General features: G+C 38.8%; 1 protein-coding gene across 6 annotated transcripts; it reads left to right on the forward strand.

Annotated features, from left to right (window-relative positions):
- The first annotated feature begins 29,370 nt into the window (after positions 1-29,370).
- On the forward strand, positions 29,371-67,656 carry RRAGB (Ras related GTP binding B). 6 transcript variants are annotated; one of them, XM_025468508.3, is made up of 11 exons: positions 29,371-29,450; positions 30,898-30,931; positions 34,079-34,178; positions 38,470-38,553; positions 40,437-40,503; positions 43,884-44,106; positions 54,903-54,998; positions 57,176-57,298; positions 64,877-64,968; positions 66,096-66,211; positions 67,132-67,656. In XM_025468508.3, the coding sequence occupies exons 2-11, from the start codon at positions 30,920-30,922 to the stop codon at positions 67,227-67,229; spliced, it is 1,011 nt and encodes a 336-aa protein (XP_025324293.1). In that variant the 5' UTR covers positions 29,371-29,450; positions 30,898-30,919; the 3' UTR covers positions 67,230-67,656. The 6 variants fall into 6 exon arrangements, with proteins under 6 accessions (XP_025324293.1, XP_025324290.1, XP_025324295.1 ...); XM_025468505.3 differs by having other exon boundaries at positions 29,379-30,045; positions 67,073-67,656; XM_025468507.3 differs by having other exon boundaries at positions 29,384-29,532.
- Positions 67,657-144,179: the final 76,523 nt, after the last annotated feature.

Genomic DNA, 144,179 nt, shown 5'->3' on the forward strand with positions numbered 1-144,179 from the left:
ACTCTGGAAAACTGTGTGGAGGTTTCTCAAAGGGTTAAAAATAGAGTTTTCCTATGGCCCAGCAATTGCCCTGCTGGGTATATACCCCAAAGATACAGATTCAGTGAAATGGCAGGACACCTGCATCCCAATGTTTATAGCAGCAATGTCCACAATAGCCAAACTGTGGAAGGAGCCTCAGTGTGCATCGAAAGATGAATGGATGCCTTTAATGTCTTTTTGTTGTCTGATTGCTGAGGCTAGGACTTCCAGTACTATGTTGAATAGCAGTGGTGAGAGTGGACATCCCTGTCTTGTTCCTGATCTTAGGGGAAAGGCTCCCAGTGCTTCCCCATTGAGAATGATATTTGCTGTGGGCTTTTCATAGATGGCTTTTAAGATGTCGAGGAATGTTCCCTCTATCCCTACGCTCTGAAGAGTTTTGATCAGGAATGGATGCTGTATTTTGTCAAATGCTTTCTCTGCATCTAATGAGAGGATCATATGGTTCTTGGTTTTTCTCTTGCTGATATGATGAATCACATTGATTGCTTTACGAGTGTTGAACCAGCCTTGTGTCCCGGGGATAAATCCTACTTGGTCATGGTGAATAATTATCTTAATGTATTATGGGATCCTATTGGCTAGTATCTTGTTGATAATTTTTGTATCCATGTTCATCAGGGATATTGTATGTAATTCTCCTTTTTGGTGGGGTCTTTGTCGGGTTTTGGAATTGAGGTGATGCTGGCCTCATAGAATGAATTTGGAAGTACTCCATCTCTTTCTATCTTTCCAAACAGCTTTAGTAGAATAGGTGTGGTTTCTTCTTTAAACGTTTGATAGAATTCCCCAAGGATGCCATCTGGCCCTGGACTTTTGTGTCTTGGGAGGTTTTTGAGGACTGCTTCAATTTCCTCCCTGGTTATTGGCCTGTTCAGGTTTTGTATTTCTTCCTGTTCCTGTTTTGGTAGTTTGTGGCTTTCCAGGAATGCGTCCATTTCTTCTAGATTGCCTAATTTATTGGCATATAGCTGTTCATAATATGTTTTTAAAATCGTTTGTATTTCCTTGGTGTTGGTAGTGATCTCTCCTTTCTCATTCATGATTTTATTAATTTGAGTCTTCTCTCTCTTCTTTTTATTAAGGCTGGCTAATGGTTTATCTGTCTTATTAATTCTTTCAAAGAACCAACTCCTGGTTTTGTTGATCTGTTCCACAGTTCTTCTGGTCTTGATTTCATTGAGTTCTGCTTGAATCTTCATTAACTCTCTTTTTCTGCTGGGTGTAGGATCTATCTGCTGTTTTTTCTCTAGCTCCTTTAGGAGTAAGGTTAGCTTTTGTATTTGAGTTCTTTCCAGTTTTTGAATGGATGCTTGTATTGTGATGTATTTCCCCCTTAGGACTGCTTTTGCTGCGTCCCAAAGATTTTGAATGGTTTTATCTTCATTCTCATTAGTTTCCATGCATCTTTTTAATTCTTCCTTAATTTCCTGGTTGACCCTTTCATGTTTTAGTAGGATGGTCCTTAACCTCCATGTGTTTGAGGTCCTTCCAAAATTCTTGTTGTGATTTAGTTCCAATTTCAAGGCATTATGGTCTGAGAATATGCAGGGGACGATCCCAATCTTTTGGTATCGGTTCATACCTGTTTTGTGACCCAGTATGTGGTCTATTCTGGAGAACGTTCCATGTGTACTTGAGAAGAATGTGTATTCAGTTGAGTTTGGATGTAAAGTTCTGTAGATATCTGTGAAATCCATCTGGTCCAGTGTATCATTTAAAGCTCCCGTTTCTTTGGAGATGTTGTGCTTAGAAGATCTATCGAGTATAGAAAGAGTTACATTGAATTCACCAAGTATAAGTGTATTATTATCTAAGTATGCCTTAACTTTGGTTATTAATTGATTGATATATTTGGGATCTCCCACATTCGGGGCATGTATATTGAGGATTGTTAAGTCGTCTTGTTGGATATATCCTTTAAGTATGATATAGTGTCCCTCTTCATCTCTCACTACAGTCTTTGGGGTAAATTTTGGTTTATCTGATATGCAGATGGCTACCCCTGCTTTCTTTTGAGGACCATTTGAATGGTAATGGTTCTCCAACCTTTTATTTTTAGGCTGTAGGTGTCCTTATGTCTAAAATGAATCTCTTGTAGACAGCAAATAGATGGGTTCTGCTTTTTTATCCAGTCTGAAACCCTGCGCCTTTTGATGGGGTCATTAAGCCCTTCACGTTCAGAGTTACTATTGAGAGATATGAGTTTAGTGGCATCATGATATCTATTCAGTCCTTTTTTTGTGGATTGTTCCACTGAACTTCTTCTAAAGGGGAATTTTAAGAGTCCCCCTTAAAATTTCTTGCAGAGCTGGTTGGAGGTCACATATTCTTTTAGTTCCTGCCTGTCTTGGAAGCTCTTTATCTCTCCTTCCATTTTGAATGAGAGCCTTGCTGCATAAAGTATTCTTCGTTGCATGTTCTTCTCATTTAGAACCCTGAATATATCCTGCCAGCCCTTTCTGGCCTGCCAGGTCTCTGTGGAGAGGTCTGCTGTTACCATCATACTCCTCCCCATTAAAGTCAGGGATTTCTTGTCTCTTGTTGCTTTAAGTATCTTCTCTTTATCTTTGGAATTTGCAAGCTTAACTATTGAATGTCGAGGTGTTGAACGGTTTTTATTGATTTTAGGGCGGGATCTCTCTAATTCCTGGATCTGAATGCCTGTTTCCCTTCCCAGATTAGGAAAGTTTTCAGCTATGATTTGTTCAAATACATATTCTGGCCCTCTGGCCCTTTCGGCGCCCTCGGGAACCCCAATTAAACATAGGTTTTTCTTTCTCAGGCTGTCATTTATTTCCCTTAATCTATCCTCATGATCTTTTTGTTTGTCTCTTTTTTCCTCAGCTTCCCTCTTTGCCATCAACTTGCCTTCTATGTCACTCACTCGTTCTTCCACCTTGTTAACCCTCGTCGTTAGGACTTCTAGTTTGGATTGCATCTCATTCAACTGATTTTTAATTTCTGCCTGATTGGATCTAAATTCTGCAGTCATGAAGTCTCTTGAGTCCTTTATGCTTTTTTCTAGAGCCACCAGTAGCTTTATAATAGTGCTACTGAATTGGCTTTCTGACATTGAATTGTAATCCAGATTTTGTAACTGTATGGGAGAGAGGACTGTTTCTGATTCTTTCTTTTGAGGTGAGGTTTTCCTTCTAGTCATTTTGCTCAGTGCAGAGTGGCCAAAAACAAGTTGTATTGGGAAAAGGAGAAAAAGAGAGGAGAGAAAGAAGGAAAGAAAAGAGAAAAAGAAAAAAGAAGAAAGGAAGAAAAAAGAAAAAAGAGAAGAAAAAGAGAAAGAAAGGAAAAAGAAGGGTGGGGGAAGCAAACAGAAATCAAAAAGAAAAAAAAACCACGGTGGAGTATCTTCTGATTCTGTATACTTTAAGTCCCTTGACCTCCCCTGGAACTTGTCTGTCTAACTGGTCTCCTGGGGGAGGGGCCTGTTGTGCTGATTTTCAGATGTTAGCACTTGGGGGAGCTGCTCTGCCCCCTTCCTGGTGCAGGGGTCAGTGGGGATTGTTTACCCCGTGAGGCCCCTGGAGGAACAACCCCAGTGGGGCAGCCAGCTCTGGAGCCCTGGATTCAGCTCCCACAGGAACTACAGAGCTCCCTGTCCGCAGGACCTGGATGCTCCGGGGCGGGGCCGCTGATCTGCTCAGCTTGGGGCAGGAGCATCCTTGCGGTCCTGGGCCCTCCCGGCCTCTGCCTGTCCCGGGTGGGGAGGCCGGATCCTGGGCTGTGTCCCAGCGCCCTGTGCTCTGGGGCCTGCGTTGTTGGATTAGCGCTCCTGGCCGCACAGACCCCTCTGTGGAGCCGCCGTCCAAGCCCCCCGAGTTGCTCCTGGAGCCGCGCAGCCCTCTCCACACTGAGCCTCTTCCTCTGCCGGATCCGCCTCCGAGCTGCTCCCGGCCGCGCAGCCCCGTCCGCACAAAGCCACCGCCCGAGCCCCTCTGAGCTGCTCCAGGTCCAGCCGTGGGCACTGCAGTCTTTTAGGGAGCTCGGCCGTGGGGTATGGCGCACTCTCCTGGGCACGCAGGTGTCTGTTAGTGTCCCAGGGAGCCTGAGGGCATCCCCGCCCTCCTGCGGTCCTGCTCTAACTGCCTGCGATGCCTTTACGCCCAGGAAGATTGGTGCAGCTCCTGCTTCTCTGGGACGGAGCTTTCCTGTCCTAGGGGCACTCGCCCGGTCTTAGCCCGGCTCCTCGCGGGGCCCCTCCCCCTTGGATGCCTTTTGTTTCTTTATTTCTCCCCCCCCCCCCCCGTCTTCCTACCTTGATAGAACTCTTCTCACTGTAGCATTCCAGCTGGTATCTCTTTAAATCTCAGGCCGAATTCGTAGATTTTTCAGGATGATTTGAAGGTTATCTAGGTAATTTAGTGGGGACAGTTGATTTGGGGACCCTACTCTTCAGCCTTCTTGCCCCTCCTCTCGAGTTCTTTTTTTTTAATTCCAGTATATCATACAGTGTTATATTAGTTTCCAGTGATACAATTCCATTTATCACCCAGTGTTCATCACAACAAGTGCACTCCTTAATCCCCATCACCCATTTTAATTATCCCCCCACTCACCGCCCTTCTGGTAACCATCAGTTTGCTCTCTGTAATTAAGAGTCTCTCGGGGATCCCTGGATGGCTCAGTAGTTAAACATCTGCCTTTCGCCCAGGGTGTAGCCCTAGAGTCCCAGGATCAAGTCCCACATCAGGCTGCCTGCATGGAGCCTGCTTCTCTCTCTGTCTATGTCTCTGCCTCTCTCTCTGTGTCTCTCATGAATCAATAAATAAAATCTTTTTTTTAAAAAGAGTCTCTCTCTCTCTCTTCCTTTGCTCATTTTTTTTTGTTTCTTAAATTCTACATGCGAGTGAAATCATATGGTATTTTTCTTTCTCTTACTAATTTCACTTACCATTATAGTCTCTAGCTCCATCCATGTTGCAAATGGTAAGATTTCATAATTTCTTATGGTTGAATAATATTCCATTGTGTATATATAACATATATTCTAGATCCATTTATCTAACAATGGACATTTGGGCTCCTTTTATAATTTGACTATTTTAAATAATGCTGCTATAAGCAGAAGGGTTTATGTATATCTTTCAATTAGCATTTTTCTATTTTTTGGGTAAATACCCAGTAGTGTGATTACTGGATTGTACTATTGTTTCTATTTTTAAATTTTGAGGAACTCCATACTGTTTTGCAGAGTAGCTGCACCAGTTTGCATTCCCTCCAACAGTGAATGAGGGTTCCTTTTACTCTATAATCTCTTCAGCCAGCATTTGTTGTTTCTTTTGTTTTTCACTTTATCCATTCTGATAGATGTGAGGTGATGTTGTAGATTTGATTTGCATTTTCCTGATGATGAGTAATACTGAGTGTGCATTCGTGTACCTGCTGGCCATGTGGATGTTTTCTTTGGAGAAATGTCTGTTCATGTCTTCTGCCCATTTTTTAAACAGGATTATTTGTTTTTGGGGGTGTTGAGTTTTATAAGTTCTTTATATATTTTGGATCCTAACCCTTTATTGGCTGTCATTTGCAAACGTATTCTTCCATTCAATAGGTTGCCTTTTAGTTTTGTTGCTTGTTTCCTTCACAGTGCAGAAGCTTTTTATTTTGATGTAGTCTCAATCATTTATTTTTTCTTTTATTTCCTTTGCTTCGGGAGATACACGTAGAAAAATGTTGCTACAGCTGGTGTCAAAGACCATTACTGCCTATGCTCTCTTCAAGAATTTTAATGGTGTCTTGTCTCACATTTAAGTCTTTAATCCATTTTTAATTTATTTTTGTGCATGGTGATAGAAAATGGTCCAGTGTCATTCTTTTGCATGTAAGCTGTCCAGTTTTCACAGCACCGTTTGTTGAAGAGACATTTTCCCATTGGATATTCTTCATGCTTTTTCAAAGATTAATTGACCATATAATTCTGGGTTTATTTCTGAGTTTTCCATTCTGTCCTATTGGTCTATGTGCCTATTTTTGTTCCAGTACCATTCTTTTGGCTTTTTGATTACTATAGCTTTGTAATATTGTTTGAAGTCTGAAATTATGATACCTTCAGCTTTGTTTTCTTTTTCAAAATTGTTTGACAATTGGGGTCTTTGGTAGTTTCATATAAATCTTAGGATTTTTTTTTGTTCTAGTTCTGTGAAAAAAGTGGTTGATATTTTTATAGGGATCCTTTGGGTAGTATAGACATTTTAACAATATGTGTTCTTCCATCACATGAATATAGAATGTCTTTCCATTTTTTATGTATCTTCTTCAATTTCTTTCCCCAATGTTTTATGGTGTTAAGAGTACAGGTTTTCACCTCCTTTGTTAAGTTATTCGTAAGTACATTATTATTTTTTAAAGATTTTATTTATTTGTAAGAGACACAGAGAGAGAGGCAGAGACATAAGCAGAGGGAGAAGCAGGCTCCCCATGAGGAGCCCAATGTGGGACTCAATCCCAGGACCCTGGGATCATGACCTGAGTGGAAGGCAGATGCTCAACCACTAAGCCACCCAGGGGTCTCTTCATTATTATTTTTGATGCAGTTGTAACTGGGTTTATTTCTTAATTTCTCTTTCTGCTGTTTCATTATTCATGTACAGAAATGGAATGGATTTCTGTATGTTCCTATATGTTCTGTATGTTTCTGTTGTTCCTGCAACCTTATAAAATTCGCGATCAATTCCAGTAGGTTTTGATGGAGTCTTTAGGGTTGTCTATATATAGTATCATGTAATCTGCAAATAGTGAAAATTTTACCTCTTCTTTTCCCATTCAAATGCCTTTTGTTTCTTTGTTTGTTCTGATTGCTGTGGCTAGGACTTCCAACATCATGTTGAATAAAACTGGTGAGAATGGACATCCTAGTCTTGTTCCTGATTTTAGAGGAAATGCTCTTAGTTTTTCAACATTGACTCTGATGTTAGAAGTGAGTTTTTCATATATGACCTTATTCTGTTGCCCTGCCTCATCTTACTGTCCTTCCTGTAGGGTGCCCACACATACACCTGGCAAAATCTCTGACCCATTATGACCTAGGCTGGCCTCTCCCCAGGCTCTAGGGAGGCAGTGTCAACAAGAACCCCACCAGGGTCAGAATGAAGACTGATGGGATTGAGCCTCTCCTGGCTCTGACCAGTTCTGGATTCTGCCCCAAGACTCAGTGACCCTCTCAAAGCAGGATGTGGCCTCCGGGGACATGGTGTGCCCCACAAATCTAGGTCGCTGACCTAGGACAGCACTGGGAAAATAGGACACACCAGGGCAGGGGCAACAGGGACAGGCTGCTGGGCCACACACTCACCCACACTAGGAGACAAGATCCTCCACATCCTGGGTCTCTATCAGTCAATCACCTAGACCAGTGGGCCAGAGGACAGGGTCCAGCTGACCTGCTGAGACCCAGCGCAGGAACCCCTAAGCTGCAGGTCCAGGTCAGGTCTGCTGTCCTCAGAACTGCCTCTCAGGCCCCAACCTCAGGACATCTGCCCCCATTTGGACCCCTCACAATCTCCAAACTGGGGACTCTAGCACCCGCACTCCCATGTGACTTCAGCTTTCCCCTAAAGGACAGGAAGGTCTCCTTCCCCAGGGGAAGGTGCCCACCCTCAGCTCTAAGCACCTGATAGCTGTTGAAAGTTCAATAAAGTGTTGCATTAAAAAAAAACATACACCTACTTTGTTGAGGGTTTTTATTATCAGTAGATGTTATGGTTTGTCAAACAATTTTTATGCATCGATTGAGATGGTCATATAGTATTTACCTTTTTTTGTTGATGTGATGTATCATGTTGATTAATTTGCAAGTACTGACCGATGTTTGCATTCTAAGACTAAAACCCCCTTGGTCATTATGAATGACTTTTTAAAATGGGCTGTTGCAAGGAATGCCTGGTTGACTCAGCAGTTGAGCATCTGCCTTCAGCTCAGGGCATGATCCCAGTCCCGGAATGGAGTCCCACATTGCGCCCCTTGCATGGAGCTGGCTTCTTCCTCAGCCTGTGTCTGTGCCTTTCTCATGAATAAATAAAATCTTTTTAAAAAATGGGTTGTTGGGAGGAGGGGCAAGATGGCAGAAAAGAAAGGTCCCCAAATCACCTGTCCCCACCAAATTACCTAGATAACCTTCAAATCATCCTGAAAATCTACGAATTCGGCCTGAGATTTAAAGAAAGAACAGATGGAATGCTACAGTGAGAAGAGTTAGCGCTTCTATCAAGGTAGGAAGACAAGAGTGGGGGGGAGAATGAAAGAAACAAAAGGCATCCAAGGGGGAGGGGCCCCGCGAGGAGCCGGGCTAAGGCCAGGGCGAGTGTCCCCAGGACAGGAAAACTCCGTCCCAGAGAAGCAGGACCTTCACCAATCTTCCCGGGCGGAAAGGGGCTCACAGGGAGTTAGAGCAGGACCCCAGGAAGGGCGGGGATGCCCTCAGGCTCCCTGGGACACTAACAGAGCAACAGCGCACCACGGAGAGTGCGCCCAGCTCCCTAAAGGACTATAGCACACCCGGCTGGACCCGGGAGCAGCTCTGAGGGGCTCGGGCGGCAGCTCCGCGGAGAGGGGGCTGCAGGCCCCGGGAGCAGCTTGGAGGCGGCTCTGGAGGAAGAGGCTCCATGCCAAGGCGGCTCCGGGAGCAGCTCGGAGGGGCTCGGGCAGAGGCTCCACAGAGAAGCAGCTGCACAAACGGGAGCGCGAATCCAACAGCGCAGGCCAGGGAGAATTGTGCGCCGGGGAAACAGCCCAGGATCCAGCCTCCCCCCAGGACAGGCAGAAGCCAGGAAGGCCCAGGACCGCAAGGACTCTCCTGCCCGGAGCTGAGCAGATGAGCGGCCCCGACCCTGGAGCATCCACGCCCCTACAGACTGAGACCTCCATAGTTACTGCGGGAGCTGAATCCAGGGCTCCAGAGCTGGCTGCCCCCACTGGGGTTGCTCCTCCAGGGCCACACGGGGTAAACAACCCCCACTGAGCCCTGCACCAGGCAGAGGGTAGAGCAGCTCCCCCAAGTGCTAACACCTGAAAATCAGCACAACAGACCCCTCCCCCAGAAGAACAGCTAGCCGGACAAGTTCCAGGGGAAGTCAAGGGACTTACAGTATACAGAATCAGAAAATACTCCCCCGAGGTTTTTTGGTTGTTTTTGTTTTGTTTTGTTTTATTTTGTTGTTTTTGTTTTTTGTTTTTTGTTTTTGCTTTTGGATTTCTGTTTGCTTCCTCCACCGTTTTTTTCCTTACTTTCTTTTCCATCTCTTTTTTTCTTCCTTTTTCCTTTTTCTCTTATATTTCCTTCTTTCTCTCCTCTCTTTTTCTCCTTTTCCCAATACAGCTTGTTTTTGGCCACTCTGCACTGAGCAAAATGACTAGAAGGAAAACCTCACCTCAAAAGAAAGAATCAGAAACAATCCTCTCTCCCACAGAGTTACAAAATCTGGATTACAATTCCATGCCAGAAAGCCAAATCAGAAGCACTATTATAAAGCTACTGTTGGCTCTAGAAAAAAGCATAAAGGACTCAAGAGACTTCATGACTGCAGAATTTAGATCTAATCAGGCAGAAATTAAAAATCAATTGAATGAGATGCAATCCAAACTAGAGGTCGTAACGATGAGGGTTAACGAGATGGAAGAACGAGTGAGTGACATAGAAGACAAGTTGATGGCAAAGAGGGAAACTGAGGGAAAAGAGACAATTAAAAGATCATGACGATAGATTATTGGAAATAAACGACAGCCTGAGAAGAAAAACCTATGTTTAATTGGGGTTCCCAAGGGTGTGGAAAGGGCCAGAGGGCCAGAATATGTATTTGAACAAATCATAGCTGAAAACTTTCCTAATCTGGGAAGGGAAACAGGCATTCAGATCCGGGAATTAGAGAGATCCCCCCTAAAATTAAAAAAAAAAAAGTTCAACACCTCGACATTTAATAGTTAAGCTTGCAAATTCCAAAGATAAAGAGAAGATCCTTAAAGCAGCAAGAGACAAGAAATCCCTGACTTTTATGGGGAGGAGAATTAGGATAACAGCAGACCTCTCCACAGAGACCTGGCAGGCCAGAAAGGGCTGGCAGGATATATTCAGGGTCCTCAATGAGAAGAACATGCAACCAAGAATACTTTATGCAGCAAGGCTCTCATTCAAAATGGAAGGAGAGATAAGAGTTTCCAAGACAGGTAGGAACTGAAAGAATATGTGACCTCCAAACCAGCTCTGCAAGAAATTTTAAGGGGGACTCTTAAAATTCCCCTTTAAGGTAAGTCCAGTGGAACAATCCACAAAAACAGGGACTGAATAGTTATCATGATGACACTAAACTCATATCTTTCTATAGTAACTCTGAACGTGAATGGGCTTAATGACCCCATCAAAAGGCACAGGGTTTCAGACTGGATAAAAAAGCAGGGCCCATCTATTTGCTGTCCACAAGAGACTCATCTTAGATAGAACGACACCTACAGCCTGAAAATAAAACGTTGGAACCATTTACCATTCAAATGGTCCTCAAAAGAAAGCAGAGGTAGCCATCCTTATATCAGATAAACTAAAATTTACCCCGAAGACTGTAGTGAGAGAAGAAGAGGGACACTATATCATACTTAAAGGATCTATCAAACAAGAGCACTTAACAATCCTCAATATACATGCCCCGAATGTGGGAGCTGCCAAATATATCAATCAACTAATAACCAAAGTGAAGAAATACTTAGATAATAATACACTTATACTTGGTGAATTCAATCTAGTGCTTTTTATACTCGATAGGTCTTCTATACACAACATCTCCAAAGAAACGAGAGCTTTAAATGATACACTGGACCAGATGGATTTCACAGATATCTACAGAACTTTACATCCAAACTCAACTGAATACACATTCTTCTCAAGTGCACATGGAACTATCTCCAGAATAGACCACATACTGGGTCACAAATCGGGTCTGAACTGATACCAAAAGATTGGGATCGTCCCCTGCATATTCTCAGACCATAATGCCTTGAAATTGGAAATAAATCACAACAAGAATTTTGGAAGGACTTCAAACACGTGGAGGTTAAGGACCATCTTGCTAAAAGATGAAAGGGTCAACCAGGAAATTAAGGAAGAATTAAAAAGATTCAGGGAAACTAATGAGAATGAAGACACAACCGTTCAAAATCTTTGGGATGCAGCAAAAGCAGTCTTGAGGGGGAAATACATTGCAATACAAGCATCCATCCAAAAACTGGAAAGGACTCAAATGCAAAAGTAACCTTACACCTAAAGGAGCTAGAGAAAAAACAGCAAAGAGATCCTACACCCAGCAGAAGAAGAGAGTTAATAAAGATTCAAGCAGAACTCAATGAAATAGAGCCCAGAAGAACTGTGGAACAGATCAACAAAACCAGGAGTTGGTTCTTTGAAAGAATTATAAGATAGATAAACCATTAGCCAGCCTTATTACAAAGAAGAGAGAGAAGACTCAAATTAATAAAATCATAAATGAGAAAGGAGAGATAACTACCAACACCAAGGAAATACAAACGATTTTAAAAACATATTATGAACAGCTATATGCCAATAAATTAGGCAATCTAGAAGAAATGGATGCATTCCTGGAAAGCCACAAACTACCAAAACTGGAACAGGAAGAAATACAAAACCTGAACAGGCCAATAACCAGGGAGGAAATTGAAGCAGTCCTCAAAAACCTCCCAAGACACAAAAGTCCAGGGCCAGATGGCTTCCCAGGGGAATTCTATCAAACGTTTAAAGAAGAAACCATACCTATTCTACTAAAGCTGTTTGGAAAGATAGAAAGAGATGGAGTACTTCCAAATTCATTCTATGAGGCTGCAATCACCTTAATTCCAAAACCAGACAAGATGCAACCAAAAAGGAGAATTATAGACCAATATCCCTGATGAACATGAATTCAAAAAATATCAACAAGATACTAGCCAATAAGATCCAACAGTACATTAAGAAATCTATTCACCATGACCAAGTAGGATTTATCCCCAGGACACAAGGCTGGTTGAACACTCGTAAAGCAATCAATGTGATTCATCATATCAGCAAGGGAAAAACCAAGAACCATATGATCCTCTCATAAGATGCAGAGAAAGCGTTTGACAAAATACAGCATCCATTCCTGATCAAAACTCTTCAGAGTGCAGGGATAGAAGGAACATTCCTCGAGATCTTAAAAACCATCTACGAAAAGCCCACAGCAAATATCATTCTCAATGGGGAAGCACTGGGAGCCTTTCCCCTAAGATCAGGAACAAGACAGGGATGTCCACTCTCACCACTGCTATTCAACATAGTACTGGAAGTCCTAGCCTCAGCAATCAGACAACAAAAAGACATTAAAGGCATTCAATTTGGCAAAGAAGAAGTCAAACTCTCCCTCTTCGCCGATGACATGATACTCTACATAGAAAACCCAAAAGCCTCCACCCCAAGATTGCTAGAACTCATTCAGCAATTTGGTAGCGTGGCAGGATACAAAATCAATGCCCAGAAATCAGTGGCATTTCTATACACTAACAATGAGACTGAAGAAAGAGAAATTCAGGAGTCAATCCCATTTACAATTGCACCCAAAAGCATAAGATACCTAGGAATAAACCTAACCAAAGAGGTGAAGGATCTATACCCTAAAAACTATAGAACACTTCTGAAAGAAATTGAGGAAGACACAAAGAGATGGAAAAACATTCCATGCTCATGGATAGGCGGAAATAATATTGTGAAAATGTCAATGATCCCCAGGGCAATTTACACGTTTAATGCAATCCCTATCAAAATACCATGGACTTTCTTCAGAGAGTTAGAACAAATTATTTTAAGATTTGTGTGGAATCAGAAAAGACCCCGAATAGCCAGGGTAATTTTAAAATAGGAAACCATAGCTGGGGGCATCACAATGCCAGATTTCAGGTTGTACTACAAACCTGTGGTCATCAAGACAGTGTGGTACTGGCACAAAAACAGACACATAGATCAATGGAACAGAATAGAGAACCCAGAAGTGGACCCTGAACTTTATGGTCAACTAATATTCAATAAAGGAGGAAAGACTATCCATTGGAAGCAAGACGGTCTCTTCAATAAAGGGTGCTGGGAAAATTGGACAGTCACATGCAGAAGAATGAAACTAGACCACTCTCTTTCACCATACACAAAGATAAACTCAAAATGGATGAAAGATCTAAATGTGAGACAAGATTCCATCAAAATCCTAGTGGAGAACACAGGCAACACCCTTTTTGAACTTGGCCACAGTAACTTCCTCAAGATACTTCCACCAACGCAAAAGAAACAAAAGCAAAAATGAACTATTGGGACTTCATCAAGATAAGAAGCTTTTGCACAGCAAAGGATACAGTCAACAAAACTAAAAGACAACCTACAGAATGGGAGATGATATTTGCAAATGACGTATCAGATAAAGGGCTAGTTTCCAAGATCTATAAAGAATTTCTTAAACTCAACACCAAAGAAACAAACAATCCAATCATGAAATGAGCAAAAGACATGAACAGAAATCTCACAGAGGAAGACATAGACATGGCCAACATGCGCATGAGAAAATGCTCTGCATCACTTGCCATCAGGGAAATACAAATCAAAACCACAATGAGATACCACCTCACACCAGTGAGAGTGGGGAAAATTAACAAGGCAGGAAACAACAAATGTTGGAGAGGATGCAGAGAAAAGGGAACCCTCTTACACTGTTGGTGGGAATGTGAACTGGTGCAGCCACTCTGGAAAACTGTGTGGAGGTTCCTCAAAGAGTTAAAAATAGACCTGCCGTACGACCCAGCAGTTGCACTGTTGGGGATTTACCCCAAAGATTCAGATGCAATGAAACGCCGGGACACCTGCACCCCGATGTTTCTAGCAGCAAAGTTCACAATAGCCAAACTGTGGAAGGAGCCTCGGTGTCCATCGAAAGATGAATGGATAAAGAAGATGTGGTTTATGTATACAATGGAATATTACTCAGCCATTAGAAATGACAAACACCCACCATTTGCTTCAACGTGGATGGAACTAGAGGGTATTATGCTGAGTGAAGTAAATCGGAGAAGGACAAGCAGTGTATGTTCTCATTCATTTGGGGAATATAAATAATACTGAATGGGAATATAATGGAAGCGGGAAGAAATGTTTGGGAAATATCAGAAAGGAAGACAGAATATAAAGACTCCTAACTCTGGGAAACGAACTAGGGTTGGTAGAAGGGGCGGAGGGCGGGGGGTGGGGGTGAGTGGGTGACCCGCACTGAGGGGGACACTTGACAGGATGAGCACTGGGTGTTATTCTGTATGTTGGTAAATTGAACACCAATAAAAAATTATTTTATTTTAAAAAATGGGCAAAAGACAAGAACAGAAATTTCACAGAGGAAGACAGACATGGCCAACAACCACATGAGAAAATGCTCCAGATCACTGGCCATCAGGGAAATACAAATCAAAACCACAATGAGATACCACCTCACACCAGTGAGAATTGTGAAATTAACAAGGTAGGAAACAGCAAGTGTTGGAGAGCATGTGGAGAAACAGGAACCCTCTTGCACTGTTGGTGGAAATGTGAACTAGTGCAGCCACTCTGGAAAACTGTGTGGAGGTTCCTCAAAGAGTGAAAAAATAGATGCCCTACCATCCAGTAATTGTACTGCTGTGGATTTATCCCAAAGATACAGATGTAGTGAAACGGCAGGACACCTGCACCCCAATGTTTAAAGCAGCAATGTCCACAATAGCCAAACTTGGAAGGAGCCTTGGTGTCCATCAAAAGATGAATCGGTAAAGATGTGGTGTATGTATACAATGGAATATTACTCATCCATCTGAAAGTACGAATACCCCCCGTTTCCTTCAACGTGGATGGTCCTGGAGGGTATTATGCTGAGTGAAGTAAGTCAATCGGAGAAGAACAAACAGTATATGGTCTCATTCGTTTGGGGAATATAGAAGTTAGTGAAAGGGAATAAAGGGGAAAGGAGAGAAAATGAATGGGAAATATCAGAGAGGGTGACAGAACATGAGAGACACCTAACTCTGGAAAATGAACAAGGGGTGATGGAAAGGGAGGTGTGTGGCGGTTTCGAGTGACTGGGTGACAGGCACTGAGAGTGGCACTTGACGAAATGAGCATTGGGTGTTATGCTATATGTTGTGAAACTGAACTGAATAATTTTCAGAAGTAGGTTGTTTCATTTGGTTTGCCGTTTTGTTAAGAATATTTGCATCTAGGTTTACCTGATATATTGGCCCATAGTTCTCTTTTTTTTTTTGTGGTGTCTTTGTCTGGCTTTAGGGTCAGAATAATTCTGGCCTCATAGAATGAATTTGGAAATTTTTCCTCCTCTTCTACTTTTTACAATAATTTGAGTAGAGTGTTAACCTTTTTTTTTTAATCTTGTATTTTTATTCATTTATTTATTTCTCATACATTTTGGGTATAAATCCATAATGGCAATGTTGTGGAGGAGGAATTTTACCTAACCTTTCATAGATTCTTCCAGCTGCTCTCAAAATTAACTTGACATGAGACAGATGAACAGGAGAAAAATCAGATTTTATTTCATCGGTACAGGAACTCCCCACCCATGAAAGATTCCATGTCAGAAAGGTTAAAATGAGGTATCTGTGCCATCGTGAGCTACGGAATGGGATGAGGGCCCAGAAGGTGAGGAGGGCAGTTCACAGGGCAATCATAATGTTTGGTAATTAGATGTTTGCCCTGCCAAACAGATGGGTCACTCAGATAATATTTATCTCTGATAATAACTCTCATTAGATTCTTCTAGGTAGTTAAGGGATGGGCCACAGTTTCTCTTGAGCCTGCAGGTTCTTGACTGTCTTCAGCTCAAAATGGTCTATGTGTCAATGTGTTTGATTTTGGAGAGGCTTCCTCTGAATTGCTTGAGCAGCATCTGCAGTGTCTGACTGTGACTGTATTAAAGTAGCAGCTCTTAACCCTAGTTAGATGCAGAAGGACAGGTGTTCCCCTTTGCTGAACTCCACCCTGCTCCTAGGCAAAGTGCAGCGAAGAACACAGCAGGTGGGAGCACAGAGCTGCCTGCTGGCGACCTCCTGTCCCCACCCAAGAAGACATGAGCCTCGAAGGAGCATGTGCCAGACCATCCTTCCTAAATCTGCCAGCCATGCGTTTGCTGGAAGCTCTGTTCCTGGGGCCTGATGTGCTTCTCATTTTTTTTGTATATATTTTTTATTGGAGTTCGATTTGTCAACACATAGCATAACACCCAGTGCTCATCCTATCTATTAACCCTTTTTTAAATGTTTGGTAGAATTTACCTGTGAAATAATCTGTTCCTTGATTTTTGTTAGTTTTTTTATTCAATTTTCTTGCTGATAATAAATCTGTTCAAATTTTCTATTTCTTCCTGATTCAGTTTTCATAGGTTACATATTTCTATGAATTTATTAATTTCTTCTAGGCTGTTCAAATTTTGAGCATGTAATTTTTCATAAATTTCTCTTACAAAACTTTGTGTTTCTGTGGTGTTCATTGCTATTTCTCCTCTTTGATTTCTGCCTTTATTTATTTGAGTCCTCTCTCTTTTTTCTATTGATGAGTTTGCCTAAAGTATCCATTTTGTTAATCTTTTCAGAGAACCAGCTCCTAGTTTTATTGTTCTGCTCTATTTATTTAGTTTCTATATTGTTTCTGCTCTAATCTTTATTATTTCCTTTGTTCAACTGGTATTGAGTTTGTTTGACTTCTTTTTTTAGCTCATGTAGATGTAGAGCTTGGTTGTTTATTTGAGCTTTTTCTTGCTTCTTGAGATATACCTGTATTGTTAGAAACTGCCTTCTTAGAACAGCTTTTACTGCATCCTGAAGATTTTTGACCATTGTGATTTCATTTTCACTTGTTCCAATGTATTTTTTATTTCCTCTTTAATTTTGTATTTGATCCATTCATTGTTTAATAACATGATATTTAACTTCCATGTATTTGTGTACTTTCCAAAACTTCTCCTGTGATCTATTTCTAGTTTCATAGTCTTATGGTCATAAAAGATGCATGGTATGAACTCAATCTTTTTGAATTTGTGGAGACTTTATTTGTGGCCTAATATGTGTCTGTCCTGCAGAATGCTCCATGTGCACTTGAAAGTAATGTATATTCTGCTCTTTTAGGATGGAGTGTTCTGTATATAGCTGTTAGATCTATCTGGTCCAATGTTCCATTTAAACCACCTATATATTACTATTGTTATGTTTGTTATTAGATGCTTTACATATTTGGGTGCTCCCACATTGGGTTTGTAAATCTTTGCAGTTGATATACATTCTTATTGCTTTGTTGAGTTTATGATTATATAGTGTCCTTCATAGTCTCTTGTTATTTTTTTTTATTTTGAGGTATGCTATATTTAAAATTTTTCAAATTGTTTTAAAATTCCACCTAGTAAACATATAGTATAATACTGTTGTCGTCAGTAGAATTTAGCAATTCATCACTTACATATAACACCCAGTGTTCATCACAAGTGCTCTCCTTAATACCTAACTGCTTAATACCCTTAATACCCATCACCCATTTAGCTCATTCCCCACCAAGCATGCCTCCATCAACCCTCAATTTTTTTCTCTATAGTTAAGAGTCTCTTCTGGCTTACTACTCTTTTTCTTCCCTTTCCATATGTTCACCTGTTTTGTTTCTTAAATTCCACACATTAGAGAAATCATGTAGTATTTTTCTTTCTCTGACAGACTTATTTTGCTTAGCATAACACACTCTAGCTCCATCAACATTATTGCGAAAGGCAAGATTTCATTCTTTTTGATGGCTGAATTAATATTCCCTCATATACATGTACCACTTCTTCTATATCCATTAATCAAGAGATGGACATTTGGGTTCCTTCCATAACTTGGCTATTGTTGAAAATGCTGCTATAAACATCAGGGTGCATGTGTCCCTTTAAATCAGTATTTTTGCATCCTTTGTGTAAATACCTAGTAGTACAATTGCTGGGTCATAGGGTAGTTCAATTGTTAACTTTCTGAGGAAACTTCAAAATGTTCTCCAAACTCCTTGCATCAGTTTGCATTCCCACAAATAGTGTAAAAGTGTTCCCCTTTCTCTATATCTTCTCCAAAATCTGTTTTTTCTTGTGTTGTTAATTTTAGCCATTCTGACAGGGTGATGTGGTATATCACTGTGGTTTTGATTTGTATTTCCCTGATGATGAGTGATATTGACCATCTTTTCATGTGTCTGTTAGCCATCTGGATGTCTTCTTTGGAAAAGTGTCTATTCATAATTGAAGTTCGATTTGCCAACATATAGTACGACACCCAGTGCTCATCCCATCAAGTGCCCTCCTCAGTGCCCATCACCCAGTCAACCCCATCTCCCTGCCCGCCTTGCCTTCCACTACCTCTTGTTCATTTCCATTTCTTAACTGGATTATTTGACTTTGGGTGTTGAGTTTGATAAGTTCTTTATAGATTTTGGATACTGACCCTTTATTAGTATGTCATTTGCAAATAAGTTCTCCCATTCTGAAGATTGCCTTTTAGGGTTTTTTTTTTTATTGTTTTCCTTGCTGTGCATAAGCATCTAATCTTGACGAAATCCAAAGACTTCATTTTTACTTTTGATTCCTGTGCTTCCTGTGATGTGTCTAGTAAGAAGTTGCTGATGTTGAGGTCAAAGAGATTGCTGCCTGTGTTCTTCTCTAGCATTTGGATAGTTTCTTGGCTCATATTTAGGTCTTTCATACATTTTGAATTTATTTTTGTGTGTGGTGTGAGAAAGTGGTCATTTCATTCTTTTGCATGTGCCTGTCCAGTTTTCCCAACACCATTTATTGAAGAGACCCTTTTTTCCCCATTGGATGTTCCTTCTTGCTTTGTTGAAGATAAGTTGACCATTTACATAAGGGTTTATTTATGGGTTTCCATCCTGTTCCATTGATCTATGTGTCTGTCTTTGTACCAGTACCATACCATCTTGATCACTACAGCTTTGTTATGTTGCTTGAAGTTGGGAATTGTGATGTCCCAGTTTTGCTTTGCTTTTGCAAGATTACTTTGGCTATTCTGGATCCTTTGTGCTTCCATATACAAAATTTAAGGTTGTATCTTCTATGTCTGTGAAAAATGCTGGTGGCATTTTGAGAGGGATTGCATTAAATGTGTAGGTTGCTTTGGGTGATATAAACATCTTAATAATATATGTTCTTCCAATACCTGAGCATGGGATGTTTTTCCATTGTGTGTGTGTGTGTGTGTGTGTGTGTGTGTGTTATCTTCAATTACTTTGTAAGTGTTCTGTAGTTTTCAGAGAATAGATCTTTTACTTCTTTGGTTAGGTTTATTCCTAGTTATCTTAAAGTTTTCAGTGCAATTGTAAATGAGACTGAATCTTTAAGTTCTCTTTCTACTGCTTCATTATGAGTGTATAGAAATGCAACAGTTTTCTGTATGTTGATTTTGTATCCTGAGACTCCTGAATTCATATATCAGTTCTAGCAAATTTTTGGTGGAGTCCTTAGGGTTTCCTATATATGGTATTATGTCCTCTGCAAATAATGAAAGTTAGACTTCTTCTCTGCCAATTTGGATGCCTTTTATCTCTTTTTGTTTTCTGATTGCTGAGGCTAGGTACAGTCTTTGTCACTTACACTTCTGCTGTTTGCTGGACCCATCCCACAAAAGTGGTCACGTGACTGAGTGGTTCAAATTTTGTGGTAATACAGAGCAGAAGGTGGCACCTAGACTCGTTGTTTTCTGCTGGCTTCCATGCTCCTATGCCTGGGAATAGTGCAGCCCTTAGATGCCACCCATTTTTCTTGTGACTCAGGGGATCCTCAAACCATGGTGTCACACCTGAGATTTTGCCTTTCTCTGTGTGTATGTGACACATCTGGCTGTGACTTTTTATTGTTCTTTCTTTTGGGATGAATTCCCCCATCTTGGCATTTTGTTTAGGCCTCTACCTTCTCTGTGTTAGGAAAATCTATAATATTTCTTGCTACTGAGAGTATTGGCTTTTTGAAGAGGTCTTACACTGTGAAGCACCTGGCATGTCAGGAATTGTCTCTTGCAAATGCCGTATACATTCTGCTGCAGTTTTGGCTACTCTTTCCCTCAGATCAGTCCTCCGCAGTTTCTCCTTGCGTGCTGTGGGGAGTATTTGGACCTTGACCAGAGTGTGGTGAGTTTTGATTAAGTGTGCTCTGGTCTGCTTGTTAAAAGAGACCTGATGCTATTTCCACTAGAACTGAAGCTTTGCAAAACTCTATGGTCAGTAGACATGATGTGTGCAGGGTATTTGTGCTGGTCTTCTGGGGGGAGGGGCTTACTGCTCTGGTTCTCAGGCACACTTGCCAGAGAAAAGCAACACCTGCAGAGCACTTGGGGGACATGGCTTGGTGTAAGTGGTTTAAGCCCTCACTGTTGGTGCTGTCTATGCTGCTTACTGAAGTTACTATATTCTGAGGGGCAGGGAAGGAAATTGTGACAGTCCTCTCCTCTTCCCTGGAGAGGGGATTTCATGTCCATTGCTGTCTGGGGACCCTCTCAGAAGAGTGAGCAATCTCCTCTCGTGTGTCCCAGACATCCCTCAGATCTCTGCCTTCACCCTGTCTGTGTCCAGGCTGTCTGCATGCCCAGCAACAGAGTGCACCTTTGTTCTATTCTAGGCAGGCCAGCTGAGTTGTACAACTTCAAATTTTAGGGATATGACATGGCATGGAAATGCACTGGTCCTCTGAGAGAATGTCTGTCTGCACTGGGACTGATGTAGGTTTGACCCAGAAGAATATCTGCACCAAAGTGCAGGAGCTTGGGTTTTTGAGAAAAGTGTAGCAAGAAGCCAGTGTCCAGGTTAGCTGCCCTTAGCAGGTATCTCTGCATCTATGCTAAGAGATAGGAAAAGAAGGTAATGGTGCCCACTGGCTCTTTTGTCCTAAGAGAAACAATGCCACCTCTCCCGTATATGCTGAAGAAAGGGGAACCATCTCTCCCAGTGCATCCCAGGGGATCCTCAGCTTAGCTGTCTGCTACTGGGCTTCTGCCCTTCTTCTCTACAGGACCACTGCAGTACCCTCAGGGGTCCACATCTGTCATGCCCATGGACCTCTAAAACTCCAGTCTTTGAGCCCCACTCATTGTAAATCCTCACAAAAATCAGCCCCTCTGATTTTCCCAGTATGCATTCATTCCCCCACTTTGGGGAAGTGTTTTCCTTATGTGATCTCCTGGGTGCCCCACCCCCTGCCCTCTCTCCTCTCTCCATGACCAGGGATCTCTCCCCTCTGCAGCATCTATGATCCATTTATTCCCCCAAATCAGGTCTCTACACCTCCTAAATTCCACAATGTGGCCTCTTCTCTCCTTCTAATTGTGCAGTTTATTTTTTTCAGTCCTTGGATTTATTTCCTGAGTATTCAGAATTATTTAATATTTATGTGGCTGTGGTCAAGTGACTAGGCAAGCCTAGGGTGTCCTATTACTCTACTATCTTTGCTACCATTATTATTTTGAATAAACTGTTATCTCCTAAAGCAAGTAAGTATAAGAAATATAAATCTTCCTTCAGTTTATCTCCTATAGTTAAGTCTCTCATGTTTTTTCTCCCTCTCTGATAACTTCCCCTTCAGTTTTCACTCCCTTATGATCCTGTGCTGTTTCTCATATTCCACATATGAGTGTGCTATTTCTTATGTTCCACATATGAATGACTATATGATAATTGTATGATAATTGTCCCTCTCTCACTCATTTTGCTCAGCATAATACCCTCCAGTTCCATCCATGTCAATGAAAGTGGCAGGTATTCATTCTTTTTTTATTTTTTTTAATTTATTTTTTATTGGTGTTCAATTTACTAACATACAGAATAACCCCCAGTGCCCGTCACCCATTCACTCCCACCCCCCGCCCTCCTCCCCTTCTACCACCCCTAGTTCGCTTCCCAGAGTTAGCAGTCTTTATGTTCTGTCTCCCTTTCTGATATTTCCCACACATTTCTTCTCCATTCCCTTATATTCCCTTTCACTATTATTTATATTCCCCAAATGAATGAGAACATATAATGTTTGTCCTTCTCCGACTGACTTACTTCACTCAGCATAATACCCTCCAGTTCCATCCACGTTGAAGCAAATGGTGGGTATTTGTCATTTCTAATAGCTGAGTAATATTCCATTGTATACATAAACCACATCTTCTTTATACATTCATCTTTCGTTGGACACCGAGGCTCCTTCCACAGTTTGGCTATCGTGGCCATTGCTGCTAGAAACATCGGGGTGCAGGTGTCCCGGCGTTTCATTGCATTTGTTTCTTTGGGGTAAATCCCCAACAGTGCAATTGCTGGGTCGTAGGGCAGGTATATTTTTAACTGTTTGAGGAACCTCCACAGATGAAAGATCTCAATGTGAGACAAGATTCCATCAAAATCCTAGAGAAGAACACAGGAAACACCCTTTTTGAACTCGGCCATAGTAACTTCTTGCAAGATACATCCACGAAGGCAAAAGAAACAAAAGCAAAAATGAATTATTGGGACTTCATCAAGATAAGAAGCTTTTGCACAGCAAAGGATACAGTCAACAAAACTCAAAGACAACCTACAGAATGGGAGAAGATATTTGCAAATGACATATCAGATAAAGGGCTAGTTTCCAAGATCTATAAAGAACTTCTTAAACTCAACACCAAAGAAACAAACAATCCAATCATGAAATGGGCAAAAGACATGAACAGAAATCTCACAGAGGAAGACATAGACATGGCCAACATGCATATGAGAAAATGCTCTGCATCACTTGCCATCAGGGAAATACAAATCAAAACCACAATGAGATACCACCTCACATCAGTGAGAATGGGGAAAATTAACACGGCAGGAAACAACAAATGTTGGAGAGGATGTGGAGAAAAGGGAACCCTCATACACTGTTGGTGGGAATGTGAACTGGTGCAGCCACTCTGGAAAACTGTGTGGAGGTTCCTCATTCTTTTTTTAAAAAAAGATTTTATTTATTTACTAATGAGACACAGAAAGAGAGACCGAGACATAAGCAGAGGGAGAAGCAGGCTCCTTGAAGGGAGACTGATGAGGGACTCAATCCCAGGACCCTGGGATCACGACCCGAGCCAAAGGCGTTCCGGTATTAATCCTTTCTGATGGCTGATATATACATAACTTCTCCTTTATCCATACATCTGGGTTTTTTTTAAAGATTTTATTTATTTATTCATAAGAGCCACACACACAGAGAGAAAGGGAGAGAGAGAGAGTGAGGGAGAGTGAGAGAGAGGCAGAGACACAGGCAGAGGAAGATGCAGGCTCCATGCAGGGAGCCTGACGTGGGACTCGATCCCGGGTCTCCAGGGTCAGGCCCTGGGCTGAAGGCAGCGCTAAACCACTGAGCCACTCGGGCTGCCCTATCCATTCATCTGTTGATGGACATTATGGCTTTTTCCACAGTTTGTATATTGTGGACATTACTGCTATGAATATTGTGGTGCAGGTGCCCCTTCTGATCACTACATTTGTATATTTGGGGTAAACGCCTAGTTTACAATCGTTGGGTCATAAAGTAGCTCTATTTTTAAGTTCATTAGGAACCTCCATACCATTTTCCAGAGTAGCTGTACCAGCTTGCATTCCCACCAACAGTGTAAGAGGGTTCCCCTTTCTCCACATCCTCTCTAACATTTGTTGTTTCCTCTCTTGTTAATTTTAGCCATTCTGACTGGCGTGAGGTGGTTTCTCATTGTAGTTTTGATTTATATTTCCCTGATATCTAGTGATGTGGAACATTTTTTCATGTGTCTGTTGGCCATTTGTATGTTTTCTTTGGAGAAATATCTGTTCATGTCTTCTGCCGATTTCTTGACTGGACTCTTTGGTTTTTGGGTGTTGAATTCAATAAGTTCTTTATAGATCTTGGAGACTAGCCCTTTATCTGGTATGTTATTTGCAAATATCTTCTCCCATTTCATAGGTTGTCTTTTGGTTTTGTTGACTGTTCCTTAGCTGTGCAGGAGCTTTTTTTCTTGATGAAATACCAATAGTTCATTTTTGCTTTTCTTTCCCTTGCCTTTGGAGACGTGTCTAGCAAGGAGTTGCTATAGCTGAGGTCAAAGAGGTTGCTGTCTGTGTTCTCCTCTAGCATTTTGATGGATTCCTGTCTCACATTTAGTATGGACCCTCAACCCAATGATCAAGTGATCTTCAGCAACGCAGGAAAGAATATCCAATGGAAAAAAGACAGTCACTTCAATAAACAGTGCTGGGAACACTGGACAGCCACGTGTAGAAGAATGAAACTGGATCGTTTTCTTAAACCATACATATAGTTTTTTTCCCTTTTATTGGCATTTATCCTGCTTCATTTTCTATGAGGTTCCTGAATCTGTGACATGATGACTGACATTAAGTTGGGGGAAATTCTCGATCATTATTCCTTCAAATATTGTTTTTGTTCCTTTCTCTTTTTCTTCTCCTTCTGGTATTCCCATTATGCATATTTTACCTTTTTTGTTATCCCACATCCTTCTATTTTTTTGTCTTTTTAATATTTACTTTTCAGTTTTGGAAGTTTCTTTTACATATCTTCAAGGTCAGAGATTCTTTCTTCAGCTGTGTCTTGTCTACTAATGAGTCCAACCAAGGCATTCTTATTTCTATTACAGTGGTTTTATTTCACACATTTCTTTTTTCTTCTTTCATAGAATTTCCATCTCTGTTTACATCACTTATCAGTTATTGTATGTTGTCTGCTTTTTTCCATTAGAGTCGTTTGCATATTAATCATAGTTATTTTAAATTCACAATTCAGTTTTCTAGAATTTTTGCCATTATCTGACTCTGGTTATGATCCTTTATCTGTCTCTTCAAACTTTGTTTTTGCCTTTTTGTATGACTTGTAATTTTTTTGAAAGGTGGACATAATGTAGAGGTGAAAGGGACTTTGGCAAATAGGTTTTCAGTAGTGTGGTGTTATGAATGCATGTGTGCATTTGAGGGGCTACAATATATAGTTCTATGATTATGTCTATCTTTGTTGAACCTGTGTCTCTAGACTGTGATCTTTACCAGTGCTTCTCAGGCTTTTTCTTCCTCTGGGTGGGAAAAGTATGTCTAAAGTGGGCTGGACTTTTGTATCAGGCTATGCACTGATAAAACCCAGCAAGTTAGCCTCTGGTAAAATAGTTTCCTCTGAGGGCCAGCCTTGTTGAGAACAGAAAATTCCAGTTTTTTTTTTTTTCAAAATGGGCACTTCAAACCTCACTTCCAGTAGCAGGAAGATAATTTTCTCTGATACTGTGAAGAACTAGTAGAGTTCCCGGAGGTAAAATTCACAAAGGTGTGGAGACTTCTCTCTGTGCTGCTTTGGAGTTTTTAACTCTCAGACTTGGCCACATTGATCCTCCAACAAATTGTCAACTACAGTTTAGGTTTTTCTATCCTGATCGTGGTTCCTACAGATGTTTCTGTGTATGGTTTTCTTCTCTAAGGAGTTATCATTCTCCATATCCATCTGCTTTTCTTTCCAGTTTTAGGGATAGTAGTTTGTCCTGTGACGTCACTTCTCTGATAAATCTAAGATTTGTTGATTTTTCAGCTTGTTCGGGCTTTTACTTGTTTGTATGGAGTGGAAACTCCTAGGGTCCTTACATGTTGGGTATGAAACCAGAAGTCCCTCCTTTAGAATTTCATTAATCAAATCCGTAAGTCTAGTTAACTGGAAGATTATTTCCTGACATTTCAAAAAAAGGGGTGGGAATGGAAAGAAAGAGCTGTCAAAAAGTGGGCTGGAGTTGTTTATTTCCCTTTCCTCAGGTAAGCTATACGCTGATAAAACCCAGCAAGTTAGCCTCTGGTAAAATAGTTTCCTCTGAGGGCCAGCCTTGTTGAGAGGAACGGAAAATTCTAGTCTGTTTCAAAATAATAGGAGGAAGAAGCTCATGGGTTTCTGGTAAACATCAGTGAGCTATGGAAACAGAAAGAAAGGGGAGTGGAGAAAACAAAGGAGAGGGAAATTATGAGGGACAGTTTCAAATTGGGCATCCATGGATGTGGTTGAGGATAAAAGTGACTAGAATGAATTTAAGGAGTATAAGGAAACATATCTTACTGGATCTTAGGGGTCTATTACTTTTTCTTGCTGAGATGGATGTTGAAAAAAATATGGTGTGGGATCTGGATAGACAAAATGATAATGTATTTGTATGTGTGTGTGTATGTGTATATGAGTATAGTGGTGCTGAAGTGTCAGATATAAACATCTGACATGCGGTAGGACTGGAAATAGAAGTTTGTATATGTAGTGTCTATAGTTTCTGGAACTGAATGGCTGCTCAATAAATATTTACTAAATGGATGCATGAATAACTCTGCAGAGTTTAACCAACACTTTTTGGAAAGTATGTATAATTAAAGCTAAAAATTATTTTAACACAAAGTTTATTTTTTATCTCTAAGATTCTTCGATGAAAATGTGAAAATAAGCAGTCCAGGATGGCTGGGTGGAAATCAGAATCTCAACCTTCAGACCATATAGAAATGCAATGTATCAACAGTCTTATTCAACTACTTTGGAATTAACTCTTAATCTGGCTAATTTCGTCTATCTTTTTTCAAATCCCTTTCTTCCACTCCCATCCTTCTACTCCTCTTTATCTTCTCCTTTCTTCTCTTTCTCTTCCCTCTTCTCATCTCCTCACTTCTCCCTCTTTTCTTCTTCATCCCTTCCCTCTCCCTTTCTTCATCTGTTCTTCATGGACCTTGAGGGAAATAGTCACACTGGGTAGATAAATGTGATTGTTTGGAAGGGTCAAAAGGGAGACTGGCAACAGAAAGACAGTGAATTTCTATAATAGAACAGTGTAAGGGAACAATTTGGCTGGTGATGCCTAGTGGTAGTGCAGGCTGGAGGATATGTTTGAAAGCTGCCTTTACATAACGTGCACGTATTACTTCCAATGAATACTTTTTGGGGGGTGAGATGACTGATGAAGATTATTCCTCCCACTCCTAACAACTTTGGAGCTGTCACTGTAGGAAAATCACTTAGCAGTCTATTGCAATTATCCAGACCAGATATAATAACAGCTGGAATAAAAATAGAAGAAGAGTAGGGAAGAACAGAGAGATTGTAGAAAATGGATTAATGAGAACAGCAGACCTCTCAGCACATAACTTTGTCCAAACCTCTGCACCAAGAGACTCACCATACCCCTAGGATTAACCTCCAGCTCTCTGTAGATCCCAACCTTCCACTAAAATGCCTGACTGAGAAAACTCAACACAGCAAAGATAATTTACTGTTTGTTCTAGACTCATGGTAGGCCCCTGACCTACTTTTCTCATATCATTTACTATAAAGGGCTTACAATTGTGAATATGTATTTCTTAAAACTCAGAAGTGTCTTTTTCAAGGACTTGAGAGCCATCCCAGGAAGGATAGGGCTTTTTTTTTCAAGTCTCTGTGGGAAGGAAGATTCCTAACTTTGATAACTGTCAGCTAACAAACAGCTTAATTATATTTACTCTGAACAACCTTTTATAATTTTTCATTTCTCTGACTCAAATGAGGCCTAGTTCTTCCCCTCTTCCTCATTGTCCCTTTAAAAGGCCCAATTGGGGCTCCTGGGTAGCTTAGTCGGTTAAACCTCCGACTCTTGATTTCAGCTCAGGTCCTAACCTCAGGGATCAAGCCCTGTATGGGGCTCTGCACTCAGCATAGAGACTGCTTGTGTCTCTCCCTCTGCTCCTCTCCCTGCACTCTCTCCTTCCTTCTCTCTCTCTTTAAAATAAGTAACTAAATAAAATCTTTTAAAAATAAATAAAAGGCCCAATTACCTCTGTGCATATTGGAATAGAGCTCAGCTTTCCCCACTATTGTCAGTAGTTCTTGAATAAAGTCTGCTTTCACTGCTTTACATCAGAATGTGTTTTCACTGTCTGGTATGGAGGGTAATTAATCTAAAGTGTTTTCATGGTTTGGGGCTCAAAATATTTCACCACATTAAAAAAAACTAGAACAAGAGCTTGTTTAGGGGCAGCTCATAGAAAGGAAAGAGGAGACTAGGGAGTGATAGGGCTAAGGAAGCTGTGATCAGAATAAAATAAATTTTTCTTAAGGCATGGCAGTTCTGATGAGAAGAGACCATATAGAACCACAACTGAGGAAATCTTTTTTTCAAAGGCTTTCTTTTTCTAAGAATTTATTTATTCATGATATATATCTATATCTATCTATCTATCTATATAGAGAGAGGGGCAGAGGGAGAAGTAGGCTCCAATCACGGAGCCTGACATGGGACTCGATCCTGGGTCTCCAAGGATCAGGCCCTGGACCAAAGGTGGTGCTAAACCACTGAGCCACCTGTGCTGCCCTGCAACTGGGGAAATCTTGAATCAGATAACATCCTGGTTCTATCCAGTTTCCCTTCCCTTCTTACTTGTCTTCCTCCCTCCCTCCCTTCCATCATTTTTTTTCCTTTCCTTTCTTACTAAATAACATATATACATGATACATCTACCTACAGGTAGGTAGATGATTGATGATAGAGTACAAAGGGACTTAAGATGAGAAGCATTAGTCCTCTCATTTCCTATCCCCTGCTCCTCTCCTGAAGCAACAACTTTGAATTTTTTTGGCCATTTTATTTGGAGGTCTCTATATCTATAGTATGTAAATACCTAACAATAGCCCTTCAGTTATCAATTCTAGACTTTACTGTCTTCATGCTGTGATCTATGAGAATTTATTTACCTTACTTCCAGTTTTAAACAAGTGGGGAGATGAATATGTGTCCTAAAATTCCCAACAAATCCCTGGCCCCAGCAATAACTTTCATTGTGTGCTTAGTATGTGGAAGAATACAGTTGTAATCACTTTGGATATATTAATTCATTTCATTACAAGTCTGGTTACAGGAACTAGTAATAAAAAACAGGAATACAAAGACTTAACAGGAAGACAAAAACAATGCTTGGCCTTCCTCACCAAAAAATGTTAAGGATAAAATAGCAGTTAAAAACCACCACCACCACGATGACCACCGCACACACACACACACATACACACACACACATTCAAAGGCTAGCCTTTAAGTTCTGAAATTGAAAACTTCCCCTTTAATTCTGTGTGCCTGACAGGCTGGGCCAAGAAGGCCCATTAAGAAAGCGACTAAATACTGGTAGCTAGCTCCCCACCGGCTCAAGGCCTAGGGAGAGCTGGAAGCACATGACGGCGACTGGCGGCACTCTATCTTTCCCCCGCACAGTCTCTATGGTATTCTTCCCAGTTCACCCGCCCCTTGGGTAGCAGCAGTCACGTGACGGAGTCCGGGTTTACGGCAGGTGCCCACGTGATCCTGTCCTGCAGTCCGTGCCTGCGGTGAGGTACCTGGGATCCTGCAGGGCTGGCGGTTAGGTTGTAACTGCCGCTAACGGCGGACGCTCTCCGGCGACCAGGCTCGGTAACAATAAGCCGGCGGAAGCGTTTGGCTCTTGGTGCCTACCGCACGGGTCTGCTCTTTCTGCCACCTCCGCCGTCCCCACCTCTTTGCGGGGGAAGTCACCTTTGCGTTTTGGGCCTGAGGCCCAAACTCGACACGACCCCTCCCCCTTTCCCACTCATCCCCCGTCTTTTCCTCTGAACCACCAAATCATTTAGCCTTTGAGCTGGCCAAATCGGCTCTGCCTTGAGGCCAAGTTCGAAGAGGTTAAGGTAACCGTGGGGAAAACAGTCCCCCAGTGGACAAAGGCGGAGGCAAGAATAGAGCAGGCCTAGCGGCCACAGGCAATAAAAATAGGCGACTGAGGGTGTGAACAAGGAAAAGAAAAAGAAAGGAAAAGAGTACTGCGGTTTAGAAAGAACTGGAAAGGACTTGTTGCACGATGGAAGAATCTGACTCTGAGAGAAAAACGGAGAAAGAGAATCTGGGGCCAAGAATGGATCCTCCCATAGGGGAACCAGAAGGATCGCTTGGGTGGGTGAAGTTTGTTATGTCAAACCTGAAAGGCGGTGGGTTCTAACTGAAGATAATATTGTGAATTAGAACACCCCACCTATGATAAATTGCTTTCATTTACCCTTAAGGTTGATTGATTTCATGCTTTTGGTGACAGGATAAACTGGCAAGAGGACTGGTTGGCGGTTAACTGGGTAGAAACAGCATTTGGGGTGGGCTTGATATCAGTCCTGAGGTTTTTTGGGGGGTATTCTATTTGAGAAGGTAGTTCTGAGTTCCTTTGAATTATCAGTATAGGAGATTTAACATCATGTCGAGGATAAGACTAGGGAAAAGGTTGGTATTTCTGGGGCAGAGAACAGTGGCTTGAAAAGTGCTTTCAGTGCCTCTTTGTACCTGAATTTGAGATTTGTATTGTGTATACCTTGTACCTGTAAGGAGTGCAATCTGACTTGGAAGGACAGCTGGCTAAACATACTTCCAGATTTTAAAAATAGGCTAACTTAAAAATAATAGAGGACAATCAAATAAGGTAATATTTTTTGGCTTATTAAAGCACTTGTATATGTTACTTTGATAAATTCTTTAGGATGGTAAAAAAAATTGAATCTTGAATTTTTTTCGCTCATTTATATTACTAGGCTAGTCGTCTTAGGAGTCATATCCTGAGTATTGTAATTAGGGGATAGGGAGCTTGAACCCAGTTTTATAATTTAGGAAAACAAGAGCCACTTTAACTGAGTTCATACACACAGCTGTACTCAGCTGTTGTGCTAAACATGTTCTTTTGTACCTCCACATTTATTTATTTTTTAAATTCCAATCTAAGGCAATGGACCCTGGAAACTGTCTTTTGGTTTATATCTGCAGGTGGGTACTACCAAATACAGCCATGAAGAAAAAGGTAAGACATATTACGTACTCCAGATACATGAAAGTAAAGGTAAGAAGTTACAATTCAGGAAATATATTTGTGGTTTATATATACCATCTTTCCTGGACCATTACAGGAATCCTCTATGTGTTCTCTTTGACTCTTGTCTTCATCTTTGCTATCAGATTTGATTTTTCTACTATTTAAATCTAATTGGGTCAGTCACATACTTAAGACCTTTTCATAACTTTACCAAAACCATAGAATAAAATTGAAATGATTCCATAGTATAGAATGCCCTTTAAAAATCTGTTCCTGACTAAACTGATCTGTGACCCCTGTACCACCCTATTATAGCCAAAGAGAATCTGTTTTTCTCCAAATTTACAAATTAATTTGCATTTTGTGCAAGCCATGCACAAATACTACACTGCAGGCCTCTTCCTGCACATTTATGTAGAACCCAACTTAAGTGTTACCTATATAAGATCTTTGAGTTTTCCAGGTGGAATTGAGCATTCCTTCCCTTGTGCTCTTTTTTTTAAGATTTTATTTATTTAATTGAGACAGAGAGAGAGAGAGAGAGAGAGAGAACAAGCATGAGGAGAGGGAGGGGCAGAGGGAGAAGGAGAAAGGAGATTCCCCACTGAGCAGGGAGCCCTACATGGGGTTTGATCACCAGGACCCTGAGATCATGCCTGTGCTGCCAGGCACCCCTCCCTTATGTTCTTATGGTACTGTGCCTTACCTTGGGGTTTAGGCAGAATCAATAAGGGCACAATTCTGGAGTAAATCTTTGTGGCTTTTAGTTTCTTTATTTGTAAAATGGAGATAATAATATTACCTATCTCATAGGGTTGTTATGAAGTTTAAATGAGTAAATGTGAAGCACTTAAGTACATTAGTGCTTAACGCAATTATCGTTGGTTACTCTTTCATAAGCAGTTGAAGATTTGTTAAAAAAAAAACAGAAGAAATATGCCATATTTACCCTTAAATTCAGTTATATAACTTAATTTCCTAAAGGAATGTTCTTGATAATCCTATCTAAAAATGCTGTCAACAAGCATAGCTAAAAATACCAGAAATTGCTATGTGATTAAGAATAAAACAATTTTAAAAACATATTTTATTTATTTATTCATGAGATACACAGAGAGAGAGACAGACAGGCAGGCAGAGGGAGAAGCAGGTTCCATGTAGGGAGCCTAACATGGGACTGAGTCCCGGGTCTCCAGGATCAGGCCTTGGGCTGAAGGTGGTGCTAAACCGCTGAGCCACCCAGGCTGCCCAAGAATAAAACAATTTTTAACTACTTTGACTGACTTGTCAGTAACATTTCCTTAGATAAAGTTATGTGTCTAAATGACTAGATTAAATTGAGCCTGAGTAAAGTATACTTTCATTAATATTCCCTGTATTCTAATTTGTAATTAGAACTTTAAAAAAAATCCTTGGGACTGAAGATACAACCTGTAACCCCTTCATTTGAAAAGCAAGGTAATTGGAACTATAGTCCATAAATGTTAAAGTTTGAAAAGGCTAAAAAGTCACCTCAACCAATTCCCTCCTAGTGTAAGGTATCTTTGATAGGTGTTTTCTGTTTTTATTAGGTGCTGATGTTGACATGAAGGCTGTTTGCCTTCATAAGGCCACCTTTTCCATTGGACAGTTCTCATCATTAAAAACTGGCTTGTTTTATATCTTTGTTTAGATAGCTTTCTTATTCTTTTGATGAACATATTTTTAACCATCTGTTATATGTTAGGCACTGGAGATAGAAAGGGGATTCTCCCTGCCCTTCCAAGAACTCAGAGTCTTGTGAGAAGCAGAACAAAAAAAAAAAATCCCAGATAACTGCAGTGCATTATGACCTTTGCAATGCTATAGGAGTGCCATGGGAGGAAAGAGGTGAGATACACCTAAGCCAACCTAGGGAATTGGGGTTAGAGAAGCTTCTTGGGGAGATGGTTACTGAACCAAGTCTTGAGGGATAAGTGGAACTTAACTGAAGGAAGAAAAAGGAATGGAAAGCTACTAGCAGAGAGTGCACCATGAAGCAAAGACAGAACTGGCTCCCTAGAGTTCTGGGAGCAGTAAGAAGGGTTATAAAGGGATTCAGTTCAGTATGGCTGGGCTCTGTAAGTTCTAGGCCAGGAGGGTCAGGAGGTGAGGGCAGAGGAGTAGAAAAGCCAGATCAAGAAAGGTTTTATATGTAGTTTAAGGACTTGATCTTGTAGGCCATGGGAAACTTAAAAAGAAAAAAAAGAGGGCAGCCCAGGTGGCTCAGCGGTTTAGCGCCGCCTTCGGCCCAGGGCCTGATCCTGAAGACCTGGGATCGAGTCCCACGTAGGGCTCCCTGCATGGAGCCTGCTTCTCCCTCTGCCTGTGTCTCTGCCTCTCTCCCTCTCCCCCACTCCCTGTGTGTGTGTGTGTGTGTGTGTGTGTGTGTGTGTGTATGTCTCATGAATAAATAAAATCTTTAAAAAAGAAAAAGAAAAAAGATTCAGAGTAGTTAATGAATAAAATCAGAGTAAGTAGAAGGGATGAGATTAAGGGCAGAAGTGGAAAGTTTGACCTTGAGTAGAGGGAAGAACTTTCAGTTATAATGAAATTCCCTGCCAGGTAGTTCAGTGCATGACACATTAGATTATGAGAGATCAGGGGATCCCTGGGTGGCACAGCGGTTTAGCGCCTGCCTTTGGCCCAGGGCGCGATCCTGGAGACCCGGGATCGAGTCCCACGTCGGGCTCCCGGTGCATGGAGCCTGCTTCTCCCTCTGCCTATGTCTCTGCCTCTCTCTCTCTGTGTGACTATCATAAAAAAATAAAAAAAATTAAAAAAAAGATTATGAGAGATCAGTATTCGATTTCCTCAAGTTGTTATTTCTCTAACATAGTTCTGAATATATGATAATGTGTAATGGTTAGCATAATAAATTCATGTGAATTTATTGCAAAGAATATGTGTGACCCATGACAGGTAAGTGCCTGGCTCCAGGAACTTTAGGTATCTCTGCATTTACCATTGGTCAGGGAACTAGTAGTTATAGGTATCTGCAACAGGTTGTTGGTACTGTCACTTCAGTAAAACATCAAGTACAAAAGAAATAGATCTCTTTAGATTTGATTTGCTCTAGATTTCTAACTTTGTTGTTTCTTCTTACTTTGTCCTTAGGTGCTGTTGATGGGTAAAAGTGGGTCTGGTAAGACCAGCATGAGATCTATTATCTTTGCAAATTATATTGCCAGAGACACACGTCGCCTTGGTGCAACAAGTAAGATGTTTTATCTTATTGTAAAATCAGGTGATCTTAACTATTAATAATGTACATAAAACACTTGATTGCAGTAACTTAGGGATGCAGAGGTTGAGAGAATTGTTTTGGAGCATGTTTTCCCTGTTTTTTTTCATTTCAGAGGCGTGTGGCCGAATTCTGGTTATTACTGCTTGCTCTCTTGGGGAGGTTCTTTCTAGGTTGTTTACCAAATGGGGTACTCTTGTCCAACTTGTTTTTTTTTATTCTGCTCTTTATTAAACAAACTTAGGGACCCTTTTGTTTGCTTATTTGTTTTTTTGAGGGGGGTTGTTTTTAATTTATTATAGAAAGGGAAATTAATTGATAGGTAGTAACAAGCATAACAATAAAATCTAAGATTTTTTTAAAGCTATAGTTAGTTCTAGTCTTCATTAAAAGGTAGATTCTGGGTCAGAGAGCTGTGGGTGGGAGGTTAACTTGATGTGTACTCTGCTGCTTCTCTTCCTAGATACACATAGATGTTCTCACTGGAGTTCCAGCTTTAACTTGAGAAATGTTTCATTGCACTTTATTGCTTGAATGTTAAATCTGGCTTCTTAATATGGGCTAACTGGGCTTACATAGCTGTGAGTCCAGTGGATCTGTTCTTCTAGGAGATCTCTTCTGTCTATATACTGTAATGCCATTTTGTTTTATAGCATCCAGGCATTTCTGGATTCTGCTATGGTCCTTGGCCTCTCAGTGATGAAAGCCCTACTGGCTTTTAAATATTTCTGATTTGGTTTTCTAGCATCTTGAACACTTTTAGGGACAAGTCACCCACTACTTCATAGGGTATCTCACTCTGGTTCCAAGAAAAACAAACATTTTAAAAACAACTTCTGCATTATACCCTGGATATAAAGAAGGAGACCTCATTTTGGTTCATAAAGTGCTTGGAGTATATACTCTTATAGTTGGGGCAGCTTTAATGGTTAGAAAGCTATTTCTTAGTTAGAACCCTGGATCTCTTTTCCTTTATCTCTGTTAGCTGGTCCACTTTCTGTTCCTTTGAGTCTCTACAAATATTTGAGTATGATTAATGTCTTGGTCTATCCTAGCCATCCTTGCTTCCCAAATCTTATCTTTCTTAATTTAAACATCTCCAGTTCCTCCCTTTATTCCTCATATGACATCATTTTGAAACATTTTAAAGACTTTGAATGTGTATTTTTCTAAAAGTGCTGAGACTTGAATAAAAGTGTGATATGATCAGGGCAGAGTAAGACTATTATATCTCTTATTCTAGGCCTCACGCTGCTGTTAGCACAGTGTAGTCCCCTATGCTTTATTTTTTGGAGTGGCTTTAATTATTCTGAGTCATACTAAAAAAAATCCTTTTCACATACATTGTTATTAAGACATAATTTTTCTGATTCTTGTGCAGCTAATATTTTGAATCTAAGAATAAATTCTTATCTCTATTGAATTATTCAGTTTTGTTTTAGCACCTGTGTTCTATACCCACTGTTTGTTAGCTGTGAAGTCCAGGGAAACTCATTATTTCTCAGGGCCTTAGTTTCCTTATCTGTAGAAAAAGAGATTAGATCTATTTTCATTTTATGTGCTTATTATCTCATCTGATATGTTAGCTATTCTTCCTAGCTTCGTGCATTTTGTACATTTGATAACCATCTCATCTAGTTTTCATCTAAGTCATTCTTCAAAAATTTTGGTCAGGACAGCATCCTATAGCCTGTCATGCCTTGAGAGACTTCCTTCTAGAAAGTACCTGTCTAAACTTCTTTATATCTTGGTTTGCTAGATTTTAATTGTTTTTCTATTCTCCCAAGTTAAAAATCTGGATCTAATAGTCATATGGTTTTAGTAGATTAGAGGAAGCTTCTGTTTATTATATGCTTTTTTATTTACTTTAGTTGTTATGTTAACTTCATTTTGATAGATGACCTGGAAGTTGAGCTTACTCAACTAACAGGCGTTAGAGCTGGATTGTCGCTCTATGCTCCTGCTCTATCCATTGTGCCATAGCCACCATTCCTGGAGGATTTCTTTCTCTGTGTTTTAAATTCTGTACATTTTACTGAAGCAACAGTCAATTTTCTAGTCAATTTATATTTTTGGCTGATCAGCAGAGTTGATTTACTACCTTGAGTCTAGTGAATAGTTATGCAACCCAAATTTCAGAACTGTTCAAGCTACTTGAAATAGTTTTGAAGTAATCTAGCAGCATCATTAAAAAATTATGAACAGAATCTTGCAAATTATATGAACCCTATACATTTAAACAGTCCCATTTATTCAACAAGTGCTTTTCTGGACCGTCCTGTATGCCAGGCACTGAGTAAGACGGGGCTTTTGTCTTAATTGATATATTGATATACGTTGATAACAATTACTGTATTTCCTTAAAAGTAGTAAAAGTGTGCTTTAAAATATGTTGGATTTATTGCTTTAATGTATCATTAGCTAATTTGTCATTGCTGAAGAAAGGTCTGGGTTCTACTGCTAAATTTATAGACTATTTGAAAATACATATAGTGCATTGATTTTTATTTACTGTTCCTTCTAATGCAGTTGCTAATTTTCTTTAAAATTAGCAAAAAGAGTACTTCTAAAATATATTACCTTTAATGTTTTAGTGTTTTCTAGTTGTCATTGCTGAAAAAAATCCAATTATATTTTGTTAAACTTAGAGCCTACTGTGTTTTAAAATTTGAGGTAAGGGTACAAAATGATGATACAATTAATTTATTAGTGGGCTGTTAAAATCTGTTTGTTGGAATAGTAAACTTGTCAATAAAAATGTGATTATGAAGTATTTTAGTCACAAACACTGTTGACAGCTCCCAGATTTCCTACCTTCTCAAAATTCTCTGTTTCCTTGGCTTTTATTTAATGCTTTATCACTCTGGTTTTCTTCCTTTATCTTTAACCATGTCTACCCCTTTAAAAAATATTTTCTTCTTTCTGCTCCATAAGTGTATGTGATTTCCTAAAGCTCTGTTCTAGTTCTTTTCAGTTGCTCTTTTGACAGCAGGACAGGAAGATTAGGAGAGCCAGAGGGCCATACAGGAGACATGAGACTAAAAAGGAAGACAGAGCATGGTGGTTAGATCATAGAATGCCTTATAAACTAAGTCAAGTAGTTTGAACTCTATGGGTAGCAGTCCATAAGGAATTTTAAATGGAAAATTGACATGTCAGATTTTATTATTTTTAATTTTCAATTTTAATTACAAAAGTAAAACTTGTGAAAAATTCGGACATTGCAGAAGTGTAGAAAGTCTGCTCCTTCCCTCATTCTCAGGCCTGCTTCCTGGGGACAACCACCATTAGTAGTTTGAGATTGTCCTTCTGGCCTTTTTTTCAGGGTGTATACATATGTGAATATGCACAGAGACTTTTTTTCTTTTTAAAGAATAATGGAGTAAAATCTTCATTTTGGAGAGATGATTATATCTAATATTGAGGATAGATTGGAGGGAGGCAAGGATAGAAACAAGTTGACAAGTTATAAAACTATTTTAGTAGACTAGGTAAGAGATGATGGGATCTTAACTTGAGTTAGGGTAGTGGTAGTATATTCAGAAGCAAATGCATTTGGGTATTTAAGAGATAGTGTCAGTAGGACTTGTTGATAGGTTTGCATGGAATAGTGGAGGAAAGAGACTCAAGGATCAAAATAAGGTTTTGGCTAAGGCAACTGGTTAAATTCACTGAGATGGAGAAGACTAAAGAAGAATAGATTTTGTAGGAAAAATGGGGAGATGAGTTATATGTGGATGCACTGAGTTTGGGATACTTATGCATTATTCAAGTGAAGATGTTCAATATATGTTTCAGAAAGGCAGAGAGACATCTGTGTTAGAGATAAACATTTATGAGTTATCAGTATCCAAAAGGTAAATAAAATAACATGAATAGATTATCTTACCTGGGGGAAAAGTATAGAGAAAAGTAGGTAGCCAAAGGTGAAATCCTGAAGAGCACCAACATTTAAGGGACAGAAAGAAGAATAGGAAGATATACCAGAGAGGTTATAGGTATGATATCAGAGGCCAAGAGAAGAGAATTTTTTGAGAAGAGAGTAGTCAACAGTGTCATGCTGCAGAAAGTAAGACAAGGACCAGAATGTCCACTGGATTTGGTAATGGGCCATTGGTCATTTGATGAGAACAATTTCTTTGATATGGGAGTAGAAACCAGATTTCTATCCCATGTGCTTCATATCTAAACAGTCACTGAATCCTGTCACTTTTGTTATTGTCTTTCCCTTTCTCAGTAGTACTTCTTTCCATTTTTTTTTTAGTACTAGACCGTTTACATAGTCTTCAAATTAATAGCAGTTTCAGCACCTACTCTCTCGTAGACTCTGTTGGAAATACAAAGACATGTAAGATATGATTCCTTTTCCAAGGAGGGGGAAGTAAGGGGAGAAGGGAAGTAGTTTGAGCACCTACTACGTGCCAGGCACTTTAAGTATAATAACGCCTTCAATCCTCACAGCAATCCTGTGAGGTCAATAGCATGTCTTCCACCTTTTGTAATAGAGAAGGAAGCTAATACTCGAGGTTAAGTGACTTGCCCAAGGTCACAGAGAGAGGTACAGCTGGTATTCAAACTAAGAACTGTTTGACTCCAATGCCCATGTTTTTTTTTAATGCCCATGTTTTAATGCTTTGCTGCTTATGATCTAGGCTATAAGAAGATAAAATTGCACAAAAGTTAGATAGCAGTCAATTTAAGCAATAGATTCAAGATAGTAATAGAAGAAACCCCACTGTATGATTGTTGCAATAAATTGTAAAAATGATAATTGCTAGACTTTAAGAAATTTTCAGGATAAGAACTTTCATTATTCCTCCTTGTGATTTTTGGTGCCTGGCAGAGAGTAGATGCTTAATAAATGTTTGATTGAATTCAGAGGGAGTGATGACGGTAAGTGGGGGTGGCCAGGTAGGGCTTTTAGAGGCAGTGAATTTACACTGGGTCTTAATAGATGAATATAACTTCAAAAGAAAGGTGGGGAGGATTTTCTAGGCAGATGAACAGAGTAGGCAAAGTATAGAGTGGGGAGGGAAGTGTAAGGCAGAGGTCGCAAACAGGCAGTCTATAAACTGGATAAGGCCTCCAGATATGTTTTGTTTGACCTGTACAATGTTTTAGAAAAATTGGAATTAATTATTAATATGTAAAAGTTTCTATAAAAAAATGGTTTCCCACTACTATTGAAAGATGTAAAGACATCATCTTGATCCCACATTCCTGCCTGACAAATAAGCTAGAATTACTCATTGCCACCCACTCTATCATCCTCTCGGATGGATGTTTACTTTCTGTACATGGTCATCTTTGCTTTTGCAAATTTACTGGCCTGGCCCATATTAGCAAGTTTGCGACCCCTGATGTAAGGTATATTGGGTGTTGGGGAGGTAGTGGGGTTGGGGAGGACTATGAATAAACCAAATTGGACTGGAACAAAAGTCTTTATTCATGTGACTCACTGGGGAATATAAGGGTAGATTGGAAGCCAAATTTGAAGGACCTTGAATGCCCCCCTCTAGGCATGGAGGAACCACTGAAAGATTTTTGAATGGGGAGTGACATGTTCAAAGTAGTGTTAAGAAGATGAATCTGAGAGTAGCCTGTAGGATGAAGTAAAGTGGGTAAGGCTTCCTGGTGGGAGGTAATTATGGAGCTATTGTAGTTGTGTAGGCTTAAGAAGTAAAGGCCTTCCTTATTGTTAGTGGCATGTTGTAAAACAAGTGGATCGAGAAATTACAAAGGAATAGCAATGAATGTGAACACAGAGTCAAAAATAACCACTTCTCCTGAAATGGGACAATGATAGGGTCATTAACTGAAATAGGGAAACCAGTAGAGGGAACAAGTTAGGTTATGTTTTATGCTTGTTTTGTATTTGGTGTTTGTTGTCATAGTTTAAATTTTTGTGGAGGGTGTTGGCGGTTTAGTAAAGAGCTATTACATGGTATATGTCTCTGTCTTACATGTTGAAATTTTAACATCAATATTATAATTGGAGATTGTTTCTGCTCTAAGCACTAAACCAAAATGTAAAATGACTTACATTGAGAGCCAGTTCTATAGCTCAGAGTAGTTTAGGTGCCCACCTTGTTACTAAACTGAAAGTCACCTTGTAGCTTTGAGCATTTCACTCCACTTTGGTCCTTCTAAATTCCATGGGTTAGTTCTTTGCTTATTTTGAAATTCACCTTACATGCTACAATTACTAGATTTGTCATATTTGTCTTCCAGTTGATGTAGAACATTCTCATGTTCGATTTCTGGGAAACCTGGTATTGAACCTGTGGGACTGTGGTGGGTAAGTACTATCTGCTTGTTTGTGGGGCCAGTGGCAGTAACCATGGCATCTAGTATAATCAGCATGGAAAATACATTACAGTAGCTATCATTTGTGATAGATACATTTGATAGAAATTGCTTCAGAATTGGCACTTGGTTAAATAAAGATCTCTGACTTTTATGTAATTGTGAAAATGCCTACTCTGACATATTTCATCAGTACTAACACAAGCTGTGTCTAGGTATCTGTAGTATGGGAAAGATTATCTCCCTCTTTTGCAGGTGAAGAAATTAGTTTTTTTTTTATCTCAAGTGGCATAATACCAATATTGAGCTCTTAGCCATCATACCATATCACCTCATTCTTTATTATTTCAATCTCCAGGCAATCTAAGCACTGTGGATCAGCCCTAACCATATATTCTCTAGCTGAGTTACCAACTGTTGGAGGGATAGGAAACAGTTTTTTCTTTCATGGCTGAGGTAGTTCTAGAGTATTCCATCACAAATGCACATTCACTGTGCTTATATGTAGGTATTGCTCCTTACCCTATGGCTATTTGTGTCTCCATGCTGCAGCAACAGTGTGTAGTGCATGGTGGTTAGGACCCTCGACTCTGGAGTTAGATTGGGATTTGTAGCACAGCTCTGTTAGCTGTGTTATCTTATATAGATCATTTAAACTCTCTGAGCCAGTTTCTTCATCTATACAATAGGGATAATGATGATACTAAATGATAGGGTTGTTTTAATGATTAAGTAAATGACATATAGGTGCATAGCAAAGTTCCTCACAAAATTTATTGTTAGCTCAGTGTTTACTAGCTCCTAGCATAGAACCAACCATGGAACAAGGGCTCAATGAGTTATTTGTTGAAAGAATAATGAAATAGCCAAATATTCTAGAAGAAAATGACCCATTATTGCTATCAGATGGGTCACTTGATGCTCTAGCAGCTCTCTCTATACAAATCCTTCCTCCTTATCATTTTTCTAATTCTGTAATCTCTTTCAAGAGATTAGTCCCAGTTTCTTGGTTTTAGGCCCTAAGATATTATCATTAAATTTGCAGGTAAGGCAGCTGAGTACAGTGATACTAAGAATTCCCAAAGGTCACACAGCTAATTAATAGCAAAGTACAAGACTAAAAGCTAGGTTCATGATTTCTCTTTTTCATGACAAAACTACTTTTTAAAAATTTATGTTTTTAATTCCAGTATAGTTAATATACAATATTATATTAATTTCAGGTGTACAATATAGTGATTCAACAATTCCATACAATACCTGGTGCTCATCATGATAAGTGCACTCCTTAATCCTCATCACCTATATCACCTATCCCCTCCCCTCCACTAACCATCAGTTTGTTTTCAAGAGTCTATTTGTTGGTTTCTCTCTCTGTATCTCTCTTTCTTTTTCCTTTGCTCATTTGTTTTATTTCTTAAATTTCAACAAAAGTAATTTTTTTTGCTGGGTGCTTGGTAATTGAGAACTTCTGGGAAGCAGCACACAGCCTAGGGATCAAAGAACAAAACTGCTAAAAAGCTATCTTGAAGTCATTTCCATATAGTTTAAAGTAGTATTGACTAGTTATTTATTCAATAAATATTCACTGAGCACCTACTACCCTATGGAAGACTCTTTGCTTAAAGCTAGGAAACAGTGGTGGACAGTAATAGACCTGGTCCTTGCCTTCATGGAACTTACACTTTAGGGAAATGAATTCCATTCATTAAAAACTCACAAACACATGTAACATCACACTTGTGGTTAAGTGTTAAAAATAACAAAAATGTAATGGTATAAAAGCCTGTGGTGACTGGATTTGCTCAAGATAGAGACATTAGAGGGATGCCTGGGTGGCTCAGTGGTTGAGCCTTTGGGTCAGAGCGTGATCCCAGCGTCCTGGGATCAGGTCCCATATTGGGCTTCTTGCACGGAGCCTGCTTCTCCTGTCTCTGCCTCTCTCTGTCTCTTGTGAATAAGTAAAATCTTTTTTTTTAAAAAAAGGTTGGAAATGGTTTCTGTGAGGAAATATGGATTAAACTGAACTCTAAAGGGACAAGTAGGAGTTAATTAGATGTAGGTATAGGGGAATAGCATGTGAAACAGAGTAAATTGCATATATAAATGCCCCCTTAGTGGATATACTACAGGCCAGTGGAACTGAGAGAGGTCAAAGTGTATTTGGAACACAAGGAGAGGGTCAAAGGGTGGTGCAAGGTGTGGCTCAAGAACTAAGAAGGTGAGTAGTGAAAGAGACCATAAGGGAAGTGGAAAAACTGAGCGGCGAAAAATTAGGACAAACCGTGAGAGATTCCTTTTTTTTTTAATAATAAATTTATTTTTTATTGGTGTTCAATTTGCCAACATACAGAATAACACCCAGTGTTCATCCCGTCAAGTGCCCCCCTCAGTGCCCGTCACCCATTCACCCCCACCCCCCGCCCTCCTCCCCTTCCACCACCCCTAGTTCGTTTCCCAGAGTTAGGAGTCTTAATGTTATGTCTCCCTTTCTGATATTTCCTACCCATTTCTTCTTCCTTCCCTTCTATTCCCTTTCACTATTATTTATATTCCCCAAATGAATGAGACCATATAATGTTTGTCCTTCTCCGATTGACTTATTTCATTCAGCATATAATAGCCTCCAGTTCCATCCATGTTGAAGCAAATGGTGGGTATTTGTCATTTCTAATGGCTGAGTAATATTCCATTGTATACATAAACCACATCTTCTTTATCCATTCATCTTTCGATGGACACCGAGGCTCCTTCCACAGTTTGGCTGTTGTGGATATTGCTGCTAGAAACATCAGGGTGCAGGTGTCCCAGTGTTTCATTACATCTGTATCTTTGGGGTAAATCCCCAGCAGTGCAATTGCTGGGTCATAGGGCAGGTCTATTTTTAACTCTTTGAGGAACCTCCACACAGCTTTCCAGAGTGGCTGCACCATTTCACATTCCCACCAACAGTGTAAGAGGGTTCCCTTTTCTCCTCATCCTCTCCATCATTTGTGGTTTCCTGCCTTGTTAATTTTCCCCATTCTCACTGGTGTGAGGTGGTATCTCATTGTGGTTTGGGAAATAAAGGGTTGTTGCAGAAGGGGAGGTGGACGGGGACATAGGGTAACTGGATGACGGGCATTAAAGAGGGCACATGATGAGATGAGTATTGGTTGTTACACTATCTTGGCAAATTGAATTTAAATAAAAGAAAGAGGGACAAAAACATAGAGCTAAGAAGGTGAAGCTGTACCAGTTTACTATTATTTGCCTATTAATTTGAAGCTTTAAGATTATCTTTCACATTGATTAAACCAACAAAAATAAATTGTAAGTAGGAGTGACTAAACTGAGGACTTGTTTATTACCTAGATGTTTTTTTCCTACTAGACAGGATACCTTCATGGAAAATTATTTCACTAGCCAACGAGACAACATCTTCCGAAATGTGGAAGTTCTGATATATGTGTTTGATGTGGAAAGCCGTGAACTGGAAAAGGATATGCACTATTACCAATCATGCCTAGAGGCCATTCTGCAGAATTCTCCAGATGCCAAAATCTTTTGCTTGGTACACAAAATGGATCTGGTACAGGAGGACCAACGGGACCTGGTAAGAAACATAAAGGATGCTGCATGAAATGGTTGACTTGCTTTCTGAATTTCTTTTGTAGAGATATAGGTAAATAGTATGATTATTTTCAGGAAGAATAAATCTCAGCATAAGTAAAGTTCTGTCATGTTCTTAAAAATACTCATCAATTTTCCATCATAAGAGTAATATACCCATTTGGCAAATATTTTTCAGATTTAGGTAAGGAACTTGTCAATGTGATATCATTAAGCATTTTTTTTGTTTTTTATTTGAGTAAAATTAACATATAATGTTATATTTCAGATGTACTGTATAATGATTCACCAGTTCTATATAGTTCTTACTGCTTACCAAGATAAGTGTTTTCTTAATCCCCTTTATCTATTTCATCCATTTCTCCACCCCTCCTCTGTGTCACCAGGAGTTTGTTCCTGTATTTAAGAGTCTGTTTTCTTGTTTGTCCCTCTTTTTTTTTCTGTGTATTGCTTTGTTTTGTTTCTTAAATTCCACAAGCTAGTGAAGTCATATGGTTTATATGTTTCTCTGACTTATTTCACTTAGCATTATACTCTCTAGGTTGATCCATGTTCTTGAAAATGGTAAAATCTTATTCATTTTTATGGCTGAATAATACTGCATGTGTGTATGTGTGTATATAACATATCTTCTTTATCCATTCATCTATGGATGCACACTTGGGTTGCATCTATATCTTGGCTGTTATAAATAATGCTGCAATATAGGGACCCATATATCTTTTTGCATTTGTATTTTTCTTTTCTTTGTGTAAATACCCAGTAGTGGAATTACTGGATCCTGTGGTAAATCTATTTTTAATATTTTCGGGAACCTCCATACTTTTTTCCACAGTGGCTGCACAAATATGCATTCCCACCAGGAGTATACCTTTTTCTTCACATCCTCATCAACACTTGTTATTTTTTGCTTTTTTAGTTTAGCCATTCTGAGAGTTTAGCTTAGCTGTTCTGAGAGGTGTAAAGAGGTACCATGTTCTCGTTTTATTTTATACTTCCTTGATGGTTAGTGATGCTGAACATCTTTTTGTTTTTTTTTTTTGTTTTTTTTTTTTTTTTGAACATCTTTTTGCATGTGTTTCCATCAGTATGTCTGTCTTCTTTGGAAAAATGTCTATTCAGATCCTCTACCCATTCCTTAAATTAGATTATTTGTTTTTTGGGGGCTTGAATTGTTTAAATTCTTTATATATTTTAGATACTAACTCTATTAGATATATCATTTGCAAATATTTTCTTCCATTTGGTAGGTTGCCTTTTTGTTTTGTTGATGGTTTCCTGTACTGTGCAAAAGCTTTTTATTTTTGTGTAGTCCCAATAATTTGATTTTGCCTTTGTGTCTCTTGCCAGAACAAACTTATCTAGAAAAATGTTTCTATGGCCAATATCAAAGAAATCACTGCCTCTGTTTTCTTTTAGGAATTTTATGATTTCAGGTCTCACATTTAGGTCTTTAATCCATTTTGAGTTCATTTTTGTGTATCATGGAAGAAGGTGGTTCAGTTTCATTCTTTCATATGTTGCTGCCCAATTTTCCCAACAAAATTTGTTGAAGAAACTATTTTCTATTGTATATTCTTGCCTCTGTTATGGTACATTAATTGATCATATAAACATGGGTGTATTTGTGCTGTATTCTGTTCCATGGATCTACGTGTCTGTTTTTGTGCCAGTACCGTACTGTTTGGATTACTATAACTTTGTAATGTATATTGAAATCTCGGATTCTGATACCTCTGGTTTTCTTCTTCTTCAATATTGCTTGGACTATTTGGGGTATTCTGTGGTTCCATATAAATTTTAGGATTATTTGTTCTAGTTTTGTTAAAAATCCTGTTGGTATTTTGATAGGATTGCATTAAATCTGTAGATTGCGTTAGGTAATTTGGACATTTCAACAATATTTGTTCTTCCAATTCATGAGCGCGGAATATCTTTTCCATTTGTTAGTGTCATCTTCAGTTTCCTTCTTCAATGTGTTACAGTTTTCAGAGTACAGGTTTTTCACCTCCTTGGTTAAGTTTACTCCTATGAATTTTATTTTTTGGTGCAAATATAAATGGGATTATTTTCTTAATTTCTCCTTCTTCTTCATTATTATTATTATTATATAAAAATGCAATAGATTTCTGTATATTAATTTTGTATCTTGAAACTTAACTGAATTTATCAGTTCTAGTAGTTTTTTGTGGATTCTTTTGGATTTCGCTATGTAGTTTCATGTCATCAATAGTGAAAGTCTTACTTCTGCCTTACCAATATGGATGTCTTTTATTTCTTTTTCTTGTTTGATTGCTCTGCCTAAGACTTCCAATACTGCGTTGAATAAAAGTAGGAGAGTAGACATCCTTGTCTTGTTCCTGATCATAGAGGAAAGTTCTCAGTTTTGCAACATTGAGAATGATGTTAGCTTTGAGTATTTCATGTATGGCCTTTATTATGTTGAAGTGTGTTTCCTCTCAACCTACTCCATTGAGAGTTTTTATCATGAATCGATACTATATTTTGTCAGATGCTTTGACTGCAACTATTGGAATGATCATATAGTTCTTCTTTCTCTTACTAATGTGAAATGTCACATTGATTTGCAAATATTAAACCACCCTTGCATCCCAGAAATGAATGCCACTTGATTATGGTGAATGATGTATTACATTACATTACATAAATACATTTTTAATGTATTGTTAGATTCAGTTTGTTAATATTTTATTTGAGGATTTTTGCATCTGTGTTCATCAGTAATTTTGCCTGTAGTTTTCTTTTCTGTAATGTTTTTTTTTTTTTTTTTTTTTTTTTTTTTTTTTTTTAAAGATTTATTTATTCAGAGAGAGTGCAAGAGAGGCAGAGACACAGGCAGAGGGAGAAGCAGGCATCATACAGAGAGCCTGATGTGGGACTTGATCCAGGGTCTCCAGGATCACACCCCGGGCTGCAAGTGGCCCTAAACCGCTGCGCCACCAGGGCTGCCCATCTGTAATGTTTTTTTAAGATTTTATTTATTCACAAGAGAGGCAGAGACATTGGCTGAGAGAGAAGCAGGCTCCCTGAGGGGAGCCCGATGCAGGACTCCATTGTAGGACCCCAGGATCATGCCCTGAGCCAAAGGCAGGTGCTTAAACCACTGAGCCACTCAGGTGTCCCTTTTCTGTAGTGTTTTTATGTGGTTTTGGTATCAAGGAAATGCTGGCCTCATAAAATGAATTTGGGAGTGTTCCTTCCCCATCTATTTTTTTTAATAGTTTGAGAAGAATAAATATTAACTCTTCTTTAAATGTTTGGTAGAATTCAACTGTGAAACATCTCATCCTGCACTTTTTTGTTATTGGGATTTTAATTGATTACAGATTCACTTGCATTGCTAGTCTGTTGCTAGTCTGTTCATATTTTCCATTTCTTCCTCACTGCGTTTTGTGAAATTACATGTTTTTTGGAATTTATCCATTTCTTCTAGGTTGTTCAGTTTGTTTGCCTGTAAGTTCTTATAGTAGTGTCTTATAATCACTTATATTTCTGTGATGTTGATTTTATTCTCTTTCATTGGTGGTTTTATTTATTTGATTCCTGTTTTTTTTTTCTGGATAAGTCTGGCTTAAGGTTTATCAATTCTGTTGTGCTTTTTGAAGAACTAGCTCCTAGTTTCATTGACCTATACTGTTGTTTTTTTTTCTAGTCACTATTTTATTTCTGCTCTAGTCTTTATTACTTCTTTTTAATTGCCTTTGAGCATTTTTTCTAGTTCCTTTATTAATTTTTTTTAGATTTTACTTATTTCTTTTAGAGAGAGCACAAGTTTGGGAGGAGGAGAGGGGGAAGAGGAGGGAGGAGGGTAAAGAATTGTAGGGTTTTATTCCTTATTGAGATCACAACCTGAGCTGAAACCAAGAGTTGGATGCCCAACCAACTAATCCATCCTGCACCCCTCTAGTTCTTGTAAGTGTAAGGTTTGGGTTGTGTATCTGAGATTTTTCCTGCTTCTTGAGATAGGTCTGTGTTGCGATTATCTTCCCTTTTATAACTATTTTGTTGTATTCCAGATATTTTGGATCATTGTGTTTTCATTTTCATTTATCTCCATGTTTTTTTTTTACTTCATCTTTTATTTCTTGGTTGACCCATTCACTCTCTATTACCATGTCATTTAGCCTTCATGTATTTGTCTTTTTTCCAGATTTTTTTCTTGTGATTGATTTCTAGTTTTGTACTATTGTGGTTAGAAAACATGCATGATATGCTTTCACTCTTTTTTAATTTACTGAGACTTGTTTTGTGGCATATCATGATGTATTCTGGAGAATGTTTCATGTATACTTTAGAAGAGTATATTCTGTTTTTGGATGGAATGTTCTGAATATATCTGTTACATCTGGTCCAATGTTCAAAGCCACTGTTTTTTGGTGTTTTTCTGTCTGGATAAAATATCCATTGATGCAAGTGGGGGTGTTGAAGTCCCCTACTGTTATTTTATTATTTTATTACTCTCAATACTTGTCTTTGTGTTTATGTGTTTATGTTTCTTTTATTTTTAAAGAGAGCAAGAGCATGAGTATGGGGGGGGGTGTTGCAGAGGGAGAGAGAGAATCCTAAGCAAGCTCCACGTGGAGGCTGATGCAGGGCTCAGTCTCACAACCCTGAGATTATGACCTGAGCCTAAACCAAGAGTCCGATATTCAACCCACTGAGCCATCCAGGCACCTCTGTGTTTATGTTTCTCCTTGTATTTAGGCACTCCTGTGTTGAGTACATATTTATAATTGTTCTATCCTCTTGTTGGATTGTTCCCTTTGTCATAATGTAGTGTGCTTCGTTGTTTCTTTGTTACAGTGTTTTAAAGTCTATTTTGTCTTATGTAAAGCATTGCTATTCCATCTTTGTTTTCATTTCCATTTGCATGGTAAATGTTTTTCCATCCCTTCATGTTCAACCTGCATATGTCTTTAGGTATGAAGTGAGTCTCTTGTAGGCAGCATAAAGATGGGTCTTGCTTTTTATACATTCATTCACCCTGTGTCTTTTGATTGTAGTACTTAGTCCATTTAAATTCAAAGTAATTATTGATTAATATGTACTTATTGTCATTTTGTTTTACAAAGTTTTTATAGTTTTATCTGTATTTTTTTCTTCTCTTGCTCTCTTTCTGTGTGGTTTGATGGCTTTCTTTAATGATATGTTTGGATTCCTTTCTTTTTTTTTTGGTTATCTATTACAGGTATTTGATTTATGGTTACCATTAAGCTCATATATAACATGCCTATAGCAGTCTATATCAAGTAGATGGTCATTTAAGTTTGCACCCATTCTCAAAGTACTAAATTTTTATGTCCCTTCAACAATGTTTTATGTGAGGGCAGCCCGGGTGGCTTAGCAGTTTAGCGCCGCCTTCGGCCCAGAGCGTGATCCTAGAGACCTGGGATCGAGTCCCACGTAGGGCTCCCTGCATGGAGCCTGCTTCTCTCTCTGCCTGTGCCTCTGCCTCTCTCTCTCTCTGTGTCTCTCATGATTAGATAAATAAAATCTTAAAGAAACAATGTAAAAAAAACAGTGTTTTATGTGTATGTCATAATTTACATCTTTTTCTTTTTTTAAGATTTTATTCTTTTTTTTAAGATTTATTTATTTATTCATGAGAGACACACACACAAGGTCTCCAGGATCACGCCCTGGGCTACAGGCGGCGCTAAACCGCTGAGCCACTGGAGCTGCCTCATCTTTTTAATTTCTAAATCCATAGACTGATTTTTATAGATGCAATTGACTTTATTCCTTTTGTGTTTAACCTCCATACTGGTTTTGTAAGTGATTATAGTTTACTACTTTCATTATGTTTGGTAAAGTATTCTTGGTTGTAGATTTTTTCCTTTTAGTACTTTGAATATGTCCTGCCACTGCCTTCTGGTCTGCCAAGTTTCTGCTGAAAAACTTACGGGATTTCCTTTGTATATAATTTTTCTCATGCTGCTTTAAAAATTCTCTCTTTATTACTACTTTTTTCCATTTTAATTTTTTAAAAATATTTTACTTATTCATGAGAGACACACAGAGAGGCAGAAACACAGACAGAGGGAGAAGCAGGCTCCTTGCAGGGAGCCCGATGTGGGACCTGATCCCCAGACCAGGATCATACCCTGAGCCTAAGGCAGACACCAAACCACCAAACAACCCAGGCATCCCACTCCATTTTAATTTTTATGTGTTTTGGTGTGGACTCCCTCAGGTTGTTTTTTGGGGGGTGCTCTCTGTGTCTCCTGGATCTGGATATCTGTTTCTTTCTCCAGATTAAGGAATTTTTCAGCTATTATTTCTTCAAAAAAATTTTCTGCCCCCTTCTCTCTTTCTCCTGGAATCCCCATAATGTAAGTGTTACTACACTTGATGATATTGCAGCTTCCCTAACCTATTATTATTTTTTATTACCCTTTTTTTTCCCTATTTAGTTTGGTTGCTTTCCATTAACTATTGTCTTCCAGCTCTCTGATCCATTCTTCTGCCTCCTTTAATCTGCTATTGATTCCCTCTCATGTATTTTTAATTTTAGTTATTGAGTCCTTCATTTCTTATTTGCTTTTCTGTCCCTCTGTTGAGGGTGTCACTAAGATCTTCCACTCTTTTTCTGAAATCCAGTATCTTTATGACCGTATCATGCATATTGCTTATCATTGTTTCATTTAGCTGTTTTGCTGTTGTTTTGTACTGTTTTCTCATTTGGCACATATTCCTCTGTCTCCTCATTTTATCTAACTTTCTGTGTTTGTTTCTATGTATTAGGAACATCGGTTATGTTTCCCAATATTGAAAGTAATGGTTCTATGAGGAAAAAGTCCCATGGTGGCCTGTAGCACAATATCCCCTGTTTAACAGAACCAGGTGCTTCAGGAGTTTCTTCTGTGTGTATTGTATGAACCCTACTCTTCTGTTTGAGCTGTGTTTGCCTTCAGATCAGTATGCTGCAATGGTCCACCTTACCTGTTGCACACACACTGGGTAGGATTTGGTCCCTGTGCTGTTAAGGGGCCAGTCTGAGGCTGTTGTGGGCTTATCATTGGATGGTTTCAGTGGTCAGGTTTGTTTACAGGGTCTACAGTAGCACCAAACTGCTGGGTGCTCTCCTTGCATTGTCTACTGAGAGGCTTTCGTTGGTGGACAGAGTCTGCAAACAAACCAGCTCTCTGCCATCGATATGTCCGTTAGGGCTGAGATAGCACCTACCTGCAGGGCGCCCTCTCTGCCTTGTCCCCTGAGAGGTTTTTGTTGGTGTTTGGGGCCAAGAATCAGGCCAGATTCCTGCAGGGGCTGCCGATGTACTGTTTGACAAGACACTATATTTGCACTACCAGTTACAATGTTTGGCTGCTAGGGCTGTATTTATTATCTTCTCCTCTCCCTAAGACAGGAGTCACTTTGGAGTGGTTCTGGCCCTTTCCATGGCTTCTTGCAGGATAAGACATGCAGGAGCTGACTTAGAGAGACTACTGCTGTGTAGGGGAGATTGGATAGGATTGATATGCAGGAGATTGTGGTGGCAAGGTGCATAGTGTTAGCAAGGAAAGCGGAGAGTGTTCATGGTGTTTTCTGCAAGTGTCCAGCTATCTAGGCTGGAGGTGTGGAGAGAAATGGTGCTCACCAGTTCTTTTGTTCTTGGAAAAGTTTCTTAAAGATCCCTTGCCCTCTTTCACATGTTCTGAGATTAGTAAATAAGTCTCTTTCTTGTGTACCCTAGGCACTTTTCACACTGCTGCTTTTATGCTGTATTTCAGTGGAGATGTTTGATATGCTGGCTCTTTGAGGATGAAGATTTAGTCTCCTATTGTGTTTCACCTCTCCCAGAGCTGAGCCAGCTGATTTTACATGAGGTTAAACTCTCTGGTTACAAAAATTCACAAAGTTAAGCCCTGCATGTTTTCAAAGCCAAATGTTATTGGGGCTCATCTTTCTACTGCATCCTAGTATATCTAAGTGGGGTACCTACTGAGGGGTCTGTTCCTTTCCCTTCTTTTTTTAAGATGTTATTTATTTATTCACGAGAGACATAGAGAGACAGTGGCAGAGACATAGGCAGAGGGAGAAGCAGGCTCCCCACAGAGATCTTGTTGTGGGACTCCATCCCAGGACTCCAGGATCACTCCCTGAGCTGAAGGCACATGCTCAACCACTGAGCCACCCAGGCATGCCCCTTTCCCTTCTTCATTCTTGTAGTATCCCTCCCATTTGTGGTTAGTCTAGCTGAGAGTTTGGTTCCCCACATCTCTGCCCCTCCTGCCCTTTTCAATGTGTTCTCTTTTCTTTAACTGTGGAAAGTCTGTTTTCCAGTCTTTGGGCCATTTTTTGGGTTGGTGGCACTCATGTGGCTGTTATCTATGCATGTCTGTGGGACAAAGCTTAGTATCCTCCTACTCCACTACCTTCTCCATTTATAGCCTTCTTTATATATCCTTCTGTTTGCTGCCCATTTTATTGTCCTTCAGAATAGGTAGTTATTGTCCAGGCTGGAAGACCCACCAGAGGTGAGATGAAGAAAGGTTAAAGCTATCACTGGGTTGCCTTAGGAAATACATATGCACCAATGGGAGTACCAATCATATTGTATTAAGCTCACTGCCATGTCCCCTTTAATTACACTGATATGGTATCTTTGCCTTCTTTTATAGCATGTGGATTAGTATATGTAAATTTAAACCAAAGAAGACACAGTAGAAAGAGAAGATTCCTAGCTAGCTAGCTATGAGACCCAGGACTGGCAAGTAACAAATATAGTCCATCTTTAGTTTATGCAGTATAAAAAGGATTTGATTTTAAAGTCTAAGCTGAAAGAGAAGATCCTCTAAGGTAAGAAAAGCAGTTTTAGAATATTTTGGTGATGTAGAAGAATTCAGTTCCTTTTTGAGTTGGAGCCTAGGAGTACAAGGATACCTCTTTATTTAAAGGATTTTTTTTGGTAACAGCTGTGGTCAGGAATACTTTTTTTCTGTAACTAGTTATAGTATTGCCTCCAGTATTTCAGTGTTTGGGTATGATTTGGTGTTTCTAAAGTAAGCTTACAGGCTTTCACAAATGATTTCACAGGGTTCTGTATTTGACTCTGAAAATTAGTAGTTTTGAGTAGTATTTTTTCGTTCAATCTCTCTTTTTCCCACTAAGTATTAATTCTGTTGTAATTCAGCAGAAAATTCTGTGTGTAGGTTGGGTTTTGAGATTTTGAGGGCTGTGTTACTGTTATTCTTGCTGTTTTTTTGTTTTCTGTTCTGTTTCTTTTATTTTTATTTTTTTTTAATTTTTATTTATTTATGATAGTCACAGAGAGAGAGAGAGGCAGAGACACAGGCAGAGGGAGAAGCAGGCTCCATGCACCGGGAGCCCGATGTGGGACTCGATCCTGGGTCTCCAGGATCGCACCCTGGGCCAAAGGCAGGCGCCAAACCGCTGCGCCACCCAGGGATCCCTCTGTTTCTTTTAAAAATCATTTCATTCCCTGGCCAAATTTGCAGTAGAAAAACAGAGCATTCCAATAAATGAGGTCCTTATGGATTTTTTAAATTACTTTTTATTAATCAACTTACCATTTTCTAAATGCTTATATATCCTCAAAGATACATTAATGTTTTTTGTGGAATTCTAAGCCTAATTAGTAAAAGTATACTCCATTTCAGTAAAGATTCAAACTTCCAAGTCTAGAAGTCAAAGTGACTAGGGCACTTCCCCAAATATCAATTTCAAGCTAGATAGATACTTCTCTGTGTGTGTATGGGATCCCCAGATAAACAGAGCCAGTAAGTGTGTGTGTGTGTGTGTGTGTGTGTGTGTGTGTGTGTGGTCAAGGTGAGGGGAGAGGGATTGGCTGATTGACTGGTTTGTTTTTAAAGAGTTGACTTATACAATTATTGAGACTGGCAAGTCTAAATTTTGCAGGGCAGGCTAGTAGGCTGGAGACACAAGAAAGAGTAATTGTTGTATCATGAGTTAGAAGTCAGGCTGGAGGTAAAATTCCCGGTTTCTGTGGGATGGCGTTTTTTTTTCTCTTAAGGCCTTCAGTTGATTGCATAAAGCCAACCCACATCATGGAGGGGAATGTGCTTTACTTAGTCTACTAATATAAATATTAATCTTATTTAAAAACCCCTCACAGCAAGATCTAACTGGTATTTGACCAGATGTCTGGATATTGTGGCCTAGCCACATTGATATATAAAATTAACCATCACAGTGTGTACACACACTCACTATAAATCTACCCAGTCATCGAAAATATCTGTGTATATATATTTGTACAAATAGATATTCTTCAAAGTGTATGTGGGCATATATACATAGATAACGTATCCAAGATAAATAGATTGTGTGTGTGGGGGTTATATCTATATAGCCAAATAAATACAGTCCATTCAGAATTAACATATATGAGTGTATGCACATATTTGTGTGAGAGAAATATATCTACAAAGGTTAAAGTATTTTAAGTTACAATATCACTATCTTAAAATGACGCAGATAGGTGATTTGGAATGTAACATTACTCTGTATGGTAAAATTTTTTTCCCATCACAGTGCTCTCAGTGAGTACTCACACAAACACCAGAAGCCTGGAGAATTCTAGTAGCTGTTGTACTTTTAGACCTGACCTGAAATAACTTCTGCCGTCCTAGTTCATGAAGTAATGTACACGCTAAAAAATTCCTCAGAGGAAATGCTCCTGTTTAAGATACACTGAAATAATTACATCTCAGATTTTGCAATGAAAGAGAAGAGCTGTTATATTCTGATCTATACGTGGACTTTTTAATTCAGATTTTTAAAGAGCGAGAAGAAGATCTGAGGCGCTTGTCTCGCCCATTGGAATGTGCTTGTTTCCGAACATCTATCTGGGATGAAACTCTCTATAAGGTGTGTATGTTTCCCTGAGATCCCTCATTTTAAGAACATGAAAAAGAGCTAAAAAGAGTATTGTCAAAAGTAAAAGATTTTAAACTCTGTAATACCTATTTAGATGAGTTGAATAAAAAAAAGAAATTATCTACAATAAACTTTTTGAAAAACATCAAATTTAACCTTAAGAGATTTTTATTTTGATCTTAGATTGTGTTGAGATACTTACCAAGTCACACTGAATTAGCCAGTTTTATGATGATTAATTTGATACTGATGTTTTGTGACAGCAGAGGTTTCACTGCCATCATCCATTGTGACCTGTTGTGGTCTCAATGCTGATTGGAGCTGTATCTAATATTCAGATACCTCTTTAGGATATAAACTAGTCTGCCTCAGTTTGGATGGCAATAGAATAACAATAGAGAAGAGACTGGAGAAGGGAGTCTCATAATGAGACACATTTTGCCTAGTATATGATAGCTTCAACTTTCATGCCAAATTGGGGACTAGCATTCTTTTCAACCAGGAATTTTTTCCATTGCTGGAATGGATACCACATTGCTTGCAGTTGTTATAGAGGTTACAACAATAGCTGTGTTACAGACTAAGCTGAAATTACCTTATTGGCACATAGGCTCCTTATCCTGCTGCCCTTTCTCCAACGAGATCTAGTGATTTGAAAAACTGCCCTCTTTGGGGTCCTCTTGTGGTCAGTCGACCTTTCCTTCAGACTGCTGCTAGTATCCGTTGACAAGTCTGACTCTGGGTGGGAAAGCATCCTTCTCTGTCGCTGGTAGCTACAGCCTCAGTATCAACTGCATCTGACAAGTACCTACAACCAGAGAAGCACAGAAACCTGATTTGCCAAGGAGAAAAACCAATGAACATTAAAAATAGCCATTGATTTATTTTTTAACCTAATTCATTTTTCCCCAATATTATGTTGACCCAGCCTCACTCTAATAACAGATCATTTTGAGATACCTGTCTAGGAAATACTGCTCTAGATTAATTTGGGCCGAATTTCTCTCAAAGCCTTATTCCCATAGAACAGGTAACCGTGAATAAGGATGGACATGACGCACTGATAAGAACCAACTGCGGTGTGAAGGATGGCAATACATAACACGACCAAAGACAATTGGCTAATCACAACACTGCTGTGAGTGACAATGTCTCTGCTGTGGTTAGCTTTGGTGCCTTCTCCAAGGTAAATTCAGCAGTGACATTAACACCGACCTGGGAACTTGGAACCTGAACCCCCATGCTTAAGTAATAAAACTTAATTGGAACAAAGACATAGCACTACTATCTCTTACATCAATGTTGCGTAGAGCTGACTTAAATTTTTATATTGTTTTATTCTACAAGCACTCATTGCATATCTGCTTGATGTTTTTGGACACACAAATTACTAAGACCAGGTTCCTGCCCTCTAGTAGGGGAGAGGAGAACATTGTAAAGCTTACTAGACAATTGGAAGGAATTATTACAATGGAAATGCAAATAAAAAAGCTTTAAGAGAATAGAGGGAGGGTATGGTTAATTCCAACTCCTTTCATTCGTCATACTTCTCTGGATGAAGTCAGTTTTAGGGAGACACACAATGGACCATTTTTAATTCAATTGGATCAATAATTATATAACTGACAATAAAACTTTTGGAATGATAATGCCACTAATTTCTCTTGTAATTTCTTTTGTATGTTATCCCATTGAGGGGAGGGGCCATTTTTCCATGTGACTCTGATTTTTTTTACAAAATCTATTCTCAGATTTATGGTAAATGTAGAATTGTTAAGTTCTGATCTTTTGAGCAGTCTACATTATTGGATTTAAATATTTGTTGAATGGCTGGATTGGAAACTTTTTATTTGGCCCAGTAAACCAGAGTTTTCAACTATTCCTAAGGCAGACATGATGGAATTAAATTATTATTTTTTTTAAATTATCAATGGAAAGAAGTTTCTCCAGCATTTTATAAATGTTTGAAACTTTAAAAAATTCCTACTGAAGGATAAAAAAATCAAGTATTAGCTTCATCTACTCATTTGTGTTATATCATAGTTGTTAAGTGTTTGGGACTCACTATCATATTTTGCTGTCCATATGTTACAGTGTACTTACTCATTTGCAGAGGTCCAAGACTGGCTACCTGTTAGTAATATTACACTGTGCTTCTGTTCTGTTAGGCTTGGTCCAGCATTGTCTATCAGCTGATTCCCAATGTTCAGCAGCTGGAAATGAACCTAAGGAATTTTGCTGAAATTATTGAGGCGGATGAAGTGCTTTTGTTTGAACGAGCTACTTTTCTGGTGAGAACTTTCTGCTTTCTGCTCTGCAGATGTACTTCACACTCACTACTTCTGTCCAGGAACAGAGAACAACATGTTGCTACTTATAGGAAGAACCTTTTTCCCTTTTGTCACTACATCAGCATGTATAACCTTATTTACAAAGTAGTATTGTCAACAAGTGACCTGAAAGAAGTCCTTTGCTATGTAGCTCTTTAGTAGTTAGTAAATCTTAGATTTTATAAGTATGTCTTATTATAAAGTTTAGATTATTTGTGCTAATATCATTTGTGTTAAAGGATTCCTAATTTTCTATTGACTTTTATTATGAAATGAGGGGTATTATCCTTGTGAGAAAAGTCTCATCCCACTCCTTTCTCCAAAAGACTGATTTGAAGACTTTTAACATGGAAGAGGTGTAATGGTCATCTCAGTGACATAGCTAAGAAGTCAGATGGAGAGGTAGAAGGGGAAGAGGCACCTTGGTATTTTTGTTTTTCTTATATAAATTTAGCTTAACTATAGTACCTACTGAGGGGAATGCAATATTATAAGTAAAATTTTAAAGAACAGTAGTAACAGGATCCCTGGGTGGCGCAGCGGTTTAGCGCCTGCCTTTGGCCCAGGGCGCGATCCTGGAGACCCGGGATCGAATCCCACGTCAGGCTCCCAGTGCATGGAGCCTGCTTCTCTCTCTGCCTGTGTCTCTGCCTCTCTCTCTCTCTCTCTCTCTCTCTCTCTCTCTGTGTGTGTGACTATCATAAATAAAAATAAATTAAAAAAAAAGAACAGTAGTAACAAACTAATTTGAGATGTCACAAAGCACTGCATAAGTAATTGATCAGTTTAATAAATACAACTCTAAGAGCAACCCACAGTAAATAATTTGTTTCTGAGCTCTACCAATGCCTGGTGATTTTAAAAAACACTTCTTGGGACACCTGGGTGGCTCAGCAGTTGAGCATATGCCTTCAGTTCAGGGCATGATCCTGGGGTCCAGGGATCGAGTCCCGTACCAGGCTCCCCAGAGGGAGCCTGCTTCTCCTTCTGCCTATGTATCTGCCTTCTCTCTGTGTCTCTTATGAATAAATATTAAACCTTTAAAAATAAAACATGTTTCTTTGTTTTTCAACTAACATTAATGAATATAGAAGCATTTTTTTCATTTAAATTCAGTTAGCCAACATATAGTACATCATTAGTTTCAGATGTAGTGTTCATCACTTGCATATAGCACCCAGTGTTCATCACATCACATGCCGTCCTTTTTTTTAAAATTTTATTTATTCATTCATGACAGAGAGACAGACAAACATAGGCAGAGGGAGGAGCAGGCTCCATGCAGGGAGCCTGACGTGGGACTCAGTCCCAGGTCTCTAGGATCAGGCCCTGGGCTGAAGGTGGCACTAAACCGCTGAGCCACCGGGGCTGACCTCACATGCCCTCCTTAATGCCCATTACCCATTTACCCCATCCCCCCACCCACTTCCCCTCCAGCAACCCTCAATTTGTTTCCTGTAGTTAAGAGTCTTTCATGATTTTTCTCCCTCCCTGATGACTTCCCATTCCATTTTCCCTCCCTTCCCATATGATCCTCTGTGCTGTTTCTTATATTCTACATATGAATAAAACCATATGAAAATTGTCTTTCTTTGATTGACTTATTAAAACACATTTCTAAATCTATCTGAGCTTCGTTCCTCTTCTATAAAATGGAGATGATATATCTATGTCTTAAGTTTATTGTGTGAGTTAAAAGGGGACAAGGTAAGAATGTTAAGCCCTAATGCAAAGCTTAGCATATAGTCGGCAAACTAATAAATGTTGGTCCCTTCTGCTATTATAACAACAGAGGGCAGAGAATGCAGACTATAATTTTCCCCCTTCCTTTGTGAAAACATTTATAACTGTAGCCATGTTTGTGAGTCATACTTGTTTCTAAGTGGTAGAGCTATGGCAAGGAGTCCTAACCAGGAGTGTCTTTCTGCCTCAGCTCACTGGCAGGGGTCACTTGCTTGCAATTATACTACCCTGCATCTTCTTTTGCTACTAATGTGAATCACAACAAACAAGTGAGCTATTCTGATCATCTTGGTGTACATGGCATAGCAGAATCCTGCTTTCAGCGGTATTCCACCACATATGATCATAGAGTAATCTCTGTGATCTAACCTAATATAAGCTCCCTATTCCTCACTAACAGTAACAGGTGGCTTTGGTTTCTCTTGAAGACCAAGATTAGTTATGATAGACCATTTTCACTGAGGGGGTTGAAGTCAAGCAAGGGGAACCTGTTCCACCATTGGTCTAGAAATTACCTTTTGAAAGTTTCCCATGGTTCCAGTAAATTGCCCTGTAAATTTTCTTCTGGTGAGTGACTCACTTTTGCTTCCTGCTGGAAACTTTATATCTGAATATTCAGCCTGTAGGAAATATGTGATTTTATTGAAATCTGAATGTGTTAGGGGAAATATTTTTAGCTGACATGGGTGTCCATAATTAATAAGTTCATTTGTAAATAGTAAATCCTCTGAGGTGGTAATCCCTTAGTTAAGATTTTTATTATTTTTTATGTTTATTATTTTATTCATAATTTTTAGAATGTTTATTTTAATTCCTGTTAACATACATGTTATATTAGTTTCAGGTATACAACATAGTGATTCAACAATTCATACATCACCTTATGCCCACCACCACAACTGTACTCCCTTAATCCCCATCATCTATTGAATCCATCTCCCCACCCATCTGCCCTCTAGTAACCATCAGTTTTTTTTCTATAATTAAAAGTATGTTTCTTGATTTATCATTCTCACTTTCTTACATTTTCCCTTTGTGTGTTTTGTTTCTTAAGTTCCACATGTGAGTAAAATCATGGTATTTGTCTTTTTCTGAGTGACATTATGCTTAGTATAGTACTCTGAAACTCCATCCATGTCATTGCAAATGGCAAGATTTCATTCTCTTTTATGGTTGAGTAATATTCCTCTGTGTGTGTGTGTGTGTGTGTGTGTGTGTGTGTGTGTGACATCTTATTCATTCTTCAATTGATGGACTCTTGGGCTGCTTCCATATCTTAGCTATTGTAAATAATGCTGCTATAAATTTAGCATTCTTGTATTATTTGGGTAAATACCCAGTAGTGCAATTACTGGATCATAAGGTAGTTCTATTCTTAAATTTTTGAGGAACCTCCATACTGTTTTCCAAAGTGGCTGCACCAGTTTGCACCAGTACAAGAAAGTTCTTTTTTCTCCACATCCTCACTAACATCTGTTGTTTCTTATGCTGTTCATTTTAGCCATTGTAACAGGTGTGAGGTGATATCTCATTGTAGTTTTGATTTGTATTTTCCTGATGATGATGTTAGGCATCTTCTCATATGTCTGTTGCCCATCTGTATGTCTTTGGAGAAATGTCTGTTCATGTCATCTGCCTGTTTCTTAACTGGATTATTCACTTTTTGGGTGTTGGGTTGTATAAGTTCTTTATATTTTGAGGGTATTAATCCTTTATCAGATATGTCATTTGCAAATATCATCTCCCATTCCATAGTTTGCTTTTTAGTTTTGCTGGTTTGTTTCCTTTGCTGTGCAGAAGCTTTTAATTTTAACATTTTTCCAGTAGTTTATTTTTGCTTTTGCTTCCCTTGTATTGCGAGTCATTTCTAGAAACAAGTTTGTATGACCAATGTCAAGGAAGTTAACTGCTTATGTTCTCTTCTAGGATTTTTATGGTTACAGGTCTCACATTAGGTTCGTTATCCATTTTGTGTGTGGTATATGAAAGTGGTTCAGTTTTATTCTTTTGCATGATACTACCCAGGTTTCCCAACACCATTTGTTGAAGAGACTGGTTTTTTTCCCAAATAGATGTTTTTTCCTTCTTTGTCAAAGATTAACTGACCATATAATTGTAGGTTTATTCATGGATTTCCTGTTCTGTTTATCTCTGTGTCTGCTTGGTGCCATTACTACACTGTTTTGATCACTACAGCTTTGTGTGAAGTCCAGAATTATGATGCCTCCAGCTTTGCTTTCCTTTTTCAAGATTGCTTTGTCTATTCAAGGTCTTTTGTGGTTCCATACAAATATTAAAGTAGCTTCTTCTAGTTCTGTGAAAAATGCTGTTGGTATGTTGATAGAGATTTCATTAAATATGTAGATTGCTTTGGGTAGTATGGAAATTCTAACAATATTTTCTCTTCCAATCCATGAGCATGCAGTGTTTTTCCATTTCTTTGTGTTATCTTCAACATTTTATTGTTTCCAGAGTACAGGTCATTCACCTCTTTGGTTAGGTTTATTCCCAGGCATTTTTTTTATTTTTGTTGCAATTGTAAATGCTATTGCTTTTGTAATTTCTCTTTCTGCTGCTTCATTACTGGTGAATAGATGTTCAAGGGATTTCTGCATGCTGATTTTGTATCCTGCAACTTTAATGAATTTATCAGTTTTAGCAGCTTTTTGGTGGATTCTTTTGTGATATATATGTATATCATCATGTCCTCTGCCAATCATGAATGTTTTACTTCTTCCTTACCAATTTGGATGCCTTTTATTTCTTTTTGTTGTCTGATTACTGTGGCTAGGACTTCCAGTGCTACGTTGAATAAAAGTGGTGTGAGTGGATATCCTTGTCTTGTTCCTGACCTTAGGGGGAAAGCTCTCAGTTTTTCTCCGTTAAGGATGATGTTAGCTGTGGATATTTCATGTATGGCCTTTATTATATTGAGATATGTTCTCTCTAAACCTACTTTGTTGAGGATTTTTTTTTAGGATTTTTTTAAATAAATTGATGTACTTTGTCAGATGCTTTTTCTGCATATAGTTTTTACCCTTTCTTTTATTTATGTGATGTATCATGTTGATTGATTTGCAATTATTGAATAATCTTGTAACCCAGGAATAAATCTTGCTTGATCATGGTGAATGATTTTTTAATGTATTGTTGAATTTGGTTTGATTGTATTCTGTTGGTAATTTTTGCATCTGTGTTCATCAGGAATATTGACCTGTAGTTCTCTTTTTTATTGGTGTCTTTATGTGATTTTGGTATCAGGGTAATACCTCATAGAATGAATTTGGAAATTTTTCCTCCTTTTCTATTTTTTGGAATACTTTGAGAATAGGCATTAACTCTTCTTTAAAGGTTTAGTGGAATTCACCTGTAAAGCTATCTGGCCTTGAACTTTTGTTTGTTGGGTGATTTTTGATTCCTGATTCAGTTTCTTTGCTGGTTATCAATCTATTCAAGGTTTTTATTTCTTCCTGTTTCAGTTTTGATAGTGTATATGTTTCTAGGAATTCATCCATTTCTTCTGGGTTGTACAGTTTGTTGGCATATAGTTTTGCATAATATCCTCATATGATTGTTTGCATGGTGGTTATTTCCTTTTCATTTATGACTTTATTTATTTGGCTCCTTTCTCTTTTTTTCCTTGGTAAGTCTGGCTTAGAGTTTTGTCAATTTTATTAACTTTTTTAAAGAACCAGCTTCTGGTTTCATTGATCTGTTCTATTATTTTTAAAATTTTCCGTATCATTTATTTCTGCTCTAATTTTTATTATTTCCTTCCTTCTGATGGATGGATAAAGAAGATATGATGGTTTAAGTTTTGTTCATTGTTTGTTCTTTACCTCTTTTATGTGTAGAGTTAGCTTGTTTGATATTTTTCTTCTTGAGGTAGGCTTGTAATGCTATAAACTTCCCTCTTACAGCTGGTTTTGCTGCATCCTGGAGGTTTTGGACCATTGTGTTTTCATTTTCATTTATTTTCTGATACTTTTTAATTTCTTCTTTGATTTCTTGGTTGACCCATTCATTGTTTAGTAGTATGTTATTTAATCTCCATGTATTTGTGGTCTTTCCCATTTTTTTCTTGTGGTTGACTTCTAGTTTCATAGCATTGTGGTCAGAAAACATGCGTGGTGTGATTTTGATATTCTTGAATTCTTTGTGGTTTGTTTGGTGGGATAATATGTGATCTCTTCTAGAAATTGTTCTGCATGCATTTGAGAAGAATGTGTATTCTGTTGTTTTAGGATGGAATGTTCTGAATATATCTGTTAAATCCATCTGTTCCATTATGTCTTTGAAAGCCAAGCCATTGTTTCCTTATTGATTTTCTGTTTATATGATCTGTCCATTGATGTGTTATGTAAAGTCCCCTACTGCTATTGTATTATTCATTAGTTCCTTTATGTTTGCTATTAACTGCTTTGTGTATTTGGGTGCTCCTAGCTTAGGGGTCATATAACTAGTTAGCATGCCAGAGTCTTGTTCATTATAGGAATTAACCAGGCAGATTGCTCCACAAAATAACAGCCGCGTACCACCATGCACAGAATTGGGAAAGAGCTGTCAATCCTGTCCATGTCCAGTGTGGGTGAGGTTTCCAGTGTTGAGTCAAATTAAGCCACAGGCTCCAGGGAGGGTGTTGCCCTCCCATCAGTTCTTTTATTTTATTTATTTTTAAAAATATTTTTATTTATTTATTCTTGAGAGACAGAGACACAGGCAGAGGGATAAGCAGGCTCCATGCAGGGAGCCCAATGTACGACTCGAACCTGGGACTCCAGGATCATGCCCTGGGCCAAAGGCAGGTGCTAAACCGCTGAGCCACCCAGGGATTCCCCCATCAGTTCTTTTAAATTGCATCTTTGTAACCTCTGGAATCCAAAGGTTCCCTCTAGAACCCAAAGACTTTGGTTTCCTGGAAGCTACCTCACAGGTCGTGGTTATAATGCTGCTGTATAGCCAGTCATTTGTGATTGGAACTACAGTGTATCTGATCGCCTTTAAACCTCAACATTTATTCTTGGCAAGTGTTTTCACTCTTTTCTGTCTTGAGCCAGTCCAAGAATTAGACCTGTAGCAGTGCAGTATGTCTCTGGCCATTCCTCATAACCATGCCCTCAGTTCTAAAAACCAACAAAATAGAACCATGGTCTTATTCCATTATTCCTAGCGGCCTATGCAGGTAGCTCTGGAAAAAATCCTGTTTTATACTTCATGGTCCTATGAACACTCTATTTCAAAGTAAATGCTTCAGCACCCATGGGATGCTCACCTGGAGGATGGAGGATGGAGAGGGTACTGATAAGAAAGAGGCAGGAACAAGTGAAGGCTTACATAATGCATACTGAAGATTTTTAAATGTAATACCAAAAGTCACTTAGTTACAGTTTTCACTAAAATCAATACATTAAGTACATCTAAAGAACAGCTAAAAGTTTTATATTTTTTCTTTTATAATTTGTACTTATTTAATCAAAAAACATGCTGTGAAATACCAAAATAAGATAAACATATGATTAAAGTAAATGAGGAAGAACAGCACTGAACCAAAACAGATAATACTTTAATGCTCTAATAAAATTGTAGCCAAACACTACTGTGTGGGTTATCCATAGGAATGTTGAAATTATACAGAATATTGGCATATAGGAGAAAAGGAGAGAGAGTAAGCCAGATGCCAAGTCTACCCTGAAAATCAAAGTGACCAAGAGACTGACAAGGGTCTGCCTTGAGATGCAAGTAGCAGAGAGTGATATGATTACATTGCATATTTAGGGGCATTGCTCTTTTTCATAGGTGATTTCTCACTATCAGTGTAAAGAGCAGCGTGATGCCCACAGATTTGAGAAAATCAGCAACATTATTAAGCAGTTTAAGCTGAGTTGCAGGTAAGAGATCTTGTGTGATTGATTGACTAATTGATTAATTTTTTAAATTTTAAATTCAGTTTGCCAACATCTAGTTGTGTGATTTATTCATATCTGGAAAGAAATTATTGTCATTTTTTGGAAGTTCAAATAACTATACTAGACTGAACTTACATATACAGAATAGATCATTTAATAAAAAAGAAAGCTAACCTCTAAGGGAGCCTAAAATTGAGGTGAAAGTCACTGTCCTTTAATGCAAACTCAACTGATAAGCAGCATGTGAAAAATATCTAAGCAGAATACCCTTTCAAGATACTTGATACCATTTAGGAAGAAATAAACAGAACGTGTCCAAGAGAGTTTTGAAAAAGAACAAAGGAGAATTTACCCCACCAAATAATAAGATTTACTATAGTAATTAAAATAGTGAGGTAATGATTCAGGAATAGTACAGAATAGATTCTGGAAATGCCTAATCCTGTTGTCTCACCTTTGATAAAATACAGTTTGAATCTTAACATTGTGAATACAGAAAGAAAAGAATGGTGGAACATTATAATTTAGTAAAGATTTAATAAGCAAAATTCTTATCCTGGTAAAATTTTGATGTCCAGACAATAGAATAGGTATAAGTTTATTCTTTATATGCCTTAGCACACTCTGAGACTTGCTGGCATATTTATGCCTACATTTTTAAGAAGCAATAGCAAATTACATGCAAATATAATTACCTTGTTTGGTTTTGAAGAAATGGGATCATTTCTTGAATTGATATAATCAATATAACTAACATTAAAAAATACAGTTATTAATCACAATTATAGGAAAATTTCAACTTAAGCTTCTTAAATATTAAAGAAGCCTTTTATAACATATTTCAACATGGACCTAGGTCTAAGCCCATTTCACAGTCAATATCAAGTTCTAATCTACTTTCCTAGTCTAAATTCTAAAGTCACTTTCCAAAACATACTAAATTCAGCATTAGCATTCCCTTGGAAAACAAAGTAAGGTTAGTGATTAACTGTCTTAATGAAGTGGGGAATCAAAGTGTAATGCTATAAAATGTTTAACATAAAAGGTAAGAATGTTTTATGTTGCTTTTATTTTATGTTCTTTACTTCTTTTTCTCATTTCTGCTATAGCAAGCTAGCTGCTTCTTTTCAGAGCATGGAAGTCAGGAACTCTAACTTTGCTGCTTTCATTGACATCTTTACATCCAACACTTACGTGATGGTCGTGATGTCTGATCCATCCATTCGTAAGTTCAAACTTAACTGACATAGGTTTAGGTTTATAGCCATATTCTTTAAACTAATTGCCATAGAGCTAGTACTTTATTATATAATAAAAAAGTGGGGATGGTTGCATAGCATTGTGAATATACTTAATTTCATTGACCTGTATATTTTGAAATGGTTAAAACAGGAATTTTTTTGTTATGTATTATTTACTACAATAAAGAAAGCTATTTTAGCACTAGTGTAATTTTTTTTTGTTTTGTAGACTTATATTCTGAAACTTAAGAATAATTTAGACTCTAGGGTATTTTGTTTTTTTCTTCATGGTAATTAAAAAATCAAGTTATTAAATCTAGGGATTTTAAAGAAAAAAGAACCCAAATGTATGACTTATGTGCTTCATACAGTAAATATTTTTAAAAGATTAATAAAAGTTCTGAACTATTAAATGTTGAATCATTTTATATGTAATTCTGTATTCCTAAGTACCATATTCCTGTATTTGTGTTCTGGGCACAAAGGAAGGTATTTGGTACTTCCATGCCATAGTAGTCATATCCATCATAACTACTGAGATAAAGGTTCTAGCAGTATTTCTAGGATGTTCCCCGAGGTTTAAATTATCTCTAACCCACATGCTTTTCCTACCCTTAGGTTAATATTAAAATACAACATAAGATGATGAGTTTTATTCTACAAGTAAACCAAACCAAAAGAATTTGAAATTTTATTTTGGAAATGTTATATTTAAAATATAAATAAATCTTCTTATTCAGAAAAATTAAGTCATGATTAACATGGGACTTCCTATTCCTATATGTTCCCTATGACATATATTGAGAGATTTGGCTCTCTTTTGTTTATTTATTTGTTTTTATTAGACATTCCTTTGGCTGCCTGTACTTATTCTCTTGGGTATCTCCTCCACCCCTACCCTCAGCTTCCGCAGCTACTCTGATCAACATCCGCAATGCCAGAAAACACTTTGAAAAGCTGGAAAGGGTGGATGGACCAAAGCAGTGTCTTCTCATGAGCTAAACATGGCTAAATGTTCCAATTTTTTTTGAAATACTGTTTCTTAATTAATCTTAATATTATATTCCTATATGTAGGCTCTGAAATGTAATGCTTACCACTTCTGTATTTCTTCCTCACTCTCTAGTTTTAATGTTCAACCTTGACTGCTATTAACTAAAATAGCCAGTAAAAAGTTAGAAGATGAGCTGTTCATGGGCTTGATGGGACATAAAATTATGTGATATATAAGTGTTCTGATAACAAGATTCTTAATAGTATGTGTTCTGATAACCTGGTTCTAATAGTTGTGTTTGCCAGAGCCTTTCCCAACATCATCTTGTATTCCTTATCAGATAGTAACCTGCAAGTTTGGAATATTACTGTTTTCTCAGCATGCATTAAAAATATTCCTTACCGTCAATTATAAATAAACTAAGGCTGTTAGGGATTTCAGCGTCTGTTTTTCTTTTCCTTATTTCTTCAGCTTTCCCTAAGAAAGAGCAAATGAATTTCACGTTTACCCTATGGGAGGGTATCTGCTTCTTGGGAAATATTACATAATAAAGTTAGATAGGAAGGGTATAGCCAGATTATAGCCTTTAAGATAGGTAGAGGTGTTTAGGTATAATGTGATAAGAAATAAGAAACCATTATAGGCTTTTGGGGAGGGGAATTATGTGAAAGGAATTTTGAAAGAAAATTAACCTAGACTGTATGGCCTGACTGGTGGCAGTTAGGGAAGCTGTGGCAACAATGTAGACCTGAGGTGTGTTGAAAAGTCTCTTTCAGGATGCAGCTGGAGAAGGCATGAATAAAAAAAGTTGAGAGAAAAGAGATAAGGTTTATGAGATACAAGTCTTTCTCTATGATCCAGGAATGGTTAATTTTATATATTACATTACACCTAATGGGAAATGACTTCATTATGCTAGTCAAGTAGTAGTAAATTTTTTTTCAATAAGTTTTGCTTTATTTCATCCCCTAAAGAAAAAATGAAGCATTGTAAACTCGGAGAAATGGAGCTTGGCAGTACTAACTAGAATTACTGAAAACCCTAATTTTTTCAGCTTCCATGGATGTCATAACAGAACACAAATGCATTTAGGGAATCTATGGCACAGTATATTCATCTCATGTCCCTTGTCTCTATGTCATGAAGAAATATTCAGACCAACAGAACCTCACCTTTCCCAATCTTACCATCCCCAGGTGAGAGAAACAGTTTTCACTAAGCAGTGAAGAACATGGTTTTTAGGTAGCCTACATTACGTAGATTAAAATTCTCATTTAAAAGCTCATGGAACAGGGGTGCCTGGGTGGCTCAGTGGTTGAGCATCTGCCTTTGGTTCAGGTCATTATCCCAGAATCCTGGGATCGAGTTCCACATCAGGCTCCCTACAGAGAGCCTGCTTCTCCCTCTGCCTGTGTCTCTACCTCTCTCTCTGTGTTTCTCATGAATAAATAAATAAAATCTTTAAAAAATAAAAGCTCATGGAACTAATTTTATCAACAGTTGTATTAACCCTCTGCAAAAAGGGAGTTTCTTAGTAGATTTTCTTATTCTTTATCTTAATATTTAGGAGAATGAAAAAAGCAAATGAACTGGAGGTCTGTTCTGTGACTAATATGAGTCATGATTTGACATGTTCTCATTATCTTCAATATCTGGGGTGAGATTTGAAGGAACTACACAAAAGTGGGTTTTTTGCTTTTTGCTTTTTTAGAAAGTGAACAGATAGAGATTATAGACATTAAATTAGATGAGAATGAAAAAAATATGCTTTTATCATTATTTGCTCTTGGTCTAACCTTTGCTCAGATTCTAGTTACAACTTGGACTTACAGAATGCATAAAAGAATGAAAGATTAGAAAAATAAGGTTCTGATTTGGCTTAATCTTTATCATTGTAATGACCAGCCAGTCTTTTTTGTCACTGAATACAAAAAAATGTTTTGAAATAGATATCTGTCCAAATATATAACTGCCTAGAAACTGAATTAAACACAAGTGCACAGTGAAAGCATATACACAGAAATGGAAAGATGAAATAAAAACCAGAGATGTGAAAATTATGGGATTAGTGATAGAATGAAATGATGCTTTTTATAGACTATGTTAGTGATGTTAGTAGGCTAGGGCAATAATTTTCAAACTTGAGCAGGCATCAGAATCACTTGAAAGGGAATCGTTAAGACACACTGCTACCCCACACGCATCACTGAGTTTCAATTCTGTAGGTGGGGTGGAGCCCAGAAATCTGCATTTCTCAGAAGTTTGGAGGTGAATCTGATATCGATCCTACTGATCCAGGGACTATACTTCAGGAACCACTGCTTTAGGGAAAGAGGAAATGTAGAGTATAAGAAGGAGTAGGACAACATATATTCACTTAAGTTAATTATGATAAGTTGAAGGCATTATACTAAGTAAAGTATATATAGTGTAGACCACTGATTCTCAAAGTGATATAAAAGTTTGTGAAGCACAGTTGTAGACAAACATAATGACTAGGAGGCTTCTATTTATAAGTAATATGTTAGAAATAGAAACCATAATCATAAAGTATGGGAAGTGATTTACATAGGGAGCCAGCTTTTCCCAGTTTCAATCAGGTTTATTTTCTACCTCAATAGGTTATCATAAAAATTTATATGAGTTGCCAAATGGAAACACTGCTTTCTTTAGTTGAGTATTTACTAAGTGTCAGCCTATAAATGCTTTATGAAGATTATTATTTAATCTTCACATGAACTTTTTGAGGTAAGTACTATCTCGTCCATTGTTTTAGATGGACCCAGAGAGAAACTGGACCCAGAGAGAATAAAAAATTTGCCCAATTATGCAGTAGCGGTGAGACTGTGATTTGAACTTAGGTAATCTAACACCATAGCTTGTGCACTTAACTTTAACCTTTAAATTATATGGCCTTCCTGAATTTAAAAGCCCACTCCGCTCTCTCTGTGTCTCTCATAAATAAATAAATAAATAAATAAATAAATAAATAAATAAATAAATAAAAATAAAATCTTAAAAAAAAAAATACCTGGGTGGCTCAGCGGTTTAGTGCCTGCCTTCAGCCCAGGGCGTGATCCTGGAGTCCTGGGATTGAGTCCCGTGTCGGGCTCCCTGCATGAAGCCTACTTCTCCCTCTGCCTGTGTCTCTGCCTGTCTCTGTCTCTGTCTCTCTCTCTCTTTCTCTGTGTGTGTGTCTCTCATGAGTAAATAAATAAAATCTTTAAAAATAAAAAAATAAAAGTCCACTCAGAATGGAGAGTTTGAGGTGCACCCAGGTGTTGTACTTGTGATATTCCCACTGTGTTGGTTACTGTGCAAATAGTAAACCACATGCTTGTTTACCGGTCTTACTCCTGTTTTCACTGGGGCTTTGGCACATGGAATAAAAAGCTTTATTACAGTATACAATGAACAGCAGATTGAGGATAAAATAAAATTCCAGCTTGAAGAATTTAAATCAAATTTAAACAGCTTTTCAGTATTTATGATGTTCCCCCCAGAATTGGGTTACTGTGAGCATAAATTAACCTCTCCTTCTTTGGGCCCTTTTAAAATAGGAGGAAAAGTGGATATCCTTGACTTGTTCCTAACCCTAGGAGAAAAGCATTTATTATTTCCCCATTGAGGATGTTATTAGGTGTGGGTTTTTCATAGATGGCCTTTATTTTTTTTAATAAATTTATTTTTTATTGTTCAATTTGCCAACATATAGAATAACATCCAGTGTTCATCCCATCAAGCGCCCACCTCAGTGCCTGTCACCCAGTCACCCCCACCCCCCTCCCACCTCCCCTTCCACCCTAGTTCATTTCACAGCGTTAGGAATCTCTCATGTTCTGTCTCCCTTTCTGATATTTCCCACCCATTTTTTCTCCTTTCCCCTTTATTCCCTTTCACTATTTTTTATATTCCCCAAATGAATGAGACCATATAATGTTTGTCCTTCTCCGATTGACTTATTTCACTCAGCATAATACCCTCCATGACCATCCACGTCGAAGCAAATGGTGGGTATTTGTCGTTTCTAATGGCTGAGTAATATTCCATTGTATACATAAACCACATCTTCTTTATCCACTCATCTTTCGATGGACACCAAGGCTCCTTCCACAGTTTGACTATTGTGGACATTGCTGCTATAAATATCGGGGTACAGGTGTCCCAGCGTTTTATTGCATCTGTATCTTTGGGGTAAATCCCCAGCAGTGCAATTGCTGGGTCGTAGGGCAGGTCTATTTTTAACCCTTTGAGGAACCTCCACACAGTTTTCCAGAGTGGCTGCACCAGTTCACATTCCCACCAACAGTGCAGGAGGGTTTCCCTTTCTCCACATCCTCTCTAACATTTGTGGTTTCCTGCCTTGTTAATTTTCCCCATTCTCACTGGTGTAAGGTGGTATCTCATTGTGGTTTTGATTTGTATTTCCCTGATGGCAAGTGATGCAGAACATTTTCTTATATGCTTGTTGGCCATGCCTATGTCTTCCTATGTGAAATTCATAGATGGCCTTTATTAGGTTGAAATTATACTCCCTCTAAACCTACTTTGTTGAGAGTTTTTATCATGAATGGATGGATTTCACAGATATCTACAGAACTTTACATCCAAACTCAACTGAATACACATTCTTCTCAAGTGCACATGGAACTTTCTCCAGAACAGACCACATACTGGGTCACAAATTGGGTCTGAACCGACACCAAAAGATTGGGATCATCCCCTGTATATTCTCAGACCATAATGCCTTGAAATTAGAACTAAATCACAACAGGAAGTTTGGAAGGACCACAAACACGTGGAGGTTAAGGACCATCCTGCTAAAAGATGAAAGGGTCAACCAGGAAATTAAGGAAGAATTAAAAAGATTCATGGAAACTAATGAGAATGAAGATACAACCGATCAAAATCCTTGGGAGGCAGCAAAAGCAGTCCTGAGGGGGGAATACATCGCAATACAGGAATCCATTCAAAAACTGGAAAGAACTCAAATACAAAAGCTAACACACATAAAGGAGCTAGAGAAAAAACAGCACATGGACCCTACGCCCAGCAGAAGAAGAGATATAATTAAAATTTGATGAGAACTCAACGAAATCAAGACCAGAAGAACTGTGGAACAGATCAACAGAACCAGGAGTTGGTTCTTTGAAAGAGAGATAAACCATTAGCTAACCTGATTAAAAAGAAGAGAGAGAAGACTCCAATTAATAAAATCATGAATGAAAAGGGAGAGATCACTACCAACACCAAGGAAATACAAACGATTTTAAAAACATATTATGAATAGCTATATGCCAATAAATTAGGCAAACTAGAAGAAATGGACGCATTCCTGGAAAGCCACAAACTACCAAAACTGGAACAGGAAGAAATAGAAAACAGGCCAATAACCAGGGAGGAAATTGAAGCAGTCCTCAAAAACCTCCCAAGACACAAGAGTCCAGGGCCAGATGGCTTCCCAGGGGAATTTTATCAAACGTTTAAAGAAGAAACCATACCTATTCTCCTAAAGCTGTTTGGAAAGATAGAAAGAGATGGAGTACTTCCAAATTCGTTCTATGAGGCCAGCATCACCTTAATTCCAAAACCAGACAAAGACCCCACCAAAAAGGAGAATTACAGACCAATATCCCTGATGAACATGGATGCAAAAATTCTCAACAAGATACTAGCCAATAGGATCCAACAACACATTAAGAAAATTATTCACCATGACCAAGTAGGATTTATCTCTGGGACACAAGGCCGGTTCAACACTCGTAAAACAATCAAGGTGATTCATCATATCAGCAAGAGAAAAACCAAGAACCATATGATTCTCTCATTAGATGCAAAGAAAGCATTTGACAAAATACAGCATCCATTCCTGATCAAAACTCTTCAGAGTGTAGGGATAGAGGGAACTTTCCTCAACATCTTAAAAACCATCCACAAAAAGCCCACAGCAAATATCATTCTCAATGGGGAATCACTGGGAGCCTTTCCCCTAAGATCAGGAACAAGACAGGGATGTCCACTCTCACCACTGCAATTCAATATAGTATTGGAAGTCCTAGCCTCAGCAATCAGACATTAAAAAGACATTTAGGCATTCAAATTGGCAAAGAAGTAGTCAAACACTCCCTCTTCACCGATGACATGATACTCTACATAAAAAACCCAAAAGCCTCCACCCCAAGATTGCTAGAACTCATACAGCAATTTGGTAGCATGGCAGGATACAAAATCAATGCCCAGAAATCAATGGCATTTCTATATACTAGAAAGAGACTGAAGAAAGAGAAATTAAAGAGTCAATCCCATTTACAATTGCACCCAAAAGGATAAGATACCTAAGAATAAAAACCAAAGAGGTAAAGGATCTATACCCTAAAAACTAGAACATTTCTGAAAGAAATTGAGGAAGACACAAAGAGATGGAAAAATATTCCATGCTCATGGATTGGCAGAATTAATATTGTGAAAATGTCAATGTTCCCCAGGGCAATTTACACGTTTAATGCAATCCCTATCAAAATACCATGGACTTTCTTCAGAGAGTTAGAACAAATTAGTTTAAGATTTGTGTGGAATCAGGAAAGACCCCGAATAGCCAAGGGAATTTTAAAAAAGAAAACCATAGCTAGTGGCATCACAATGCCAGATTTCAGGTTGTACTACAAAGCTGTGGTCATCAAGACAGTGTGGTACTGGCACAAAAAAGACACATAGATCAATGGAACAGAATAGAGAAACCAGAAGTGGACCCTGAACTTTATGATCAACTAATATTCGATAAAGGAGGAAAGACTATCCATTGAAAGAAAGACAGTCTCTTCAATAAATGGTGTTGGGAAAATTGGACATCCACATGCAGAAGAATAAAACTAGACCACTCTCTTTCACCATACACAAAGATAAACTCAAAATGGATGAAAGATCTAAGTGTGAGACAAGATTCCATCAAAATCCTAGAGGAGAACACAGGCAACACCCTTTTGAACTTGACCACAGTATCTTCTTGCAAGATACATCCACGAAGGCAAAAGAAACAAAAGCAAAAATGAACTATTGGGACTTCATCAAGATAAGAAGCTTTTGCACAGGAAAGGATACAGTCAACAAAACTCAAAGACAACCTACAGAATGGGAGAAGATATTTGCAAATGATGTATCAGATAAAGGGCTAGTTTCTAAGATCTATAAAGAACCTATTAAACTCAACACCAAAGAAACAAACAGTCCAATCATGAGATGGGCAAAAGACATGAAGAGAAATCTCACAGAGGAAGACATAGACATGGCCAATATGCACATGAGAAAATGCTCTGCATCACTTGCCATCAGGGAAATACAAATCAAAACCACAATGAGATACCACCTCACACCAGTGCGAATGGGGAAAATTAACAAGGCAGGAAACAACAAATGTTGGAGAGGATACGGAGAAAAGGGAACCTTCTTACACTGTTGGTGGGAATGTGAACTGGTACAGCCACTCTGGAAAACTGTATGGAGGTTCTTCAGAGAGTTAAAAATAGACCTGCCCTACGACCCAGCAATTGCACTGTTGGGGATTTACCCCAAAGATTCAGATGCAATGAAACGCCGGGACACCTGCACCCCAATGTTTCTAGCAGCAATGTCCACAATAGCCAAACTGTGGAAGGAGCCTCGGTGTCCATCAAAAGATGAGTGGATAAAGAAGATGTGGTTTATGTATACAATGGAATATTACTCAGCCATTAGAAACGACAAATACCCACCATTTGCTTCAACGTGTTTGGAACTGGAGGGTATTATGCTGAGTGAATTAAGTCAATCGGAGAAGAACAGTGTACGTTCTCATTCATTTGGGGAATATAAATAATCTTGAAAGGGAATATAAGGGAAGGGAGAAGAAATGTGTGGGAAATATCAGAAAGAGAGACGGAACATAAAGACTCCTAAGTCTGGGAAATGAACTAGGGGTGGTGGAAGGGGAGGAGGGCGGGGGGTGGGGGTGAATAGGTGACGGGCACTGAGGGGGACACTTGACGGGATGAGCACTGGATGTTATTTTGTATGTTGGTAAATTGAACACCAATAAAAAATTAATTTATTAAAAAAAAGACCTATCGAGGGTAGAAAGAGCTAGATTGAAGTCACCAAGTATAAGTGTATTATTATCTAAGTATTTCTTCACTTTGGTTATTAATTGGTTTAAATATTTGGCAGCTCCCACATTTGGGGCATATATATTGAGGATTGTTAAGTCCTCTTGTTGGATAGTCCTTTAAGTATGAGATAGTGTCCCTCTTCATCTCTCACTTCAGTCTTCGGGGTAAATTTTAGTTTATCTGATATAAGGATGGCTACCCCTGCTTTCTTTTGAGGACCATTTGAATGGTAAATTGTTCTCCAACCTTTTATTTTCAGGCTGTAGGTGTCCTTCTGTCTAAAATGAGTCTCTTGTAGACAGCAAATAGATGGGTCCTGTTTTTTTATCCAGTCTGAAACCCTGCGCCTTTTTATGGGGTCTTTAAGCCCGTTCACGTTCTGAGTTACTATTGACAGATATGAGTTTAGTGTCATCATGATATCTATTCAGTCCTTGTTTTTGTGGATTGTTCCACTGAACTTCTTCTTAAAGGGGAATTTTCAGAGTCCCCCTTAAAATTTATTGCAGAGCTGGTTTGGAGGTCACTTATTCTTTCAGTTCCTGCCTGTCTTGGAAGCTCTTTATCTCTCCTTCCATTTTGAATGAGAGCCTTGCTGCATAAAGTATTCTTGGTTGCATGTTCTTCTCATTTAGGACCCTGAATATATCCTGCCAGCCTTTCCTGGCTTGCCAGGTCTCTGTGGAGAGGTCTGCTGTTTCCCTAATATTCCTCCCCATAAAAGTCAGGGATTTCTTGTCTCTTGCTACTTTAAGGATCTTCTCTTTATCTTTGGAATTTGCAAGCTTCACTATTAGATGTCGAGGTGTTGAACGGTTTTTATTGATTTTAGGGGGGATCTCTCTATTTCCTGGATCTGAATGCCTGTTTCCCTTCCCAGATTAGGAAAGTTTTCAGCTAGGATTTGTTCAAATACATATTCTGGCCCTCTGTCCCTTTTGGCGCCCTTGGGAACCCCAATTAAACGTAGGTTTTTCTTCCTCAGGCTGTCCTTTATTTCCCTTAATCTGTCTTCATGGTCTTTTAATTGTCTGTCTCTTTTTTCCTCAGTTTCCCTCTTTGCCATCAACTTGTCTTCTATGTCACTCACTCGTTCTTCCACCTCGTTAACCCTCGTCGTTAGGACTTCTAGTTTGGATTGCATCTCATTCAATTGATTTTTAATTTCTGCCTGATTGGATCTAAATTCTGCAGTCATGAAGTCTCGTGAGTCCTTTATGCTTTTTTCTAGAGCCACCAGTAGCTGTATAATAGTGCTTCTGAACTGGCTTTCTGACATTGAATTGTAATCCAGATTTTGTAACTCTGTGGGAGAGAGGACTGTTTCTGATTCTTTCTTTTGAGGTGAGGTTTTCCTTCTAGTCATTTTGCTCAGTGCAGAGTGGCCAAAAACAAGTTGTATTGGGAAAAGGAGAAAAAGAGAGGAGAGAAAGAAGGAAAGAAAAGAGAAAAAGAGAAAAGGAAGAAAAAAGAAAAAAAAGAATAAAAAGAGAAAGAAAAAGAAAGGAAAAAAGTGGTGGGGGAAGCAAACAAATCAAAAAGCAAAAAAAAAAAAAAAAAAAACTCGGGGGAGTATCTTCTGATTCTGTATATTGTAAGTCCCTTGACTTCCCCTGGAACTTGTCCGTCTAGCTGGTCTTCTGGGGGAGGGGCCTGTTGTGCTGATTTTCAGGTGTTAGCCCTTGGGGAGCTGCTCTGCCCTCTGCCTGGTGCAGGGCTCAGTGGGGGTTGTTTACCCTGTGAGGTCCCAGGAGGAACAACCCCAGTGGCTGTGGCAGCTCTGGAAACCTGGATTCAGCCCCCGCAGTAACTACGAAGCTCTCCTTCTGCAGGGCCTGGAGGCTCGGGGCGGGGCCGATGATCTGCTCAGCTCGGGGCAGGAGCGTCCTTGCTGTCCTGGGCCCTCCTGACCTCTGCCTGTCTCCGGGGGAGGCCGGATCCTGGGCTGTGTCCCGGCGCCCTGTGCTCTGGGACCTGCGCTGTTGGATTCGCGCTCCCAGCCACGCAGCCGCCTCTCCGCGGAGCCGCTGCCCGAGCCTCTCCGAGCTGCTCCCGGAGCCGCCCACCCCCTCCGCGCGGAGCCTCTTCCTCTGCAGGAGCCGCGCAGCCCCCTCCGAGCTGCTCCCAGGTCAACGTGTGCGCTCTGCAGCCCTTTAGGGAGCTCGGCGCACTCTCCTGGGTGCGCAGGTGTCTGTTAGCGTCCCAGGGAGTCTGAGGGCATCCCCACCCTCCTGGGGTCCTGCTCTAACTCCCTGCGGGCGCCTTTCCGCCGGGAAGATTGGTGCAGCTCCTATTTCTCCGGGACGGGGCTCTCCTGTCCTGGGGGCACTCGCCCCGGCCTTAGCCAGGCTCCTCACGGGGCTCCTCCCCTTTGGATGCCTTTTGTTTCTTTATTTCTTTTTCCCCGTCTTCATACCTTGATAGAAGCACGAACTCTTCTCACTGTAGCGTTTCAGCTGTTCTCTCTTTAAATCTCAGGCCGAATTTGTAGATTTTCAGGATGATTTGAAGGTTATCTAGGTAATTTGGTGGGGACAGGTGATTTGGGGACCGTACTCTTCCGCCATCTTGCCCCTCCTCCCCTGTTGTCTTAAATTCTAGTTCAGACATCATACTTATATCCATATTGATTAAATTCCTGGCTGTGACTAGTACCTCCTGTTCTTTCTTTTGAGGTTAATTTCCCTTTCTTGTCAGTTTGTCCAGAAAAAAAAAAGAATAAAAATAAAACTACAGCAATAACAACAAATTAGATCCTGGATGTGTTTTGGTCTGTTTGTTAAAAAATACTAGATCCCAAAATATGAAAAAAGAAAAACATATATACATGTAAAAATAAATAAAATATAATACAATGAAATGAAGTGAAATGACAAATTTAAAAATATATGAAGTATATATAAAATCAAAATTAAAACTTAGAATTGTAAAAAAGGGAAAAAAGAAAAAATATTTCACTAAAGTGAAAATACAAAGAATGCTACATACTCTTTGCCCTGGAGCTGAAGCTTTGCAGCCTGCTATGGTCGGTAAACTTGATGGGAGCTTGTTGTTTATGCTGGTCTTCTGGGGGAGGGGCCTGTTGCACTGATTCACAGGTGGATTTGCCCTAGTGGAAATGTCTCCAGTGCACAGGGAGACAGGACTTAGTATAAGGAGTTCCTGACTCCATTAAATGGTCCCTGAAGACTTTTATCACTAATGGTTGGGAAGGATATTGCTCTGCCCAGCAAATTAGCCTGGGGCTGAAAGTTCACATCCTCTACTCTTCAGTAAGTCCTCCTAGAAGTGTAATCAATCACCTGTCTTGTCTCACTCTTTTCCAGCAGAAGTCTTTGTTCACCCTGCCTGTGTCTGAACATTTTTATCTCAGGCACATGACTGAGTTTGAAAACCAAATTTTACGAGCTCCTGTGGTGTGAACCTGTGCTCTTCCTGGTGGTTGGGGGTGGGGGTGGTCTCCCCTTGCTTCTACCTTTTGCTGAACCTGTTCCAGGAAGCAGTCACACAGTGTGCAGCAGCTTGCAATTGATGGCAACACAAAGTGGAAAATGGGCACCTAGTCTCACTATTCTTAGCCAGCTTCTAGGCTCCTGTGCCTGGGATCTGTGTGACACTTAGGCACCACCTATTTTCCTTGCAATCCAGGGGATCCTCAGATCATTCGGTCACACCTGTGATTCTGCCATGCTTTGCCACCTGAGCACCTTTATTAATTAATTATTTACAGAGAGAGAGAGAGAGATCAAGCGAGAGAGAGCAGGGTGAGGACAAGTGGCAGAGGGAGAGAATCCCAAGCAGACTCCATGCTGAACATGGAGCCTGATACAGGGCTCCATCTAAGGACCCTGAGATCATGACCTGAACCAAAACCAAGAGTCAGAGGCTTAATCATCTGAGCCAACCACGTGCCCCCCCTCCCCAAGTACCTTTAAGCCAGGCATGCCCCCACTGTAGCATACTTATAAATCTCTGATTTTGTACTCTACTGCCTTTAATACTTTGTACTAGCCTCCCCTGCCACAGTAATCTCAGCTACATCACACTGGATTCACAGTCGCTGCACCTCCAACCTTCTAAACAGTGGTCACTTTACTACTTGTATACTTGCAGCATTTGTTTTCTCAGAATTCCAGTAGATTTCTCATGTGCTCAGAATGATTTGACAGCTATCTAGCTGTATTGCAGGGATAAGACAAACAGATAAGATATTCAGCTTATCCTCTACCATCTTAACTTCTCACCCCTTATATTGATTTTTAACTCTTTTTTTTCCCCTCTGTGGTAAGGGTCTCATTTATGTCTTTCATTCTTTTCTCAAATCTAGTGAGTATCCTTATGATGGTTGCTCCAAATTCTCCATCAGGCATATTACTTATATCTCAACCTGGATCTCTGGCTGTGGCCTTATCTTCTTCCATTTGGGACAAATTACTCCATATTATGTCTAAATGTCTGCCTTCTGAGTGTTAGAGAATCCAGTTGTCTCCAGCTCCTGAAAGACATGGCCTTATGAAGAAAAGATCATGTAGTGCCCAGGGCCAGGCCCTCCAGGAAGTATCTCCGTGTATGCTGTGTGTGCTCTGCTATTGTGTTCTGGCTGCTCTGTCCTTTAGTCATCTACAAAGGTTCTCCTTGCCCGCTGTGGACAATGTTTGGTCCCTGGCCTGAATGTGGCACATTTTAACTAGGTGTGTTCTGATCTGCTTGTGAAATAAGACCTGATACTATTTTTACTAGAACTGAGACCATGCAGAACTCTCTGGTCAGGAGATATGATTTAGGCGGGGGTTTGTTCTGATCTCCTGGAGGAGAACCCCACCACACTGGGACATAGGCAGGAGTGACAGGGAAGGGTAGGTCCACCAGAGTGCAGGGGATGGGTCTTACTGTAGCAAGTTAGGCAACCAGTGTTGGTGCTGCACTGCTTCTTGCAGGTGACTCTGTCTTTATGCTGAGGGGCAGTAGAGGGAAATGGCATTGACCAGCATCTTTGTTCTCAGAGAGGCATCTCTGTCAATGCTGTCTCTCAGTTATATGCTCTGAGAAGAACCAGTATTTTCCCCACTGTGTGCTCCAGGCACTCTTCAGATCACCGTTTGAATGCTATCTGCCTCAGGATTGTTTGCCTGCTCTCAAGGCGTAGGGCAGTACCCTCCAGGGTCTAGCCCAGTCAAGTGCACTGGCCATTAAAACTCCATGCTTTAAGCCCCACTAACTGTAAGAACTCACAAACTTCATCCTTCTCGGTTTCCAAGCCAGTGGCTTTGGTGAAGCATTTTCCTTGTATGCTTTTCTCTTTCTCTCGCCCTTCTCCATGACATAGCTCCCTCACCTCCGGAGCACCTCCAGTGTGTTTCTCTCCTAAACCACATCTCCACATTATCTACTTTCTTTGATGTGGCCTCTTCTCTCCCTTTAGTTGTAGAGTTTATTCTTTTAGTCTTCAGGTCTATTCCTAGGGTATTTAGGATGATTTGATAGTTATCTAGTTGTGTTTATGGGAGAAGGTGAGCCTAGGGTCATCCTACTGTGCTCCCATGTTCCTCTCATACTCTAAAATGAGTTCAGAATTATTACATCTTTCTTTATAATTTTGGAAGAGTTGAAAAAAGTATTGATATTATCATTTAAGTGTTTAATAGAATCCACCTGGAAAACATACAGTTCTGGGCTTTGTTGGAAGATTTTTTTGGTTATTGATACTATCGCAATGATTATTATTAGGGTGTTGAAGCTTTCAGTTTCTTTTCCATTTAATTTTTGTATGCTATGTTTATAGGAATTGTTTTTTATCTATGTTGTTTAAATTATTAGTATATTATTGTTAATGATTAATCACTTAGGAATTTTTAGATTTCTGTTAAATCAGAAATAATCTCCTTTGAAATTTCTGATTGTTTTTGAGTTCTCTTTTAGTTAGCCTTGAAGACGAGATGGGAATTGTTTATATTTTCAAGAGAAACACAACTCTTATTTTGCTTGATTTTTTTTTACTTTTAAAATTTTGAATCTGTATTTGATTATTTGTACTTTCATCCTTATTTTTTTCCTTCTGCTTATTTTGTGCTGAATTTTTCTTTTTTGAAGTCTCAAGATATAGTTAGGTTGTTTATTTGAGATTTTTTTTAAGTGTAGGTGTATATAAATTTTCCTTTAATTACTGCTTTTGTTGCATCCCATAGGTTTTGGTATGTTGTGTTTTATTTTTGGTTTGTCTAGAAATATATGTTTATTACCTTTTGTTATTTTATTTGACCTAATAGTTGTTGTTTATTCTTGCTCTTTGACCTAGTATGTGATCCATCTTAGAGAATGACTTGTGTATGCTGGATAGGAATGTGTATTCTGTTATTGGGTGGAATATTCTGGATATGTATGATAAGTCTACTTGGTCTATAGTATTGTGCAAGTCTATTTATTATAGATTTTCTGTTCAGATAATCTATCAGTTATTGAAAGTGGGATCTTTAAGTCTTTTAATGCAAATATTTTGCTATTTTTCTCTTCATATGTCAACATTTTCTTTATATACTTAGGAACTCTGATGTTGGGCGCATATATTTATAATTGGTATATCATTTTATTGAGTTCACTTTTTATCATTGTATAATGAACTTTGATTTCTCTTGTGATACACTGACTTAATGTGTATTTTGTCTAAATATAGCCATCCCTCCTGTTTTTGTTAACACTTGTCCTTAACATTTGCATGGAATAACTTTGCTCTCCTTTCATTTTCAGATTTATGTGTTTATAAATCTAAGATCAGCCTTCAGTATATAACAGAGAGTTGGATCTTTTATTTTTGTTGTTTTCTATTCAGCTACTCTATATTCATTGATTATTGAATTTATCCATTTATATTTAACATATCTTTCCTATTCATGCTTCATAAAACATAAAACATATCTTTTCATAGGGATGCCTGGATGGCTCAGTGGTTGAACATCTGCCTTTGGCTCAGGGCATAATCCCAGAATCTGGGATCAAGTCCCATGTCAAGCTTTCCTCAGGGAGCCTGCTTCTCCCTCTGCCTATGTCTCTGCCTCTCTCTTGGTCTCTCTCATAAATAAATAAATCTTTAAAAAATATCTTTTCATAGATACAAACATGATTTCCATTTTTAACAATTTTCTGTGTTTTTTGTAGTTCTCTTGTTCTTTCTTTATATGCCGTCTTTCTCAGCGGTTTGATAATGTATTTGTAGTGAAATGGTTTGGTTTATTTGTCTTTGTCTTTTCTCTATGTTCTATAGCTTTTTTTCTTTTTTTTGTTTTTATGACATATGCTTCAAAGCTAGTATAGTTATGTTAGTCTCCTCAAAACTAATAACAACTTAACTTTGATAGCATTCAAAATTTCTGCCCCTTACCCCTCCCACTCTTTTTGCTTTTTATATAAAAATTTACTTTTTTAAATTAAGTTTTTTTCATTCCAGTATAGTTAATGTACAGTGTTATATTAGCTTTAGGTGTACAGTATTCAACAATTCTATACATTATTATAAGTGTACTCATTAATCCCTATCACCTACTTCTCCCATACCTAACAACTTCCCTCAGTAATCATCATTTTATTCTCTAGGTAAAAGTATGTTTTTTGGTTTGTCTCTCTTTTTTCCCCTTTTCTCATTCCTTTTGTTTCTTAAATTATACATATGAGTGAAATCATATGGAATTTGCCTTTCTCTAGCTAACTTATTCACTTAGCATAATACTCTATAGCTCCATCCGTGTCATTGCAAATGGTAAGATTTGTGTGTCTATTTTTATATGCACACAATGTCTTTATCAGTTCATCAATTGATGGACATGTGTGCTGTTCTGGAACCTTTACTATTATAAATAATGTTGCAATAAATGTAGAGGTGCATGTATCCCTTAGAATTAGTGTTATTATAATTTTTTGTAAATACCCAGTAGTGCCATAACTGAATCATAGGGTATTCTATTTTTAACTGTTTGAGGAACTCCTATACTATTTTCCACAGTGGCTAAATCATTTTGCATTCCAACCAACAGTGCAAGAGGGTTCCTTTTTCTCCACATCCTCACCAACACTTGTTTATTGTGTTTTTGATTTTAACTATTCTGACAAGTGTGAGGCAATATGTCATTGTAGTTTGGATTTGTATTTCTTTGATAATGAGTTATATTGAGCATATTTTCATAGGTCTGTAGCCCATCTATATGTCTTCTTTGGAGAAATGTCTGTTCATGTCCTCTGCCCATTTTTTAAATGGATTGGTTTTTTGGGGTTTTGAGCTGCATGAGTTCTTTATGTATTTTAGATATATGTCAAATATGTCACTATAAATATCTTCTCCCATTCTGTAGGTTACCTTTTAGTTTTGTTGATTGTTTCCTTTGCTGTACTTAGGCCTTTTACTTTGATATAGTACTAGTAGTTTATTTTTGCTTTTGCTTCTCTTGCCTCAGGAGACATATCTAGAAAGAAGTTGCTACAGCCAATGTCAGAGAAATTACTCTCTGTGTTCTCTTCTAGGATATTTGCATTTCATGTCTCACATCTAGATCTTTAATCCATTTTGTGTTTGTTTTGTGTGTGGTGTAAGAAAGTTGCTCAGTTTCATACTTTTGCATGTACCTGTCCAATATTCCCAATACTATTTATTATAGAGACAGTCTTTTTCCTTTTTTTCTTTAAAGATTTTATTCATTCATTCATGAGAGACACAGGAAGAGAGGCAGAGACATAGGCAGAGGGAGAAGCAGGCTCCATGCAAGGAGCCCGACGTGGGACTTGATCCCTGGAATCTGGATCACGCCCTAAGCCAAAGGCAAACGCTCAACTGCTGAGCCACCCAGGCGTCCAGAGACAGTCTTTTTCCCATTAGATATTCTTTACTGCTTTGTTAAAGATTAATTGACTGTATAATTGTAGGTTTATTTTTCAGTTTTCTGTTCCATTGATCTGTCTATTTGCGTGTCATTACCATACTGTTTTGATTACTAGAGCTTTGAAATATAACATGAAGTCTGGAATTGTGATGCCTCCAGCTGTGCCTTTCTTTCTCAAGATTACTTTGGCCATTTGGGGTCTTTTGTGGTTCCATACAAAGTTTAGGATAGTTTTTTTCTAGTTTTGTGTAAAATGCTGATGGTATTTTGATTGGGATTTCATTAAATGTATAGATTGCTTTTGGTATTATGGACATTTTAACAATATTTGTTTTTCCAATCCATGTACATTCAATGTATTTCCATTTCTTTGTATCATCTTCAATTTCTTTCATCAATGTTTTATCATTTTCTGAGTTTAGGTCCTTAACCTCTTTGGCTAGGCTTATTCCTAAATATCATGTTGTTTTTGGTGCAATTGTAAATGGGATTGATTCCTTCATTTCACTTTCTTCTGCTTCATTACTGTGTGTATAGATGCAACAGATTTCTCTACAATGGTTTTTACTTTGTGGCTTTATTAAATTCATACATCAGTTCTAGCAGGTTTTTGTTGGAGTCTGTCAGGTTTTCTATATAGAGTATCATGCCATCTGCAAAAAGTGACACTTTGACTTCTTCCTTGCCAATTTGGATACCTTTTATTTATTTATTTTTTGTCTGATTGCTATGGCTAGGATCTCTAGCATGATGTTAAATAATGATGGCAAAGCCCTTACCTTTATCCATAATCATCATGTATACATTTACTTGACATATCTCTAGTATTATTAGAACACTTGACACAGTAGACAGTCATTGTATATATGCTAAAGAAGGGAACTAAGGAAAGGAAGAAAGGAGGTGAGAAAAAAAGATGATGGATATTTACTGAAAATATTTAAAAACATTCCAAGGAATTGGTGTCATTGGTAATGATGAGCCATTACATACATGTTTATGAACAAGACCTGCCTGAAAGGTGCTCAGGTGGCAAAGTGAAGCAGAATCCCAGGTAGGATTGTGTGGCCTCAGGATCCCTGGGGTCACAAAAAGAATGATGGTGCTGAGTACAGCTGAATTCCCAAGCATCAGAACAAGGAATCTGGCTGTAAACACAGTCTAAGTGCTGGCTTTCTGTTTGGTATTGCCATAAATTGTGTACCCCTACACAATTGGGGGACTACTCTCTGAGCAGGGGCCCAGCAAAAGCCAGAAGGGCAGGAAGACCAACCTCCCTCCCCGAGGAGGAACAGCATGGGTCCACACTACAAGAGTCTCTGAAGCTTGGATATTTGAAAGGGGTGTCCCTGGGATTAAAAAAAAAAAAAAGTCAATCACAAGCTGAGTGAATACAAAATTCAGACCGAAATCAGGGAGATAAGAGTGATTGACTGCACTGAAGAGTGGGAGGTATGAACTTTCATCTCCAGGGTTAGAAATTGGGGTGTTGCCAGTTTCATTCCTTGCATCAGTTCTGAAAGCCTTCAGGGACCAAAACAGCACCATGTAGTGCAATCTAGAGCAGCTTATCCTGAGCCCAGACCTCTGGCAAGGGTTTTGCAATTCCACCATGGCAAAGACACCTGAGAATCAGCACAACAGGTCCCTCCCTCAGAAGACCAGCAGGAATATCCAGCTAACACCAAGTTTATTGACCATAGAAAACTGCAAAAATTCAGCTCTTTGGGAAAACAGTACATAGAGTTTGTGGTGTTCTTTTTTAAGATTTTATTTATTTATTCATGAGAGACACATACAGAGAAGCAGAGACATAGGCAGAGGGAGAAGCAGGCCCAATAGGGGACTTGATCCCAGGACCCCAGGATCACACCCTGAGCCAAAGGCAGATGATCAACCTCTGAGCCACCCAGGTGTCCCTGTGGGGTTTTTTAAATTATTATTCTTTAGATTTTCAGTTAAGTTTTTCTATACAATTATTTCTTTATTTTATCACTTCTATTTTTAAGTCTTTTTAAAATATTTACTTTTATGTTTATGTGATATATATTTTCATTTTCAGTCTCCCTACATTGTATTCAATTCTATTTTTGTGTATATATAGAAGATTTTCTTTCTTCCCTATTCTGGGAATTACTTGCTTCTAAAAAACAGACCAAAATACACCTAGGATCTAGCTTATTGTTTTGTTCTCTTTTACTTCTTGTTTGATGTTTTCTTATTTCTTTTGTTTCTATTGTTTCTATTTTCTTCTGATTTGTTTGTATTTTCTAGCGTTCTTGCCATTTTTATATTTTCTCTCTCTTTCATCTGTTCTTCTCTGGACATAATGATGAGATGGAGAAACTCATCCCAAAAGTAAGAACAGGAGGCAGTACTCACTGCCAGGGATTTAATCAACACATATATAAGTAAGATGTCAGAACTATAATTCAAAACAATGATTATAAAGTTACTAGCAAGGATTGAAAAAAGCAAATAAGACACTAGAGAATCCCTGACTGGAGATAGAAAACAGCTAAAATCTAATTAGGCTGAAATTATAAATGGTATTACTGAGATGCAGTAAAAAAATACAGGCTCTAAGTGCTAGGATAAATGTGGCAGAAGAGAGAGCAAGTGATATAGAAGACAAAATGATGGAGAATAAGGAAGCTGAGTAAAAGAGAGAAAAACAACTCCTGGATCATGACGGGAGGATTTGAGAGATTAGCAAATACCATAAAGTGAAGCAATATTAAAATAATAGAGGTACCAGAAGAATAGGAAATTGAAGGGCAGAAGGTTTATTTGAACAAATTATAACTGAGAATATCCCTAATCTGGTTAAGGAAACATTCCAGGCCAGAAGACACAGAGAACCCTCCTCAAAATCAATAAAAATAGGTAAAAAATGACATATAATAGTGAAACTTACAAATACAAGAGATAAAGGAAAAATCCTGAAAGCAGCTCAGGATAAGAGGTCCTTAACCTACGAGGGTACACACATGAGGCTAGCAGCAGACCTGTCCACAGAGACCGAGCAGGCCAGAAAGGACTGGGATGATATATTCAAGGTGGCTAATATGAAAAATATACAGCAAAAAATACTTTATCCATCAAGGCTGTCATTCACAATAGAAGGAGAGATAAAGTATTTTCAGGACAAACAGAAACTAAAGGAATTTGTGAACATTAAAACAGCCCTGTAAGAAATATTAAAGGGGCTCCTGTAAGCAAAAAGAGAGTCCAAAAGTAACAAACACCAGAGGAACAGAGACAATCTACAAAAACAGAGATTTTACAGGTAATACAATGGCACTAAATTAATATCTTTCAATAATTACTCTGAATGTAAATGTACTCAGTGCTCCAATCAAAAGACACAGGGTATCAGATTGGATTTAAGAAAAAGAGAAGACCCACTGATATGCTGTTTAAAAGAGGCTCATTTTAGACCCAAAGACACCTCCAGATTGAAAGTGAGGGGGTGGGAATAATTTATCATGCTAATCAATATCAAAAGAAAGCTGGGATAGCAATCCATATATCAGTCAAATTAGATTTTATTTATTTTTATTTTTTAAAAAGGTTTTATTTATTTATTCATGAGAGACACACAGAGAAAGGCAGAGACACAGGCAGAGGGAGAAGCAAGCTCCATGACCTGACATGGGACTCGATCCTGGGTCTCCAGGATCACGCCCTGGGCTGAAGGTGGCACTAAACCGCTGAGCCACCCAGGCTGCCCCAAAGACTGTAATAAGAGATGAAGAGGAACACTTTGTCTTGGTTAAAGGGTCTATCCAAAAGGAGATCTAACAATTATAAATACCTATGCTCCTAACAGAAGCAGGCAATTATATAAGCCAACTTAATAACAAAATTAAACACATTGATAATAATACAAACATAGTAGGGAATTTTAAAATCCCACTCACAGCAATGGACAGATCATCAAAGGAGAAGATCGACAAGGAAACAAGGGCTTTAAATGACACAGTGGACCAGATGTACTTCACAAATGTATTCAGAGCATTTCATCCTAAAGCAACTGAGTACACATTCTTCTCAACTGCACATAGAACATGCTCCCAATTAGATCACATACTGGGTCAAAAATCAAGTCTCAATCAGTACAGAAACATTGGGATTATTCCCTGCATATTTTCAGATGATAATGCTTTCAAACATGAATTCAATTACAAGAGAATGTATGGAAGGAATGCAAATATATGGAAGTTAAAGAACATCCTATTAAAGAATGAATGAATCATCCAGGAAATTAAGGATTTTAAAAATTTATGGAAACAAATGAAAATGAAAACAGCAATTCAGAACCTCTGGGATGCAGCAAAAGCAGTCTTAAGTGGAAAGTATATAGCAACATTGGCCTTTCTTAAACAACAGAAGTCTCAAATATACAACCTAACCTTACACTTAAAGGATCTGGGAAAAGAATGGCAAATAAAGTGTAAATACAGCAGGAGATGAAAAATAATAAAGATTACAGCAGAAAAGCCAAATAACAGTAGAACAGATGAATGAAACTAGGAGCTGATCCTTTGAATGAGTTAATAGGATCGATAAACCCCTAGCCAGACTTATCAAAAATAAAAGGGAAAGAACCCAAATAAATAAAATCACAAATGAAAGAAAAAATCACAACCAATACCAAAGAAATACAAACAATTATAAGAATATATTATGAGCAACCATATGCTAACAAATTAGGCAGTCTGGAAAAAATGGATTCATTCCTAGAAACATAATCACTGCCAAAACTAAAATGGAAAGAAATAGAAAACCTGAACAGACCCACAATCAGCAAGGAAATAGAATCAGTAATCAAAACTCTCCCAACAAACAAGAGTCCAGCCTGGATTGTTTCCAGTGGAATTCTACCAAACATTTAAAGAACTAATAACCTATTTTTCTGAAGTTGTTTCAAAAAATAGAAATGGAAGGAGTACTTCCAAACTCATTCTATGAGGCCAACATTACCACGATCCCAAAAGCAAAGACAACACCCAAAAGGAGAATTACAGACCAATATCCCTGATAAACATGGATGCAAAAATTCTCACCAAGACACTAGCCAATATGATCCAACAGTACATTAAAAGGATTATTCACCCCAACAAAGTGGGATTTATTCCTGGGCTGCAAGCCTGTTTCAACATCTGCGAATCAGTGTTATACATCACATTTAAAATAAAAAAGGACAAAAACCATATGATTCTCTCAGTTGATGCAGAAAAAGCATTTGACAAAATACAGCATCCTTTCTTGACTAAAACTCTCCACAGTGTAGGGATAGAGAGAAAATACCTCAATATCATGAAAGCCCTATGTCAAAAACCCACAGTGAATATCATTCTCAAAGGGGAAAATCTGAGCGCTTTTCCCCTAAGGTCAGGAACACAACAGGGATGTCCACTCTCATCACTGTTGTTAAACATAGTACTAGAAGTCCTAGCCTCAGCAATCAGACAACAAAAAGAAATACAAGCCATCAAAATCAGCAAAGAAGAAGTCAGACTCTCACTCTGTAGATGACATGAGACGTAATGCAGAAAACAAACAAACAAACTCCACCCCAAAATTGCTAGATCTCATGAAGGAATTTAGCAAAGTATCAGGATATAAAATCAATGCACAGAAGTCCGTTTTCTGACTATACAGTAACAATGAGATGGAAGAAATAGAAACTATCGATCCCAATTGCAGTTCCACCAAAAACTATACAATACTTAGGAATAAACCTAACCAAAGAAGTAAAGGATCTGTATTCTGTAAGCTTAGAACACTTAAGAATGAAATTGTGGAAGACAAAATGAATTGGAAAAACATTGCATGCTTGTAGACTGGAAAAACAAATACTGTTGAAATGTCTATACTACCCAGAACAATCTACACACTCAATGCAATCCATAGCAATATACCATCAGCATTTTTCACAGAACTGGAACAAATAATCCTAAAATGTGTATGGACAAAGAAAAGACCCTGAATAGCCAGAGGAATGTTGAAAAAGAAAACCAAAGCTGGTGGTATCACAATTCTGGAGTTCAAGATGTATTACAAAGCTGTAATCATCAAGACAGCATGGTACTGACACAGTAAGAGACACATAGATCACTGGATGGAACTAGATGGTATTATGACAATCAGAGAAAGATAATTATCAAATTATTTTACTCATGTGTGGAATTTAAGAAACAAAACAGAGGATCATAGGGGAAGGGAGGCAAAAATAAAATAAGACAAATTCAGAGAGGGAGATAAACCATAAGAGATTCATAACTATTGGAAACAAACTGAGGGTTGCTGGAAGGGAGGTTGGTAGTGGGTTGAAGTAAATGAGTGATGGCCATTAAGGAAAGCATGAGCACTTGGTGTTTTATGCAAGTGATGAATAACTGAACTCTGCCTCTGAAACTAATGATACACTATATGTTCATTGTATTTAAATAAAATAAAATTTTAAAATAAAGATTTATTGAAAGACAGTCCATGCTCATTGATTGGAAGAACAAATGTTGTCAAACTGCCTATGCTACCGAAAGCAATCTACACATTTAATGCAATCTCTATCAAAATGCCAAGAGCTTTTTTCACAGAACTAGAACAATCTTAAAATTTGTACAGAACCACAAAAGACTCAGAATAGCCAAAGCAATCTTGAAAAAGAACAAAACTGGAGGTATCAGAATTCCAGATTTCAAGTTATATTACAAAGATGTAGTAATCAAAACCATATGGTACTGGCATAAAATTAGACACATAGATCAATAGAACAGAATAGAAAGAACAGAAATAAACCCACAATTATATGGTCAACTTGTCTTTGACAGAAGTGGCAAGAATATCCAATGGGAAAAAGTCAACACTGTCAGGAAAACTGTACAACAACATGCAAAAGAATGAAACCCAAGCACTTTCTTACACCATACAGAAAAGAAACTCAAGATGACTTAAAGCCTTTAATGTGAGACCTGAAACCATATAAATCATAGGAAAGGACAAAAGCAGAAATGTCTCTGGATATCAAACATAGCAACATTTTTCTAAATATGTCTCCTGAGGGAAGAGAAATAAAAGCAAAAATATACTATTGGGACTAAATAAAAATAAAAGCTTCAAAAGTCACAGTGATGGAAGTAATCAATAAAACTAAAGATAACCTATGTAATAGGAGAAAATATTTTCTTTTTTAAAAAAGATTTATTTATTTATTTATTTATTTATTTATTTATTTATTTATGATAGAGAGAGAGAGAGACAGACAGAGGCAGAGACACAGGAGGAGGGAGAAGCAGGCTCCATGCTGGGAGCCCGATGTGGGACTCGATCCCGGGACTCCAGGATCGCACCCTGGGCCAAAGGCAGGCGCTAAACCGCTGAGCCACCCAGGGATCCCCGGAGAAAATATTTTCAAATGACATGTATTATAAAGAATTAGTTCCCGGGATCCCTGGGTGGCGCAGTGGTTTAGCGCCTGCCTTTGGCCCGGGGCACGATCCTGGAGACCCAGGATCGAATCCCACGTCAGGCTCCCGGGATGGAGCCTGCTTCTCCCTCTGCCTGTGTCTCTGCTTCTCTCTCTCTCTCTATCATAAATAAATAAATAAATAAATCTTTAAAAAAAAAAGAATTAGTTCCCAAAACATATAAAGAACTTAAGCAATTTTAGAGCCAAAAATACAGATAAAATTAAAAATGGGCAGACAGGAAGGGAAGGAAAACTGAATGGGAAGTCATCAGAGAGTGAGAAAAACCTTGAGAGATTCCTTACTATGGAAACAAACTGAGGATAGCTGAAGGGGAAGTGGGTGGTGGAATGGGGCAATTGGGTGACTGCAATTAAGGAGGGAATATGATGTGATGAGCCCTGGGTATTGTACACAATTGATAAATTAATGAAACTAATGATGTACTATATGTTGGCTAATTGAATTTAAATAAAATAAATAAAAATAAAAATTTCAAAAAATGGACAAAAGACATGAACAGACATTTCTCCAAAGAAGGCCTACAGATGGCCAACAGGCATATGTAAAAATGCTCAACATAATTCATCTGGGAAATGCAAACCAAAACTACAATAAGATATCACCTCACACCTTTCATAATGGCTAAAAGAAGTACACAAGAAACAAGTGTTAGCAAGCATATGGATAAAAAGGAGCCCCCATGCACTGTTGGGAATGCAAATTGGTGCAACCACTTTAGAAAATAATATCAAAGTTCTTCAAACAGTTAAAAATAGAACTATACTATGATCCAGTAATAGCAGTCCTGGATATTTACCCCCAAAATACCAAAAACACTAATACAAAGTGATGCATGCCCCCCTATGTTTATTGCAGCATTATTTACAATAGCCAAATAATGGAAGCAGCCCAAGTGTCCATCAATAGATGAATGGATAAGGAAGATGTGGTATATATACATAATAGAATATTATTCAGCCATAAAAAGAATGAAATCTTGCCATTTTCAATGACATGGATGGAGCTACAGAATATAATGCTAAGTAAAATAAGTCAATAAGAGAAGACAAATACCATATGATTTCACTCAAACGTGGAATTTAATAAACAAAAAAATGAATAAAAAGAGAAATTAACCAAGAAACAGACTCTTAACTGTAGAGAAAAAAACGGATGGTTACCAGAGGGGAGGTGGGTGGGGAGATTGGCTAAATAGCTGATGGGAATTAGAGAGTACACTTTTCATGATAAACACCAAATAATATATAGAATTTTTTAAATCACTATATTGTATACCTTAAACTAATACATCACTGTGCATTAAGTATACTGAAATTAAAATTAAAAAACCTAAATAAATTCAATTTGCTACAATTTCCATTTGTCCCATTTCATTCATATATGTTATCTGCCTGGCTCCTGTGTGCATTAGGTTTATGACTCCTGCTTTATAATCCAGGTTGAGTTCAGAGCTTCCCATGACTGTGGGTGTTGTCATCCCAGGACTTCCCAGAGTTTCTGTTTTCGGGTCTTCTCTTGTTTGATAAGGGTTTCCTTTTAGAAGGTCTATAGGGATAGAGTCAAGCTGAATGGTTATATTGCATCTGATTCAAACCCTTCCTCATCTGACAGGTTTTTCATAGTGTGTCAATATATGGTTCTATTTTGATTTCTCCTCAGAAGACTAGTTAGGGGAACCAAGTAGTGTGCTTCTCCTGATTCTTCCTTACAGTCTCTGTAAGATAAGTTTGTGGCAGAGGCCAACAGATGGATTGATAGACCACCAGTCCATCACTGATGGACCACCAACTGACTGATTAGTTGTAGTTTCCAATGAAGTGATCCCAAGGTGTCTGGCAATGTGCAAGCTTATTTCAATCTTAAAGCAAAAGTCACTGCCTACTTTTCAACTTCCAAGCCTAGTGTCCACACTTTACAACCAAAGGACTATTCCCTTTGATCCAAACCATCACCAGTGGAATATATGCTGGTTAGTCTCAATTGCACCAAGACTTGAATGAAGTTTTTGGAGGGATGACAAATTATCAACACCTATGCCTAGTATACCGGAAGCAACAGTTTGTAGGAGCAAGTCTAAACTGAACTGCTGCTGCAAAATTTCAAGATTCTGCATGCTTAAAATCCACACAGAGCAGACTGAATCACTTCTCAGAGTGATAAAAATATAGATAGAAAAGACAAATTGTCATTTTCCTCTCCTCCATCCTTTTAGCTAAGGAAGATTTGTTTTGAATCACAGCTATGAATCTTACTCTTCTTACTTCCTTGTTGCGTCACTAATGGTTCTAATGCACTGTGTAATTCTGGTAAGAGTGTGTGTCTCAATGTTTTTAGATTTGGATTAGAAATATGCTCTTAGAGTTGATTGTATATCTTACACTTTCCTGGGATCTGGGGAAGGATTCAATTACTATGCCTTCTAAGAGATAGCCGTTAGCTCTGTCTTCCACTGCCTCCTAAGAGATAACCATTAGCTCTGTCTTCCAGCTTTGATAGCCAGATGGAAGGGCAAAACTGCTTCCTCTGCAAACATACCACTATAGGTATATATTTGGTATGTATCATGTACATATTATTTTTATTAAAGCAGTTTCAGGAGAAGGGTGTGTAAAACTTGTCAGAATACATACAAGTTCACATTGGCTGTCAAAGAAAAACCATTTGGAAAGCACCAGAGACTCTTTCCCCTGCACCTCGCAGTGACATCTCTGGATTACTTAAGACACAGCTGAAGCTAAAGGGGATGTGTTGAACCTATCTCTGCCCTTGGAGCCTACTACTTTCTCAGGAATCGTAAAAGAGCCTGACCCAAGAGCTCAAGATAAGTTTGTCCAATGGGATACTTAACTTCTGGAGCTAAAGACAAAGCATAAGCTATTAATTATTAAATATAATCCCAGGAAGTCAGAGAGTCATATTATGTTTGTTCCCCAGGAGTGGGGCACAAGAGGGTTACATTTGGGGGTACTGAGGGGTTGGATGTGTACAACAGTGTTTATCATCACACTTCCATAGACTTTTGAGTAAGTTCTAGAAGGTAGAAGATAGCCATTTAGATACTTTACAGTTAGTTGGAGTAGCTGATACTTGGGTCAACTTACTGATAATTGGCCACAGGCCCTCAATAACTATCTTACACGGGTTTCTACTCACCCAGTCAGAAACAAAACATTTTCATTTTCATGTATTCAAATGGTAACGACAACCATTTCAAAGCAAGAATTTTCCTTATGTTCTCAGAAAGTCAGTCATAGGATTGTCCCTGAAAGTGCCATGATTTCCTCAATCCCCTAAATTTGTTCCTGTTTCTGTTTCTTAGAAAAGAGCATTTTTGGCAGCATAAATGGAGAAAGTGTCAGCAATGAGATTCAGGTATGTTAGAAATAATAAAAGTTATTAACAAGACAAGAAACAACAGATGTTGGAGAGGATGTGGAGAAGGGGAACCTTCTTGCACTGTTGGTGGGAATGCAAACTGGTACAGCCACTCTGGAGAACTGTGTGGATGTTCCTCAAAGAGTTAAAAATAGAGCTACCCTATGACCCAGCAATTGCACTACTGGGTATTTACCCCAAAGATACAGATGTAGTGAAATTCCAGGACACCTGCACCCCAATGTTTATGGCAGCAAAGTCCACAATAGCCAAACTGGAAGGAGCCTCGATGTCCTTCAACAGATGAATGAATAAAGAAAATGTGGCATATATATACAATGGAGTATTAGCCATCAGAAAGTACGAATACTCACCATTTGCTTCCACGTGGACAGAACTGGAGGGTATTATGGTGAGTAAGTCAATCGGAGAAGGACAATCATCATATGGTTTCACTATATGGGGAATATAAGAAATAGTAAAAGGGATTATAAGGGAAAGGAGGGAAAATGAGTGGGAAAAATTAGAGAGGGTAACAAAACATGAGAGACTCCTAACTGCGAAACAAACTAAGGGTAGCTGAAGGGGAGGTAGGTGGGGGGTTGGGGTAACTGGGTGACAGGCACTGAGGAGAGCACTTGATAGCATGAGCACTGGGTGTTATACTATATGTTGGCAAATCAAACAAATAAAAACAAATGAAAAAAAAAAGAAGTCATCTTGAGATGATAGCCTGGTGGTTATTTCCTTCAGCATAGTCATTCATGTTTTTGTTCATTTATTCAACAAGTATGCAGTGGTTGCCTGTAGTAGGCTTTGTTCTAGGCATGGGGAATGCAACAATGAACAAGACAGCATTCCTATCGTAGATTTTTACATTTTCGTGGAGATAGCAAAAAACTAAGTAACAATAACAGAACATTTAAATAATGACAATTGCTATCAAGACAATGAAACAGTATAGTGAACTAGAGAGTGACTAGTAGTGATTAGTGATAAAGCTATTTTAGCTAAGGTGGACTCTGATAAATTCAACTGTTATGTTAGGCTCTATTTTGCCTCTAATTCATCAGGATGGAATTCATAAAAAAGACAATTGTCTGTCACTACGCTCAAGGTCCTGTCACTTTAAATTTGAATCATAGAACCAAGTATAACACCTATTTCAAGGCTGCTGAACCTGGCTGGAGTCTTTGCTTCATTGCAGAAAAAAAAAAAAATATTTCTCTTAACCTGCAAGTGAAAGGTAGCGTTTCTTTCAATTAACTATGAATGAAAGCAACATTAACATTACCTGGTGACTTTGTCAACAGTAGTAATCACAGATATTTTCATATAATAATATAGTTTTTTCGGAAATCCATTTACATATTTGTGTGCATGAGTACATATATGCACGTATACATATGGATATACATATGGATATATGTTACACTAAGTCCCCAAGCTTAATTGTTTTACAGCTTCATCTGTAATATGCTTTGGTCAGATTTAAAATTCTGCTTTTCTGGGCACCTGAGTGGATCAGTGGTTGAGTATCTGCCTTTGGCTCAAGTCATGATCCTGGGGTCCTAGGATCAAGTCCCACATCAGGCTCCTCTCAGGAAGCCTGCTTATCTGCTTTTCCCTCTGCCCATGTGTATCTCTCTCTCTCTCTCTCTCTCTCTCTCTCTTTCTCTCTCTGTCTCTCATGAATAAATAAAATATTTAAAATTAAATTAAATTAAATTAAATTAAATTAAATTAAATTAAATCCTGCTTTTCTGATCTTGTCCAATACATTTTCTTAAGGTTCTGAAGGTATCTTATTCTGGCTCCCATGCACTGACTTCCATTACTTCCATGCATATGTCATGATGGAAATGATCTGCCAAATATGAGTCTTAATCTTAACACAGTTGACACTAAACTGCTCATTCTGACAATAATTAGACATTAAATTCACTACTAGGGCTTCTCAACAGTTAAAGAAAAACTGTTGGAGAGAATGAGAGCTTTGGGAGAGGCTGCTAATCAGTGAAAAGGAAAATGTTTTCTTTCTACTCTTAAACAGTTTTTGTTTTCTACTTCTGGACTTGTCAAAACCTTTTATTTGCTAGCTTATATTGAAAAGTTTCAAAAAGCAAGCCCACTTGAAAATATAATTCTTTGTTCTTTGAGCATCAGTTAACATCTGAAGCTAGTATCCTACAATACTATTATGCAAATGCTCTTCAAAATTATTTTCTTATTATCAACACCTAGCATAACTATAACACTAGTGTTCACTGAATTTTCCTTGAATGAATAAATGATATGAAAAAGCTATATCAAGTTATTGAAATATATTAAAAAAGAAGAGGCATCAAGAGAGTTAAAATCTTAACTTTTTGTGCTGAGTAGAAATATTATGAAGTTAGCATATGAAATTTCACTGTAAGGTGGCTTAGAAAAAAGGGCCATTTCAAGAATGCTTTATGTTGCAAACAATATTATATTGTCAACTTTTCTTTATGAGACAAAAATAATACTGATTTATAGAATTGTCATATTCTATTTGTTATAGTAGAATTGCAATAGCATAATATTGTAATTGTAGAATTGTTATAACCCAGGTGTGAGGCATGCTGGAAGTTCTTAAAAAGTAGGTTGGGAGAGGGAATGAACTAAAGTCTACTGGAACTGGGGAGAGACAGGCTGGAAGTCAAGAGCCAGAATTCCAAATCACCAAGTCCAATGAGAATGCAATTACTCCAGCAATTATCATTGTACAAAGGTATGAATGGGTGATAAGTGACTTCTAAGCTGTTTTTGGACGTATATGACTGTCAAAATTATAGTTGGGGATTACTGGAAGTAGGTCCCAGTCTGGGCCTCAGCTAACTGGGCTGTTATTCATGGTCCAGACTATGGATTTCGTAGGGATCTAGAGTAGGGAATGGGAATCAACAATCTAAAAGAAAATCATCAAAGTAACCTGGAGATGTTACCAAATCCAAGTTGGTTGCCTGTTTCCTGAAAGACCATTCCTCAAGAGACTAGTTTTGATTCGAAAGGAAATTGAGCTTTATTCAGGAGGCCAGAAAGCTATAGAGAAGACGGACTCTTCTCCAAAAGGCAACCACAAGATTTATGCCTGACCCAGGGAGGGCCTTTTGAAGGTCTTTAGGGTAGTTCATCATCAAATGAAGTGCAGTGCCTTGCAACATTTTATTTATCTTATTTATTTTATTTTATAATTCAAGTTAACATATAGTATAGTATTGGTTGCAATAGAATTTAGTGATTCATCACTTACATATAACACCCAGGGCTCCTGCCAACAAGTGCCCTTTTTAATACCCATCACCCAGCTAGCCCATCCCCCAACTACCTCCACTCCAGCAACCCTCAGTTTGTTTTCTTAACTATAGAGTCTCTTATGGTTTACCTCCCTCTCTGTTTTAATCTTATTTTTTGTTCGCTGCCCCTATGTTTATCTGTTTTGTTTCTTAAATTTCACGATTGAATGAAATAATATTTCTTGATTATGAGCAGAATGATGATACCAGCTACAAACATTACCTCAGTGCTCAGTGATTGTGAGAGGGGTTGGTTCTTGTTTCGTGATGTGCAGGAGTACTCTGTTCTTTCTACAAAGGAGGGCAAGTTCTACAGATATACAAAGGGAGGTAAGTAAAATCATTTATGTGACCTGAAAGAAAGAAAAACATTTTGCTAAAAGAAATTGCTAGGGTCATCGGGAAGGCCAAGGCAGCTCCAAACAGACTTGCTAGGCTCTGTGGACTTGGAAAGTTTTAATTCTTCACTCCTCAAGGCCAATGGTCTGCAAGTCTCAGAGAAAGTAAATTACCTCTGTTACAGATCAAGGGCCTTAGGTCAGGAAGTAAGCAGTGTGTTAACTTGAAGCAATGTAAACCTTAAGATGGGCTAGGGTGCTGTTACAGAGAGAAGGAGGAAGGGAGGTTATAGCTCCCCAGTCATTCAGTTACCTATTGGGTCAAGTTTTCCCAGGTACACTCTTGGTGGAGGGATAGCAAGGTAATTCTGTGTCTTATCCACCAACTGTCCAGAGGCTTACAAGAATAACTGTCTAAGATCTTCTAAGCAAAACATCTCCAAAGAAACAAGAGCTGTAAATGATACACTGGATCAGATGGATTTCACAGATATTTACAGAACTTTGCATCTGAACACAACTGAATTCCTCTCAAGTGCACATGGGACTTTCTCCAGAAGACACCACATACTGGGTCACAAATCAGGTCTCAACCGATACCAAAAGATTGGGATTGTCCCCTGCATATTTTCAGACCATGATGCTTTGAAACTTGAAATCAAGCACAAGAAGAAATTTGGAAGAAACTCAAACACATGGAGGTTAAAGACCATCCTGCTAAAAGATGAATGGGTCAACCAGGAAATTAAAGAATAAAAATATTCATGGAAACTAATGAAAATGAAGATAAAACTGTTCAAAATCTTTGGGATACAGTAAAAGCAGTCCTCAGAAGGAAACACATCCCAATACAAGCATCCCTCAAAAAATTGGAAAAAGCTCAAATACACAAGCTAACCTTGCACCTAAAGGAAAGAACAGCAAATAAAACCTACACCAAGCAGAAGAGAGTTAATAAAGATTTGAGCAGAACTCAATGAAATAGAGACCAGAATACCTGCAGAACAGATCAACAAAACCAGGAGTTGGTTCTTTGAAAGAATTTATAAGATAGATAAACCATTAGCCAGCCTTATTAAAAAGAAAAGAGAAAAGACTCAAATTAATAAAATCATGAATGAAATAGGAGAGATCAAAACTAATACAAAGGAAATACAAACAATTTTAAAAACTTCTTATAAGCAGCTATATGCCAATAAATTAGGCAATCTAGAAGAAATGGATGCATTTCTGGAAAACCACAAACAACCAAAACTGGAACAGGAAGAAACAGAAAACCTGAACAGGGTGATAACCAGGGAGGAAATTGAAGCAGTCATCAAAACCTCCCAAGACAAAAGTCCAGGGCCAGATGCCTTCCCAGGGGAATTCTATCAAACATTTAAGAAGAAATAATACCTATTCTATTAAAGCTGTTCTGAAGGATAGAAAGGGAAGGGATACTTCCAAACTTGTTGTATGAGGCCAGCATTATCTTGATTCGAAAGCCAGACAAAGACCCTGCTTAAAAGAATTCCAGACCAATATCCCTGATGAACACAGATGCAAAAATTCTCACCAAGATACTAGCCAATAGGATCCAACAATACATTAAGAAGATTCTTCACCACAACCAAGTGGAATTTATCCCGGGGATGCAAAGCTGGTTCAACACTTGTGATAGATCATATCAACAAGAGAAAAACCAAGAACCATATGATCCTCTCATTAGATGCAGAGAAATCATTTGACAAAATACAGCATTGATTCCTGATTAAAACTCTTCAAATTATAGGGATAGTCAATATCTTAAAAGCGTTTTTTGAAAAGCCCACAGCAAATATCATTCTCAATGGCCAAAAACTGAGAGCCTTTCCCCTAAGATCAGGAACACTACAGAAATATCCACTCTCACCACTGTTATTCAACATAGTACTAAAAGTCCTAGCCTCAGCAATCAGACAACAACAATAAAAAAGGCACTCAAATTGGGGAAAGAAAAGAAGTAAAACTCTCCCTCTTCACAGATGATTTGATACTGTATATAGAAAATGTAATAGACTCCACCCCAAGATTTCTAGAACTCATACAGCAATTCAGCAATGTGGCAGGATACAAAATCAATGCCCAGAAATCAGTGGCATTTCTGTACACTAACAAGGAGCCTGAAGAAAGAGAAATTAAGGAATCAATCCCATTTACAATTGCACTCATAAAAGGAAACCTAGGAATAAACCTAACCAAAGAGGTAAAGTAAATATACCCTAAAAACTACAGAACACTTCTGAAAAAAACTGAAGAAGACACAGAGAGATGGAAAACAACCATTCTATGCTCATGGATTGGAAGTCTAAATTTTGTGAAAATGTCTGTGTTACCCAGGGTAATTTACATTCAATGTAATCCCTATCAAAATAACATGGACTTTCTTCACAGACTTGGGACAAATAATCTTAAGATTTCTATGGAATCATCAAAGGTCCCAAATAGGCAGAGAAATATTGAAAAAGAAAACCAAAGCTGGAGGCATCACAATGCCAGATTTTACTCTGTATCACGAAACTGTGATTATCAAGACCGTATGGTACTGGCACAAAAACAGACACATGGATCAATGGAACAGAATAGAGAACCCAGAAATGAGCCCTCAACTCTATGGTCAACTAAAAAGGGACAAAGCAGGAAAGAATATCCGCTGGAAAAAGGAGAGTCTCTTCAATAAATGGTGTTGACAAAATTGATCAGCCATGTGCAGAACAATGAAACTGAACCATTATCTTACACCATACACAATGGTAAACTCAAAATGGTTGAAAAATCTAAATGTGAGACAACAATCCATCGAAATGCTAGAGGGGAATACAGGCAACACCCTTTTTGAACTTGGCCACAGTAACTTCTTGCAAGATGCATCTATGAAGACAAGGGAAACAAAAGCAAAAATGATGTAGTGGGACTTAACAAGGGTAAAAAGCTTCTGCACAGCCAAAGAAACAGTCAACAAAACTAAAAGACAACCTACAGAATGGGAGAAGATATTTGCAAATGACACATCAGACAAAGGGCTAGTATCCAAGATGTATAAAGAACTTATTAAACTCAACACTCAAGAAACAAAAAATCCAATAATGAAATGGGCAGAAGATATGAGCAGAAATTTCACCAAAGAAGACATACACATGGCTAAGAAGCACATGAAGAAATGCTCCACATCACTTGTCATCAAGGAAATACAAATCAAAACCTCAGTGAGTTACCACCTCACAGCAGTGAGTATGGCGGAAATCAACAAGACAGGAAACAACAAATGTTGGAGAGAATGTGGAGAAAAAGGAACCCTCTTGCACTGTTGGTGGGAATGCATACTTGTACAGCCACTCTGGAAAACAGTGTGGAGGTTCCTCAAGAAGTTAAAAATAGAATTACCCTACCACCGAGCAATTGTACTACTGGGTATTTACCCCATAGATACTGATGTAGTGAAGTGGTAGGACACCTGCACCCCAATGTTCATAGCAGGAATGTCCACAATAGCCCAAGTGTAGAAGTAGCCCCAATGTCCTTCAGCAGATTAATAAAGAAGGTGTACACACACACACACACACACACACACACACAATGGAATATTATTCAGCCATCAGAAGAGACAAATACTCACCATTTGCTTCAATATGGATGGAACTGTAGGGTATTATGCTGAGTGCAGTAAGTTAATTGGAGAAGGACGATCATCATATGGTTTCACTCATCTGTGGAATATAAGAAATAGTAAATGGGATTTTAAGGGAAGGGGGGAACTAAGCGGGGAAAAATTAGAGAGGTAAACAAACCATAAGAGACTCCTAACTTTGGGACACAAACAAAAGGTTGTGGAAGGGGAGGTCTGTGGGGGCATGGGGTAACTAAGTGACGAGCACTGAGGAGGGCACCTGATGGGATGAGCACTGGGTGCTATACTATATGTTGGCAAATTGAATTTAAATAACATATGTAAAAAACAAACAAACAAATGCAATAGGCACAGAGCAGTCCCAACAAAATCAACAAACATACAGCAGTAGTATGAAATATTTTAGTTAAATTTGCATGTTATAAAGATAAAGAGAAAACCTTGAAAACTGCTTGGACAAGAGATCCTTAATGTACAAGACTAGATACATAAGATTGGCAGCAGAGCCATCCACAGAGGCCTGGGAGGCCACAAAAGACTAGCAAGATATAGTCAACGTTTTAAATGAGAAAAATATGCAACCCAGAATCTTTATCCATCAAGGCTATTATTCACATGAGGAGAGATAAATCGTTTCCAAGACAAACAAAAGCGAAAAGAATTCGTTAGTGAACACTAAACTTGCCCTGTAAGAAATATTAATGGAGACTCTTTTATTGGAAAGAGAGACCAAAGTTATCAAAGAACAAAAGGAAACAGAGACAATCTATAGAAATTTCGAATTTACAGTTAATAAAATGGTATTAAACTCATATCTTTCAATAATTACTGTGAATGTAAATGGACTCAATGCTCTAATCAAAAGACATAGGGTATCAGGGCTCCTGGATATCTCAGTCAGCCTCTGCCTTTGGCTAAGGTCTTGATCCCAGGTCCTGGGATGGATACCTACATTGGGATCCCTGCTTAGCGGGAAGTCCGTTTCTCCCTCTTCCTCTGCCCCTCTCCTCCACTCCTGCTTGTGCTCTCTCTGCCTCTTTCTCTCTCTGTCTCTATCTCTATCTCTCAAATAAACAAAATATTCATAAAAGGACATAGGGTACCTATGGGTACCCTATGGGACATAGGGTATATTAAAAAGGACCCATTGATATGCTGCTTAAAAGGGACTAATTTTAGACCCAAAAAAACCTCCAGATTGAACGTAAGGAGTGGGGAATGATTTATAATGCTAATGGGCATCAAAAGCTGGAGAAGCCATCCTAATATTACACAAACTAAATGTTAAACAAAAGACTGTAAGAAGAGATGAAGAAGGACACTATATAATATTGAAGAGGATAGCCATGATCACCTCTGTTGTACATCATAGTACTGGAAGTACTAGCCACAGCAATCACCAGCAAAAAGATATAAAAGGCATTCAAATCAGCAAAGAAGTCAAACTTTCACTCTTTCCAGACAACATGATACTCTATTTAGGAAACCCAAAAGACCACTCAAAAAATGTAATAACTGATACAGGAATTAAGCTTAATCTTGGGATATAAAATCAATGCATGGAAGTCTGTTGCATTTCTATACACTATAAAGGAAGCAGCAGAAAGAGAAATCAAAGAATTGACCCCATTTACAATTGCAACAAAAACTATAAGATACCCAGGAATAAACCTAAGCAAAGGGGTAAAAGATATGTACATTGAAAAGCATAGAATACTTAGGAGAGAAATTGAGGAAGACACAAAAAAATGGAAAAATATTGTATGTTCATGGATTGGAAGAATAAATATTGTTATAATATCTATGCTACCTAAAGTAATCTACACATTCAATGCAGTCCCTATCAAAATACTATTAGAATTTGTCACATAGCTGCCACAAACAGTCCTAAAATTTGTATGGAACTACAAAAGAACCTAAATAGACAAAGTATTTTTAAAAAAGAAAACCAAAGGAGGGGGTGCCACATTTATGGACTTCAAGGTGTTTTACAAAGCTTTAATCAAGACAGTATGGTACTAATATAAAAACAAGCACATAGATCAGTGGAAAAGAATAGAGAAGCCACAAATGGACCCTCAACATACGGTCAAGTAATCAACCCATATGGTCAAGTAATCTTCAACAAAGCAGTAAAGAATAGCCAGTGGATAAAAGACTGTCTTTCCAACAAATGGTGTTGGGAAAATTGGACAGCTACATGCAGAAGAATGAAACTGCACTACTTTCATACATCATACACAAAAATCAAGTTGCCACAGCAACTTCTAGAGAGATCTCTAATGGGAAGGGATTAAAAGCAAAAATGAACTATCAGGACTTCATCAATATAATAAGTTTTTGCAAAAAAAAAAGAACCAAGAAAACCAAAATGCAAGGGGGAGGCAAGAGGGTGGAGAATTAGGGGTCTTTGTTTTACCTGGTTCCCCAAACGTAACTAGATAACTTTCAAACCATCTTGAACACCTATGAATTCAACCTGAGATATAAAAAGAACAGATGGAACCCTACAGAGAGAAAAGTGATTGCTTCTTACAAGGTAGGAGTGTGGAGAAGAGAAATGGAGGGGATATATTGGAAGACAAATGGCAGGGGGAGGGAAACTTTGTAAGCCGCTGCAGGAAAGATGTAAAGCACACAATCCAGACCTTTAGAAATCTGCTCCTGAGAGAGCCTTCCCCTGAAAAGTGCTCAGTGGTGACATAGGGCAGAATCACAGGAGGGGCAATGAAGTCTCAGTATTCTTGGAAACACAGAGTCACCTGGGAAAATTCAACTTGTGACATAAACTGCAAACCATGGTCACATCAAGGGACTGATGGTGTCCTAGGTCCCCATAAAGGACTGGAAAGCAGCAACCCTCCTGGGGCATCTGGGAGAGGCAGACCAGGTGTGCAGTCAGGTGGCTGAGCACTCTCTGCCCCAGGGACTGGCAGTGGACAGAAGGGGGATATCCTCTATTCTCTCCTGGAGAGGCAGAGCCAGGGAGTGAAAAAGATAGGGAAAGTTCTGTCAACCCGAGTCCTCCCAATTGTATGAATCAATGCCCCGTGCCTGTCCCCAGGAGGATCTGAGCCAGTGTGCACCAAGACACTGCAGTTCGGTACAGGCTGGGAGCTCTTGGCTCCAGGGCTGGAGATCTGGGCACCACTATTTTTTTTCTCCTTTCACCCTGGAGAAACATCGGCCTCTAGGGAACAACGGCCTCATAGGACAAACAGGTTACACAAAGGTAGCCACCTGGCAAGGGGCAGGGCATCTCCGCCCAGGCACAGACACACCAAAATCAGCGAACCAGGCCCCTCCCCAAGAAGACCAGCTGGAAAGAACGGGAAAAGCAAGTTGCTGACCAAGAAGCCCTGAAAGCTCCAGGACTGAGGGAAAATAATATGTGGAACTCAAGATTTTCTTCCTTATGATTTGCTTATATTTCAGATTTAAAATTTTCAATATTCTTTCAATATTTTTTCTTCCTTAATGACATTCTTTTATCAACTCTTCATTTTTAAGTTTTTCCCTTTTTGACTTTCATATTTTTACAATTACATCTCAAATATCCCATGTTCTTCATTTCTGGATTCCTTTCAACATATTCCATTTAATTTTTTAGAAATATAAGTTATGGGGAATGCTTTTGTCTTATTTTATGATTTTACAAATTAGTACATTCTAGTATATGGATCAGGGGACGCCTGGGTGGCTCAGTGGTTGAGCATCTGCCTTTGGCTCAGGTCATGATCCTGGGATCTGGGATCTAGTCCGGCATCAGGCTCCCTGTGGGGAGCCTCCTTCTCCCTCTGCCTGTCTCTCTCTCTCTCTCTCTCTCTCTCATTAATAAACAAATAAATCTTTAACATATGGACCAAAATACATTCAGAACCAAGTAGAGCACTTTGTTGGTCCATTCTGTGAGAGTATATTCTCTTTTCCTTTCCAAGCCCCCCCCCATTTGTCTTCTTGTTTTTGCTCTTTTTCCTGCTGTTGTTTATATAAGTTTTGCTGGTTTATATAAATTTGGAATTTAGCCCCTCCTAACATACAGAACAAAATATATACAGGACCAAGATCACTGTCTTGTTTCACTCTGGGAGACTATATTCTCTCTCCTCTACCACTTCCTCTCAACCCTTTTTAAAAATTTTACTATTTTTTTGAATTCATTTTTCACTTTTGTGGTCTTTCTTTTCTTTTTTCTTTTATTTTCTGGTCCCTGACCTCTTTGGAATTGTCTATGTGTATTTTACTATGTGTATTTGTATGGGTTGTGGTTGATATTTTTGACTGTGCTTATTCATATATCCATTCTGCACTGGAAAAAAATGACTAGAAGGAAGAACTCACTAAAAAAAGAAGCAGAAATTATACTATCTGCCACAGATCTATGGATATAGATTTAAGTAACATGTCAGAAAAACAATTGAGAATGCAATTACAAAATTACTGGTGGCTCTTGAAAAAAGTATAAAAGACTCTAGAGATACTTTTACTGCAGAATTGAGATCTAATTAGGCCGAAATTCAGAATACTTTAAACAGATGCTGCCTATACTGGATGCAGTAAAAGCTAGGGTTAATGAGGCAGAAGACAGAGTGAGTGACATAGAAGACAAGTTGATAAAAAGGAATGAAGCTGAGGAAAAAAGAAAAAACAACTAAGAGCCCATGAGGGGAGGCTCTGGGAAATAAGTGATAGTTTGAGAAAGAATAATATTTGTCTTATGAGGATTTCAGGGGATGTAAAGAGAGAGGACCAGAAAGTATATTTGAACATATCGGAGCTGATAACTTCCCTAATCTGAGGAAGGCAACAGACATACAGATCCAAGAGATAGAGAGGACCTCCGCTAAAATCAACAAAAATGCATCAGCATCCTGACATATAATGGTGAAGCTTCCAAATTTCAGACATAAAGAGAAATTCCTAAAAGCAGCTCAACGCAAGAGATTCCTAACTTCCATGGGGGGAAATATCAGATTAACAGCAGACCTATCTACAGAGACATGGCAGACCAGAAAGGACTGGCATGATATATTCAAGGTACTAACAAGAAAAACATGCTACCAAGAATTCTTTAACCAGCAAGGCTGTCATTCAGAATGGAAGGAGAGATAAAGAGCCTCCAGGATAGGCAGAAACTAAAAGAATATGTGACCACCAAACCAGCTCTGTGAGAAATACTAAGGGGGACCCGGTAAGTGAAAGAGAGACCCCAAATAAACAGTACACAGAAACAGGGAATGTATAAGTAATAAGATTACTACACTAAATTAATACCTTTCAGAAGTTACTCTGAATGTCAATGGGCTAAAGGATCCCATCAAAAGACACAGGGTATCAGATTGGATAAAAAGCAAGAAGCATCTATACTGGGTCTACAGATGACTCATTTTAGACCAAAAGGACAACAAAAGACTAAAAATGAGGGGGTGGAGAACCATACAATTCAAATAGTCCTCAAAAAAATAAGCTGCAATTAAAAAAAAAATAAGCTGCGGTAGCAATATTCGTATGAGATAAATTATATTTTAATTTTATTTTTTAATAAATATATTTTTATTGGTGTTCAATTTGCCAACATATATAATAACACCCAGTGTTCATCCCATCAAGTGCCCCCCTCAGTGCCTGTCACCCAGTCACCACCACCCCCCCAACCCCCTCCCGTTACACCACCCCTAGTTCGTTTCCCAGAATTAGGAGTCTCTCATGTTCTGTCTCCCTTTCTGATATTTCCCACTCATATTTTCTCCTTTCACCTTTATTCCCTTTCACTATTTTTTATATTCTGCAAATGAATGAGAACATATAATGTTTGCTCTTATCCAATTGACTTACGTCACACAGCATAATACCCTCCAGTACCATCCACTTCGAAGAAACTGGTGGGTATTTCTCGTTTCTAATGGCTGAGTAATATCCCATTGTATACATAAACCACATCTCCTTTATCCATTCCTATTTCGATGGACACCAAGGCTCCTTCCACAGTTTGGCTATTGTGGACAATGCTACTATAAACATCGGGGTGCAGGTGTCCCAGCGTTTCATTGCATCTGTATCTTTCGGGTAAATCCCCAGCAGTGCAATTGCTGGGTCGTAGGGCACATCTATTTTTAACTCTTTGATGAAACTCCACACAGTTTTCCAGAGTGGCTGCACCAGTTCACATTCCCACCAACAATGGAAGACTGTTCCCCTTTCTGCACATCCTCTCCAACATTTCTGGTTTCCTGCCTTGTTAATTTTCCCCATTCTCACTGGGGTGAGGTGGTATCTCATTGTGATTTTGATTTGTCTTTCCCTGATGGCAAGTGATGCAGAGCATTTTCTCATGTGCTTGTTGGCCATGTCTATGTCGTCCTCTGTGAGATTTCTCTTCATCTCTTTTACCCATTTCATGATTGGATTGTTTGTTTCTTTGGTGTTGAGTTTAATAAGTTATCTATAGATCGTGGAAACTAGCCCTTTATCTGATACGTCATTTGCAAATATCTTCTCCCATTCTGTAGGTTGTCTTTTAGTTTTGTTCACTGTATCCTTTGCTGTGCAAAAGCTTCTTATCTTGATGAAGTCCCAATAGTTCACTTTTGCTTTTGTTTCTCTTGCCTTCATGGATGTATCTTGCAAAAAGTTACTGTGGCTGAGTTCATAAAGGGTGTTGCCTGTGTTCCCTCTAGGATTTTGATGGAATCTTCTATCACATTTAGATCTTTCATCCATTTTGGGTTTATCTTTGTGTATGGTGAAAGAGAGTGGTCTAGTTTCATTCTTCTGCATGTGGATGTCCAATTTTCCTAGCACCATTTATTGAAGAGACTGTCTTTTTTTCCAGTAGATAGACTTTCTCCTTTGTCGAATATTAGTTGACCATAAGGTTGAGGGTCCACTTCTGGATTCTCTATTCTGTTCCATTGATCTATGTGTCTGTCTTTGTGCCAGTATCACTGCCTTGATGACCACAGCTTTGTAGTATAACCTGAAATCTGGAATTGTGATGCCCCCAGATATGGTTTTCTTTTTTTAATATTCCCCTGGCTATTCGGGGTCTTTTCTGATTCCACACAAACCTTAAATAGATTGTTCCAATTCTCTGAAGAAAGTCCATGGTATTTTGATAGGAATTGCATTAAACGTGTAAATTGCCCCGCATAACATTGACATTTTCACAATATTAATTCTTCCAATCCATGACCATGGAATATTTTTCCATCTCTTTGTGTCTTCCTCAATTTCTTTCAGAAGTGTTCTGTAGTTTTTAGAGTATACATTCTTTACCTCATTGGTCAGGTTTATTCCTAGGCATCTTATGCTTTTGGGTGCAATTGTAAATGGGATTGGCTCCTTAGTTTCTCTTTCTTCAGTCTCATTGTTAGTGTATAGAAATGCCACTGACTTCTGGGCATTGATTTTGTATCCTGCCACGCTACCAAATTGCTGTATGAGTTCTAGCAACCTTGGGTGGAGTCTTTTAGCTTTTCTATATAGAGTATCATGTCATTGGCAAAGAGAGAGAGTTTCACTTCTTTGCTAATTTGAATGCCTTTTATTTCTTTTTGTTGTCTGATTGCTGAGGCTAGGATTTCTAGTACTATGTTGAATAGCAGTGGGGAGACTACATCTCCAAAGAAACGAGAGCTTTAAATGATACACTGGACCAGATGGATTTCACAGATATCTACAGAACTTTACATCCAAACTCAACTGAATACACATTCTTCTCAAGTGCACATAGAACTTTCTCCAGAATAGACCATATATTGGGTCACAAATCGGGTCTGAACCGATACCAAAAGATTGGGATTGTCCCCTGCATATTCTCAGACCATAATGCCTTGAAATTAGAACTAAATCACAAGAAGTTTGGAAGGACCTCAAACACGTGGAGGTTAAGGACCATCCTGCTAAAAGATGAAAGGGTCAACCAGGAAATTAAGGAAGAATTAAAAAGATTCATGGAAACTAATGAGAATGAAGATACAACCGTTCAAAATCTTTGGGATGCAGCAAAAGCAGTCCTAAGGGGGAAATACATCGCAATAGAAGCATCCATTCAAAAACTGGAAGGACTCAAATACAAAAACTAACCTTACACATAAAGGAGCTAGAGAAAAAACAGCAAATAGATCCTACACCCAAGAGAAGAAGGGAGTTAATAAAGATTCGAGCAGAACTCAACGAAATCGAGACCAGAAGAACTGTGGAACAGATCAACAGAACCAGGAGTTGGTTCTTTGAAAGAATTAATAAGATAGATAAACCATTAGCCAGCCTTATTAAAAAGAAGAGAGAGAAGACGCAAATTAATAAAATCATGAATGAGAAAGGAGAGATCACTACCAACACCAAGGAAATACAAACGATTTTAAAAACATATTATGAACAGCTATATGCCAATAAATTAGGCAATCTAGAAGAAATGGACGCATTCCTGGAAAGCCACAAACTACCAAAACTGGAACAGGAAGAAATAGAAAACCTGAACAGGCCAATAACCAGGGAGGAAATTGAAGCAGTCATCAAAAACCTCCCAAGACACAAGAGTCCAGGGCCAGATGGCTTCCCAGGGGAATTTTATCAAACGTTTAAAGAAGAAACCATACCTATTCTCCTAAAGCTGTTTGGAAAGATAGAAAGAGATGGAGTACTTCCAAATTCGTTCTATGAGGCCAGCATCACCTTAATTCCAAAACCAGACAAAGACCCCACCAAAAAGGAGAATTACAGACCAATATCCCTGATGAACATGGATGCAAAAATTCTCAACAAGATACTAGCCAATAGGATCCAACAACACATTAAGAAAATTATTCACCATGACCAAGTAGGATTTATCCCTGGGACACAAGGCCGGTTCAACACCCATAAAACAATCAATGTGATTCATCATATCAGCAAGAGAAAAACCAAGAACCATATGATCCTCTCATTAGATGCAGAGAAAGCATTTGACAAAATACAGCATCCATTCCTGATCAAAACTCTTCAGAGTGTAGGGATAGAGGGAACATTCCTCGACATCTTAAAAGCCATCTATGAAAAGCCCACAGCAAATATCATTCTCAATGGGGAAACACTAGGAGCCTTTCCCCTAAAATCAGGAACAAGACAGGGATGTCCACTCTCACCACTGCTATTCAACATAGTACTGGAAGTCCTAGCCTCAGCAATCAGACAACAAAAAGACATTAAAGGCATTCAAATTGGCAAAGAAGAAGTCAAACTCTCCCTCTTCGCCGATGACCGGTCTTCTTCCTGATCTCAGGGGAAGGGCTCCCAATGCTTCCCCATTGAGAATGATATTAAGGTGATGCTGGCCTCATAGAACGAGCTTGGAAGTATTCCATCTCTTTCTATCTTCCCGAATGACTTTAGTAGAATAGGTATGGTTTCTTCTTTAAACGTTTGATAGAATTCCCCCTGGGAAGCCATCTGGCCATGGACTTTTGTGTCTTGGGAGGTTTTTGATGACTGCTTCAATTTCCTCCCTGGTTATTGGCCTGTTCAGGTTTTCTATTTCTTCCAGTTCCAGTTTTGGTACTTTGTGATATTCCAGAAATGCTTCCATTTCTTCTAGTTTGCCTAATTTATTGGCAAATAGCTGTTCATAATACGTTTTAAAATCGTTTCTATTTCCTTGGTGTTGGTAGTCATCTCTCCTTTCTCATTCATGATTTTATTAATTTGAGTCTTCTCTCTCTTCTTTTTAATAAGGCTGGCAAAGGGTTTATCTATCTTATTAATTCTTTCAAAGAACCAACTCCTGGTTTTGTTGATCTGTTCCACAATTTTTCTGGTCTCTATTTCATTGAGTTCTGCTCGAATCTGTATTAACTCTCTTCTGCTGCTGGGTGTAGGATCTATGCTGTTCTTTCTGTAGCTCCTTTAGGTGTAAGGTTAGCTTTTGTTTTTAAGTTCTTTCCATTTTTTGGATGGTTGCTCGTTTTGCAATGTATCTCCTCCTTAGGTCTGCTTTTGCTGCATCCCAAAGATTTTGAACGGTTGTGTCTTCATTCTCATTAGTTTCCATGAATCTTTTTAATTCTTCCTTAATTTCCTGATTGACCCTTTCATCTTTTAGGAGGATGGTCCTTAACCTCCATTTGTTTGAAATCCTTCCAAACTTCTTGTGATTTAGTTCTATTTTCAAAGCATTATGGTATGAGAATACGCAGGGGACGATCCCACTCTTTTGGTATCGGTTAAGACCTGATTTGTGACCCAGTATGTGGTCTCTTCTGGAGAAAGTTCCATGTGCACTTGAGAAGAATTTTATTCAGTTGTGTTTGGATATAAAGTTCTGTAGATATCTGTGAAATCCATCTGGTGCAGGTATCATTTAGAGCTCTTGTTTCTTTGGAGATGTTGTGCTTACAAAACCTATCGATTGTAGAAAGCACTAGATTGAAGTCACCAAGTATAAGTGTATTGTTATCTAAGTATGTCTTAACTTTGGTTATTAATTGATTGATATATTTGTCAGGTCCAACATTCGGGGCATATATAGTGATGACTGTTAAGTTCTCTTCTTGGATAGATCCTTTAAGTATGATATAGTGTCCCTCTTCATCTCTCACTACAGTCTTTGGGATAATTTTTTATTTATCTGATATAAGGATGGCTACCACTGCTTCTTTTGAGGACCATTTGAATGGTAAATGGTTCCCCGACCTTTTATTTTTAGGCTGTAGGTGTCCTTACGTCGAAAATGAGTCTCTAGTAGATAGCAAATAGATGGGTCTTGCTTTTTTATCCAGTGAAACCCTGTGCCTTTTGATGGGGTTATTATGCCCATTCACGTTCAGAGTTTCTATTGAAAGACATGAATTTAGTGTCATCATGATACCTATTCAGTCCGTTTTTGTGGATTGTTTCCTTGGACTTCCTCTTTCTTTTACATCATCCCCCTTAATATTTCTTGCAGAGCCAGTTTGGTGGTCATATATTCTTTCAGTTTCTGTCTATCTTGGAAACTCTTTATCTCTCCTTCTATTTTGAATGATAACCTTGCTGGATAAAGGATTCTTGGCTGCATGTTCTTCTCATTTAGGACCCTGAATATATCCTGCCAGCCCTTTCTGGCCTGACAGGTCTCTATGGAGAGGTCTGCTGTTAATCTACTATTTCTCCCCATAAAAGTTAGAGATTTCTTGTCTCCTGCTGCTTTAAGGATCTTCTCTTTATCTTTGGAATTTGGAAGCTTCACTATGAAATGTCGAGGTGTTGAGCGGTTTTTATTTTTGAGGGGGGAATCTATTTCCTGGATCTGAATGCCTGTTTCCCTTTCCAGATTAGGAAAGTTTTCAGCTATGATTTGTTCAAATACATATTCTGGACCTCTGTCCCTTTTGGCACCCTCGGGAACCTCAATTAAATGTAGATTTTTCTTCCTCAGGCTGTCATTTATTTCCCTTAATCTATCCTAATATCTTTTACTTCTTTGTCTCTTTTTTCCTCAGTTTCCCTCTTTACCATCAACTTGTCTTCTATGTCACTCACTCGTTCTTTCACCTCATTAACCCTCGTCGTTAGGACCTCCGGTTTGGATTGCATCTCATTTAATTGATTTTTAATTTCTGCCTGATTAGGTCTAAATTCTGCAGTCATGACGTCTCTTGAGTCCTTTATGCTTTTTTCTAGAGCCAACAGTAGCTTTATATTCGTGCTTCTGAATTGGCTTTGTGACATTGAATTGTAATCCAAATTTTGTAACTCTGTGGGAGAGAGGACTGTTTCTGATTCTTTCTTTTAAGGTGAGTTTTTCCTTCTAGTCCTTTTGCTCAGTGCAGAGTAGAGAAAAACATGTTGTATTGGGAAAAGGAGAAAAGAGAGAAGAGAAAGAAGAAAAGAAAGGAAAAAAAGTGAAAAAAAGAAAAAAAGAAGAAAAGTAATAAGGGGGGCGGAAGCAAACAGAAATCAAAAAATAAAAAACAAGGGGGAGTATCCTTTGATTTTGTATACTGTAAAATCTTCTATTTCCCCTGGAACTTTCCAGTGCTGCTTGGTCAGTAATTTGTTTTTCCCCTGTCCGTCTAGCTGGTCTTTTGGGTGAGGGGCCTGCTGTGCTGTTTCAGGTGTTAGCACTTGGGGGAGCTGCTCAGCCCCCTGCCTGTTGCAGGGCTCTGTGAACGTTGTTTTACCTTCGTATCCTATGAGGACACTGTGAAGCTCAGTGGGGATTGTTTATCCTGGGAGGCACCTGGAGGAAAAACAACAGTAGCAGCAGCCAGATCTCCAGCCCTGGAGTCAGCTCCTGAAGTAACTATGGTGCTCTTAGTCTGCAGGGGCCTGGATGCTCCGGGGGCGGGGCCGCTGATCTGCTCAGCTTGGGGCCGCCCAGAGGCAGGAATGTCCTTGCTGTCCTGTGCCCTCCTGGCTTCTGCCTGTCCCGGGGGGAGCGCTGGATCTTGGGCTGTGTCTCCGGTGCCCGGTGCTCCCGGGCCTGCGCTGTTGGAACTGCTCCCGGACGCGCAGCTCCCTCTGCACAGAGCCTCTGCCGGAGCCGCCCCCGAGCTGCTCCCAGGCCGCGCAGCTCCCTCCGTGTGGAGCCACCACATGAGCCGCCTCCAAGCTGCTCCTGGGTCGAGCTGTGGGGGCGCTGCAGCCCTTTAGGGAGCTCGGCCGCGGGGTGTGGCAGCTCTCCCCAGGGCGCAGGTATTCTGTTAGTGTCCCTGGGAGCTGAGGGCATCCCCGCCCCTCCTGGGTTCCTGCTCCAACTCCCTGCGAGTGCCTTTCCATCTGAGAAGATGGGTGAATTCCCTGCTTCTCCTGGATGGGGCTTTCTTGGGGCTTTCCTGTCCTGGGGGCACTCGCAGCAGCCTTAGCCCGGCTCTTCACGGGGCCCCTACCCCCTTCGATGCCTTTTATTTTTTTCCCCGTCTTCCTACCTTGATAGAAGCATGAACTCTTCCCACTGTAGCATTCCAGCTGTTCTCTCTTTAAATCTGAAGCCGAATTCGTATGTTTTTAAGATGACTTGAAGTTTATCTAGGTAATTTGGGGGGACAGGTGACTTGGGGATCCTATTCTTCCGCCACTTTGCCTCGCCTTTGATAAATTTTATTTTAATCCAAAGACTGGGGATATTCTCTGGCAAAGATGGTGGAGAAGTAGGGGTCCTCAACTCACCTGGCCCCATCAACTTACCTAGATTACTTTCAAACCATCATGAAAACCTATGAATTCGACCTGAGATTTAAAGAGGGAACAGCTGGAACGCTACAGAGAGAAGTTTTTCGCTTCTAACAAGATAGGAAGACGGAAAAAGAAAATAAAACAAAAAAGAATCAAATGGGCGAGGGGCCTTGAGAGGAGCCATGCTAAAGCCAGGCTATGAAAGTCTCCAGGACAGGAAAGGCCAGTCCCGAAGAAACAGGAACTTTAAAAAATCTGCACCAGATTCTTCCCAGACACAAAGGCGCTTAGAAGGGAAATAGAGCAGAATCAGAGGAGGGGCAGTGGAGCCTCCTTTTTCCCAGAGTCAATAATAGAGGAAATGCACCCCGGGGTAATGCATGCAACAGACTGTGGGGCGATCTTGGTAAAGGGCTGGAGTGTGCGCCCAGTGGGGCATCCAGGAGAACCTGATCAGTAAGGCGGGCGGCTTGGATGGAGGGTCTGTGGTCTGCTGCCTACGGGAGCCCCACGCCGGGAGCATGATTCCAGCAGGCCTGGGCCCCAAATCCCACCGCATCAAGCAGACAGAACCCAGGATCTTGCCCTCCAACTGGGACAGGCGGAAGTGGGGAGGGCACAGGACAGCAAGAACTCTCCTGCCGTGGGTGCCCCCAAGATGTGCAGATCAGCACTTCCCACTAGCCTGAGAGCATCTACACCAGGGCAGACTGACAGACTGTGGTAATTACTGCGGGAAGCTGATTACAGGGCTGGAGAGCTGGCTGCCACAAGTGTTGTGTTCATCCTAATTTCACCATGTCTCTGGGAGGGGCGGGGCCACCAGGGTACAGAGGCCTCATGAGGTAAACAGCTACCACTGAGCATGGCACCCTGCAGTGGGTGGGGCAGCTCCCCCAGGTGCCAACTCCTGAGAATCAGCACAGCAGCCCCTACCCCACTAGACAAGCTGGAAGTACAGGAGGAAAGCAAGTTCTTCACTAAGCCACACTGGAAAGCTCCAAGCAAAGTCGAAGGATTTACACTATATAGAACCAGAGGAATCACCTAGGGTGAACTTTACTTAGGTCGTGGTTGATATTCTTGACTCAGCCTGCTCATATAGCCACTCTGCAATGAGCAAAATGACTAAAAGAACTCACCACAAAAGAAAGAATCAGAAACAATACTCTCTCCCACAGAGTTACAGAATTTGGATTACAATTCAATGTCACAAAGCCAATTCAGAAGCACAATTATAAATCTACTGGTGGCTCTAGAAAAAAGGATAAAGCAATCAAGAGATTTCATGACTGCAGAATTTTGATCTAATTGGGCCAAAATTAAAAATCAATTAAATGAGATGCAATCCAAACTGGAGGTCCTAATGAGGAGGGTTAATAAGGTAGAAGAGTAACAGAGAAGTTGATGGCAAACAAGGAAGCTGAGAGAAAAAAAGCAAAACAATTAAAAGACCATGAGGAAAGGTTAAGGGAAATAAATGATAGCCTCAGAAGGAAAAAATCTATGAATAATTGGGGTTCCAGAGAGCGCCAAGAGGGACAGAGGTCCAGAATATGTATTTGAACAAATCATAGCTGAGAACTTCCCTAACTGGGGAAGGGAGACAGGCATTCAGATCCAGGAGATAGACAGGTTCCCCCTAAAATCAATAAAAACCATTCAACACCTCAACATCTAATAGTGAAACTTGCAAATTCCAAAGACAAAGGGAAAATCCTTAAAGCAGCAAGAGACAAGAGATCCCTAACTTATATGGGGAGAAATATTAGATTAACAGCAGACCTCTCTACAGAGACCTGGCAGGCTAGAAAGGGCTGGCAGGATATATTCAAGGTCCTAAATGAGAAGAACATGCAGCCAAGAATAATATATCCAGCAAGGCTTTCATTCAGAATAGAAGGAGACATTACAAGCTTCCAAGAGAGACAGAAACTAAAAGCATATGTGACCACTAAACCAGCTCTGCAAGAAATATTAAAGAGGACCCTGTAAAACAAAGAGGAAGCATAAAGGAATAGGCCACAAAAAGAGAGAATGAGTAGGTATTATGATGACAGTAAATTCATATCCTTCAATAGTAACTCTGAACGTGAATGGGCTAAATGATCCCATCAACAGATGCAAGGTTTCAGACTGGATAAAAAAGGAAGACCCATCTATTTGCTATCTACAAGACACACCTTTTAGGCCTAAGGACACCTCCAGCCTGAAAATGAAAGGTTGGAGTGCCATTTACTGTTCATATGGTCCTCAAATAAATGTCAGATAGCAATCTTATATCAGGTAAATTAGAGTTTATTCCAAAGACTGTAGTAAGAGACAGAGAGGGAGACTACATCATACTTAATGGTCAATACAACAAGAGGCCCTAACAATCATGAATATTTATACCCCAATATGGGAGATGCCAAGTATATCACTCAATTAATTACCAAAGTAAAGACATACATAGATAAAAATACATTAATATTAGGAGACTTCAATATGGTACTTCCTGCAAATGATGGATATTCTAAGCACAACATCTCCAAAGACACAAGAGCTTTAAATGATACACTGGATGAGATGGATTTCACAGATATATACAGATATATACAGAACTTTGCATCTGAACGAAACTGAACACACATTCTTCTCAAGTTCACATGGAACTTTCTCCAGAATAGGCCACATACTGGGTCACAATCAGCACTCAACAGATACCAGAAGCATGGGATTGTTTCCTGCATATTTTCAGACCATAGTACTTTGGAACTGGAAATCAATCATAAGAAGAAATTTGTAAGAAACTCAAACATGTGGAGGTTAAGAAATATCCTGCTAAAAAAAAAAAAAAAAAAAAAAAAAAAAAAAAAAAAAAGAAATATCCTGCTAAAAGATGAATGGGTCAACCAGGAAATTAGAGAAAAATTAAAACACTCATGGAAAATAATGAAAATGAAGACACAACCATTCAAAATCTTTGGAATACAGCAAAAGCAGTCCTGAGAGGGATATACATCACAATAGAAGCATCCCTCAAAAAATTGGAAAAAACATAAATATACAAGCTAATCTAACACCTAAAGAAACTAGAGAATGAACACCAAATAAAACCTACACCAAGTAGAAGAGAGTTAATAAAGATTCGACCAGAACTCAATGAAATAGAGACCAGAAGAACTGTGGAACATATCAACAAAACCAGGAGTTGGTTCTTTGAAATAATTAATAAGATAGATAAACCCTTAGCCAGCCTTATTAAAAAGAAGAGAGAGAAGACTCAAATTAATAAAATCATAAATGAAATAGGAGAGGTCAAAATTAATACAAAGGAAACACAAGCGATTTTAAAAACTTCTTATTAGCAGCTATATGCCAATAAATTAAGCAATCTAGAAAAAAATGGACAGATTTCGGGAAATCAACAAACTACCAAAACTGGAACAGTAAAAAATATAAAACGTGAACAGGCCAATAACCTGGAGGAAATTGAAGTGGTCATCAATAATCACCTGAGAAACAAAATTCCAGGGCCAGATGGCTTCCAAGGGGACTTCTATCAAACGATTAAAGAAACAATACCTATTCTACTAAAGCTGTTCTGAAGGATAGAAAGGGATAGAATGCTTTCAAACTTGTTTAATGAGGCTAGCATCACCTTAATTCCAAAACCAGTCAAAGACCCCACCGAATAAGAGAATTATAGACCAATATCCCTGATGAACATAGATACAAAAATTCTCAACAAGATACTAGCCAATAGGATCCAACAGTACATGAAGAAGATTATTCACCATGATGAAGTGTGATTTATCCCCAGGATGCAAGGCTGGTTCAACACTCGTAGAGCAATAACGTAAGAGACCATATCAAAAGGAGAAAAATCAAGAACCATATGATCCTCTCATAGATGCACAGAAAGCATTTGACAAAAGACAGCATCCATTTCTGATCAAATCTCTTCAGAGTGTAGGGATAGAGGGAACATTCCTCAGCATCTTAAAAGCCATCTACAAAAAGCCCACAGCAAATATCATTCTCAATGGGGAAACACTGGGAGCCTTTCCCCTAAGATCAGGAACACGACAGGGATATCCATTCTCACCACTGCTATTCACATAGTACTAGATTTCCTTGCCACAGCAAACAGACAACAATAAAATAAAAGGCATGAAAATTGGCAAAGAAGAACTGAAACTCTGCCTCTTTGCAGATGACAAGATAGTGTACGTAGAAAACCCAAAAGACTCCACCTAAGAGTGCTAGACTGATACAGCAAATATGCAATGTGGCAGGATACAAAATCAACGCCCAGAAATCAGTGGCATTTCTATATATTAACAATGAGACTGAAGAAAGAGAAATTAAGGAGTCAATCCCATTTACAATTGTACCCAATCTTTGGGATACAGCAAAGCATTCCTGAGGGGGAAATACATTGCAATACAAGCATCCATCCAAAAACTGGAAAGAACTCAAATACAAAAGCTAGCCTTGCACCTAAAGGAGCTGGAGAAATAAAGCAAAAAGATCCTACACCCAGCAGAAGAAGAGAGTTAATAAAGTTTTGAGAAGAACTCAATGAAATAGAGACCAGAAGAACTGAAGAACAGATCAACAAAACCAGGATTTGGTTTTTTGAAAGAATTAATAAGATAGACAAACCATTAGCCAGTCTTATTAAAAAGAAGAGACAAAAGACTCAAATTAATAAAATCATGAATGAGAAAGGAGAGATCACTACCAACACCAAGGATATACAAATGATTTTAAAACATATTATGAACAGCTATAGGCCAATAAATTAGGCAATCTAGAAGAAAAGGACGCATTTCTGGAAAGCCACAAACTACCAAAACTGGAACAGGAAGAAATAGAAAACCTGAACAGGCCAATAACCAGGGAGGAATTTGAAGCAGTCATCAAAAACCTCCCAATACACAAAAGTCCAGGGCCAGATGGCTTCCCTGAGGAATTCTATCAAATGTTTAAAGAAACCATACCTATTCTACTAAAGCTGTTTGGAAAGATAAAAAGAGATGGAGTACTTCCAAATTCGTTCTATGAGGCCAGCATCACCTTAATTCCAAAACCAAACAAGGACCCCACCAAAAAGGAGAATTACAGACCAATATCCCTGATGAACATGGATGCAAAAATTCTCAACAAGATACTAGCCAATAGGATCCAACAACACATTAAGAAAATTATTCACCATGACCAAGTAGGATTTATCCCCGGTACACAAGGCTGGTTCAATACTCGTAAAGCAATCAATGTGATTCATCATATCAGCAAGAGACAAACCAAGAACCATATGATCCTCTCATTAGATGCAGAGAAAGCATTTGACAAAATACAGCGTCCATTCCTGATCAAAACTCTTCAGAGTGTAGGGATAGAGGGAACATTCCTCAACATCTGAAAAGCCATCTATGAAAAGCCCACAGCAAATATCATTCTCAATGGGGAAGCACTGGGAGCCTTTCCCCTAAGATCAGGAACAAGACAGGGATGTCCCCTCTCACCACTGCTATTCAACATAGTACTGGAAGTCCTAGCCTCAGCAATCAGACAACAAAAAGACACTAAAGGCATTCAAAGTGGCAAAGAAGAAGTGAAACTCTCCCTCTTCGCCGATGACATGATACTCTACATTGAAAACCCAAAAGCCTCCACCCCAAGATTGCTAGAACTCATACAGCAATTTGGTAGCACTGCAGGATACAAAATCAATGCCCAGAAATCAGTGGCATTTCTATACACTAACAATGAGACTGAAGAAAGAGAACTTAAGGAGTCAATCCCATTTACAAGTGCACCCAAAAGCATAAGATACCTAGGAATAAACCTGACCAAAGAGGTAAAGGATCTATACCCTAAAAACTATAGATCCCTTCTGAAAGAAATTGAGAAGACACAAAGAGATGGAAAAATATTCCATGCTCATGGATTGGCAGAATTTATATTGTGAAAATGTCAATGTCACCCAGGGCAATTTACATGTTTAATGCACTCCCTATCAAAATAGCATGGACTCTCTTCAGAGAGTTAGAACAAGTTATTTTAAGATTTGTGTGGAATCAGAAAAGACCCTGAATAGCCAGGGGAATTTTAAAATAAAAATGTCACGTTCCCTGGAAAAAGAAACTTATTGTCCCAGTTGGGTCAGGGATCTTTCCCTGGAATAAATTCTTATGGCCAATAGGGAAGGTTTATATATCACAGAATCCAAACATAGCCATTACAGTAGAACCTATGGTTTCAAACCAGTTCCAAAGAAGGTAAGTCTTGTTAATTGGGCACCCATTCCATTCATGTGGTACCTGCTAAAATTTAATATTAAGAGAAATGGGATTAAGAAACTATGTTCACCTGCCCCCAGCAAGCCTTTTCCTGTCATAAGAACTTTCTGCCATCAGTGACATGATCGATGGAACTGACAGAGAATTTCTGAATTAGAAGGAGCCCTTGGTCACTATTAATTCAATCTCCTCATTGTACAATGCAGAATATGATGTTGTTGCATACAATCTTTCATGTAGTCAAACAGCAAATAAGTGGTATACAAGAAACTTCCAACCTTTAATACTATATATAGCCCCCCTTTTTTGCCTATGTTTCACAATGCTTAGTACTGTACTAATAGTCTTTTAAACCTTTCATGAGATCATGCTCAGGTATAGGCAGGAACCTAACTAAAGGTATCTGTTATCCATGGCCAGAAGTCCAAAGAATTGGGCCAAGCTGAATAGCTAATAGCCTGCTTATAGCAGGCAGATAGCAGAGGTTGAGACACATGATGGATAAGTCATCAGGGACATGCCAATGTCAGCTTAAGACAAGACTAAAACACAGAAATTTTGCCCTTCTGAGTTTTCTCTTCTTGAGGCTAAAGAGCCCTAGGTCCTTCCAAGTGGGAAAGGGAAATGGCTGCCCCCATGACCTTGTATCAAGATCACAGCTTACAGGATTACTCCTTCTTGCTTTATGTAACAAATGTCCCTAATTTCAGCTGCTTCCCTTTGTCTTTAACCAATTAACATCTGGCAACTGGGTTGTCTGATCCTCCCAATATCATGACTGAGTATAAGTTTAGTTTAGGAAATACAGTGTAGTGTAGTGGGTAAGTGTGTATATCTGGAGCTATACTACTTGGGCTCAAATACCAGCTTTACCATTTCATATGGGTGTGAGTTTTGGCAAGTCACTCTACTCTCTGGGTTTTTGTTTTCTCACCTATAATATAAGGATAATAATGCCTACTTCATACTGAGGTTGTGGGAATCAAATGAATTGATGCATCTTTGGAGGCATGAGAGTGCATATATAAATAATCTGACTTCAAAGTAAGAAACACATCTAGAGGCACAGATTCTATTAATTCAGAGGAACCATGCCTTCAAGAACTATACACCCTAGCACTGACTTGGACAGAACTAAGAACACAACCATCAGCAATCAACCCTAGAAGCCAACCTAAAAGTACACTGCCATTAAGTCACTGCTGCAACTACCATTGGAACTCAGCCCTGAGGCAAGGTATCCAGATGAATGTTCTAAGGGAGAATAGACGAGGCAAATGGTTCAAAACAGGTGTGTCTCCCTTTACTGCCTTCTTTATTTGGTTGGTTGGTTCTTTTTGTATTTTTGTCTGTGTTATTCTTTTTTTAATCAAATTATAGCATACAATGTTTTATTAGTTTCAGGTGTTTGTTGTTTAAAAACAGATAATACTCAGATTCCAGAAGATATTGCCTTCAATCATTCTTTGAGCAAATATTAATTGAGCCTCTACTATATGTCAACCACCGTTCAATATGCTGAGAATATATCAGAGGTCAAAATAGAAGTCCCTGCTCTTAATGAGATTATACACTAGTGGGAGAGTCATCACAGAAACTGTCTTTACTGAACAGATTTAATAGTTAAAAAAATTAGATGTATTTATATGAGAGAAAAAGAGGAGTGAAGGATGGCTCCAAGATTTTTGGCCTGAGCAACCAGGTGTTGCAATTAACTAGAATGGAGAATGGCATTAAATGTGATTTCTGATAAGTCATTGTGGAATTCCAATAATATTTGTGGATGGGACTTCAGGGCCCTTTGATTTCTAGTTGCCTAATTTTGGAGTGAGGCAGTGGTGTTATTGCTGTTTTGCGTGAGTTAGAGGCATGAAACCCATTTCCCCACCCTCTTTCCCCATTCTAGTGTGAAACCTGGAGGCTTACACAGATGAGAGACAGAAGACTGAGCACTTTGGGACAGGCAGAAGGTAGAGGCCCAAGGACAGCAGATATCTGTTATAGGGACATAGGTCCAGAAACTGTGCGGTACCAATGAGGGCGCCGCAGTAACTTTCTTGGTGATTTGACAGTGGCCCGGCTAGCCCAGGCGTTTGGGTGGAACCCACTGTGCACACTTGGGGCAGAAGGGGAAGGGAAACCGCCACTAGCAGCTAACCTCAGCTTCCTAAACTCAGCAGAAGAGTCAGAGGATTGTTGTAAGGCAAGAAGACTGTGATTCTGTGTGCCCGCCAAATAGAGACAAAAACCCAAGATGTGCGATGCAGCTTTAAAGGGGCTGGTGATTGACAGAATGTGTAGCAGTGGATGGGGTGGAGCCGCTGGGTGGGGTCTGGGACGGGCAGTTGGGAGAAACCAAAAGGAAGGAAAAAGAAAACCAATACCCCTGATGTTGCTAATGCCCGGCGGGGGACCTACACAAAAAAGAAACAAAAAGGAGTTTTAGAGCTCACTTCCACTCTTATCCCCGGTCAACTCTCTTGAACCCTTCTGTCTCCTTTTGAGATAATTAAAATCGAGTAAACACCGGCCCTAGTCCGGTGCCCATTCTCTCTAACTCTCCACTGAACTGCATTTGTAGTACCAGGGAGCGAGGACCGCGAGTCCACCAGCTCAACCCGGGCCCCGCCCCATCGGCCCTGGCCCAGGGCTGGGAGCAGAGGATGCCTTCGGAGGTGCAGAATCCTAAAGTAAGTCTTTTATTTTGCCTGCCCACCCCTTCTCCTTTCTTTTGCCACCGTCACTGGGGGTCTCCCGCTATGCTGCAAAGGAGCCATCTTACCAAAGGAGACTTTCAAGGAGGATACAGAAGGTGGAGCAGAGTGGGTTGGGGAAAGGGGTGGGGAGGGGAGGGAGGGAAGGGTGGTGCTTTAGAGCCTATGGAAACTGCCACCCACGGGATAGGTGCTCACAGTTGGACGGCTGCACTGATAGAGCCTTGATTTCCCCTCCTGTTATTAGAGCCTCGACTTACCCCCTCCAGGCATTCTTTCTTCGTGTCACTCTTCAGCATCCCCTTCTGGTTGCTTAAAGCCTCTAGCTGTGAGCTGGGAGGGCTCCATCTTGCCTGACTTCTTAAAGGGACAGTACACTAGTTCAACCGAGGGAAATCTCTGCTGGAAATTCAATTTGGGGAAGGATGACATTGACTCACCATACTGACACTACGTGTTTTGGGGGAATTTGTGTGGTGAGGACAGCTTTTTCTTTCTCATACTAGCCTCCAAAAATGGTTCTAAAGTCCAGTTGATTTGCAGGAGGAGCACCTTGGGCAATGTTGCCAAGTTGCACATTAGTTAACTGCAAAGTCAATTTACTCTAAGGTTTTAGCTGAAGGGGCAAATTCTCTGTTTCCTGAGAGGTGACATGGCTGTGAAGATGGCTTGAAAAAATTTATTCATTCTGCAAATATTTATTCAATGCAAGATTTATTGCCTGTGGTTGTTCCTGCTGCTGAGTGGTGTCTATAATATGTCAAGACCATGTACAATGGTCACTGAATCCTTTAACTGATTGGTGACCAAATTTTCTTTGTAGGATATAGAAATTCATGTTGAATTTGATTCCAACATTTACTAAGTATCTGTCATGTTAAAGATCCAATGGTTCATGTTTATTGTCTTTCCTTTAGTAACATACATCAATATGTCCAAGCCCAAGTAACTGGGAGATATAGCTTGAAAAGAGGAACTCAAGTCAAAACAACATGCAAAGAGAGAGGGGCTGGATGTGTTAATGGAGAAGTTAAAGCTATCTTGGGTGATCTGTCATTACCATGCTCATGTCCAGTCTGGAAGATTTTGTTGAGGAGGAGGACTTCACCAGCTCCCTTCTGCTATTAAATAGAACAATTTGTATGGTGATTTGTTAGAAAGCCTGATACAGACCAGTGATATCTTGCCCATTTTTTCTCTCTCCTGTTTATTTTTAGGGAGAGTAGCAGGACTAGATGGAGCCTGGTTATATCTCAAAGGTCATAGTGATGAAAACGTGTTGTTTGAGCTTTTAGGGTTTGTATTTCATTCTGAAAGTTTCTGTTTGGTCAGGGGAATACCATGGCTCCCAGTGTTCTGCAGTTTACCAGTCCAGCTGCCTCTGGTATTAATTGCAAGGCACAGAACACCTCCCTTCTTTAGTGTGCTAGGTTTCATTGCATCCCCAGTGCTAATTCCCATCAAGGGCATGTGTCAAATTCTAGATTTTCTTTTTTTTTTTTTTTTAAATTCTAGATTTTCTAAGCAACATTTAGCTAAAGCACCTTCTTCTTTGCCCTCTTTCTTCAATTGGTTTTCCAAACCTCAAAACAAGCTTATTTTGAATGGTTGTATTGATTTCACCCGATCCAGATAATGAAGAAAACTTAACTTAGGGTTATTTCTCCCTAAAGTCTCTGGCCAATGGTTACTTAAAACACAGGAAACATGAATTCAGCTGGAACTCTTCTAGTAACTTTCATCAGTGGGAGTACAGTCTTGTCCCACCGCCAAGAGTCACTTGTACATATCATACACACCTAACTCTGCTATCCACACCCTTGCATGGAGGGTAGAGAAGAAACTATGTGTTGATTTCATTGCCAGCTTCCTGCATTTGGTATGCATGAAATATGTTAAGAACTGCTGTTCTTCCATTTTAACATTTGACTGTCACTTTGTGTTAATGTTGGTTTGTTTTCCTTTGGTTGAGTTTCTAGTTGCAGGATATGAGAACTAGGCAGTTCTTAGCTGTCATAAAATATCATTGCTGAAATATTATTCTCTTTCTAGGGTAATGAAAAGTTTGTGAACTCACCAACAAGTACTACAGGAAAACAATAGAAATCCTTCTCCAAGGGCTTCAAGTGTCTTCCTCAGAGCAATTTAAATTGTTTGGTGTCATTTATTCTGCTTCTTGGGATTGTGGAGAATTTTTGTCTATGTGGAGGCAAAAGAGGTTTATGAGAGATAATGGCAGAGGATACTTTGCATGCTCTCTTTTCTCCGTATTTTACTAAGAGTAGTTTTGACCCCCAATTCCCCTTCTGGAATGAATGCATCGATCTGGGGGTGAGGCTAGACTAGAATGCCTTGTCCCATATTTACTTTGGTCTGAGTCCTTCCAGTTGTTGCTTAGCCTTCAAAAGTAGGGAGCTATGATAGACAAGGGTATCAACACAAAAGTACATTGTGTTATGTTGTTCATTAATTAATTCAACAAATATTGAGAATTTACTCAGTGCTATCAGTGCACAAAACTCTGGGGATATATAGCAGTACACAAAACAAAGCCCCTGCACTCTTGGAGATTATATTCTAATGAGGCTGTGTTAGTTAAGGGGAAAGACAAACAATAAAGGTCTTTGTTGTACTGGGATATGGACATAAAGCACTTGGAATTAGGGAGAGCTCTGTGATATAGAGTAGTTGAGGAAAGCTTCTTTGATGTGGTAATATTTATGAATATATCTGAATGAAGTGAGAGAGCCAGCCATGAGAACACCTGAGCAAAAAGTGTTCTAGACAGAGGAAATAGAATTTGCAAAGGTTTGTTGTGTTAAAAAAGATAGCAAGAAGGCTCATGTCACTGGAGTGAAAAGGAGAGTGGTAGGACATGAGGTCAGAGAGAGAGGGTCAGATTTTACAGGACCTTGTAAACACTCTGTATTTTATTCTGAGTGACTTAGGAAGACCCCCAATTCCAATTCCACATAGGAAGCCATTTTTTAAAAAAGTAAATAATCAACAATTATATTATTTAGAATTCTACTCTATTAAGGAGGATGAATCTTCAGTTGTTCATCTTAGCACAAGATGATTTATGTTTTAATGCTTTGAATTCAATCCTTCTTTAAAAATCTTAGAAAGCTTATTGCTGGATTCATGTCAACTAGTATAAATTAATTTCATACTAACCATTGTTTTATAACGTAATTATCTGAAAACAGTTTTGAACACATTTTAAACTTCTTAAATACTAAAAGTCTTTCCCATGTACTTTAATAAAAATCATAATTTATTAACACTTGAATAATGCTTAAACTTTTAAGGAAAACATAAGATTTTGTAGCACTACTTTAGTCTATTATGAAATGGTGAAAATTATTGATTTGGAAACTTTTTTTTTAAGCTTTCCGTCTCACTGCCACACATAATCTCTTCTAGGTTATTCACTATCCTTCCCAAGTCCTTCCCGGTGGGGAGGTGTGTTTCATGTATCATTTCATTGAATTTTCATAATAATCTTGTAAGATAGGCAATATTGTCATTTCCATTTTACAGATGAAGAAACTAAGGCCCTAAAAATCTAATGAAAAGTAAAGTGCTTTACCCAAGGTCACACAGCTAGTAAGTGGAAGAGGATCCATTTTCTTCTATATCTTCTGAGAAGTTGTTCCATGAACTTCCTTCTCTCCTATCTTCCTTTATTTTTCTTCTTTGGTTCTCCCACCCAACCAACTGTCTCCACCTATTTATTGAAGATTTGCTCTGTGCCAAGCCCTCTATTGAACACTTTCTGTATATCAATTCATACAAAGCTCATAACAATTTTATGAAGTAAGTAGTATTATTTTACCCATTTTTGAGCTAGGGAAGTTGGCACACAGAAAAATCAAGCAACTTTCCCAAGTTTACACATCTAGTAAGTGGCAGAACTAAGATTTGAACCCAAGTTCTACAAAGTCTGTGCCTTGACTATTATGCTATACTGCCTGATCTTCAGCTTGCAAGCACATTCTTTCCCTGATCTAAATCAATCTTTCTTTGACAACACTCACTCAAATGACCACTCCATTTTTCTTCAGTTTCTATTTAAATCACTGCTGAAATTACTTTTGCCAAATCTACCTGAAGATCTCCTAAATGTCATGTCCATTGCTTTCTCTTTTTAGGTTTTCAACATAGTTGACTCTAGTATACTTGAAGCTGTTGTGCATTCATTCCATCATTCCTTAAAACCTTCCCTTTCTTGACTTCCATGACAATACTCTATATTGAATTTCTACCTACTTCTCTGACTATTGTTTTTTTTCTTTTTTTAAAGATTATTTATTTATTTATTTATTTATTTATTTATTTATTTATGAGAGAGAGAGAGAGAGAGAGAGAAACAGGCAGAGGGAGAAGCAGGCTCCATGCAGGGAGCCTGATGTGGGTCTCCATCCCGGGTGTCCAGGATAACTCCCTGGGCGGAAGACTGCGCTAAACCGCTGAGCCACCCGGGCTGCCTACTGACTATTGTTTTCATTCTCTTCTCTAACCATTCTATAACATGTGTGTGTGTGTGTGTGTGTGTATTATCTCATCCACTGAAGAGTTTCAACTGTCATTTATAATCTGATCATGGCCTATATGACAAATTGCATCTCTAAGCTGAATGTTTTTCCTGAGACTGAACCTACCCATTTATCTGTTGAGTGGACATCTTGACACCTCATACTTAATATGTCTAAAACTGAATTCATTATTAAACCCTTCACTCCCATTTCTATCCCTGTCAGTCACATAATCAACTAAACAATGAAGTCTAGAGTCATCTATTACTCTTTCTTCTCTTCATCTTCCAGATTTTGCTTCTTGGAAATTTGTAGGCTCTTCACCTCAACTTGTAGTGTCTTTGCCTAATTTTTCAATATGTCTGATCTGGCCCATTAAAATAGCTCTTTTACTGTCATTTTTATCTGCCTCTAATCTCTATGGCTTTTGTTATAGGTGAAATTATGTCCTCAAAACATTTTTCAGTTTTAATGCATAATACCACAGAGTAAGACCGTATTTGGAGAAAGGGTATTTAAAGACATAATCAAGTTAAAATAAGGTCATTAGGACAGGCCCTAATCTAATATGATTTGTGTCCTTGTAAAAAGGGGAATTTTGGATGCAAAGACAGCTCACAATAGAGGGAAGATGATATGAAGAAGTATAGGGAGAAAGCCATCTGCGTGTCAAGGAGAGAGACCTAGAAAAGAGTCTTCTCTTACAGCCTTCAGAAGAAATTCATTCTGTTGACACCTTTATCTTAGACCTCTAGCCTCTGGGACTGTAACAGAAAATTTCTGTTTAAGCTACTCAATTTTCAGTACTTTGTTGTGGCATTCCTATCAAACTAACAAGGACTTTATATATTAGGATATTTCTAAAATATATATTTTTATCTTGCCAGTCCTATGTTCAGAATCCTTTAAAGATTCCCCTTAACTTATCAGATTAAATCCTTGCCTTTAGCCCTGGGTGTTATGCTATATGTTGGCAAATTGAACTCCAATAAAAAAAGTGTCTTATTTTAGTAAGACACTTCAGTTTGTCATCAACTACCTTTCATGTTTATTGCCTATAACTTTTCCTCATCACAGGAGCCACATTAAACAAACTGCTACTACTTGAACATACCATGGTCTTTCACAAACACCATGCTTCATTTATGCTATTAGAATTTCTAGAAATATCCTCCCTCTTATAACATGAACTACCCCACCTTCACCTTTCCTTCTACTCCATTTTTCTCTTTTTGGTAAGCTCCTGTGAATATCATGATATCGAAATCAAGTGTTATTTTCTCTGTGGAGCTTAGCTGCACCTTGAAGTATAGGTAGGGTCTGGATTGCCTGAGTGGATGAGAAAGGGTATTCTAAGCAGGAAGAACCATATAACCAAAGGCAGGTAATGAACATCAGCATAATGTGGGTTAGTGGAGGATGAAGTAGGGTTAATGAAAGGGCAAGGTTAGGGAACTCTGCCTGTGATGATAATATAGGTGAGACAATAGTAGCTGCTGGAGAAGCAGCAGTGTCAATATTCTTCCTCCATAGTGTCTCGGGGAAACAGCTAGGTCTCAAAGAAAGTTTTTTTTAAGATTTTATTTATTCATGAGAAACACACAGAGAGAGGCAGAGACATACACAGAGGGAGAAGCAGGCTCCCTGCAAGGAACCTGATGTGGGACTTGACCCTGGGACTCTGGGATCATGCCCTGAGCTGAAGGCAGACTCTCAATTGCTGAGCCACCCAGGGATCCCAAAGAATGTTATTATATAGCTAGTGTCACCTGATGCTGAGATGGCTAGTATTCTCTTCCTTGGAAAACTGGTCTTTCATATAACTTTCTGAGCTCGGGGTACTTTTTTTCTGGTCAGCAGTGGCATGGTAGTAGAGCAGAAAATGTTTTAAAAGGTTCAGGGTGTTTTGTTGTTGTTTGCTGTTTTTTTTGTTTTGTTTTGTTTTTCTTTGTTTTTTTTTTTTTTTTTTGCTCTAGCAGAATGTGATCTGCATCTTTGACTCATTTAAACCTGGCTATCTATATTAACCATTTCGATTTATGTAAGGCAGATGATTTTGGAAGGGAGAAGCAACATTCATTCATTCATCTCATTTACTCATTCAGCATGCATGCCCTGAGAACCATCTATGTAGCTAGCTCTGTGCTACAGGTTGAGAATACAAAAATATAAAACTTCAAACTCGCCCTGAAGCTCATCTGGGAGACAGGGAAAGCTCTAGCTAACATCCAGTATTTGTTGATCCCTTACTATCCGCTAGGGATTGTGCTAAGCCCTTTGCATGCTTCTCATTTAAACTCACAATAGGGGGATGCCTGGATGGCTCTGCAATTGAGCATCTGCCTTCAGGGCGTGACCCTGGGGTCAGGGATCCTCTGGCATTGGGTTCTTTGGGGGTGAGCCTGCTTCTCCCTCTGTCTATGTTTCTGCCTCTCTCTGTGTGTCTCTCATGAATAAATAAATAAAATCTTAAAAAAAACTCACAATAGGGTTATTCCCATTTTGTAGATAAAGACACTGAGGGTTAGAGGGTAGTTGAATATACTAAAGGAAAGAGAAATTGGGAAACTGACAAGTAAAATTATTAACATGAACAGGAAAGATGTGGGGTCACTGAGGTGAAGGGGTCAGAGACTTGCTGGAAGAGGTGATGTTTGAGTCTTAAAGGATAGATATGGTTTTTCAAGGTAGGAAAGTAGAGAAAGAAAAGGGCATTGTAGATTGAAGAAACATTATATGTAAATGAATGAAGATTCCAGAGAGATGGTGTGTTTAGGAAATAGTGAGTGTTTCATTATGGCTGGAGCATGAGGAGGTTCTGGTACTGTGGCAGGAAAAAAGACTGAAGAGATAGACAGAATCCAGGACACAACCATAAATAAAGGAGTCTCTGTTTTTTATAAGTATAGTATTAGGAGTACTTCCCCTTCCCCATATTCATTCTTTATTATTCAAAACCTTAGGGATTGCATAAACAGCTGCCTCCAGTGCTAAAGAGAAACTAGAGCCATATTTGGCATGGAAGATCAGTCAATATAGACCAGCAAAATTACTGGGGCTAGAAGGTAGACACAAACCTGAGTACTCATTGAGCTTCAAGAGTCATTGAAGATCAGGGAAAAGGAGTGAGGCCTGTACTTTCTGGGTAGTCCAGACTGCTAAAAATGGCTACTATTCAGGCAATCAAGCAATAATTAATAATTAGTAATAATAAAGCAACTAAAACAATAATAATAAATGTGACAGGTACTATTATAAACACTGGATTTATTATTTCCATTTTATAAATGGAGAAATTACAGCATGCCAGATCGCTGACCATACCTGTAAGGATACTGGGAAAACTCTGATAATAATTGACAGAACTTTGAATTTGAACCCAGGTAGCTTGGTTCCAAATCCACATTTTTAATCATTATATCTTTAGCTAGCTAGTCAGCAAAACCAAGAAGGAAATAGATCAAAATGGGTCACTAACTCTAGGCCTTGCTAGCAGTGTAATGCCCTGAATACATAGATGCATTTGAAAAAGATAGTAACAGATGGAAGATCTACGAAGTAAGGAAGCAACAGGTAAAGCTACAGCTTGCTGACTATGGTCACAACTCAAAGGCCCACAAACCATATTCAAGCCACAGATACACTTTGTTTTGAACCGTGGCTTCCTAAAATTTGATTTCATTACCAGTGTATAAAATGTAGATGATATCATGTTAAATATAGATGTGCAGCTTTCTTGAGAAACTTTCAATGTATGGCATCACTGGGCCTATACTGCTGCATGGTGACAGTTACCAGGAACTGAGCAGCATCTACCCATTTAGGTTATTTATTTATTTATTTATTTATTTATTTATTTATTTATTTTCTTTGATTGAAAAGGACAAGACCCATCTGGAGCTAGTTTAAGTGCACGAGAAATGTCACTGGACCTTAGGAATAAACGGGGAGTTGTTGGGAACATTAGCTGGTTTTATTTATGTGTCTCATATTTGCTTCCCTTTTCATATCTGCTTATTCCTTCTCTCTTAGCAGATTAAAACAGACAGTGGGCAAGAGATAGCTTCTTTATCTCCTGAGTTCATATGTTACAGTTTGGTTACATGGAAAGGTAATAGCTGGCTCTCTTAGTCTAATTCCCAAGTCACAGAAAACTAAGGACTGATAGACCTGGCTCAAGTCAGTTGCCTATACCTAAAGAAACCAGCTCTTGCCAGAATGCAAGGGTCATGTAGTATAAGCTAGGAGCATGCCTTTTTAAATTATCAGAGAGGGGATCATTACCTGTGGAGCAGATACTTCCAAATGTGCCCCCTGTACTAAACATTATTTTGGCCCTACTCACTTTGTGGTAGCTTCCTGCATTCTCTTGGAGGTCTCACAATCTACTGCAGGCCTGACCTGTCTGATCTGCTTACCAGGGTAAGTCCTGTTATTTTGGGAGTTTGCAGGGTTCAGTGCATGCCCAGTAGCCTGGTCCTTTCCTGTGATAGATCTATTCCTATTACCATGCCAAGCAATTTGAGGCCAAAATTGCCTGAACACCCTTCCTTAGCTTTTTTTTTTTTTCATTTTGAATCCCATTCTTTCTCCAGTAGCTTAAAATCACCTAGTCATTTATTATATAAAGGCCTAAAGGCCAGTGAACGGGGCCTAGTGAGTACATCTTTAAAGAGTTAACAGTCCTGTATGAAAAGGGGGGAAGTCTAGGGACGCCTGGGTGGCTCAGGGTTTGAGCATCTGCCTTTGGCTCTGGTCATGATCCCGGGGTCCTGGGATTGAGTCCTGCATCGGGCTCCCTTAAGAGAATCTGCTTCTCCCTCTGCCTCTGTCTCTGCCTCTCTCTCTGTATCTCTCATGAATAAATAAATAAAATCTTTAAAAAAGGAGGGGGAAGTCTAAAGTAAAGCAGCTGATAGTGATATGTCTAGTACTAGAGAAGTAGCAAAAGTTTCATTCATAAATGTAATGACTGGGCTTTAGAATTAGATAGGATGAGAGGGATTTACTGTGTTCCCCTTTCTTAGATTCCCTTGAATTACAGGAACTTTTCAAGTTTTGTGGTTCCCAGTTGAGGCTTGGGACACTTCATGTTTCAATTTTTTTTCGATGACTTTAAAGTTCTCTTCCTGATACTCCTTATCAAAGTGGCAGTTGGTATCGAAGGATTCCACTTTCAGCCCAGAGCTTTGGGGTGCAGGGATTGCTAGTCCTAGAGGATGTTGAGAGGGAAGCTTCTCCTATTACAAAAGTACCAAAGTAAGCTGTCCTGGATGAAACTTTTCTCAAGATCCTGGGATGGATTACTTCCAAAGGAATCCAATTTTTCTGTCGAGGTCCTGTTGCCTCTTCTTGGGATTTTCTTTGCCTTTTATAAGTAGAATTATCTTGACTTCCTCAAGATAAGAGTCATTTATTTTCAGGGTAAGAATCTACACTCTTCAGAGTGAAGTGGAAAGAACTTAGAGCAAAAGCCAGACAACTTCCTAGAAAGAGGAATTTTACTTAGAGCATTTGAAATATGGTCAAATGTTAGTTTGCTTTAACATTCCTCTTTGACGTTGCAATAAGTGAATAAAATGGGTCTGTCAATTTGGATCTCGCTTTCCTTCCTCTACCTCCTTTAGTTAGCAGGTTAAGACAGTATTTATTGCAAATGACAATAGCAGTTAACATTTTTTGAGCAATTACTATATGCAAGACACTGTTCTAAATTCTTGACAACATCTATTTGGTAAAATTGTTATGATGGCTATATAACACATAAAAAGTTCCTATCATGTAATGTTCAGTCAGTAAATGGTAGTATTTGTATATTTGCTCTCCCCTCTTATTCCTTCTCCTTTAAAAAATACAATATATAAACCCGTCAATTCACTAGGCTGTACACCTGAAACTAATGTAATGTTGTGTGTCAATTATAGTCAAAATACATATATATATATATATACATACTTGGATTAGGTTCACTGTAGAACCAGGCTTTCTAATCTCAGAGGAGACATCCTGAGTGCTTCCCATTCTTTTATCCAACCTCGCAGTAATAGTTCCAAGACTTTTCTATATTTTTTAAGCCCTCATTCATACCTACTCCCAATTTTGGCCTCCTAATTTCCTCAATTTTTTTTCCTTTTTTTTTCCTCAAGAAATTATACAAATTCTGTCATTTCCCCTCCACATCACCTAAGTCAGCACTGCTCAAACTTTAATGTATGTAAATCACCTGCAGATCTCCTTGCAATTCAGATTTTGAGTCAGAAAGCCAGGAATGAGATCTGAGGAGATTCTACATTTCTTTTTTAAAAGATTTTATTTATTTATGTGAGAAAGAGAGAAAGCAAGAGACAGAGCAAGAGTGGAGGGAGAGGGGCAGAGGGAGAAGTAGACTCCCTGCTGAGAAGGAAGCCCAATTTTGGGCTCTATCCCAGCTGCTTAACTGACTGAGCCACCCAGGTGCCCCAGATTCTACATTTCTAACAAGTTTCTGGGTGATGCAAATACTTCTGGATGGATAACATTCTGTGTAGGAAAAATCTAGAGAATATCAAAGTTTATTAATCCCAATGTTTCTGTTTTTATTTTGTTATTTTTTTAAAGATGAACATATTGAGGCTTAAAAATGTTAAGTGATTTTCTTAGGGTTATACAACTAGTAAGTGGTAGAGTCTAGACTTAAACCTAGCTCCTCATTTCCACGCTGTACTTATATCCTACACCTCTGTAATTTGCTTCTTGAAGTAATTCCATGATATTGAATTGCTTTGTCTGCATCACTTCAGCCTGTGGGGATCTCCATGGAGCTTTTTTTTTCTTTTCTAAAGATTTTATTTATTTATTAATGAGAAACACGGAGAGAGAGAGGCCGAGACACCGGCAGAGGGAGGAGCAGGCTCCATGCAGGGAGTCCGATCTGGGGCCTCGGTCCTGGGACTCCAGGATCACGCCCTGGGCGGATGGCAGGAGCCAAACCACTGAGCCACCCAGAGATCCCCTCCGTGGAGCTTTTGTCTGATCTGACTACCACATTGTTTTGCTGAATTATTACTATATTTATTTTTAAATTTCCTTGAAAATCGTTTTAAGTTGTTTTGGCTGGAAATGTTTCATAACTAGTACATGAAAGCTTTGAAGAGCTCTGAGGCAATAGATTCCAGCATTCATAGTTTTTATTCATTCAAAAGAGAGAAGTGAAGCTGATTCAGATAGTTGGAAATGATATTTGGAGTTGGAGAGTGAGAGGTAAATGAAGTCAACATATTCTCTTTAGGGCCTGAAGCACAGCAGCTATTTCCGAAGGGGATTGAGTCCTCCATCTCCAATGTGAGGTGGGTACATGTCAACTTACTGGCTATATGAAGTAGGCAATTCAAGACTTTCCACAGAGACATCTTTCAAACTATACTTTACCAGACCCTACGACTCAAGGTGCACTGAGTTAATAGATTACTTGATGTAATTTGATGGCTAGAGACTATGACAGTTGAGAACTTGCAGGAGAAGACTCTCTAAACATCATTGGAATCTACACAGTTGCAGTCTTCTTTTGTAGCTGTGCTATGCGTATAATAGTAGCCATAAGTAGCTAAGAGTTAGTGCTAACTTCAAATTTTTTTCAGTTTTCTCTGGCTATATTGTCTTTTTTTTTAATTTATTTTTTATTGGTGTTCAATTTACCAACATACAGAATAACCCTTAGTGCCCATCACCCATTCACACCCACCCCCTGCCCTCCTCCCCTTCTACCACCCCTAGTTCGTTTCCCAGAGTTAGGAGTCTTAATGTTATGTCTCCCTTTCTGATATTTCCCACACATTTCTTCTCCCTTCCCTTATATTCCCTTTCACTATTATTTATATTCCCCAAATGAATGAGAACATACACTGTTTGTCCTTCTCCGATTGACTTATTTCACTCAGCATAATACCCTCCAGTTCCATCCACGTTGAAGCAAAAGGTGGGTACTTGTCATTTCTAATGGCTGAGTAATATTCCATTGTATACATAAACCACATCTTCTTTATCCACTCATCTTTCGATGGACACCAAGGCTCCTTCCACAGTTTGGCTATTGTGGCCATTGCTGCTATAAACATCGGGGTGCAGGTGTCCCAGCGTTTCATTGCATCTGTATCTTTGGGGTAAATCCCCAGCAGTGCAATTGCTGCGTCGTAGAGCAGATGTATATTGAATGTCTATTTTTAAGAGTCTTCTTTTTTGTTTGTCTCCTTTTTTGTATATTTTTTATTGAAGTTTGATTTGCCAACATATAGTATAACACCCAGTGCTCATCCCGTCCAGTGCCCCCCTCAGTGCCCATCACCCAGTCACCCTATCCCCCCACCCACCTCCCCTTCCACTACCCCTTGTTCATTTCCCAGAGTTAGGAGTCTCTGATGTTCTGTCACCTTCTCTGATTTTTCCCGCTCACTTTCTCTCCTTTCCCCTATAATCCCTTTAATTTTTAATATTCCCCATATAAGTGAAACCATATGTTTGTCCTTCTCTGATTGACTTACTTCACTCAGCATAATACCCTCCAGTTCTATCCATGTTGAAGCAAATTATGGGTATTCATCATTTCTAATGGCTGAGTAATATTCCATCCTGTGTGTGTGTATGTGTGTATATATATATATATATACCACATCTTCTTTATCCATTCATCTTTCGATGCACACCGAGGCTCTTTCCACAGTTTGGCTATTGTGGACATTGCTGCTGTAAACATTGGGGTACAGGTGTCCCAGCGTTTCACTGCATCTGTATCTTTGGGGTAAATCCCCAGCAGTGCAATTGCTGGGTTGTAGGGCAGGTCTATTTTTAACTCTTTGAGGAACCTCCACACAGTTTTCCAGAGTGGCTGTACCAGTTCACATTCCCACCAACAGTGCGATAGGGTTCCCCTTTCTCCACATCCTCTTCAACATTTGTTGTTTCCTGCCTTGTTAATTTCCCCCAGTCTCACAGGGGTGAGGTGGGATCTCATTGTGGTTTTGATTTGTATTTCCCTGATGGCCAGTGATGCGGAGCATTTTCTCATGTGCTTGTTGGCCATGTCTATGTCTTCCTCTGTGAGATTTCTCTTCATGTCTTTTGCCCATATCATGATTGGATTGTTTGTTTCTTTGCTGTTGAGTTTAATAAGCTCTTTATAGATCTTAGATACTAGCCCTTTATCTGATACGTCATTTGCAAATATCTTCTCCCATTCTGTAGTCTTTTAGTTTTGTTGACTGTTTCTTTTGCCGTGCAGAAGCTTTTTTATCTTGATGAAGTCCCAATAATTCATTTTTGCTTTTGTTTCCGTTGCCTTCATGGATGTATCTTGTAAGAAGTTGCTGTGCCCAAGTTCAGAAAGGGTGTTGCCTGTGTTCTTCTCTAGGATTTTGATGGATTTTTGTCTCAGATTTATATCTTTCATTCATTTTTATTTTATCTTTGTGTATGGTGTAAGAGCGTGGTCCAGTTTCATTCTTTTGCACGTGGCTGTCCAATGTTCCCAGCACCATTTATTGAAAGGACTGCCTTTTTCCATTGGATAGTCTTTCCTGCTTTGTCGAATATTAGTTGACCATAGAGTTGAGGGTCCACTTATAGATTCTCTATTCTGTTCCATTGATCTAAGCTGTGATCATCAAGACAGTGTGGTACTGGCACAACACAGGCACATAGATCAGTGTCTTCTTTTTCCCCTGTGCTTTAAAAAAGTTTTTATTGAAATTCCAGTTAATATGCTAACATACAGCACAATATTAGATTCAGGTGTACAGTACAGTGACTTAACACTTCCACACAACACCTGATACTCATCACAACAATTGCATGCCCCAATCCCCATCAGGGATTTAACCCATTCCCCCACTCACCTCACCTCTAGTAACTATTAGTGCATTCTCTACAAGTCTTTCTTAGTTTGTCTCTTTCTTTTTTCCCCCTTTGCTTGTTGGTTTTGTTTCTTAAATTCCACATACCATTGAAATCATATGGTATTTGTCCCTCTCTGATTGACTTATCTCACTTAGCATTTTCCCCTCTAGATACATTCATATTGTTGTAAATGGGAAGATTTCATGCTTTTATGGTGGAGTAATATTCTATTGTATAAATATTCCATTGCTTCTTTATTTATCTATTGATGATATTTGGGTTGCTTCCATATCTTCAATATTGTAAATAATGCTTCGATAACATAGGTATGCATGTATCTTTTCAAATTTGTGCTTCCATTTTCTTTGGGTTAATACCCAGTAGTGGAATTACTGAATTATCTGTTAATTTTATTTTTATATTTTTGAGGAACCTCCATATTGTTTTCCACAGCTTGCATGCACACTAACAGTGCATGAGGGTTTCTTTTTCACCAAATCCTCATCAACACTTGTTTTTTTCTTGCGTTTTGAATTTCACCATCCTGACATCCTTGAGGTGACATTGTGCATTTCCTGGATGATTAGTGGTGTTGAGCATCTTTTCATATGTCTGTTGGACATCTGTATATCTTCTTCGGAAAAATGTCTGTTTATATCTTCTGCCTATTTTTACTTGCATTATTTGTTTTTTGTTGTTGAATTATAGAAGTTCTTTATATATTTTGGATATTAACCCCTTATTGGATATATTATTTGCAAATATCTATTCCCATTTGTTAGGTTGTCTTTTGTTTTGTCGACTGTTTACTTTGCTGGGCAAAAGCTTTTTTATTTTGATGGGCAGCCCGGGTGGCTCAGTGGTTTAGCACCACCTTTGGCCCAGGTTGTGATCCTGGAGACCCGGGAGCCTGCTTCTCCCTCTGGCTGTGTCTCTGCCTCTCTCTCTCTCTCTCTCTCTCTCTCTCTCTCTCATGAATAAATAAATAGAATCTTTTTAAAAATAAGCTTTTTATTTTGGTATAGTCCCAATAGTTCATTTTTGCTTTTGTTTCCCTTGCCTTGGGAGATATATCTAGAAAAATGTTTCTATGGCTGATGTCAAATAAATTACTGCCTATGTTTTCCTCTATGAATTTTATGGCTTCAGGTTTCTCATTTAGGTCTTTAATCCATTTTGAGTTTCTTTTTGTTATGGTATAAAAAAATGGTCCAGTTTCATTCTTTTGCATGTAGCTGTCTAATTTTCCCAACACCATTTGTTCATAAGATTCCTTTTCCCCCATTTATATTCCTACCACCCATGTAATAGATGAATAGACTATACAATCTTGGATTTATTTCTGGGCTCTCTACTCTGTTCCATTGACCTATGCATCTATATTTGTGCCAGAATGATAGTGTTTTAATTACTACATTTTTGTGCTGTATCTTGAAATCTGGGATTGTGTTACCTTCAGTTTTCTTCTCTTTCAAGATTCTTTTGGCTATTGGTATCTTTTGTGCTCCCATACAAATTTTAGGATTGGTTGTACTAGTTCTGTTAAAGATCCTTTTGGTATTATGATAAGGGTTGCATTAGATCTGTAGATTTATGTGGGTAATATGGACATTTTATCAATGGTTTTTCTCCCAATCCACTAGCATAGAATATGTTTCCATTTGTTTGTATCATCAGTGTTTTTTTATCAATGTTTTACAGTTTTTAGAGGACAGGTCTTTCATGTCCTTGGTTTAGTTTATTCCTAGATATTTATGGTGCAATTGAAAATAGGATTGTTAATTTCATGTTCTGCTAATTCATTATTAGTGTATAGAAATGCTACAAATTTTTGTATATGGATTTTGTATCCTGTGATATTGCTGAATTAATTTATCAGCTTTAGCAGTTTTTTTTTTTTGTGGAGTGTTTAGATTTTCTATATATAGCATCATGTTATCTACAAATATTGAAAATTTTACTTCTTCCTTACCAATTTGGATGCCTTTTACTTCCTTTTCTTGTCTGACTGCTGGGGTTAGGACTTCCAATACCATGTTGAATAAGAATGGTGAGAGTGTACATATGTGTCTTGTTCCTGATCTTAGAGGAAAAGCCCTCAGTTTTTCATTATTGGGTATTATGTTAGATGTGGGTTTTTCACATGTGGTTTTTATTAAGTTGAGGTATCTTCTCTCTCTTTTTTAAAATTTTTTTATTGGACTTCAATTTGCCAACATATAGCATAACACCCAGTGCTCATCCCGCCAAGAACCCCCCTCAGTGCCCATCGCCCAGTCACCCCAACCCCTCGCCCACCTCCCTTTCCACTACCACTTGTTCATTTCCCAGAGTTAGGTGTCTCTCATGTTTTGTTACCCTCATTGATATTTTCACTCATTTTATCGCCATTCCCTTTATTCCCTTTCACTAAATGTTATATTCCCCAAATGAATGAGACCATATAATGTTTGTCCTATTCCGATTGACTTATTGCACTCAGCATAATACCCTCCAGGTCCATCCACATCGAAGCAAATGGTGGGTATTTGTCGTTTCTAATGGCTGAGTAATATGCCATGGTATACATATACCACATCTTCTTCATCCATTCATCTTTTGATGGACACTGTGGCTCCTTCCACAGTTTGGCTATTGTGGACATTGCTGCTATAAACATTGGGGTGCAGGTGAGATGGTCTTCTTTCCAGTGGATAGTCTTTGATGCTTTGTCGAATATTACTTGACCATAAAATTGAGGGTCCACTTCTGGATTCTCTATTCTTTTCAATTGATCTATGTGTCTGTTTTTGTGGCAGTACCACACTGTCTTGATGACCACAGCTTTGTAGTACAACCTGAAATCTGGCATTGTGATTCCCCCAGCTATGGTTTTCTTCTTTAATATTCCCCTGACTATTCGGGGTCTTTTCTGATTCCACACAAATCTTAAGATGATTTGTTCCAACTCTCTGAAGAAAGTCCTAGTATTTTGATCGGAATTGCATTAAATGTGTTAATTGCCCTGGGTAACATTGACATTTTCACAATAGTAATTCTTCCAATCCATGAGCATGGAATATTTTTCCATCTCTTTGTGTCTTCCTCAATTTCTTTCAGAAGTGTTCTGTAGTTTTTAGGGTATAGATCCTTTACTTCATTGGTCAGGTTTATTCCTAGGTATCCTATGCTTTTGGGTGCAATTGTAAATGGGATTGGCTCCTTAATTTCTCTTTCTTCAGTCTCATTGTTAGTGTATAGGACTGCCACTGATTTCTGGGCATTGATTTTGTATCCTGCCACAATGCTGAATTACTGTATGAGTTCTAGCAATCTGCCGGGGGAGGGGTTGTCTTTTGAGTTTCTATGTACTGTATCATGTCATCTGCGAAGAGGGAGAGTTTCACTTCTTCTTTGCCAATTTGAATGCCTTTTATTTCTTTTTATTGTCTGATTGCTGAGGCTAGGATTTCTAGTACTATGTTGAATAGCAGTGGTGAGAGTGGACATCCCTGTCTTGTTCCTGATCTTAGGGGAAAGGTTCCCAGTGTTTCCCCATTGAGAATGATATTTGCTGTGGGCTTTTTGTAGATGGCTTTTAAGATGTTGAGAAATGTTCCCTCTATCCCTACACTCTGAAGAGTTTTCATCAGCAATGGATGCTGTATTGTGTCAAATGTTTTCTCTGCATCTATTGAGAGGATCATATGGTTCTTGGTTTTTCTCTTGCTGATATGATGAATCACATTGATTGCTTTACGAGTGTTGAACCAGCCTTGCATCCCGGGGATAAATCCCACTTGTCATGGTGAATAATCTTCTTAATATATTGTTGAATCCTATTGGCTAGTATCTTGTTGAGAATTTTTGCATTGTGTTCATCAGGGATATTGGTCTATAATTCTCCTTTTTGGTGGGGTATTTGTCTGATTTTGGAATGAGGGTGATGCTGGCCTCATAGAACAAGCTTGGAAGTATTCCATCTCTTTCTATCTTTCCAAACAGCTTTAGTAGAATAGGTATGGTTTCTTCTTGAAACGTTTGATAGAATTCCCCTGGGAAGCCATCTGGCCCTGGATTTCTGTGTCTTCGGAGGTTTTGATGACTGCTTCAATTTCCTCCCTGGTTATTGGCCAGTTCAGGTTTTCTATTTCTTCCTTTTCCAGTTTTGGTAGTTTGTGGTTTTCCAGAAATGTGTCCATTTCTTCTAGGTTGCCTAATTTATTGGCATATTGCTGCTCATAAGAAGTTTTAAAATTGTTTGTATTTCCTTGGTGTTGGTAGTGATCTCTCCTTTCTCATTCATGATTAATTTGAGTCTTTTGTCTCTTCTTTTTAATAAGGCTTGCTAATGATTTATCTATCTTATTAATTCTTTCAAAGAACCAACTCCTGGTTTTGTTCATCTGTTCTACAGTTCTTCTGTTCTCTATTTCATTGAGTTCTGCTCGAATTTTTATTAATTGTCTTCTTCTGCTGGGTAAAGGTTTAATTTGCTGTTGTCTCTCCAGCTCCTTTAGGTGCAAGGTTAGCTTTTGTATTTGAGTTCTTTCCAGGTTTTTGAGGAATGCTTTTTTTTGTGATGTATTTCCCCCTCAGGACTGCTTTTGCTGTATCCTGAGGATTTTTGATGGTTGTTTCTTCATTCTCATTAGTTTCCATGAATCTTTTTAATTCTTCTCTAATTTCCTGGTTTACCCTTTCATGTTTTAGCAGGATGGTCCTTAACCTCCACGTGTTTGAAATCCTTCCAAACTTCTTGTGGTTTAGGTCTAGGTTCAAAACATTATGGTCTGAAAATATGCAGGGTATGATCCCAATCTTTTGGTATCGGTTAAGACCTGATTTGTTACCCAGTATGTGGTCTATTCTGGAGAAAGTTCCCTGTGCACCTGAGAAGAATGTGTATTCAGTTGCGTTTGGATGTAAAGTTCTGTAAATATCTGTGAAATCCATCTGCTCCAGTGTATCATTTGAAGCTCTTGTTTCTTTGGAGATGTTGTGCTTTGAAGATCTATCGATTGTAGAAATCACTGTGTTCAAGTCTCTCTAAACCGATTTTGTTGAGAGTTTTTATACTTAATGGATGTTGTACTTTGTCAAATGGTCTTTCTGCATCTATTTACATGATAATTTGATGTTTTATCATTTTTCTTGTTAAAGTGATGTATCACTTTGATTACTTTGTGAATATTGAACCCCCTTACATCCCAGGAATAAATCCAACTTGATTGTGGCAGATGATTTTTTAGA

This window comes from Canis lupus, chromosome X (genome assembly GCF_003254725.2).
Source record: "Canis lupus dingo isolate Sandy chromosome X, ASM325472v2, whole genome shotgun sequence".
NCBI classification, from domain to species: domain Eukaryota; kingdom Metazoa; phylum Chordata; class Mammalia; order Carnivora; family Canidae; genus Canis; species Canis lupus.

Coding starts and splice junctions, on each gene's coding strand:
- RRAGB (XM_025468504.3), top strand. CDS start 29,954: ATGGAAGAATCTGACTCTGAGAGAAAAACGGAGAAAGAGAATCTGGGG. Junction 40,504..43,883: donor AACCTGTGGGACTGTGGTGG/GTAAGTACTATC, acceptor TTTTCCTACTAG/ACAGGATACCTTCATGGAAA. Junction 57,299..64,876: donor TTGAACGAGCTACTTTTCTG/GTGAGAACTTTC, acceptor TCTTTTTCATAG/GTGATTTCTCACTATCAGTG.